At 38.6% G+C, this 144179-nt stretch overlaps 6 protein-coding genes across 6 annotated transcripts in view; 5 read left to right on the top strand and 1 right to left on the bottom strand.

Annotated features, from left to right (window-relative positions):
* Nucleotides 1-4343: 4343 nt before the first annotated feature.
* On the top strand, nucleotides 4344-18325 carry LOC128361702 (desmoglein-2.1-like). Its single transcript, XM_053322247.1, has 14 exons — nucleotides 4344-4424; nucleotides 9229-9351; nucleotides 9544-9699; nucleotides 9873-10014; nucleotides 11251-11411; nucleotides 11612-11746; nucleotides 11975-12160; nucleotides 12970-13373; nucleotides 13481-13623; nucleotides 14017-14238; nucleotides 14489-14731; nucleotides 15681-15811; nucleotides 16653-16976; nucleotides 17240-18325. Exons 1-14 carry the CDS (start codon nucleotides 4344-4346, stop codon nucleotides 18323-18325), a joined length of 3537 nt encoding a protein of 1178 aa, XP_053178222.1.
* A 21141-nt stretch (nucleotides 18326-39466) lies between these two features.
* On the top strand, nucleotides 39467-54354 carry LOC128361701 (desmoglein-2.1-like). The gene is made up of 16 exons (XM_053322245.1): nucleotides 39467-39514; nucleotides 43143-43262; nucleotides 43651-43809; nucleotides 44395-44536; nucleotides 45691-45851; nucleotides 46251-46385; nucleotides 46479-46664; nucleotides 47035-47107; nucleotides 47207-47299; nucleotides 47378-47681; nucleotides 47789-47931; nucleotides 48476-48697; nucleotides 49149-49394; nucleotides 51435-51565; nucleotides 51682-51984; nucleotides 53086-54354. Exons 1-16 carry the CDS (start codon nucleotides 39467-39469, stop codon nucleotides 54352-54354), a joined length of 3735 nt encoding a protein of 1244 aa, XP_053178220.1.
* Nucleotides 54355-56666: 2312 nt separating this feature from the next.
* On the top strand, nucleotides 56667-82746 carry LOC128361700 (desmoglein-2-like protein). Its single transcript, XM_053322244.1, has 14 exons — nucleotides 56667-56729; nucleotides 68241-68369; nucleotides 71221-71373; nucleotides 72213-72354; nucleotides 73315-73484; nucleotides 73638-73772; nucleotides 73951-74136; nucleotides 75463-76073; nucleotides 76842-76984; nucleotides 77277-77498; nucleotides 78784-79047; nucleotides 79272-79393; nucleotides 80333-80611; nucleotides 81070-82746. Exons 1-14 carry the CDS (start codon nucleotides 56667-56669, stop codon nucleotides 82744-82746), a joined length of 4296 nt encoding a protein of 1431 aa, XP_053178219.1.
* A 22819-nt stretch (nucleotides 82747-105565) lies between these two features.
* On the top strand, nucleotides 105566-118820 carry LOC128361698 (uncharacterized). The gene is made up of 13 exons (XM_053322242.1): nucleotides 105566-105691; nucleotides 106584-106739; nucleotides 107840-107978; nucleotides 108461-108630; nucleotides 109007-109141; nucleotides 109891-110076; nucleotides 110236-110912; nucleotides 111820-111962; nucleotides 112381-112602; nucleotides 113043-113288; nucleotides 113684-113817; nucleotides 114043-114360; nucleotides 114459-118820. Exons 1-13 carry the CDS (start codon nucleotides 105566-105568, stop codon nucleotides 118818-118820), a joined length of 7014 nt encoding a protein of 2337 aa, XP_053178217.1.
* Nucleotides 118821-126682: 7862 nt separating this feature from the next.
* Nucleotides 126683-133679, top strand: ttr (transthyretin (prealbumin, amyloidosis type I)). The gene is made up of 4 exons (XM_053322094.1): nucleotides 126683-126790; nucleotides 129163-129296; nucleotides 129389-129524; nucleotides 133280-133679. The coding sequence occupies exons 1-4, from the start codon at nucleotides 126719-126721 to the stop codon at nucleotides 133385-133387; spliced, it is 450 nt and encodes a 149-aa protein (XP_053178069.1). The 5' UTR covers nucleotides 126683-126718; the 3' UTR covers nucleotides 133388-133679.
* A 10059-nt stretch (nucleotides 133680-143738) lies between these two features.
* b4galt6 (UDP-Gal:betaGlcNAc beta 1,4- galactosyltransferase, polypeptide 6) overlaps nucleotides 143739-144179 on the bottom strand; it is an 18262-nt gene continuing 17821 nt past the window's right edge. Inside the window, exon 9 of the mRNA XM_053322221.1 lies at nucleotides 143739-143887. Within this exon, the coding sequence (XP_053178196.1) occupies nucleotides 143740-143887 (148 nt within the window). The 3' untranslated portion in view covers nucleotide 143739. The remainder of the gene's footprint in view (nucleotides 143888-144179) is intronic.

Genomic DNA, 144179 nt, shown 5'->3' with positions numbered 1-144179 from the left:
CTCTCTTTCTCTTCCCTTTCAATTTGTACACTTTTTGTTTCCAACTTGTATGTATGCTCAGAAAAGTATCAGTTGCACTAGATGGCATGTTTTTGAATACTTTTGCTTTACAGACCTCTATTTATACAGTATACCTCACATTTTTATGATAAGAAATTGTTACATGCGTCATGGAGAACCTAAAAAAGTCTGTTTGCTTTCCAATATTTGGAAATTTTGATGACTGCAAAAAACTTGAAGAAGCCAGGAATCTGAAGGAGTAGAACAGATCTTTCATCTACACAGGCGTTGCCTAAGTCTTATCTTGGCAAATGTCTTTCCGTGTATCACTGCCAATGCTACTGCTACTGGTACATGGACAGTTTCTCACCTCCATGACTCACACAGACACACCTCTATTCAACTAAAAAACAAAACGCCCTTTATTATTATCCTTATTTTTTTTTAAGTCAACACAACTTGCTTGGACACATACACACCTCTTTGACTTGTTTTATTTGTTACTCGGAGCAAAAAACACTTATTAATAATACACACAATTTATTTCCCTCTCAGTTCCACCAGCACCCCTAGATGTTGAATATGGTCATAGAAACTAACTATTGAACCTTAAAGCTTATAGGAAACTGTAGAAGGAGACAAATAAATAAAATAAGCTCAAAGTGCTTTACATGTCAAGCAATAAAACAAGGGCAAACAAGTACAGCAAGTTAAAATAAACAGCATGGGTTAAAAATAAAATAAAGAAGAGATGAAAGTTAGAATACATTTAAAAAGGGAAACTAAATAAAAACAGGTCTGAAATACAAGATAAAACACAGATTAACGAAAAGTGTAGTGGTAAAGGTATGTTTAAAGCTCTTTTTTAAAAATGTTGCCTCTTTGATATACAGGAGTACAGGGTTCCACAGTTTTGGTGCGTAAACCATGAAGGCGGATTCGCCACTTTGTTTGTGGATTGCTTTGGGCATGACCAAACAATCAGTTTCGGAGCCTGATATATAAAATCATGAAAATAATGCAGATAATCAGATAATCTCTCCTGGTGTGTTGTTTTAAATTCTCATTTAAAACAACACACCTGACTTCATAGTAACCCTACAGCAGTAGATGTGAAAAGTCTGTTTTCCTGTCAGCTACTCATAATTTAACCTTTTACCTGAATGGTTGGTATGGCAACCAGTCAAACAAGAGATGTGTTTCTCTTAGTGTTGATGCTAATGCGCAGTATCGACTTGCAATGGTACTTTCAGCCTACGTGCCTTTGAACATGCCACAACCCTCAATGTCCTGAGGACAAATAGGAGAAAAATATATACAAACAAAGGTTTGTTGTCAACGCTTGTTTTGTCTAAGGAGAAGAACCACAGGTGTAATTAATAACAGTCAAAATGGGTTATCTGAGCTCCTGGACAAATTTCAGCAGACCTACCAATCCAGTATTGAGCTGCATCAAATCCTGTCCTCTCAGTGAAGCTGCATTTTTCTCACACCGTCCAACTCTAATTAAACCTCTGACTCCTGAATGTAGCCTCTAGACACAACATGTAGACAACTTAGGAGTTAACCTGGAATCACTATTCTCCTCTTTCGGCCAGTTCTCACACCAGGCTATCATGTAGAGGACCAGTCTGAACACATACAGTAAGTCCTGTTTCCATTAAGGAAGTTCCGGGTAAAATTTAGGAGGCAAGAACTTTACAGGAACGTCCTCTCACTCTCAGCAGACCTTGATAGAACTCACTGGACTCTGGAGGTGAACTAATTATTTTGTAACAGTTTTGATCGTCATGTAATTGTTATGGAACAGTTTTGACTGTGGTATCACTGAGGCGACGCAAACAAAAGAATAACAATTTAACAAAGAAAACAACAATCTCATCAATCATTCAATCAATCAATCTTTATTTGTATAGCGCCAAATCACAACAAAGTTATCTCAAGGCACTTTACACATAGAGCAGGTTCTAAACCAAACTCTTCAGATTTTAACTTTAAAGAGACCCAACATTCCCACATGAGCAACAGTGGCGAGAAAAAACTCCCTTTAACAGGAAGAAACCTCAGAACCAGACTCAGAGTGGGCGGACATCTGCCTCGACCGGTTGGGGATGAGAGGAGAGAAAGGAAGGACAGAGGAGAGAAGCACAATGAAAATCAACAATGAAGCCAGAAGGTCCAGGACTGGAATCTGTCATCTGGACGTCTACAGACCCAGATTACCTGTGAGATGAGAAAGCACAGACAACTCCGGGGAAGAAGTTTAGGTTATTGAATGCACTTCTAAAACTGGCGTTTGTTTTGGTGCTTTCTGTTGACGTCACATCCCGCTTTGAGTATACCCAATCAGCACCGAGTCAACCTTAAGCCCCACCCAGAAATTTTTCAGGGCCACACTGAGTATGTACCCCGAGGCAGGGACTCATTTTGCCCTCGTAAAAAAGTTCCAGGTGATTGTCCTTTAGGGGCGGTTCCTGTTATGGAGACACGTGCCAACGTTTACAGCCCCATAAAATTACCCCAAAATTCCTGCAGTGGAAACAGCCCTATAGAGACTAAACTCATATCAACCCTGTTCTGCTGTTACTGAAAAAAGTATCACATGACTGTACAATGTTATAAAGTAATACTTTACTGGGTGCCACATTCAATTTACTCAAAGAAGAGACAAAGACGCATCTGTTTGAGATGACAAGACATTTCTGTCATATTGAGCCTTTTTATGGTCTCCAACCTGGCATAATAAATGTACATTGATGAAACTTTGACAAACTGCACCTCTCCAACATCAGTAGCTACAACCATCACATCAACAATATAAACCCACACATCAGGTTCATCTGTGGGCAGGAGGACAGTAGGCTGGTGTTTCTGCATTACATGCATTCATAGAGACCACAAGAAATCTCACACAGACCAGTACCTCAGTTTTAACTCTTAACACCACTTAGAACATGCAAGATCAGCAATGGGCTCTGACTTAAGATTAGGAAACTCAGTAGGGACCCCAGAAACCATCCGATTGGGACTTGCTCATGTGGCTGGGCTGTCAGAACATACTCCAGCCACAAGGATTGTTCCAATCACCACACCATTTCTATTAGACTTGCTTGTGAAGAACAGACCCGCCATGGTCCAACAAGCTAAAGTTGTAGAATTTAAACAGTTCATAGTTATTTATGGTAGGTTTTTTAAACTTAATTTCAGCAGCATGCACTGGTGAGACCATGGTTTTAATGTCCCTCCTCAGCAAAGTATTTTGCTGGAATATATGAAAATATGAATATGATTTTTCTTTTCTTCAAAAGTTTAACTGCTGGAAATGAGATGTCTCCTGCTTCACTGTAAAGTCCAATGCCCAGTGCATGTGCACTGGAGGCTTGAAGTATCACAATCATACTATTAAGTTGCATACTGGACCACAACAACAGCAACAACCACACATAGTAAGAAGGGCTTGGGTTCGATACTCGGCTGGGGCAGAGCCCTTCAGTATGGAGTCTCACAAACTCTCCCTGTGTTGTACAGTCTGATGGCTGATGGTATGAAAGAAACCCCAAGCGCTTTGAAGCACATGGCTGGATGAGTCTGTGGCTGAAAGTGCACCTGAGTTGCTTCAGCTAGGCATAAAGGGGACGAGAGGGATTGTCCATGATAGCTTATGGCTTTCCTCTTATCCTCCTCTCTGTCACTGCCTCCACACTGTCCACTTCCATCCCTCAACAGCTTATTCAGTTTACTTGATGCCCCCTTCCCAGCACACTGTGGCAAAGAAGATGCCACCACAGACTGGTTGCTATACATGTACACTGCTGCACACATTAAAGGACCTGAGCCTCCTCAGAAAGAAAAGCCTGCTTTGTCCTTTCCCGTAGAGGGCCTCAGTGTTGTCTGACCAGTCCAGGTTGTTGTTCAGTTTCACCCCGAGGAACTTGTAAGTGTCCTCTAACTCCACCCCCCTTCCCATTTATATAAACAGGTGTCAGGGTTGGCTTTCTGCACCGGAAGTCCACCACCACCTCATTGGTTTTCTGAATGTTATCTTCTTATCTTAAAGTATCTTTAAGATACACAAACCAAACAAAAACAAAAACTGAATAAAGCTGAAAAATATTTTAAAAAACAGGTAAAAAAAGATAGCTCATTAAGTAGCTCTGACTCATCAAACATCAAATGAAACATCAAACACAAGTATAACAAATGATATCAATAACATATCTATTTGTAGGCTGCGTCTAGACTCTGGCAGGTAGCCAGACAAGTAAAGAAGATAATATTATATTACAGGTTAGTTGTTCTTTTATTCAGAACTGTAAGAAAGACCTTCTCTCATAAAGGTAGTAATGAGTATCCTACCTTTGGCGTATGTTGAAGCTCGCAGTATAACCACTCCCCCGTCTACATGGTACCTGCCCGCAGGCTGTGTGAGTAAGTGTGCGGCACTCCTCTTCTTTTATTCTCCTCCTCACCTCCATCAGCTCATTATTAAGTCAGGAACTCGTGTCAGCTACACTTGGACTCTTACTGTTTTACTTGATAAGGATACTTGGACTTTTCTTCGGTCATGTTTCGGGTTTTTTCACCCGTGTGTGTGTCTTTGCTGCTGTGTGCGGTGAGTACGGAAGCAGGTGTCTCTTGCTGTCTTTTTCCTTGTTTAGTTTTTTTCCCCCGCTGTCGCCAGGTGTCTCCGGATGGTGGAAGGTTAGGTCCCTGTAGACTAAATTAAAGTGTATTAAAATGTATCTCTTTGGGAAAATGCCACTGAGATAACATCTGTGGGAATTTGGGGCTTTAAACTAGGCCTATAATTAACACTGACTTGACTTTTTCCACTGAAGTAGTTTGAATATGAAACCGTCTATTCTAGTTAACACAGTGCTTCCCTATGAATGAATGTTATACTGTTTTTAAAGTACTGTTTATGGTTCCAAACAGACACATAAACATAAACACTTGTGTCGGGCCGGACCTTATCTAACTTACCTGTGAATAGAGGATGATGTTTTTTCTAAATAGTTTCTACAGCCACAATATATTTTAGAAAACAAAAGAGAAAGATTTAATAGACTAGCTACCGTCCAAAATACGTTCTTCATGTAAGCTATTAGATTGTTTAGCGGACGTTGTAACGATACCATTCTTGTTGACTGTAACAAATACCTGCTGTCATGGTAACACAGGTGAGCGGGTAGAGCTGTCTTCAGTTTCACAAGAGAACGACTTGAGATTGTATCTATTTTTTTTTTTGTTTTTTTTTTGCCTTACCTGAACTACTTGGTAAAATCAGTAAATTAGACAGACAAAATAACTAAATAACAAAATGTAATTGCATTTTAATGCAAGCTACACAGCTTCCTTTAGCTTTGTATTGAGGAGCTTTGTTATAGGAATAATGGCTCATAAGAGTGAATTTATGTATTTATTTATTGTCAGGGACCATGTACAATTGACATGAATCTCAAAGAGAAACGATGTACCAGAGTATAGTTTCCACCTGTCACAGTCCTTGTGATAATCCGACACAAGAACTACATCTGTAGAAAGGATAGACAGACATAAGTACAACAGGTTAGACAGGTTGGGTAGATATACATCAGGAAGGGTATGGAAAACTTAGGTTAGTAGACATAAAACAACACAAAAAAAAGGGAACACATTTTTTAAAACTTGATCATTGTTATGATCGCTTGGAATGTGTAAAACTTCTTGAAAATATATTAAAAAAAACAAATCAGTCACTTAATACCATGAAAAATGTTATGCCAGTAGCACCAGTAATACATTATGTGGCAGAAATGAATTTACTTGTATTAGGAAAAAGCTCCAAGCACAATACACTGACTCTATGGATCATACATTGATCCTAAACTCAACATCCATCCAATATCTGTTATTCTTAGTTCTTTTTCAAGAATGGTTCACTGGATTTCACAACATGTACTATTTCATGTACTATTCATAACTCATGTCATTCTTTAATTATGTTCTGCATGATTTAAAGCAGAACAAACTGTAGTGCCATGTCTTCTGATTGAATGCAGTAATGTTTGTTTATCTTTTTGCCAACCGTACTGTGGTTTTTGGTGTGGCCTGGCTGATCTATGACTTAAATCAAGACATAAGTCAGATTGAACTGTTCATTTTGAGTCTTCAAATGGTGACTTTTGAAATTTGGATTTTGAACAATTCAATAACAATTTATTTGTAAATAATGATCTAAGTGAGAGAAGGGATAGAAATGAACTTTTTGATAATTCTGCACAGACAGTTTTCCACACATACTGTCCCTGATGAGTAAGACCTTTCCCACCTTCTCACATAAGGGAGGCCGCTCCTTTCTTCTCTCCTTTGCTCAGAGTGAAACACCTCCTCTGTCATTCAGACATGCCTCACAGTACCTGGCAGATAGATGCTTTTACCCACATTGAAGATTTTTTTAATTTCAAGGTAATTGTTCAGAAGATCATAATCCTTCAGCGCCTCCTGGTGGACAGATAAAATAGCTTGTTCGCCTGGGCTTTTTTCTGTGCCACCATGTAGCTTCAAATACCAATCAAAGCCTTAGCAATCAAGGAAGAACTACTATACCAGCTGTATCCAGTTTCCAGCTTTGTTCTCTTTAGTGTATGTTGCTGATAGTTGAACAGGTCAAAGTGGGTTTCCTCATTTGTAGGATTTTTCTCCTTTTGATCATTCCTTCCTGGATTCCTTTTGTTGACTGAGATCATGTGCTTCCATAAGTTAAATGATTCTGTTGAGAGGTTTAAGAATATTACTGTTGTTGTTATTATTGTTGATTGTGAATAATTCTCATTTATTTACTTTAATGTATGTGATGATCATTTCAGCTACAGCTAAATAATAGAATAGAATAGAACAGACTTTATTGTCATTGCAGCCTGAATATAAAAAATAGAAAATAGACAGTAATAAATACACAAACACACTGGTGCACAATCATCCTAAATCAATAAATATATAAAGTTAGGTTGTAATAAATAGATTGTCATTACAGTTAATGGCAGAATGGTGGGGCAGTGTTTGATTCTAAAGGATCTTGGTGCAGTAATTTTGCTTTCATAACTGAGTGAGCTCTCTGTTTGCTTGATACAGTATGTTACTGTTGATACATCAGTTGAAGTTATATTTTCTGTTCAGTGTAGTTATATAGTCATTATAGGTATAGTATAATAGTGGAATAGTGGTAGACTGCATAGTTAGTATGATCAATAATGCATGCTACTCTCTTACTTTATGATTTTGCAGAAACCACATCAGTTTACAGTGGGTGTAGTAGTTAATAAAGCACCAGTTCTTCTCCAGTTTTAATTTTAAATTAATTTAAACAGCTCCATCGAGGGATTCTTATAAATAGGATGTCTAAAGCTTGGGCTCACATAACCAACACCTATCACAGTCATGGAAACTCAAAGATTCAGCTCAATTTGACTGAAATTATAACATAAGTGAACATTACTCTCCTCAAAACCTTCACTATATATTTAATTCGGTGCAACACTTGCATCAGTGTGGTGAATGTCTGATAGTACCAAAAGTGTTGACAGACTGAAGCCAAAATGGCTTTGAGGTCACCACATTTTGGTGGTTTAATTAAAATTCAATATGAACACTAGAAAAAATGATACAGCTCAATAAAAAAGAGCTGAATAGCATACATTTTATTTTGGTATATGGTTTAATTTATGGGTTATAATCCAATAATGCTTGAAAAACTAAACTAAAAATGTGTGAATAGGAGTTTTGATAGTAAAAGACAGATTGCTTACAAAGAATCCAAACAGCAGACTAAGAGCGGCTGGTGCTTGGTGCTATTTCATCATATGGTGGTTACCATGGTCATATGGCGCTCTTTCACAATGCAGCTATATGCACAAGAAAAGCCACACCCTCTCTTTCAAACTGGCAGGTCAAATTTCAGTCACAGTCTGATCTGACAGACTGATCATATTTGCATATTTTCTGCCTTCTTTCCATTTACATGACATGAATGGGGTGCAAAAAGGTCAGACCTCTTCTCAGTGCTGTCTAGGCATGCACAGATTTGGTGGGACAGCTTAAAGAGATCATTCTTTTGAGTGTATATGACATTTTGTCACCATATTGCACCAACATCAAACACTAATTGGCTCTAATGAGCCAAAAACTGCTGAGAACAGTTTTATGAGTGGAAATATTGAATCACTCTTTGAAACTGGGAGCAACCAATCCAAAGAGCCCTTTCCATGTGGCTTTTCCATCCTTATCCATATGCATAAATTGTGTACATTGTATATAGTTGAATCCAGACATCATTTTTTTACATTGATTTAGACACAATAAAATAATAACAAAACAAAGCTAAGATCACTAAGAGACACACAAAATAAACAGTAATACAAGACTGCTTAGCTGATGATCAAAATAAAAAAGCAATTAAAAAAACATTATCAAGATCAATTATGCATTAAGGATAAAAAGTAATAATAGAATAAAGAAAGTATATAATAATAAGAGGGCTGGCATTCCTTCACCCACATCAAAAGGAGGATGTTGTAATAATTTATATGCATTTGAAGAAGTTACTAAAATATAATAGGATATAAAGAGACAGGAACATGAATATTTTTATCATATTTATGTATAAAATAGTTTTAATTTGTACATGACGCTTTGGGGAATGAGAGGGTTATGTAATGGCCCAAACACAATGACCATAAATCAAATAAAGATACATGGTGGAATCATGGATTTCATGAACAAGACACATGGGTCTATTTTACTAATAACTTAATGTATTACTACTTAATATTTTTTCATATCATACTCAAGATTCAAAGATTTAATTTTAAATTGAAACCATCTTGCAATTCTCACCATTTCTTCATATATTGTATTAGAGTTTGGGTGAAGAATCTGAGAATCTGCTGCAAATGAAATTACAAAAGATTTATAAACTGAAGATTTATGAATATCACAGATATAAATAAGAAATAATGAAGATCCTAAAATCAATAATTGTGGACCAACACAATGTTACATGCTTGATAGTACATGTTTGTTAATAGTCCCTCTCAGTAATGTGGCTGACACTGAAAACCATAACGGTTACACAAGATATGGTTTATACTGTGAAATGACAAAAAAATTTAATTTTCAAAAGGTTGTCTAACAAAATGTAAATCAGAAACATGTAGTAATCACATCTATTGTGTGTGTCTTTAACTCCAGGCTGTTGTTGTGGTGAAGGTCAGCTCTGAGGACAGTCTGGTAAGAAAAAGAAGAGAGTGGATTCTCCCGCCAAAGCCACTGAGGGAAAATAAAGACTATACTGACCGAGAATCGATCGCCAAGGTGAGTGAACGAGCTCCAATTTACTTTAACTCTGAGGCATTGAACTGCTGGCGTAAGCTCTTCACACACACGCTTGTTAAAAACAGCAAATGAGCATCTACCTTTGTCTGTATATCTGCCACATAAAAGAATTACCTACCATCAGTCAGCAGAGGGCGCCACTGGAACATTTTCTTCTGCTCTGTGTTTCAGATTCGATCAGATTTTGAAACTTCAGATAATATTGTCTACTCCCTGGAAGGCGTCGGTGCAAACAAGTATCCCTTCCATGTGTTTGTAGTCGACCCTAAAAGTGGACTTATTCGTGTGACCCAAGAGCTGGACAGGGAAGTCATTGATATGTACAATGTGAGTGATACATGAAAGATTCTATTCTATTTTGTTGTCTTGAGAAGATTCAGTAATTGCTGCTTTTCATACTTTTTATTATATATGATATTTGGCATCATAATGTCTATTTATGTCAGTAAAGGTCACTGTGAAAGAAAATGAAAATGGATCTTCATTTTCTGTTTTTTCAGCTGTCAGGTATTGCTACGTTCAGTGATGGCAGAGAGGCAGAGAAAAGAATTGATATACGGATCAAGGTTGTAGATGAGAATGACAACTCTCCAGTGTTTGGTGTCATCAAGCCCGTCGATCTGGATGAGCTCTCCCCTGTAGGTTAGTATTTCTGCATTTGTCTGCAATTTTAACAAAGGTCTATCCTGATATGTGGCAGCAAAGTAACCCTAAGTGGCTTCATTATAAATAAGAGCCGACCTATACTGGATTTTTAGGTCTGATGCCGATACCAATATTGGGGAGTAAAAATATTCTGATTTCAACATATTGGTCAATAATATTATATACAGAATATGTTGATAAACACAAATATTTTTGTAATGATCCCTCAAATGTAAGGCTTGATATTTCACAGTTTAACTTTACAGTTTATGGTAAAAAAAAAAAAAAAAAAAATGACATCAGTGCATTAAAATAGTAAACCTCTATAGGAATTGAGTAATTATTATTATAATAATAATTATTATTAGCATTAAACCTGAATTAAGAAAAGGGGTCAAATGTACATAAAATGCTGCCTATATAACCTTAAAACCTTAAAAAAATGTATATATATATATAGATAGATATATATAGATAGATAACAGATTCACAGATACCAATATATCTGTAATAGGTCAACATTGGCTGATAATATTGATAATATTGGCTGATTGATATTGATTGATATATTGGTCAGGCTCTATTATAAATAAAACTAAACATTTTGGTTTTGTATCTGCAAGATTATATTCTTTTGTTACACCTCTCTTCTAAGTTGTTTTGTAGTTCCCCTCCACATCCTCATCACATTTGAGCTATGGCTCAGAAAACATCAGCTCAAATTGGAAGTCTTTTAATGACTTATTGGAGTTGGCCCTGTGTGTGTGCAGGGGAGGACATTTTAAAAATGAAGTTAACAGAGAAATCTTAAATGATTGTGGTAGTAAAACCTAAAACCCAGAAAAAACAAAGTTTACAGTAAAGAATATGATCATGTTAATTCCTATAGCTATATTTAACTACATGACAAAAAGCACATTTTATAATTGTTAAAATTAACATTTATCCTTGCAGCAAGAATGAAAAAATTAAAAACAACCTCAGTATGTAGTTAATATACATGTTCACTGTATTTGCTGAGGGGTTCTAGTAAGATTGAAATAAAGTGCATATGACCTATACCATGTTTCTCTACAGTCATGTGCAGCAGGATTTTATGAAATGTTAACCTTGTATTTGCACCAGAAGCTTTGATGTGGCTGTATTCTGGGCTACGTCCACTATAATAGGAATACCTACTGTACGTGAAAAGCTACATTTAATGACTGTTTCATTTAATACTGTTTTTCACAGGAACTGTAGTCACGAAAGTCGTTGCAACTGATGCTGACGAACAAGGGAATAAGAACTCTCAGATTGCCTATTCAATCGTGGATCAGAAGCCAGATAATGGCATGTTCTACATGACCAGAGATGGAACCATCCGTGTCGCAGAGTCTATCCTGGACAGAGAGGTATGAACTACACCAACACTTGCAAAGTAACAGTGTTTTCTTGATGTTACCCTTAACATAGTCGCATGAGACCAAGGCTATGAATGCTATAATTGCTGGAAAGGACACTTGTTGCTGTCTTGTCTAAGATACACCTTCACAGTAAATGTTCATCACAGAATACACTTCTTTTCTGATTTTGTAATATTTTCTAATTTCAGACAATAGATCAGTACATTCTGACAGTGAAAGGTCAAGATCTAAATGGCAGCCCAGAGGGAAACACTGGAACCGGCACTGTTACCATTAATATCCAAGATGTGAATGACCACCCTCCCACTCTGGAATTCGAGGAGGTAGTTTTCTTTTTCACATATACGTGTATCCACGTGTTATATTGCATATTGGTGCAAGTAGAAAGGGTTGACATAAGTTTTCACAGCTGCTTTATTTCACTGTTGATACGCTCATGAAACAGATCACACATTGAATGCTAATGCTAATGAATCTATGTAAAATTACAATTTCTGCTCATGTGCACCATGGTTGTTTTCATCTTATAATGTGTTTTACTACACTTACAGTATGAAGGCAGCATTATGGAGAACACAGAGGGTGTGGAGGTGATGAGATTCAAAACAGAGGACCTGGACGTGAAGGATACAGACAACTGGGAAGCCGTGTTTGATATTGTCAAGGGCAACGAGGCTGGGTACTTCAGCATCAAAACAGACCCTAACACCAATGAGGGTGTCCTTATGCTTGACAAGGTACAACTACAGCAGTGTTTCAGCATTTGGGTTTAGAAGAAATGTGTATATGTTGGCCTTTCCATCATTTAAATACAATCAGCATGCTTCATACATGTTTACAATCAAGGATATATCAGCATACCATAGGGAATGACCAAATCCTGCTCTCAAGTTTACTGGTTTCTTTTCCACTTTCACCCCCTAATATATTGCGGGCAGTGCTAGAAGCCCCCTTGGATTTATGGGCTTACAGGACATGGTTCTTACATGGTTCTGTATTCTGGACCAACAACAATATAAGAGCTATATTTAAAAGGAATGGGTTTACAAATCAATTGTTGATTCAGACAACCCAGGATCAACTCACTGAGGGATTTTTGCATTTTAGCACAAGGCTACGGTTACTTTTCACAAGCATAACACACCTGTATAGTCAGGTGGATTGAGCTGAGGTGCATTGTGGTAGGCACCAGGAAGAGGAATGTATGGAATAAAAAATGAGGATATCTCTAATTCTGCTGCATCAATTTTGATCCCTTCTTTTAACTTTCCATTGTAAATCTGTCAATTTTGTACTAGTACAACGCTAAATTGGTGGAGTACTCTTTTAAGACTTTTTATCAGTAAATCAGTTTTTCATGTTTTTTTAACAATCATATGTAAAAATAGCTAATCCATGACGGATAACTTCAACATTACAGATGTACATGAAACACAATACATTTCAGTTCTCATTTGACTAAATATTGTAACCTTTTGATAACAATTATACACAAACAGTAAAACCTTCAGTAATAATTTGTGTTTTTTTGTGTGTCATTTGACAGGGTGTGGATTATGAGAAAATTAAAGACCTTGAACTAGGAGTAGCCGTGAGGAACAAGGCTCCACTGCATGAATCTGTAAATCCTGTAGGCATAGGAGGGGGATCTGGAGGGGGATCTGGTGGAGCCGGTGGAGCCGGTGGAGCCAGTGGTGCCAGTGGTGCCAGTGGTGCCAGTGGTGGTGGTACAGGGGGTGGGTCCGGAGGATCATCATGGCAAAGCGGGACCACAATTAAAACCTATCCAATCAAAATCAATGTGAAGAACCAGCCTGAAGGGCCACGCTTTGACCCCAAAGTCAAAGCTATTCCCATCTCAGAGGGAGACACGTCCTTTAACATTAAAAATGTTATTGCCCACTACCCTGCTATAGATGGAGACACAGGAGAGCCAGCTGAGAATGTCAGGTCAGTGCATACACAAACATTTGGACATGAATCCCCCTACAGTTAAAAATACAATGTCAATAAATTCTACACTCAATAGTAACTAACAGAGATTATTTGTGCTGTAGGTATGCCAAAGGTTCAGATCCTGGCAACTGGCTAATCATTGACCCAAAGACAGCTGAGATCAAACTGAACAAGTTGCCTGACAGAGAATCTCCACTCTTGGTCAATGGGACATACTTTGCTGAAGTACTCTGCATTACAGACGGTACACTCTTCCTCTAAACATCTGCTCCAGCTCTAGATGTTATAGATTTTTAGTGTTCGTGCAAAGTAGCTTTGGAATAGTTTGACATGTCAAGCTTAAAACTCTGCTCACCTCTACAGGCTACAGGCTTTATTAAACAGCACATTAATAAAGAAATGGATGAAACAAAAAGACAGATAATTTATGGTAATCATACAGCCTTACCTGTAGTGAAATGTTGTATTTGTTTAAAAAAAAATCACTGGGCCCCAAAACAAGCAAGGGCAACAGTTGTGTATAACTGTTGTCCACCAGCAGGGGACCAGATACAAGGGAACCTTGTATCTGGAAAGATTAAATAAAATGAGGGAAATGCTCAATTATCTGTCCTTATTTCTAATTTTTCCACCCCAGACATGCCGGCTAAAACAGCCACTGGCACCATAGCCATCCAGGTGGAAGATTTTAATGACCATTGCCCCACCCTGACCAGTACAATCCACACCCTGTGTGCCATGGATGATGCTGTTATCGTCAGCGCTGAAGATAATGATGCATTCCCTAACGGACCTCCTTTTCACTTTTCCATTGTCCCAGAGGGCACTGAGGGCAAATGGCAGGTGGAATATCTTAATGGTGAGGAACATACTGTAAATTATCTAAAAGAAATGGAAGATACTTATGAAGATGATGATAACAGATCTGAAGAAATGTTTCTGTAGTGGCATGATTTAAAATTACAACTAGCACTGAACTTGTTTCAACTGGGAAACCTGATATACATCTTAGACCTGTGGAATGAGAAAATCTAGATTTAACCATGAGTGTTTATTTTTAACTTAAGATCAAACTATACCTTTTTATATGTTCATCTTGTTGTGGGCAGACACTGCAGCTATCTTGAGATCCCAGGAGTCCTTGTGGCCTGGTATGTACGAGGTGGAATTTTTGGTGAAGGACGGGCAGGGAGTGGCCTGTCCAAATCCCCAAAAAGTGATGGTCCAGGTCTGCACCTGTGAGGATGGAGTGGTATGTGGAAAACGAGGCGCCAATGGTAAACCCAGCAAGGGAACAGAGTTAGGACCTGCAGGAATCGGATTGCTACTACTGGGCCTTTTGCTGTTACTACGTAAGTATTATGTGGGGGGCAGTTTGGCAGTTTGATATTTTCTTAAATATAAACTTAAAGATTCATATGTCCCATACCAACACATGTACATATAACATGTATATACATTTATAACTATCCTAAATACATAACACATTACCTAATGAATGTAAAATACATTAGGAGACTACAACGTACATACCCAGTTCCATAGATAGTTTGTAGTGTTATGTAGAAAGTAAACAAATGGTTATCAGGTGAACTGATGTGTAGAAAATTTTAGATATTTTTGGAAAAATGGAAATAGTATGAATAGTACCAGTGACTATGTTAGAGTGCCATCAATAATAGACTCAACACCAACACTAAAAGCTAAAAGTAAAAGGCTGTGTGAACACATACTAAAATTTCCCAAAATAAAAGAATGGTCCCTTTACATTGTCTTTAATGTCTTTAACACCACCACCATTACGAATTTTTAGCTAATTAAAGATCCGGTCTCTAGAACTAAATGTACATCTATCAGCTTGCACCAAAGCAAAAGTTAAAATAGCTGCAACCCTCCAGTAAACCACCTACACAACACAGTCAACATGGCAGTTACTAATCTTAGACTATAACTAACCCACTACCACAACTTAAGGTGAGAAATTTAATCAGATAACAGTCTCTAAATAATAAACTGTTTTGTTAAAGAATATTTAGACGTTACCATTATTGTCGGCCTGGAGAGCAGGTCACAGTAGCTAAAGCTGCCAAACACATGTCAGAAGTCCACAGTCCTTTTTCTAAATAACCAGGGTGGTTCTAGCCACAACCTGCTGAGATTTATTACAAAACACATAACTGCATTGTGCTAAGTAAAATGAATTGGACCTCCCTTTTAGAGGACTCAAGGGGACCACTGTGTGCCCATTCCACATTTTGGGGTCCATAAAGTTAGGCTAAAGGTTTGTTGTTATTTTTACAGTCATTCCTCTGTTGCTGCTTTTCTGCCAATGTGGGGCTGGTGCTGGTCTGCCAGGGGGCTTTACTGAGATGCCTTTCGACACCAAATCGCACCTCATTAACTACCACACTGAGGGCCAGGGAGAGAACACGGTAAGAACAACATAATTATCTTATATAATTATCTTTTCCGTGATCTTCCGTGTCAAGGACAGAAATATTGGAATATTGACATACAAATATAAGGTACAATGACTTTAGAGGACATCATCAAGAACAAGAGCCACAATGCTCAGTTTCAGTACCTGGTTGTACCTGGTTGTGTCGGAAATTGCATGTTTCAGAGAGAATGTCAGATGAATAGGTAATGGGAAGTGTAGGTAGGTCTTCAAAGACATTTTTGAAGAAAGAGAGGGAGACCAAAATAAATTAGGTAACTTGTTCCACCACTGAGGGAATACAGAATTTGGAATGTCTTGACACAGTGTATGTAGGTCAAGCCACTGTTTATTGGCTGCTCGTAGTGAATGAGAAGGCACATAAACCTGAATAAGGGAGTTCAAGTAAGTACATGTCATGCCAGCGGCCATGCAATAGATGAGCAATAGTAACGTAAACACAAAGGCATTGTCAGATATTTTGGAACACACTTTACACTTATTTGCTTTTTTGCACTGAATTAGATGAGAACATCAATATACCCCCAGCACCTCAAGAGCTTACTAATAAACATGTAATTTCGTTTGGCTAATATAATTATATATATATAAAAATATTTGCTTGTGTACCATTTCAACAGCTGCCAACAGGTCCAGCAAAATATTACATATGCATTTTTTTAGAAAACAGCTTCTAATAGCCGCTGTTGTCCAAAAGATAAGCTCAACCAATATGATGTATAATGCCTCTTGTAATCTTTTCTCTAGTAGTTAAATATTTTGTATTTGCTCACTTATTACTGTGTTCTAACATTTGGTTTCTTGGCTTATCATAGGAAGTGCCACTAATAAACTTGCCAGTACAGACGGATGCGGGTCCCATCAAACAAACCATTGGCTCAGTTAAAAACGTTTCAGCAGGAAATAACTTCCTCACTTCCATAGACGGACTCAATGGGGCTGTTCAGGAGGATGTCGGTTTTGGTTTCCAAACGGGGCAAACAAGTGGAAGTCGATGGGATACAAGTTACTCTGGGTTTGAGGGTATGGAGGCAGTAGGAGGAGGAGTAGCAGGAGGAATAGTAGGAAGTGCAGTGGGTGGAGGAATCACTGATGGTATGGCTCTGCCAGACCACTTCCTGGGACACTACTACACTCAGGTAAGAAATGAGCTGGCAAGCTGGAAAGACTTAACAGCATATGTTCTTGCAGTAACAGTTCAACAAAAAATAAAAAACAATCATGATATGTACTTGTGTGTTAATGGACAGACAGTTTATAATATAAACTTAAATTTTGAAAGACATGCATTTGGGAACCACAGTTGTTTAACACAACAGTACTACTACATTAAATTCAAACATGATTTGCATCATAAATGCCCCCTAGAATGCTCACTATCAAAATGTTTTTTTTTAAACAGAAAGCATCTGGTGGCGAAAACCTTGGAGTGAAGGACGGTCTGCTGGTGTACGACTTTGAAGGTCAGGGCTCCCCTGCTGGTTCAGTGGGCTGCTGCAGCCTCCTGGAGTCTGACAATGACCTGCAGTTTCTCGACGACCTTGGACCAAAGTTCAAGACCCTGGCAGAGGTGTGTGGGGGCAAGAAGATCCAAACTGAAGTCAAGCAGGTGTTCACTCCACTGCCCAGTTCCTCCATCAAAACCCCAACCTCAGTATCAAATTTGACAACTGCCACACAGCTGCCCCCTCTACCCAAGCTGCAGCCAACTGTCCCCAAAACAGAACAGACAGTGGTCACAGAGACATCTCAGCATTCTAAGGTGAAGAAAGAAAGCACAGCTACATTGAGAGAAGGGATGACCACAGTGAATAAAGGGGTGACAAATCAAGGCCAGATGCTCCTGCTACAGCAACAGCAGCCTGTCTTCTACACCACCACCCCTGTGATGCAGCCAATGCACTACGTAGTCCAGCCACAAGTTCAAAACACCATGCTGCTGGCTGAGGCACCAGCTACAAACCTGCAGGGCATGGTCCTAGTCAACGGAACCCAGACTGGACCTGCCCAAGGCATGGTAGTCCAGGGGCAGACAGTGATGTCCAGTGGACAAGCCCAGGGCCCTGGCTTAGTGCTGGTTGAGAGGGGTGGGGTCCAAGGTGGTGGTGCCAACCTGATCCACGCTGCCAACCCCTCTGGCTTGCAGACCATGATGGTCGTGGAGGGCAAGGTCCCAGCAGGATCAATGCAAGTTCTTACAGGCAGCCAGATGCATCATGTTCAGGGGGGCACTCTACAGTCAGGAGGGCTTTCAGGATCTCAGAGAGTCCTGATGGTCGGTTCACCAACAAGCAGTGGAGGGCAGCTGGTCCAGGAGGCAGGAGGTCTGTCCCAGAAGAGCAATCTCTTTGACTCTCAAAGAGTCCTCTACAGCCAGGATATGTCCACTGGTTCTCAGAGAAGCATGTTGGGTTCCTCTTCCACCACATCAAGCACATCCCCCACCTACCACAAGGTAGTAGTGCAGGAAACAAGAGAAATTCACTGAATGGTTGATTTTCAGGACAAAAGTGGGCCTTTTCAGTAATGCCAATAAGACTCTTCTTCTTACCTGGTATGGGTGGTGATGGGATTTTTAGGGGGCTCAATTAATGCAAGACTTCTAATGAAGAGAATGCATTGTTCCCTTACTCCCCCTCATAAACTTGACAATACAATTCTGAGACAAAGATTGTCAATCACAAATTAGCTGGTTTCCTCCAAACTACCCGTTCACTATTTCTAACAGGGTGAAAATGAATATGAAAAACCAAATGGAATAAAACCTATCCCAGCTAACCTATCTAGTGACCCTGCCTGCTGTATTTACTGCTGTAACCTTGGCTTTAGTTTTTGTTTTAACACCAAAGAAACAAGTAACCATCTCCAGAGACTCCCTCCTCTTTTACTTTTTTAATTAAAATGTATTAAAAAAATGTGTTTTTTTTAAACTTCTGTCCGCTCTTTCTTCTCACTACACTGACACAAAATGTATGCACAAAATCATGGCATATAAAGGGTTATGTTTTGTTATCTCTTACTTGTTATTTTGTCTCATGTCTTACATGTTGTATGCTGTCTGTTTGTTGGATGTGGTTTTGTACCAATAAAAAAGAGAATGTATAAGTCTTAAGTCTTTAGGTTTTTATAAATGATAAATCTATCATACATCCTAACATGAACTCAATGTGGGGGCACTCTGAGTGTCTTAAGCTGAAAATGTTGAAAAACAGTTCTGAAGGAAAATTGCTGTTGTAGATACTGAAACAGACCTATGAAAGTAATATTGAAGTTGTTAAAGATTGAATTATATTTGAAAGAAGTCTCACAATAACCCATTTATTAGTGGCTGGGGCAGAATTTCTCAACAGAGGAGTACCTCTACAACTCGCACAACTGTTTCTAATACTAAAGATACTACTGATAATGGGTGAGATGCTGAGTGAACTGGTTGGATCTCTAAAGCAGCAGGAAAAATATCTGAGAAGTAGCTTGCTCAGCAAATTCACCCTGGTTAAATAAAGGTTAAACAAACCTACCTCATACCCAAAAAGATAATTGTGATTAACCTGACAGGTGGATTTAGTGACCCATGAAATTATACAAGATAATTATGATGAATTAGATGATTTATTTTTATGTATAATTTAGTGACATAAGAAAACTGAATTATTATGTGGGGAATCTAACACCAAACAAATGTAAGACAAAACCAAAACCCAACTGGCAATTTCAGCTTCTACAGAAGACGCCATGAAACAAGATTGAATATACAGCAGTATGATGTGCTATGCTATGCTATGCTATGATCTGTAAAGGAGTGTTACAGTACAATCATAAAAGAACTCTTGAATGAGTAGATGTGTCCTAACCTTTGACGGGTACTGTGCACACAAGGCAAAGTCACATCACACCATTCAAATACACACAGAAAGGAGTATTGAGAAACCATACACAAAAGAGAGAGAGAGGTCATTCACATGGGACAGAGAGCCAAGAAGTGAGGCTGAATATTCTGCTTGATGAGGAACCAGATTCAAAACCTAGGGGTTGTGCACCGAGGGTACACAATCGTGCTTGTGGAAAACAAAGGATGTTTTGAGCTGAATTGAGAATCAAATTGTTTGTCACTCATGGCATGGTTTCTAGCAGCAACATGTTATTGTCACATCTTATAGGGCTTTTGTGGTGGGACATAATATAACTAGATCATTTGCTGTCTTTGTCATAGGTGCGTTGCCAGCAACAAACGCACTGCCTGTGTATTTGCTGTGCCAGTGTGTTTGCTGCCAGCAACAGGTATATGAGCTATGGGAAGACCACAGTTATTATGCTGGAATAGTGGTTAAAAATAGCTGGAATAGTGGTTGAAACCATGATTTGACATTGCAATGCCATCAAAGTTTAACAGAATACAGATATTTAACAAAATTATAGGGTATTTCATTCATTCTGTGAAATATGTCATGCTAGTGATTATTATTTTTACGCTTGACATGGCTCGGTACATTGTGTTGCAATTGAGTTAGTATTTTTCTCTTTCCTCTTACTGTTGTGCTATTTAATATCTGAGCAGATAGGACCTTCTTCAGGACTTTCTTTGTATGTTTATGTTTTCACTCCCACCCAGAAACATCTGACCAATGAGAGGAGTGAAACTTAGTGGCTTTTAGTTGGTTCACTTTCCTCAATGTAAAAAGAAGCCAAAACAGGAGTAACTAACTCATCCACTGATTCAGACCAGAAAAAAATGAGCTAAAATAAAACCACGAGGAAACATAAGAGTTACACCATTACAGAAGTTTGTATTATAAAATACTTGAGCTTTGGGTCAACCTCCATCTCAGCAGCCTTCCACTTCCTTTTCCCAGCAACACATCCTCCTCCTCTGCTATAGCCATCTCTCTGTGTCTGCTCTTTTATATGCGAGTCAGTGACAAATAAGGCTTGGCAAGATGAGCAATTCAAAATTATCTTAAAAAATCGTTTTAAAAGCATAAGGTCTGTTGAATCTTTGTTGGTTTTATGTCATTTGAAATGACATTTGCACCATTTTTTAATTGTGGAATAGATCACGTGACACGTCACATGTAAACAGTTGTCCTGGAATCTTCAGTTGGAATGATTTCAATATGAATGAAAAAAAGTCTGGCTGATAATGTATCCCCAGGTTCAGTCAGAGCTGGAATGAGCAGGGCTCCAGGCTAGTATATTCTAACTTTTTTGTTATCGCGATGTAAGCTGTGTAAGAAGTTTTCTTCTACTACTACGTGTGCTTCAAAAGTTGCTAGACGTGTTATGTATGTTATGTTATAGATTGGCTATATTGTTTCATTTCCCTGAAACTCTTACTCAACATTACAAATCATCATCATATTGTTTCACTGTTCATTTTTATTATATTTTATATATTTTATTTTATTTAATCTATTTACTATTTGGTCCATTTTAATTATATTGTTAGATTCACCTTCATATTTATTTTATTGTATTTATATAATTGTTAGACTTCCTCTAGAGCTAGGCACCTAAGGATTTCACTGATTGTTATACTGTGTGATATGACAATAAAACTTGATTTGATTTACTTACTCATAGGCACCACCTGGTGGCAGGAGCCATGCAGCACATTCACAAACATCAGTTCTTTTTCTAACTTAATTTTTATTTAGTTTTATCAACAACTGTAAATTTACAAGAAGTTAGTGACTATAAATAAATAAATGTATAAAAATCTATTACCCTGAACTGTTATCTGGTTTTGTATTTTTTCTACTTTAAAATAATTATAAAACCATATACTACAAAACACAGAAAGTTAGCTCATCTGCATGTTTTAAATACTAATACATTATATCATACCTGCATTTGGAGCAAAGGAAAATAAATCAGCAGTCATCTTGTCTTATGGGTATACAGCGGAAAGATGCTTACAGTTAGCTAACTGTGCTACGTTTGCTGGCAATAAAACATAAAAGAACAAAGAAGGTAACTTACAAAAAAGTTGTCGAAATTAATGTAAGACAAATAATATGCAAATAAATAAAGCCACCTTAACTTTCACATACTCTGCAGTTAGTTAAAATTGTTTTGCCCACAGACATAAAAAGACAATCTTCCGCTGCTTTGAGGTTTACCCATAATCCCTTACTATTACTCCCTGACGCCAGTTTAAAAATAACAACAGATGGCGTAGTTTTCCCTTTTAGTGGGATTTAACCTGAACCTTTTTAACCATGTTACGGCATGTAAAGAAATAATGATGCCATTGCAAAACAGCTCATCATATGACACCTCCTGCCTGTGTTTGTTGTTCCCAGCACCTTTTTACTGTATTGTGACCTTCTTTCTTCAGACCTTGGTGAATGAATAACCTACATGAAAATATGAAGACATATTTAGGTCAGTCTGGCTACAGTGAAACTAGTGATTTTAAAGATGCAAATGAAAGGATTTTATAATATTCAGACACTTGTTGGCACCATCATTATCTAATTTCCTTTTAGCACTCAGAGCATCACTGCCTGGTCCTGTACCTACTCTGTCCAGGATTGTTAAGACCTACAGAAGGTGGTGTGTTTAGCAGAAAGCATCACTAGGACCACGCTACCCACCCTGCACCACATTTACACCACACACTGAAGAAACAAAGGAAAACAAATACTGAAGAACCCCACATCCCCAAAATAATATAAAATCCATATTCCCGATTTCATAATATCTGCTTTCATTCTCTCCTCCCCTCTGTAATGTGCCTCCTGTGTGTGTGTGTTGATGAATTACAGGTGTGTTCATCATTCCCAGATTGGCCTAGATGATGGGGTAGCTGCTGGCTCATTGGCTAAAACAGATGATTTAAACAACAGTTGATGCCAGCTCCCGCCCCTTCTCTTCTTTCCCATTCCCAGCAATGGAGGCCCGCCGGCCAAACTATACTGTTGTGTGTTATGAGAGTAGACTGATTTAGTAGGATGTGTTTTTTGGAAGCTGAGCTCAAGGCCAAATCTGTTAAATACCTTTCCTTTCAGCAGATGGTAGCTCATTTTATACTGTAAATCACGATCAGTATCAGGAGGGCGGGGTTGGCAATGCACTGCTCTGAAGTTGTGAACTATGGTGGCTGTTGGGTTGGCTGTTGTTGAGGCTGGTAGGAACATGTTGTGTTCAGGTTTCCCCTAGACTAGAGACATAACAATGTAGACTTATATTTATATTTTAATCAGGAGAGACAAGTGAATGAAGCACAAAAAGTTATGTAATCGAGGGACTTCCTGCCTGAGCAGCAGCAAGATATATCCTCCTCATGGAGTCCAGACACTGGTGGTGGTGGCGGTTGGTGACTTCTGCTGAAACTGATCGGGTTGATGAAGTGATAAAATGATGAATCTGTGAAGCGTGGGAGGTGGTGGGTGGTGCAAAACAGCACCAAGAAAGCACAGATGCAGAGAGGGAGAAAACGTATTATAAAAGACAGCTGCAACACGATAGGCTGATGATGAAGTTGTGTCACCGTGCTATTGGTTAGATGTGCCCAGGTCATATTTGATGCTCTGGGAAATTTGGAAATTATGTGTGAGCTGTGTGAGGGAGCAGAAAAGCAGAGAGATGAGAAATAAAACTACAGATGAGACCATGTGAAAAGAGGTCTTCCTCACTGAACTTCAAATAATCTTACCAGCTAAAAACTCATTTAAGAAGACAGTGCATTTCACACTGTGCTTCGTGTATGTGACCAACTTAGATTTATGTATTTGGATAAGACTGTGTGTGTGTGTGGATAAATCTGAAGACATTAGAACATGAGTCTTTACACTTGTGAGGTACTAGTACTAGAGAGTACTAGTAGTCCTGGGGGTACTTGAAGGCACTCCAGGGGGTACATGAGATTAAAAAAAATATATATATAATCCAAGTCTTTAGTTATTTTTATATCTTTTTATGTCCACATATTTCAAGAGAATGCAATATTTTGCACAGTTATAAAGGTTAATAAATCAGACACTGATGACACAGTGTTTTACGTCTTTTTTTCAATCAAAAATGCTTTGCGCTGATTTGGGAGTACTTGGAGAAAATATTCCACAGGGGGTGCATCATTGAAAAAAGTTTGAGAACCATTGGGTTAGACAATCGAATAGGAGAAATGATCTGTAGTTGATTTTTCTGTATGATGAAATACAGTCCTTCAATATATGCACATGGAATGTATATTAAAGAAAAAAACACTAAAAACACAAGTCTTAAGGAATAAACCTACAGGATGATTATGGTATGCAATCATTTCTCATACAATCATAAGCAGTAAGATGATCAGACAGGTTTTAAATAACCTGTTTAACAGCAAAGAAAATTACAAACAACAAAGTGTACAAAGTGTACTAAGTGTGACCTGTGAGAGTTAATCGTATAAGTGATGTGTTTTTATTTCTAATGTAGTAAGATTTATTGAAAATCTAATGATCTTGTCAAGTTCAAATCGAAACCACATGGGTGAATAGCTCTATGAAGAAGTTCAGGGTGTGTCTCCTGAGATTTTCTCTCAGGGTAGATGAGGTGCACGATAAACATTTCCGGACATGTTTAAACTGCAGGCTGTTGTCTGTCTGTGTGTGTGTGTGTGTGTGTGTGTGTGTGTGTGTGTGTGTGTGTGTGTGCGCGCATGTTGTGTGTGTACGTGTGTGCGTGTTTGTGCGTGTAATTTGTTTTCATCCTGAGAATCACTCCACCCATCTAATCACCGTGGCTGAAAGAGAAAAGTTATTTTTTTCATTTTTCTTTTCGTTCTTTTTTTCCATCATGAACATTGCCACACTAACGAGGTAAAAGGTCACATACGTACATTCTTTAAATTCATCTGGTTTCATTTCAGACAAAGTACGCTGGAATAATCATCTGTGATGTGTATGACGTTACTTAACATTTGTACTGCAGAGCCTTTTATAAATTCAGGCATTTCAATCATAGCCTTTAATGGAGGACTAAATGGAGGACTTAAGGGTATCAAAATAACTCTTTAGTTTATTTTTGTACTACAAGCAAGAAAGGTCCAGATTTACTACATTTATTTACTTTGATGTGCATGTAGAAGCATTCCAATAAACTCCAGACCAGAAATGTCCAATACAGGAACGAAACAGATGCACTGGTGTCACTGGTTTCAATATCCCTTTTGATTTAAAGAAGAAAATATGTATCTGGATAATATTTGTGGAGGAGTGGAGCTCCGAACTTGTGTATTTTCAACTGCAATACCATTATGTCACCACAGTAGGTTCAGAGACAATACAAAAGAAAAGAAAAAAAGTCTGATTTCCTTAACTTATACAAAAGCAACAAGTGACAAATGAAACCAACACAGCTTGTTTTTCCTCTAAACTTGAATTGTGTTAATGTGTTGTCAGTTTTATCTGAATTGTCAGCAAAAATACTAACTTTTCTTCCTTTTTTTGAAATAAAACATATTCTGTTGGGGAATTGTGCATCATTTACATCATACATTGGCATGTACTGGGTCAAACTGGGTTTTGTGGTCGTCACAAGGCCACACCCAATCTTGACTGTGAGATAGTAAGTCTGCTCCTTTGGGGAAAACAGGAGGCACCCTGATAGTGTTGCTATGGCAGCCGAGGTCGGATATGTGTTTGCCTGTCTCTCTCTTAACAGAGTAGAAGTAATTGGAGTCAGAGATTGAATATGATGAACCCTGCAGGGTGGAGGACAAAGTTCCTATCTGTAGACCAGTAGACTAAATTCTAGATGCTGTAGATGTATTGCATCTTGTGATCTTGTGTGTGTGGTTCAAGACTATCCTCGAGGGACTGAAACTCCAGAATTGAAGGGAGCATCAGAACAGAATGTGTACTCATTTTTCTTTCATTCTCCTTGATCGAGTGAACAAACCTTTTCAACGCAAGACACCCTGGACTCCTGTCTACTCTCTCCACTGACGTATGGGTTGTATATTTAAAAATCTACTGCTTTGGGTTGAGTATAGCTCAGTGGGTAGCGCACCTGCCCCATATGTAGAGGCTACAGCCCTCACTGCAGGCGACCCCGGTTCAAATCCTGCACCGAGAGGTCTTATCCTGCATGTCATTCCCCTCTCTCTGTTTCCTGTGTATCTCTACTAACCTGTCCATTAAAGGCAAAAAGCCTGAAAAAATATACTTAAAAAAAAAATCTACAACATATTCTTGTTATATTTTTCTTAAAAGACATGTTCAAATGTTTAAAAGCATCTGAACCAGGTGGAGCATCTGAACCAGGTGGAGTCTTTGGGTGTTGGCTCTGTTGCTGTTTCATCTCTGCACCTCCCATTGTGTATTTTATTCATCCAAATATCTGTCATTGTATATGTGCCAAATAGCTGAAGGCAACAACAGTCTGGCGACAGACATTTGCTGACACATAACAAACCTTTTAGTTTAATTAAGGTCATAAAAAACACTGATCATCGACTAAGGCATGACTCACAAAGGCACACCTGTATGTAACTGGAACATACACCACGCCCTGCCTGTGTGTTCTTTGTTTTCTGTCACAAAACACACACATACACACTGTGTGACCAAGGGGGGAGTTGTGGGTTCTCCGAGTGAGGACCACTTCCGCGTTCAAAAAGCTGCAGTCCCCCCCGCGGCCTCTGGGGGCTGGTCCCAGAAGTGAGCAATTTCCCATTGAGCCCCATGTTAAAATAGCCGACTTTACAGCTTAAAAAAACATATTTAAAGCCTAGACCCTTTTATTTTTTTTGTCGTTACCGATAGTTTCCACCTCAGTGAACACTCTGGGGGGGGGGTGAATTTTTTTGTATCACAACTGTTTAAGTGTCATTTAGGCTTAAAATTCTGGCATAAATTAGGGCGTGGTTACGTTGAGTGACAGGTTCACAGACAGTTGCCAGCAGTTAGCTCTATGCTAAAGCATCGGCTGGGCTAGGCTAGGCTACACCCAGAGGTCCGCGGCGACATCCAGCAGACAGGCGCTGCGGTGTCCGTGTTTGTTTGCCTATTTTTGGGTAGTTTTTTCTGGCAATATGGCGAGTTGTGCTGTTGATTGTACTAACCGACCGACAAAGGATTCTGTGTTGCAGTTTTTTCGGTGAGTAAACCGTAGTACTATTTTACCCATAGACTGTATAACATATATTTTACCTGGATTTTGGCACTGTATAATGACTTTATTACCGACTCATGGTCTCTGCTGATACAGACAGATGACCAGAGCAGCTAATGTTAGCTGCTGTTGCGGTGTGTTTTGTGCTCTCAGTCCGTTTAATGCGGGATATAATATAGAATAATATAGAATATACATACTGTTCTGTATTATCTTTCATTTAATATTATTATTATCTTTCATTTAATAATACTTATATACAGTGTCAAGAGTAACTTAAATGAATAAATTAATAGGCTAATTAATGCCACACTGCAAAAAGCAAGCTTGTAATCCAGAGAATGTGTGATCTGTGTTGTATTGGTGATACTGATTTCAGAAATCATTAATCATGTTCAAAAACAAGATCAGGCCACCCATAAATAAATATAATATATATTTCTTATTATATTTATTGTTGGTATTATTATTAAAGGTGAACTGTGTAACTTTGTTATTTAGGAACTTTTTATTAAGCAAAGCCCTTTTTATTACTCCATATCCTCAAATAGCTCTTAGTATCATAAAGGTTTGTGACCTCTGATCTATAAGTTGCTGAGCACCTATATGTGTCATTTTAAAGTTTCCCTCTAGGTGATCCAGACAGGCTGGACAAGTGGGTCGTCAGCATGAGGAGACAGAACTGGACCCTGCTCTCCAGCCCCAATCCTCCCCTGTGCTTTCAATAAAATCTGTATTGAGCATGAACTCAGCGTCTGCCTGCCATCTGTTGTCATAGACACTTTCTTAAAACTAGTTGTATAACATGCATCTTAAACCTTATTAAAATCAGTTAATCATGTGGAGAGATTTCTCATGTAAGTAGATAATTATCTACATATTAGAGTTCTACCGTTAGTAAAGGTAAGACACAGACATATGATTTAGCACATTTGAAAAATAAAAAAATGGTCTGTTAAAGACTTTCTAAGGTTCCATGGGCACCCTGGAAAGGTCAGAAAACAGAAACACTGTTGTGAGAATTTTTACAATTTTTAGTAACACTTTGCAATTGGTGGGTAAAAACTTGAGCTTTAATATTTGTGTTTAAGTTGATATTCCTTTTAACTGACTACGACATTTTTAACATTTTCAATAAGTGTACAAGACAAAAGGAGTGCAATTATGAAAATAATTTATTTGAACATGAGGTACTCTTTAAATGAACAAACAAAACAATCAGTATTATATAACAAATAATAAATAAACTTTTAAAATAAAATAAAAAATAGGGTCAGTGTTTGGCTCAGTTGGTGGAGCGCCCGTCCCATGTGAGGCTGTAGTCCTTGCTGCGGGTGGCCCGGGCGTGGAAGCTGGCTGGGGCCTGGTCTGGGCAACCAGCAGAGGCTGGCCAGGGCCTGGGCCGCTAGCCGGGGGCCTGGTCTGGGCGGCCAGCCGGGGGCCTAGGCAGCTTTCTTTTCTATTTTCTAAATATAAAGAAAGACAAACATGTAACCAGTGGTGTACAAAGTATTGAAATGCCTTACTTCAGTAAAAGTAGCCTAGTAATACCACACTGTGAAAATACTCCACTACAAAGACCTGCATTCAAAACCTCACTTTTGTGAAAGTGTTAACATTAAGTTTTATCTGCAAAATGCAATTAAGTATAAAAGTAAAAACAGTCTTTGTGCAGTAAACTGTTTTACTGTTATTAATGTTTGTGGATTGATATCACTGATGAATCAATGCATATGATGCATTTTATTGCTGAGGCTGTTTAAGTTTAGCACAATTAAATATACCATTGAGTCGATTTATCTATCCTATCTATCTATCCCTGTCATGTGAGAACCCTGAATCTCACTTCTTTTAAAAAAATATTTAAGTATATAAAATGCTTAACAGACTTTCTTTACATTATTCTACATAGTAATTTCACAGAGTAGTAACGTTAACCCTCAGATCCTGTTGCCACATTTTATGGACCATCAGATGTTTCATTTGGCTGTGATCATGCTATAATGTTCATAGGTTGCAGAGAGGTGGCTTTTGCAAGGTACATCATGCTCCTAAAAGATCTCCTGTCTGCATCATGGTCTGCACCTTATAATTCTGTTTATCGCGGCTCCCGGGGTAGCTAAAGCTACTCGCGCTGCCCCCAGGGGGCTCAACGCCCCCGGAGCCGCAACTGGGGCGGGCTGGGGGGATCGAGCTGAGGGATTTCATCGGGCTGATGATACTGGAAGTGATGTTGTCTCTGATTTTCACCAGATTTAAAATGTTATCAACATTTGCCGTAAAAACAACTGTAAAATGAGAACCAGTCCCAGAAGCTCTAGCTCCAACAAAAAAAATATTGTAATACCTATTTTAACTTTATCATGGTGTGTGTTTGAAAACAGGAGGACGTTAGTCATTTCTAACAGGATCTGAGGGTTAAGATGAGTTTTGGTCCCCAGCGGACTTATTTAACTTTATCTCTTATGTAATATAATCTCAATAAAACATTAATCATTATTTCAAGAGCTGCGGCATTATATTTTTTCATAAGGAACTTAACGTTACCTGCGGTCGAGTCGGTCGCTGTCAGGTCGCTGTGCTGGAGGCTGGACTGCCGTGTAGCTGCTGCCAGTAGCTGCTTGTTAGCCTAGCCTAGCTAATTAGCCTCAGGCTAGCTCAGTTCGGTGTGGTTAATCCAAGTTCAGTGGGCGGGATCTCGGCCCGCTGACCCATAGAGTCATCGCTTCTCCTCCAAATATGGAAAATACACACCCACTAAAATCCAAGATGGCGCAGTCCTAATGCCCATAGTAGTAGCACAAAACACACTCCCCCAAACCAATGGGTGACGTCACGGGTGCTATGTCCATTCTTTTTACAGTCTATGTGTGTGACACACACATATATATGTACACACATTTCACTAAAGACACATCCCTCCTTTACTGACTTCTTTTAATACCTAGACTGAAACAGACTGTCACAGGGTTACCAATATCAACATATCACATACGTATCACATAACAGCTCCAATTCAAATATCAAGGTAATTAGCTGGGCAGAAGTACAGAACAAATGACCCAAAGTGTTCTTGTTCATCTTATTGAAGATACATTGGGAGCTGACTGTGTGAGGTATCTCAGAATGCATTTCACACAAACCATCAGCAATATGGCAGAGATTTTGTGCCAAGCTTAAAGCTGTTGTAGTTTTAACTGTTCATATGTCATTTTATAATGTTTTAAAAGTTTTTAAGAGAACAAGTAACCATGTAGATTCCCAATATGTAGTCAGTTTATCCAAAATAACACTTGTTTGTGAATTTTTTGATATTTTTTCAGAGCTGCTGGTTGGATGACCATCTCAGCTGCTAGCAACTCAACTCCTGAGATGATCAGCCAGTCAAAGATTGTTGTGAACAGAAATCGCCACATTTCAATACATGTGAATGTGCCACACGAAGAGATCACTCTTTATTGAATTTTGTTTGATTTTATTAAGCATCTTCCTTCCATCCTCGGAAGGAATCTCAACTCAAAGTGCTTTACACTTTCTTTCTTACATAAAAAACCCATTGACAGAGAGATACAATAAATTATTTTTGTGTTATGTTATTCAGTCTTAAGTATCATTTCTGATAGAAATCAAGTTTTTGCAAAATAAGAAATTGGATGCTCTTCCCTCCTGTACTAAACTCAGCATTTAAAGGCCAGGCTATAACAGAGAGTTTTAAAGATGCCCTTATAGTCCTTATCACCGACCAAGGCTAAATAATGGCACAGCTCAGGATGTTGTGAATGTAGAATCTAGCAACACTATTTAGACTTCAAGTTAGGCCCCAGAACTTGCGTTTGCCATACTCAAACAAAACTCCAGTGTCTCTGTGTCATTTACACTTCTTGCAGACTTAACTATTGACTACTGGATTCAGATCATTGCACAGGTCAGGTGTTGGTTCCTGCTCTAGTCTTCCGGCTTGCCGTACCTCCTCCGGTGCCAGTGTGGGCAGCTGCAGGGTGTTTCGCCCCCTGCACCAGTACATCTCCCGGTGGGGGGGCAGTGATGTATGAGGACGTCTCCCCACCACCCCCTGCCGCTGCCCTTACAGGAGTGTTTGCCCTCAACCGTTTTCCTTCCTCCGGACCCACAACCAGTAGCTCACACCTTCTCAGCCTCCTCTGCCAGCTCCTTCACGGCTTTCCCCAGACTTGTCCCCGACATACCAGCACTATGGAGCAGCTGGACAAAGCCCCTGGTACCGACCTCCACATCCATATACCCTGGCTTTCCAGCCCACCCCTCGGCACTCTGCTGCCAGATCTGTGTACTTAAGGTTTCCTCCTGTGGGCTGCAGACATGACTCCTTCCCAGTGGATGGTGAGCTCTATCAGGAGGACGGATCTCTCGACCGCTGACCACATGACGATGTCTGGACGGAGAGTGGTTGTCACAATCCCTCTCGGGAACACCAGCCATCTTCTATGGTCTGCCAGCATATGCCACTCCTTGCCTGGTCTGAGGATGGAGGTCTCCTGTGTTGGTGTGCTGCATGTCTTTATCATACTCTGATTTGGATAAAGTTATTTATTCTTTCTTTTTTTTCCCCCAAAGCAAGTAACTCTTTACCTGCCTGAGCACGCGCCTGTCTTCAGCTTCCATAGAACTCTGCAGCAAGACTTCACCTGGAGCCTCTTTCCATTGGCCTCCAATTGATTTCAGAATTAGTTTTCATGGTTTTACTCAATACAATAAAAGCCCTTCATGGTTTGGCTCCAGCATACATTTGTGAGCTTTTGTGCTCATATGTAAATGCACTCAATCTTAGATTTTGCACACTAAAAAAACAAAGCTAACTGTTCTCCAGTCTAGACTTGAATTTAGAGGTTGCACATTTATTGGCAGGGCCCCAAACTCTGGAACAGTCTTCCTGTTGATTCATTTTGCTACCTCACTAACTTCTTTCAAATCTCTACTAATAATTATTTTTCATGAACTTTACTACATGTGTACTGGTCATTTTGCTATATTATTGTCACTGATGTTTTGTTGTTAATGTTGAAGGTGTATCATTTGTTTGGGGCTTTGAAAGGTGCTTTAAAAATAATTAGGTCATCATCACCACATATACCAAACATTAAGAAAAAGATTTAACTTGCTACTCAGTGAAACATTTGGGCCTGTTTCTACATGACTCATTTGTAATGTCATGGAAACACTGCGATGAGAGTGAGTTTCCCACATACCTTAACTCTGAAAGAAAATTTACATAAAGGAGAAACCTGCTTGACAAAGGTGTGCGAAAGCGAGGAGCAGTAAAGTATTGACTGCATGCTGATACTCAGTTTTAATGCACAGCAACACTACACTGATCTGAAGCAGCACACCCAAGCATGTCCATCAGCCATGGTAATATTGACTGACCAGATGTTTACATGTGGCGAGCGGAGGGTCTCAAAGTAAAATGAGAGGATACACTGTCTACATTTTATGGTTAGAGGGGTGTAACCCTTACAAGCCCAACAGAATTGAAAATTAAAAGGTGGTGTCAGCAGCCCACAGCACAACCAAGCAGGCCGAAGCCAAAAGTAGTGAGGCAGATGAACCACGACACAATCAGCACACAGCAGCAGCAAGGTGCACAGCAGCAGCGTGGAGAATAGCAATAAATAAGTCAGAGAAAGCAGGAGACAAAGCAGCAGCGGTCCAAACAGCCGATGGTGTATGATTACCTAATGTAAATTTAGAATTAGTGTTGCTAAGCTAAATGTAACAATGAGGCTTTCAAAAGCTACATTAAAAGCAGCATACCTGGTTGCAGAGTCGGAAACATGCACAGGGAGAGGGAGGGAGAGAGAAACCTGCACGGCTGCCGGAATCTACCTGTGAGCACACTAGCATTAGCACTTTTATTCTCATTATATGTGAATGATTTGCCAACTGTGTGTCCTAATTCTAACACCACAATGTATGCAGACGACACAGTCATTTTAATGCATGGTAGCATCGCAGCCCGAGTCACTGATCCGTTAACCAACTCAATGCAATACATCACAGTATGGTTAAAGCAAAACTGCCTTCAGCTAAATGTTTCTAAAAGAGTATGTTCTTTAGTAAAACTGAAACTCGTTGTGCAGAGCCTGATGTGGTTGTAGAAGGGGAGCGACTACGTGTTGTTTCAGATTATAAATACCTCGGTGTGCTCATAGATAATAATCTCACCTTTAAAGAACATATCAGAAAGGTTTCCAAGTGCATTCAATTGAATTTGGCAAATTTTAGACATGTCTGCAGTTACATGTCAACTCAGGCTGCACTAATATACATGCACTCAATGATCTTCTCCTACATAACATATTGTCTGACAACCTGGTCTCAAGCGCTCTATATAAAAAAAACCTTTCAAAGTGCTGGACAGGAGATCCAACAACTATCATAACTGCCATATTTTATTGAAATACAAGTTGTAACACTGGGAAAACTTGATTAAATATTCACACTCCTGTTTTATGTACAAAATCACACAAGGACTTGCTCCTCCTGTATTGAGCCAGTTTATAAATATGGAATCAACATCCACACGGAGTGCAGCTAGAGGAAACTGTGTTATTCCATTTAGAAAAAGACTTCTGTACAAGACTTCTTTTTTTTCTTTTTTTTTTGAGGGAAGTGAATGAAAGGCTTTTTGAGACCTACATAGTACTAGAGCGATATGTGTTAGGGTTACGGTTAGTCCCATTTGTCAAGTCGACCTAAATTACACAAACATTTTAAACAACTGAATGCACAAGCAGCACATTTTTGTACTTGAAATTACATTTCCCACTGATAATTACCTAAGTACATTGGAGCCAAATAAAATTTTAAGCAAACATACAAAGACATACCCAATTTCTACTTCTAAATATTAAACATGTATTACTTTTCTTTGTCTTAGGTGATAAAAATCTGGAATATGTTTTGGGTTTTAAACTGCTGGTCAAACAGTTGATCTATTTAAAGTCAGCTTGGGCATGACCTCTGAGCATTTTTCACTGTTATCCTGCTATTTTGTCACAAAGTAGTCATCAACAGTTAAAATACATAACTTGTCAGGGCCCTGAAGCAGAGCTACAGTTATTTATGCTGATTTGAAACATGCCTTTTCTTGTTAAGGGCTTGAGCAAAGTGATAAAGTCAGAGACTTGATTTCAAACAAGCAGACAAACAAAGAAAAAAGCCTGTTACTGATGAATCATTCATGTCCAAGAGACATCAGCCATGACACATTCATGATCCTTGCTGCCAACAAAACAAATCTCTGGCACCTGACTAGGAATTACAAGTACAGTACGTACCAATACCTACATGTAGGTACAAGGAAACAAAAGATCTTTTAAGTGCTACAGAACTCAGTACATATCCTGTGAACAAGGAACATGGGATATAGGACATATGGGACACATACTGGCCCTATTCTAAAGCATTACCTTCACCCCTTCATCTTGTCCTGTAGCACAAGAGCCCTACCACTTTGCACAAGCACACTAGATTTAGAGGTTAAACACTTCACATATATGTACGGAAGAGTATTAGGGGCTCTGATAGAATTAAAGTCATAGTTCTTCATAGTAGTTTTTTTTTCAGTGGCCCTAATACTCTTCCATAGATATGCTTTACAGAGAGCAGCACTCATTAGTGAGTGGATGTGTTAGAACCCCTCATCAAAAAAGCAACAAACTCTATGAAAGCAGAAAAAGACAAAAAACATCAACTTTCTCCAGATGTGCCATTGGCCTCAGTTGGCAACTTTAACAGCACTAAAGGATTAAGCCAAGCTCAATATCACATTACAAACCATACAACAAACTAGGGCTGGGTGACATGGACAATAAGTTCTTTGTTTGCCTGCAAAATGGAGGATTGAAATGAGATAGAATAATAAATGACAGAGATGCACCACCTGGCAGGTTGTCCTCAATGCGCAATACAGGTTATTCTAGTTGGTTGATCTAGTTGGTTGGTGGGTGACTGTCACCCACCAACCATACTACACACAGATTAACATAGATATGGGATGCAAAGGCATACAAGAAAATGTCAAAATCATTACATTTTTAGAAATTAGGCTAAAGTTTTGTCTGACACCAACAAGGCCCAAAATTCCTATTCATGACTGTCACATGACTGCATACTGCTTGCAAAGCAATATGAGCTGAGTTGTACACTGGAAAATGAACAAATAAAGTTTGATTAACTGATGATGTAGGATAAACGATGTCCAATATATAACCTCATGTTTACTTTTTATGGTTGTAGTAAATCAGTGTCAACAAAAGACCAAGATGTCAATACTATTAAAGCCCTTCATGGTTTGGCTCCAGCATACCTTTGTGAGCTTTTGTGCTCATACATACATGCATTCAGTCCCACAGGTCTTTATCATACTCTGATTTGGATAAAGTTATCCAATAAAGAATAACAGAATGATAAATCAGAACAATTAAAACAACAAGTTGTTTAAGACAGACAGACATACGAGGCGTTAGACATACAGAGAAATTACAGTGCAGGTTAGTTATGGTTACAGTTTTGGTTATTTTTAATCCATCTCTTAAGTTTATTTTTAAAGGATAGATAACTGGTGATGGTGGTACTGTAGATAACTCTTAGATCACTAGGGAGAGTATTCCAGTAGTTTGAGGCTCGTACTGAGAGGACTGTCTGTCCAAACGTACTGCGCCTATACTGTATAACACAATCTCCCCTGGTGACTACACCACTTATACCAAACATTATAAAAAAAACTCAGTGAAACATTTGGGCCTGTTTCTACATGACTCATTTGTAATTTCACGGAAACACCTGCTTCTGTATGAGAGTGAGATTCCTACATACCTTAACTCTGAAAAAGAAATGTACAGAGAGAAACCTGCTTGACAAAGGTGTGTGAAAGCGAGGAGTAGTAAAGTATTGACTGCATGCTGATACTCAGTTTTAATGCACAGCAACACTACACTGAACTAAGGCAGCACACCTCGAGCATGTCCATCAGCCATGGTAATAATGACTGACCAGATGAAATCACGCACATTTAAAATGACAGATAACAGACTTTAATTGGATTTGAAGTATTTCTTATATAATTCATTGCAGCATTAGAAATATTCAAAGTTAATTCTCAGTTAATGAAGTATCATTTTGACTGAATGAACTGAAGAGGTCAAGTTAACTTGGTTTACAGTATGACCTATTCAATATACAATACAGCACACTGCAATGTACTTACTGTCTAAAGAATGAGTGTTTGGGACTAGTATAGTTCACCACAACTGTATGTGATATAGTCAAAGAGTGTCATAAGAAAGTAAGCAGGGTTTGAACTTCTCTTTCTAGCTGTCTTTTTTTTTCATTTCATACACAAATATTCATGTCACTTTTCATGTGAACAACTTAGTTTAAAAACTTGACTGCCTTCTAGGTGAGACTGACAAAGTGCCCCATATTATCCTTATATTTAACCCTTAACATACTGTTCATATTCTGACTCATAATTCATCTATCCCTATCAGTCATTAATAAATATTTGATTAATCTTATGGATAAAAGACATTGATAATCACTATTTTATGATCCAGGAGAATATTTTATAGAATATGATCAATACAGGTTTGAATGCTTTGTTTTTTAATAAACACAGGTCAAATGTATACATTTTCATATATAAATATGTGTATCAGCTGCACAAACATTTTAAAGTTAGATGCATCATTTCTATTTGTGTATACTGTTGGTCACATTAGGCCGTTTGCAAAAACAAACTTTCCATCCCTTTCTCTCCACATCGTAAAAGTAAATTAAAGGCGTGAGTAACTCCTGTGATACCTGCCAATAATGACACTAAGTGATTCTGTTTTAAATCTCTGTCTATCGTTTTATATGGGGGAGTGGTGTATGAACGTGGGAAGAGGTGATTTAAGATGCAGGGTTTATTTTTCCAAACGACACTCAGTATCAGTAACAAAAATAAAAATGCTTCATATTAAGATAATAATATCAAAGTTCAGTGGAAGTCCTCATTTACACCTGGTACAATCATGTGATTTCTATCTGGATACATTATCAGGATAATGACATGCGATCAATGAATCTTTGCATTTACACCTGGTATTAAAATGAGTTGTGATCGGATCTCAATTTGCAAATGAACTATGAGGAGCTGGAGGACTTTTTACCAACTTAGCTGACATTCACTTCTAGCTGCTGCTTGTAGTTTTTGCGTGATGATTTTCTTTTTATAAATATGGTCACGTTGTATGGATTGCAATGTGGTCTGATCCAATCATATTCCGATCACAATCAGTGCACTTCACTTCAAATGATGCTGAAAAACTAGTCCATGCATTTGTTACTTCTAGGCTGGACTACTGTAATTCATTATTATCAGGCTGTCCCAATAAGTCTCTAAAGACTCTCCACCTGGTCCAGAATGCAGCTGCCCGTGTTCTGACAAAAACTAGAAAGAGAGATCATATTACTCCCATCTTGGCTTCACTGCATTGGCTTCCCGTAAAATCTAGAATAGAATTCAAAATCCTTCTGCTCACCTTCAAAGCTCTCAATGGTCAGGCCCCATCGTATCTTAAAGAACTGATAGTACCTTATGTACCTACTAGAAGACTGCGCTCCCAGCATGCAGGTCTACTTGTGGTTCCTAGTATCTCTAAAAGTAGAACAGTAGGCAGAGCCTTCAACTATCAGGCTCCTCTCCTGTGGAACCATCTTCCAGATTTGGTCCGGGGGGCAGACACCCTCCCTACATTTAAGAGTAGGCTTAAAACTTTCCTTTTTGATAAAGCTTATAGTAAGGGCTCTTTGAGCTCTTAACTTATGCTGCCATAGGCTTAGATTGCCGGGGGATTCAATAACCTAAACTTCTTCTCCGGAGTTGTCTGTGCTTTCTGGTCTCACAGGTATTCAGGGTCTGGAGACGTCTGGATGACAGATTCCAGTACCGGACCTTCTAGCTTCATTGTTGATTTTCGACCCCAACCGGTCGAGGCAGATGTTCTCCCACTCTGAGTCTGGTTCTGCCTGAGGTTTCTTCCTGTTAAAAGGGAGTTTTTTCTCTCCACTGTCACCAAGTGCTTTCTCATGTAGGAATGTTGGGTCTCTTTAAAGTTAAAACCTGAAGAGTTTGGTTTAGAACCTGCTCTATGTGTAAAGTGCCTTGAGATAACTTTGTTGTGATTTGGTGCTATACAAATAAAGATTGATTGATTGATTGATTTATAACAGGGGATACGTTTCTTACTCACCACTGCCTCCTTTACAAAAAGGAGACCTTAACAGACAGAAGTGAGCGGTATTGTATGTTGTTTATCTATAAAGTCTTATTGGAAAAAACTGCTCAATCATATTTCAAACACAAAAGCTATGATGTCAGGTCTCAGGATATTTTAACATTATCTGAACCTCTTGTGCACACTGAACTTAGTAAATATGGTTTCAAATATTTAGCTGCACACAAATGGAGCTTCAGAAGAAAAAAAAAAGGATTCTCTTTCTCTTACTTAAATGATGACAATCATGCTTGGACATGCTGTAAAATACATTCATATCTCAATTAGCCCAAAGGATTAAAGTAAATGGGGTTTCACTGCCTCAGTAAGTAATATAAAAACATGGAAAATGGTCCTGTAAATCACTAATCAACCTTACATTTGCTTCTATTAGATAGATATATTTTGCCAATGAATCCTCACATACTGTTCATATTCTGACCCACAGTCACAGTATTTCTTCACAAACTTCTGAAGCCCAAATCATTCAGGGGAGCAGAAAGAGTTTATTTTGTAGTTGATTCCAGTGTTACATAAAATATGAGAACAAAACTATTTCAATAAATTATATTAAATGTAAAGAATGAACATTTTTGAAATTTTGGGTCAAATTTGGGGGGTTGGGGTTAGGGTTAATCGTGGTAATGAGAAATACATCCCAAACACAGAATATTGCATTAAAAGAGTAAATGTCATCTTCAGTTAGTAATGAAATAGTTAGTTTAGTTTAATGAAATTTTAAAAAATAACAACAAGTGTAGTCTACAGACACAAACAGGTGTAACGTAACTCTTTCATGATGACTGGATTTTTATTCGCTGTTCCAGCTGCTTTCGATATTACACACAGTGACTCACCTACATAAGTTATTAAAACACCTTAAATGTGATGATTTTTACTTTGGGTAATATTCCCATAATGTGAAGTTACACTTTTCTTAATAAGTGAGAATATGTTTAAAAATTGTTGTAGCCCAGGAATGTTTATATCTTCTCATCTGACTATCAACATGTATCAAGGTGTGAATGTTGGCAGGCTACAGTATCTGTCTTTCTATCACACTGTGCTTTGTCTCTGCTTGAGGGGTGGGTGTGAGTTTAAGGAAGCACTCCTCTTTCTTAAGCCTCCTCCTCAGCTCCATCAGCTGCACAACACAGTCAGTCAGGAACTCTTCTCGACTTCATTGGGACTGTATTGCTTTACTTCATACGGATTCCAGGACTTTTTTTGCAGTCATGACTCGGGTTTCTTCACCCGTGTTTGTGTCACTGCTGCTGTTTTTGGTGAGTGCAGAAGACCCAGCATATCTTATCTTAACTGTTGATTTTTGTTTGTTATGCATGACAGACTATATTTAGTTTCTCTGGAGATCTGGACTATAAACATAGAAAAATGTTTTAATAGTGTTAATAGTGGACACATTAGCTATATTATTATATCATTCATAACAGGCACAGGCAGAGCAAATAGGCTATTTCAGTCATACAAGCTTTAACAAAATACTTAATAAACTAATTTGTTTGTATTACATAACTTTTTAATTCAGTTAAATCAGGTTAAATCCAGTCCAAACAATACTCACTTGGTAAACCATTGACTGGATGTGTGTTAACCATCTGTCTTAACATGTGGCTGCCATGGTAACATAGATGAAGGATGGGGAGAGAGAGTTCTGTGTTTGCTTTCATAAGACAGGGAAAGGCTTGGCATCATTTCTCAAAAAACAACACCATTCCTCAACACTTACCCTAAACACATGGGCTTGTGTATGGATTTGGCAGTTAATCTTACTTTCATAAGCACATAATGTCGGACTGGTTGGATTTGATGCTGTACACTGACATTAATTATGCAGCTTCCCTATACTTTATGTTTGATTGAAATCGCACTCTTGTCATATCAGTAATCATGTGGTCAGTATGTGGATTATAAAATGCATTAAAAAGCATTATGATCCATTTGTTTTAGTGTCTTAAAGATGCATTAAGACACTGAAAGAAAATGATGCCACTTGAATGTAGAAAAACAAGTCAGGTTATTTGTATTGGAGACAAGCATTAAGCACAATGTGCTGATGACTATATGTGCTTATGATTGTATGTAGAAAGTTTGCTGCATGTTCTTCAGACAACTATTCATTTATAAGCAATATGAAATATACAACTTTATTATTGGCTAACACTTGTTTGTTCTAGCTCCCAAACCAGAGAATGAACAGGAATTTAATCCCTAATACATCAACCAAGAACAAGTTAACACAGCTGCTGTTGTTGCCCTGGGCGATATAATGTCTTAACAGAGCCTGTTTTAATTTGATTGATCAAACCCACACTTATTTTACCACTTTATTTTACGTAATTGATTCTAATTCATATTCATACTGTTCACATGAAACGGGAGGGTGCTGGAACTCGTTAGGGTGCACACTCAAAACAACAAGAAATTACTATTCAGTGAAGAAGTGACAGCAGTGACTTGAGGGATCATTTCATAGATTTACTCATGTGTGTCATATATTTGGTGAGTCAGACTGAGCTCTTCTTTCACACTGAAACAATGCGAGGCTACCCTGTACTCTGCTGCCTAACACACCTCATGTTATCCTGACATGCTCATACATTAACTATAATGTATGCCCAGTTATCTTCAGGGCATTAAAGGGTGTGATCAGGTGTGTCAGCCTCTCCCATGCACTAAACAATAACAGGTGGATGATTCCCAGTACCTTAATCCATATTGAGAGTTCAGCCTCTTTAATTGTTCCTTTCTGACAGCTATGATATCTCCTTCTTGGCAGAGTAACAGCAAACAATCAATTCATTTCAGTAAAGTAAGTTCAGTAAAAATAGAGTTCAATATGAATACTAAATAAGATATAACTGCACTGCCTCCTACCTGTGTAGTGCAGACTGTGCTCATGTCACATCTCACTGACTGAAAAGCATTTCATTTAAATATGTGGAGTCATCAGAATAACTGAGAGCATCAAAAACAGTGAATGCTTGAATGTTGTATTGAAAACAGAGGCAATGAAGGTGTGTAAACAGTACCTGCATTGTGTGATTCTGTCACTAATTCAGCATCACTAAACACTTAAACCCCCACATTATTATTTCTATTTTTTCTATTTTATTTTATTTCCATCCTAAGAAGACAGATATTGGATTAACTTTATTAAGTCATTAGAATGGCATTATCTACACAATTTTAGTATATTTTACCTTTAAATGACTAGGCAATGAAGCACTCTCAAAGTGAAACATGTCTTTTCCGAAAAAATATTATTATTATCATTATTATAAGTGATAAAAAAACTACAATATGCAATAAAGAATTTCTAAAATAATCTGTAATTATATAACTCTAATCTAATTACTTTATTTCCTACATTGTTATATGTTTAACATCACTATAGTATAGTTTTGTTTTTGCACCAATAAAAAACTGAAAAAAAAAAAAAAAAACGAATTAATAAATCATCCCATACTAAAATCTGTCTTGCATTAACTGTCCATCAGTCCAGGACTAAAGCTGACAGTGAGGCTATTTTCCATATGGGGCTTTACAGGAATATCTTTGTATCATTTAACATTTTTAAAACACTTAATTTATTTTATATTGACCCTTAATGCAGCCCTTCATTTATAGTTGATGTGAAACACGCCGTTTTGTCTCCGGTTTCTTTAAGGCCCCCCTCCTGATGAAACTGCCCCTCGGCAGACACAAAGCTGTGTCAGCATAACATGAAACCAGCGATAGTAGAAGGATTTCACTGCTTGTTCTTGTTCTTGACTCTACATGTTTGGGCTGGAATCAGCAACATCATTGACAAACCAGAAAAAGCATAATGTGTCCCCTTTTAAAAACCTATGTTCATAAAATTCTTTAACCTAACTCACCTACTATATTTATATTGTACTGTATCACCTCAACTAATGTCACTTTATTTCATCTTGATTTAATTCCATTTTAAATCTTTAATCTATCACTTTTTCCATCCTCGATATTAAGTTCATGTTTCATGTTCCTATAGTTTTACATTTTGTGAAATACATTATTTTGTATACATGTATTTTACTGGAGGCAGTAAAGATCCAAAACTCATTTTTGTCAAACCGCATGTCACTAACAAACAGACACACCCATTTAACCTTCCTGTTGTCTTCCCGTCAACCCCGTCAAACTTTTGTACTCCGGGGTCAATTGTGTCTAGTTTGCCTGTTAATAAAACATAGAAAACCAAATTCTGTGTTAGATCTTTTTAGCCAACTTCAGTCCAACTTATTATCACATTATTGTTTGCACATATATTTTGGGAAATGATGGTCAATGGGCCTCATTTAAATGGTATTCTACCTTATGTTTTAGTTAAAAAGCAGAAATTATTAATTATGCCAACTAAATTTAAGATCAAAGGAAAATATGTTGATGGGTCAAATTTGAAACAGTCTAGTTTGACTGTTTTATAAGAAAGCATAAAGTACAGCTGATCATCCAATTCAATGAAAGTAGGGATGATTTAGTTTACAAATAATGTAGTGTGGAAGCATCCTTGTGAACATTCAGGTAATTAGATGATAGAAATCCATGGTTCTGATATTAAAACATCTTTAAAATGGGTCAACAGGAGGGTTAAATAGGGTGAGCCAAATACAACACAGTCATTTGCTGTAGAAAATCAGATGCAGGTTACTAGGTTGGCCGTCAAACCTGCAATGAGGAGTTCTTGAATACCAACAGTGCAAACTGTGGTTGATTCTATATTCTATATGAAATCTCTTTCTCTATGCCATGTACTTTCAAATAAAGGCAAAAGATGCCCCAAAATAAAATAAAATACAGCTGATTTAAAAATGTGGTGTAAATGAATCTGACAAGTAATTGAGAGTCATCACATCTGTCACATTACAGATCCAGGCTGCTCTGTTGGAGGCCAACTCTGGGTCCTATCTGATAAGAAAAAAAAGAATATGGATTCCTCCATCAGTAAAGCTGAAAGAAAATACAGACTACACTAAAGAGGTTGCCAAGGTGAGTCACTGGTCTTTCACTTTCTTTATTGCTTCCTGACAACTTTGAATTACAACACATTTAAAGCTTTAAAAAGCAGTTTAAAGAGTATTTGCATTATTATAGCATTTATTGTTTACATGATTATTTACAAATGAACAGATTTGACAGCATATTTTTTATGTTGAAATGTGCGTTCTAATTTCGCAGTGAGTAGCATTTTTTAGTTTGAAGACTTCAGTGCTTGGGACAATAAGGGACACTTAGAATAAATCGTTTTCCAACCCTGCAATATGCTTTTCTTGTTTTTCTGGTGTAAATGTGTTGTTGTTTGTTCCTTCTGATGCACTGAAATTCGTTTGAATGAGACTGTGTTAAGCTGAATCTAGTCCTCCACTCTGTGTATCAGGTTCATTCAGACCTTACTAATGGCAAAGGGAATATTGTCTACAGCCTGGAGGGTGTTGGTGCAAGCAAGTTTCCCTTCAATGTGTTTGTAGTTGAAAGTAACACGGGACTGATTCATCTGAGGAAAAAGCTTGACAGGGAGGACATCGCTTCATACAACGTGAGTGATGCATAACAGCTTCTATTCTATGTTGTTACATACTGTTCATATTCTATACCCTCGTAGCATGTTCCCCTCATAAAAAGTGTCTATACCATATTTTGAACCACAAATCTATTAAGAATTCATCAATAGCTGATCTGATTGATCAATAATTGGCTGATTAAACCTTGATTAATGTTTCAGAGAGCAGATGTTTTAGCTTTTACACCACTCATTTTTGGAGAAAAACTGCTACTATCACACAATATCATCTTCACTGCTACATCATAAAAAGAAATATTATTAGAACCATTAACTATTCATTTCACTAAAACACATGGCAATAGATACAGCTCCAATTTGACCCAGAACAGCCTCACTGGACAAACATTTGTAGGATATTTTAGGAAAAGTCATCAAATTTCAGGGTAAAAGACATTTGGGTTGTTTTTACATCTGTCAAATGTCAAATCAGGTCAAATGTGATCCAAACTATAACTGTAAGTGAAAGTGATACATTTTAGAAGTCAATCTCTGAAAGGAAATTAATCTTGCTAAGTCAGATGATGACGATGATTGCATTTTTGTCCCCTGTTGCTTCAGCTGACAAGTACTGCTAAATACACTAATGGTGTCAAGGCAGAGGAAGATGTTTTGCTACGGTTCAAGGTTGAAGATGAGAATGACAACCCTCCAGTGTTTGGTGCCATAAGCCCTGGGGCTGTAGATGAGAACAGCCCTGCAGGTTAGTATTTCTACTATTGTGAATGGCTCTCACAAATTTCCACACTGATGGGTGATGGCAAATTTAGATTAGAGTAATCACATTGTACATGTACAGCAAAATGCAATTGTATAATAAAGTGCTAATGAGGCAATATTTACAGGTGAGATTATATCTGATATAGTCTTACTGTATGTAAACATGTAATATATACAGATAATAAAAAGAAGGTGCTGACAAAGCACCTGACAAATAGATAAGATGCAATTGGTAATGCATATAGAAGTTAGCTAAAAATGAAAATCATGCACGAGATTTCACTAAAAGAGACCACGGCAACTTAGATATGAGTTTAAAGAAAGAAGAGGGATGAGGGTTGAAGGGTTGGGGATGAAGGGATGAGGGGTAAAGGTGAGGTGTAGAGTATGAAGGGATGAGGTTGAAGTCAGGTGCCTGGTGGATGGGTGGAGGTGCAGGTTCGAGTACCGGTCTCTAGATGGGTGTGGGTAGGGTAGTCTCTTTATCTGGCCCAGGTTGAAGACCCTTCCTGAAATTGATCAAAAGAGATATTTTGTTTTTTTTAGACAGTAGGTGATATGCAGACAGTGAGTTGTTGACGTTAGGTGTAATCACTGTAACACCGTTTCCTAACACCATGCAAACGTCTGTCTGACTATCATGTCAAAGGTAGCTTAAGGCAAAAGACTGAAGGCAGTGCACCTCTGTAGCTCAATAGCATTGTGCGGAATGCACAATCGTTTCTGTGAAAATCATGATGTTACAGTCTATATAAATGTTTGTGTAAGGGAATCCAATGTTGTGGCTTGTCCAATTCATTCACCAGACACCAAATGAAAATGGTAGGCAGCATTGGTGGTGGGAGGTTAGCCCCAAGGCCTCCCGACTTCCCTAACCTTTGTATAAAGTCCATGTAAAGTAAGAATAAATATGTGTTCTGAGTTTGACATACCACAGAAAAGTGTGTTGTTAGGCTGATTACTACTAATTAGGAAAGAGCAGGGATAGAGCAGGACATATTCGAGTCCACTAAGCAGCTTAATGGGGCATGTCAGTGTACACTATCGACATCAATGTCAAATGTTTTCTCACTTTTTGATACAATGTCTCCAATATTATATTTGATGACTGTTTTATTTGTTGCTATATTATTACAGGGACGTCAGTTATGAAAGTCGTTGCAACTGATGCTGATGAACCCGGGAATAACAACTCTAAAATAGCTTATTCACTTGGGAGTCAGAATCCACCTCATGACATGTTCTCCATAACTAGTGATGGAACCATCTACGTCAAAAGTCCTGAGCTGGACAGAGAGGTATGGACTACACAATACAATACATGCACAGGACCTTTAACATAGTCAGAAAAACAACTATGATAGTAACTAATTCATTGGATAACATCATGGTGTAACTCAAAATTACGCACATGTGGCAAAAAGTCAATGATGTACCCTAGAGCAAGACCCTTAAACCCAACATACTTGGCAGCATCTATGTATGAATGTGTGAATCAAAGTTTGAAAAGGAAAATGGAGATGGAGAAAATGGAGGTGTGGTGCACAGGTATTGCTGTTTTGTCCATAGAGCAACTACAGTACACTTTATAGTATAATTATAATATAGGTCATAGTTCAACTCCTCTTACACTGATCTAATCTCACATCAATGTGTGATACAGTCTTTGTAAGTAATTTATGTCTTTTGTATTTCAGGAAACAGATCAGTACATTCTGACGGTGATAGGTCGAGACTTAGACGGTCAACCAGGGGGAAACACAGCAACCAGCACTGTTACCATTAATATCCAAGATGTGAATGACAACCTTCCCACTCTCGAAAATGAGATGGTAGTTTTTTCTGGGGTTTTTTCTGACTTTTTTTACTTTTAAGACTGTTTAATATTACATAACAACTCGTCTCATAATGTCTTTTGCTTACAGTATGAGGGCAGCATTGAGGAGAACACAGAGGGTGTGGAGGTGATGAGAATCAAAGCAGAGGACCTGGACGTGAAGAACACAGACAACTGGGAAGCCGTGTTTGATATTGTCAAAGGCAACGAGGCTGGGTACTTCAGCATCAAAACAGACCCTAACACCAATGAGGGTGTCCTTATGCTTGACAAGGTACAACTACAGCAGTGTTTCTGCATTTCAGTTTAGAATAAATGACATTTGACGGTGCAACTGTGTAATACAGCAAAACTAGAGAGCATTTTCTGGCAGTTGCACTACATGTCCATTGCTCTCTGTATTATTGGTTAATCTTTTTAATTGATTGATTGATTTTTAGTAAATAACTGGCAGAGAGGCCGACAGGAATCAGGGAAAAAGAGATAGGGCAATGACCTGCAGCAGAGGTCCCATTACCTTAACATGGAAAGCCTCTGAAAACCAGTCCTGATTTTTCTCAATTCTGTAAGCATGTATTCACAAATGCTTATATTTGTTATTGTTATAATTGTTTTTTTGTGTGTCTCTTTGTCTCATTTCACAGGCTGTTGATTATGAGAATGTGAAGAACCTTGACCTAGGACTAGCTGTGAGGAACAAGGCTCCACCACATGATGGCTCAGGGGCAAATTCAGGAGCTGGTATAAGTATCGGGGGAGCAGGTGGGGGAGGCGGACCAGGAGGGGGAGGAGGATCAGGAGGCGGAGCAGGGGGAGGAGGATCAGGAGGCGGGGGAGGGGGAGGAGGAACAGGAGGATCAGGAGGCGGAGGGGGACCAGGAGGGGGAGGAGGATCAGGAGGATCAGGAGGTGGAGGGGGACCAGGAGGGGGAGGAGGATCAGGAGGATCAGGAGGATCAGGAGGTGGAGGGGGACCAGGAGGGGGAGGAGGTGGAGGAGGATCAGGAGGCGGAGCAGGAGGGGGACCAGGTGGGGGATCTGGTGGAACTAGTGGTGTCAGTGGTGGTGGTACGGGAGGTGGGTCCGGAGGATCATCATGGCAAAGCGGGACCACATTTAAAACTTATCCAATCAAAATCAATGTGAAGAACCAGCCTGAAGGGCCACGCTTTGACCCCAAAGTCAAAGCTATTCCCATCTCAGAGGGAGACACGTCCTTTAACATTAAAAATGTTATTGCCCACTACCCTGCTATAGATGGAGACACAGGAGAGCCAGCTGAGAATGTCAGGTCAGTGCATACACAAACATTTGGACATGAATCCCCCTACAGTTAAAAATACAATGTCAATAAATTCTACACTCAATAGTAACTAACAGAGATTATTTGTGCTGTAGGTATGCCAAAGGTTCAGATCCTGACAACTGGCTAATCATTGACCCAAAGACAGCTGAGATCAAACTGAACAAGATGCCTGACAGAGAATCTCCATTCCTAGTCAATGGGACATACTTTGCTGAAGTACTCTGCATGACAGAAGGTACACTCTTCCTCTAAACATCTGCTCCAGCTCTAGATTTTACAGATTTCGTAGTAGCTTTGATGACAATTAAAAGTTTGCTCTGAGTAAAATCAGAGTAAAAACATACTATTTTGGAAGTGTGAATAAAGAATGTCAGGTCAATCATGCCATTAGATTATGACCAGAGTTTCCAAAAGCTATGGGGTCATGGGAGGACATAAATATACTGGAAATATAATAAAAGTGGACGAGTGCAAATTTGGTCTTCGCAACCTAATGTGGTAAATATTAGTGCCAATGCTGAGGCTGTGTGACTCCAATTCTGTGAGACAAGAAGAAAACAAGAAGAAACTTCAGAAAAGAAGAAGAAGTTGTTTCTGGTTTAAGATTTGAACTGAAACTCAAACATGTATCCTGACATACTGTAGTCCGTACACAAACAGCGGCTAACAGTTGTGATGATTGTTCTCCACCAGCAAGGAAGAGAAGCGTTTGTCTCTGAACTTGACTCTGAAAAGAGGAAATAAAAATGCTCAATGATCTGTCTTTATTTCCATCCCAGACACACCTGCTAAAACAGCCACTGGCACTGTAGCCATCCAGGTGGAAGATTTTAATGACCAGTGCCCCACCCTGACCAGTAAAATCCACACCATTTGTACCACGGATGATGCTGTTATCGTCAGCGCTGAGGATAATGATGCATTCCCTAACGGACCTCCTTTACACTTTTCCATTGTCCCAGAGGGCACTGAGGGCAAATGGCAGGTTGAATATCTTAATGGTGAGGAACATACTGTAAATTATCTAAAAGATATCCAACACACCTACATATGTTATGCATATGTGTACATATATATATATGTGTGTGTGTGTGTGTGTGTGTGTGTGTACATATATATATACATGAATGTGTATGTTTACACATATATATGTATACATGGGTTAAAATCAAGTTAGAAACGCTCTATAGTGACATGAATTGGTGACTAATACAAATGTGTGGTTTTCAGTTTAAAAAAAGAAATCTAATTTTATGCCTAAATTTATGCTAGGAAAAAAGTAAACTTATGACCTAAATTTGTTTGAAGCCTGGTATGCATCTATGGCCAGTAGACAACTAGAATGTCCAGAACCTCTTGTTTTTACATATAAAAGTGAAAATGTATATTCAACCATGAGTCTTTATGTTTTACTTTTTATGAAACCATACTGATCTGTTATGTTGTTGGCAGACACTGCAGCTATCTTGAGATCCCAGGAGCCCCTGTGGCCTGGTGTGTACGAGGTGGAATTTTTGGTGAAGGACAATCAGGGAGAGGCCTGTCCAGATCCACAAAAGATGAAGGTCCAGGTCTGCACCTGTGAGGATGGAGTGGAGTGTGGAAAACGAGGCGCCAGCGGTAAACTCAGCAAGGGAACAGCAGTGTTAGGCACTGCAGGCATCGGCCTCATACTACTAGGCTTGCTGCTGTTATTACGTAAGTATTATTTGATGGTCATTCTGATGAAGGATCATGTGATCAAACACTGAACACCTTTGTCAAGACTATCCAAAGACAGGTTTAGTTACATTTAAGTTCCAGTTGAGGTCCAGAGAGGCAATGATAACGGCAAAGCAAATTATTCAAATCCAAGAACAAATATAGATCCTAGACATCTAGATCTTCAATTATGAGATAGAATTTATTGTATTGTATTTCTGTATTAACAGAAATGTGGACTGTTACTGATAAACATCATTATACAGTGTTAAGTAATTGATTTTAGGATGTGAAGACATGCATATATCACACACATACATACAAGACTCATTACTTCAGCACTTATATATTTGCACAATTTTCTCATTCTTATTTTGAATGGTTGTTTATCTTTTCTACCTAAGAGTGATTTTGTCAGACCTGTAACATGGATTTCTCCTCTGGGGATCATTAAAGTCTTTTCTTACTTTTGTCCACTAGAGAGCACTGAAACGTTTATCTTTCAACTTTGAAGTGTCCTCAATACAAATCATAAATATATTTTTAAATAACTTAACTTAACCTTAAATAAATGTTTGTTTTGTGTTTATGTTAAAAATGTATATTCAGTATTGATAGAATTTAAATTAGGACTACAGGCTCAAGTGAAGCAACAAAAGTCATCTCAAGGCACTTTACACATAGAGTAGGTCTAGACCAGGGGTGTCAAATATGCGGCCTATCCTTCCTTTCTTCCTTCTTTCTTTCCATCTATCTTTCTTTCCTTCATTCCATATGTCCTTGCTCCCTTTCTTTCTTCCTTCAATCTGTCCTTCTTCCCTTTCTTCCATCTTTCCTTCCTGCCTTCTTTTCCTTCCTTCCTTCCTTCCTTCCTTCAATCTGTCCTTCCAGTCTGTCTTCCTTCAGTCTGTCCTTCCTCCCTTCCTTCCTTCAGTCTATTCTTCCTTCAATCTATCCTTCCTCCCTTTCCTCCTTCCATCTTTTTAATGGTCCCACATGAGATCAAATTGGGCTGTGTGTGGCCCTTCAATGAAAATGAGTTTGACCTGGTCTAGCCCTTACTCTTTATTTTGATTTAATGAGACCAACATTCCAAGGTAATAATATATTTGGCAAATATGCAACCACACCCTCACCCGCATATTCCAATAGGTATAAAAGACAACAGGTGGGGCAGAAAGGTTCAGCAATTATATTTGTTCTCTGCTGTAAATTGTGTGACAAAAACTGCCTCCCAAAAATAAATTACATCTTTGCTATGACACCTGTCGCTCCATCCATGGGTTGGTTCCCATCTCTTAAAAGTGCAGTCACTAGATTCTACTGGAAAAAACAAAAAACACAAATCAAAAAGCAAAAAAGCAAAAAAGCCTAAACAATACAGAGGACTCAATGCTCTTCTACTATTTCCTTTCACATCATTTACTGTGCATCCACCACTGCACTAATGACGCCAATCCACCTTGGTTGTCTGGAACAACAAATATTCATGACTAATCATGACTTTTTTTCTTGAGGGTTTAAAAAACTATTTCATCTGCGCCCTTAGGGCTTGGTAGTGAAACAGTTCTAACTTTGGCAGAAAACAGTGTGTTCATGTAAGTTCCCATCAGTTATACTAAGAAAATTAGTTAGTTAGATGCTCCGTCAACCATAAGAAACAAATAGTTGCGCTGGCCAATAAACAAATAAGCTGAGTAAGTGTGTAGGTGTTAACCTTTAAGAATAATTATCCCGTTCACTGCACGTACATGATGTGGGTATAATTACTCTCTTTCAACTAGTAGCCAAAAGTGGAACACACACCACAGGCTAAAATATCAGATATATGAAATCATGTACTCACATATGAATGGTTATGGCAACGCCTCTAGTCTTATTAACAATTATTGCCCATTATGTAAGCATATCTAAGAGCAATGTTCTGTGCCAGGTTAATTCAATTATAGTTAAACTGATCTTTTTTGAAGGAAAACTGCTTTGCCAAAGCTACACATTGGGAGCCAACAATCAGACTAAAACTTCTTGTTTCCACAGTCATCCCTCTGCTGCTGCTCTTGTGCCAATGTGGGGATGCCGCCGGTCTGCCAGGGGGGTTTACTAAGATGCCTTTCGACACTAAATCACACCTCATCAACTACCACACTGAGGGCCAAGGAGAGAACACGGTAGGACCAATATATTTAATTGAACTTTTACGTGAATTTCATTTTTGAAGACAGAAATACTGACATAGACACAGGTTGCTTTCTATTCTAACATTTTGATCCTTGCCATGTTATAGGAGGTGCCGCTACTTAACATGCCATCACCAGCGTATGGAGATATGGTTCAGAGGGGTATGGCAGCCAAATCTTCTGCAATGGCACCTATGGCAGACTACGATTTCCAGAAGTCGGTTACTTCCATCGATGGGATAAATGGGCACATCAATCCAGATGGCCACAGAGAAGGAACATGGGGGATGATGAACCAGATGAGCTACAGCGGCTTCTACTCTGAGTTTGAAAGCAGAGAGGCAGGAGGTGGTGAAATTTATGATGGCATGGCTCTGCCAGACAACTTCCTGGGACAGTACTACTCTCAGGTGAGGAATTTTGTAAATATTCCTACCCATTACTTTCTGAAACCCATAGTGGGCTTTTGTTGTCCTGGACATTCCTCATTTTGATAGCTTTGTTGGGACCACTGGGAAAACAATTCAAATAAGATACAAGTAGAATGACTGAAAAAGACTCAATTCCTTGCTCAAAACAGTTCAAATCATTCTGTGTACTATAAACAAAGATCAACTTTCTTCCAAAATTTTTAAAGAGTCATTTTAACTAACTAAGTCACTGTGTGTTAATGGACAGTTCATGAACCCAACATTTAAAAGCTTAATAGAACAAAGAAATAGAACCCTGTGCACAACCATTGTTCTACACCAAGGCAAGGCAAGTTTATTTATATAGCACATTTCAGCAACAATGTAATTCAAGGTGCTTTACATAAAGCATTAAAAGGATTGAGACAAAGTGCAAAAGAAACACATAAGAGAATGACAATTAAATGCAATTAAAAACAAGCTAAAGGAAAACCAAAACAAGCTAAAATAGAATGTTTAGTTTTGACTGACTAGGACAGAAAGTAGACCCATCCCAGATGATCGGAGAGGTTTGGATGTTTCATAATGTAGAAACAGATCAGAAATGTGTTTTATAAACTAACAATTTAAAATCAAACCTTGATAGACAGAAAGTCAATGTAAAGGTCTGAGAACTGGGGTATTATCAATCACTTTCTTTGTCTTAGAGAGGACTAGAACAGCAGCAGTCTGAATCAGCTGCAGCTGATTGGTTTCTTAGGTAGACATGTAAAGATAATGTTACAGTAGTTTTGTCTACTGAAGGTAAATGTATGAACACAATTTTCCAAATCCTGCTGAAAATATGTCCTTTAATCATTGAAGTATTCCTCAGGTGATAGTAGGATGACTTTGTAACTGTCCTAATGTGGCTGCTGAGCTGAGTTTGTGATGTAATGAGACATGTTTCTGGTGTTTAAACTGTTTAGTTATGAGAAATGTTCTTAATATAGGTACATGCACTTGTTAGAAAGTACGTTAAAACAATTTGCATTATTAAAGCAAAAATTGACTGTGCTTTTTTGGTGAAGATTTCTTTTTTTAAATTTCTTTTTTAAACAGAAGGCATCCGGTCTAAGCGAGAGCCTTGGAGGGAAGGATGGTCTGCTGGTGTACGACTTTGAAGGTCAGGGCTCCCCTGCTGGTTCAGTGGGCAGCTGCAGCCTCCTGGAGTCTGACAATGACCTGCAGTTTCTCGACGACCTTGGACTAAAGTTCAAGACTCTGGCAGAGGTGTGTGGGGGCAAGAAGATCCAAACTGAAGTCAAGCAGGTGTTCACTCCACTGCCCAGTGCCTCCATCAAAACTCAAACCTCAGTATCCAAGCTGCAGCCAACTGTCCCCAAAACAGAACAGACAGTGGTCACGGAGACATCTCAGCATTCTAAGGTGAAGAAAGAAAGCACAGCTACATTGAGAGAAGGGATGACCACAGTGAAGAAAGGGGTGGCAAATCAAGGCCAGATGCTCCTGCTACAGCAACAGCAGCCTGTCTTCTACACCACCACCCCTGTGATGCAGCCAATGCACTACGTAGTCCAGCCACAAGTTCAAAACACCATGCTGCTGGCTGAGGCACCAGCTACCAACCTGCAGGGCATGGTCCTAGTCAACGGAACCCAGACTGGACCTGCCCAAGGCATGGTAGTTCAGGGGCAGACAGTGATGTCCACTGGACAAGCCCAGGGCCCTGGCTTAGTGCTGGTTGAGAGGGGTGGGGTCCAAGGTGGTGGTGCCAACCTGATCCATGCCGGCAACCCCTCTGGCTTTCAGACCATGATGGTCGTGGAGGGCAAGGTCCCAGCAGGATCAATGCAAGTTCTTACAGGCAACCAGACCCAAGCTGTGCAGACGGGCACTCTACAGCCAGGAGGGCTTTCAGGATCTCAGAGTGTCCTGGTGGTCCGTTCACCAACAAGCAGTGGAGGGCAGCTGGTCCAGGAAGCAGGAGGTCTGTTCCAGAAGAGCAATGTTTTAGACTCCCAGAGAGTCCTCTACAGCCAGGATAACATGTCCCCTGGTTCTCTACAGCCAGCCACTCTACAGCCAGGAGAGCTTTTAGGATCTCAGGGAGTCCTGTTGGTCGGTTCACCAACAAGCAATGGAGGGCACCTGGTCCAGGAGGCAGGAGGTCTGTTCCAGAAGAGCAATGTCTTTGACTGTCAAAGGGTACTCTGCAGCCAGGATAACATGTCCCCTGGTTCTCTACAGCCAGGAGAGCTTTCAGGATCTCAGAGAGTCCTTGTGGTTGGTTCACCAACAAGCAGCGGAAGGCACCTGGTCCAGAAAGCAGGAGGTCTGTTCCAGAAGACCAATGTCTCTAACTCTTAAATACTCCTCTACAATCTGGACAACATGTCCACTGGTTCTCAGAGCTGCGTGATGGGTTCCTCTGCCACCACAGCGAGCACATCCTGCACCTACTGCAAGATGGCAGTGGAGGAGATATTCACAGAATTGTGATGTGGGAACACTTTTTTTTAACAAATGTCAGGGCAACATCTCAAGTATTTTAGTGGGAGACACTCTGGATGTGCATGTCAGTTTATTGGTGGAGGGTGTGTTGCAGTTTTTTTACTAGGAAAGAATCTACATGTGGTTGCATGTTGGGGGGGGGGATCTAATAAGCAGCAACACAGAGCTATCAGTACACTTTGCTCTCACACACACTGCATTGATAGTCACACACACATCCGCAGATACTATCTAACGCGCACTTGCTCGCTGCAGATTCCGGGAGATTGTATCTCAGGGAGCCGTTATCAATATGCGGGTGACTTCCGGTAGAGTTGGGATGTCTGGCAATGTTTATTGTCTATGTCATGGTTAGGCAGAAAACATCCACCACATCTCAGGGAAAATAGACCTACAACCAAATTGCCAATTATGACCAGCTCAGCAAACCTGCTATGGTCTGCTGCTCTACATCTATTTCTACATATTCCAGTTTCATTTTCATTGATGTCTTTCTTTTCATTGATGATTGAGTCTTGATTTGAATTTATTATTGTGATTACATTTCAATTAATAACTCAATAAAGCTATAATATAAAGTGTGTTGTTTTTAACAAGAACTATCAAAAAGAAATCATGCTCACAATGCAGTTTATTGTGATCTGGCTTGATTTTGATCTACTTTTACAGAGCTCTTATGTTTGACAAATTATTTGTTTGTGTTAAGTCGGTGTTAAGATGTCTGTAACTGTAAATGTAGCTAAAACCTAAGTCAGTTGGGCAATTAAGCCATTTTCACTGCATGAAAAAAGTTAATTGTTTTCCTGTTTTTGTCTAATTATACTTGGATTTTTTTACTGTGTGTACATGTTCATGTGGATTCAATTATTAACATGCAGGCGGATTCTTATATGCTGATATACATTGTGGCATAATGTGTTTGTCACAGTTACGTCAATTATTTCATGCATGCTTACTTAAATAAAGTCTTTTTGTACTTAAAGCGAACAATCATTTTATGTTTTTCTGTGTCAACATTCGAGCAAAACTTTAGTACACACTGACTTCCATTTTTGGCAGGAACTTCAATGTTTGACTGCAAGAACACACCCTTAAGGAATAAAGATTCTCAAGAAATGTTTCCCAACCAGTTATAATTGGCTCTCTACTAGGTTTCACATAGACAAAAGAATTAACTGGCGTATACTAAAATGACTCACAGATCTGCTAACCCTTTCATACCTGTACATTCCCTTAGGTCAGTAGATTGGGCCCTGCTGGCTATTCTGGTAATACAGCCAGTGACAACAGGTGAATGGACCTTTGCACTTTAAGCCCTACACTTTGGAACACTCACTGAGATTAGACAGGCTATATCTCTAACATACTTTAACTTATCGAATCATTTCTTTGTAGGAAAGTTTGTGAATATATAATGACCTGATTTACACCTGGCTCTAAAATGTCATCTTTATCTGGGTATGTCATCCGGATAAAGAAAAACACAAAACACAGAACACAATGATCAGAATGTGATCAGATTGGCCTGACCGCATTAGCAGGTGTGGCATCAGGTCTTTGACCGCAGATGCAACATGTTTGTACCTGTGATTGTAATGTGTCATAGTGTTTTTAGATTCCGTCTCTTATTTTTACTGGCATTTATTTTATTTTTTTTATTTCCCTTGTAAAGCAACTAATGTTTTTACCTTGTTCAGATCCATTCTAAGATTGTTTACATTGTTCAGAATGAATCTGAACAAGGGAAATAAAGTTGTCTTACTTACTGTATTACGGCATTCAGTACTGCTGTGTTTTAGAAGTCATCAACTTTTCCTAAAATGTAGTCAAATAGACAGTTAATCACAGGGGGTATATCATATTTTTTCACCCAATAACAATGATAAATTCTTGTCAGAAAGTGCTAAAATACAACCAGTAAAGTTTTAAAAACGCAACTGCCTTTTTGCGGTAGTCTTTCCTTCTCTGAATACCTTAAATTCTGTTTATTATATAGCATAATGTGGAAAATGATTATTCAAACAAATCAGTGTTATGTCCACCTTTATCATCGTCAACATCACCCACACTATGATTACATGCTCCAACCGTTTGAAATACAAGATCAGTTTCGATATAACTAGTAAAACTACTGGAGCAACCTCACCAACTTAAAAATGTGCCTAAACATGCCTAAGCTACTCGCTCTCGCCAACATCCTTGTGCTGCACTCCAGATTGGCGTTCCAAAAGGTAAGGGCATGCCTGGAGCTGGGTGTAAGTTTGCTTACTGCCAGGTAATTGTGGTACCATAAAAAACAATGTATAAATCACACTGGTGTATAAGACACAGTTATTTTGGAAGGTTCTCATGCTGGGAAAAACACTTTTCTATTAAAGACTGGTTTATTTGAATGCACCAGTAACTATTCATTTATAAAGACCAGGGTTATTATAGTTAACGAAAACTAAGACAAACTAAAACTAGCAATGAAAAAATAATTTAAGTTAACTGAAATTAAAATAAAAACTACAATAAAAAAAACGAAAACTAAATAAAAACTACAATGAACAATGTAAAACTAACTAAAATTAAACTGATTTGCAGATAAATTCAGCTTCATTTCATTTTCTCTCGTTTTCTCCCTCGATTACTTCCTGTCCATCCAAGATGAAGTTATATTTATTTAAACAAATTAAGTAAAGTCTACTTGTTTTTCATAGGCAGGAAAATGATTTTAAGTACATGTTATATATCTGTAGTATTTACTGTTATGAAGTCATTGAGTAGATTTGAATGATTTTCTTGTGCTTGACATTTTAATTTACTTGGTTACGTTACATTACTCACTAAAATGAGGTAATCATTGCCAGTTTTCTTTTGATAAATGTTACCAAATAAATGTAACCAATACTCTAATGCATTTAATATATATTTATCACATATCACACAACTATATTACAATGCAATTAAACTGTTTATTTTTCATTTTAAACAGTTTAACAAACAAGAACAGTCAAAGTAAATCCACTACTATTGTGGACTGAATTGCCCAATCTTTTAAATGTAACATTGGCATGAAAACATAAAAAGAACAAACAGACAGTATTACACAGTATACACATCCAATATACACTACTGGGGCAAAATATTAGGAACACTGTCAATATAATGCACTATAATGGTAGAGCAGCACCATCCACCACAACTTGAGTAATAAACATAAAGTGGAATGATCACCTTACTGACAATGGAAATAAAAACTGAGCATGTAGAAGGTTAACAACAGTAGAAGCTGGCAGAGCTGTTGTACTGGAAATAAATATTGCATTAGATTGTGCAGGTGTCCCAATACTTCTGTATATGTAGTACAGATCTGGAATAGTGCTTTTCAAATATGCAGTGAAAAACGTTCATTACAGAAAGATAATACTCAGATATTCAAGAACATTTAACGTTTAACTTCACTTTCAATCAAACTACTATCCTCTGTTACCTCACTTGCCTGACTTGAATGTGTCTGGAATACAGTATTTATAAAATCTTCAATGCAGTGAGGATTGTACTTCCTACTTTTATGTGAAGCAAAAGTTGAATATATATTTGTACTGTAGTCACTATCTTTAAAAACACAGTATATTCAGTCACAATTTTAATATTACGTTATGATGGATGAATAAGGGAAAATAACTAAACAATATCATATCATGCATACATTATTTTCTGATTAGCTTCCTGTTGATCGATAGAAAAATATTTTAATAAGACTTCATAAGAAATAAACTGTATCATGAACATTTTGTCCCCCCCCCCCCTAACCTTAGTTAGTTTTATCGGGAAAGACTGCAGCCCTCCCACTTACAGGTCAGCAGGGACCAATGTGCAATTGCTCCGTGCAATGCGACTGTTTGCCCACTAATTGTCAGGTTTTTGTGACACTTCTTGATGTGAAAACATTTTAGATATTTTAGGTAAGACATTAACTTTGTCTGAAACCTATTATTGTGTGTTTTTTTATTTGTGAAAATGCTAAAGGGAAAATTTCACCGTTTCTGTTCAATATGTCACCTCATTAGACCAGGTCCAGATTAAAAACCACTGGCCATAGACTTCTCAAATTTGGACTAGATTATCCTACAGACCCTGAAGATTCATAAAAACCGGGTTTGTAGGATAATATAGTCCAGATTTGAGAAGTCAAGGGTCAATGGTTTTTAATCTGGACCTGGTCTAATGAGGTCTACAGTCCAAAAAAAGAACAAACAGTGAAATGTGCCTTTATAGCATTTTCACAAATAGATTAAGGGTTTCACAAATCAGGGACTGTGGTTTTATGATTCATTAATTTTATTCATTCATTCATTTTAAATTCATTCCCCCTTAACTTTCCCCTTATGTGCCGAATCGGAGGCTGGCGAATCAGAAGCTAACTTCAGCGTTGTGCGCTATGCTAACTTTAAATTAACTTATCACTTACAGTGACATATCTTGCATCAAACTACATGCAGACTTATATATTATCACAAATTTAAAACAGAACGGTAATAACTTACCTGCGAAATGACCGTTGTACATGCTACACCTTGCTCTGTGACCCTGTAACGTCCGGAGCAGTCAGTCCTGTTGTACTGTGCGCATGCGTCGTGCATGCGTTTCAAAACGCTCCACTTTCAGAGTAAAGTGTTATGTCACTATACATTAATAGACAGTCTCAGAATCACTCGGACGCTTTCAGCTCAGTCGGACATTTGTTTATTTTCCAGCAGGCCCTACAGGAAGTTACGTCATTCTAAAGGAATATTACACCTGAACTCTCACTGCACATAAAGTTTATGTAGTATTTCTAGGTTTATGTACATGCAACTATTAAACATTTAAATAGTATGAGGAAACCAAAGTAAAACTCTTCCCCCATAATTCATGTATTACGTTACATGAATTATGGGGGATTCTTACTGAATCTTAAAAATACAAGGTAGAAATTATACTCTATACTCTAATAGAGTTTACTGCACCAAAAAGTCACTTTTTTCAGTGCAGACACAGCTGGAGTGAGTAGCGCGTGCTTGACACAGCTGTTTATAGGATGTTATAGTTCATAAGTGTTGACGTTCATATCATTATCTTCATAGTTATAGTTATTGTTCTCAGTGTGGACAGAACTTTACATACCTATGATCATATGCAGATCCAACATCTCTCTGTATTTTACTGGTGAATAGGACAGACCGGTTTATAAGACCCACCCCACTTTTGAAAACATGTGCGTTAAAGGTGTGTCTTGTACACCGGTGTTCCCAGCCAAGAAGAAAACTGTCTCACACGGTATTGGCAGCTGGGATAGCTAGGTAGTTTTTAGCAAGCTTAGCCATGATGATGCCAAAAGTCTTAGCTTTCAATTTAGATATCCAATTATATAATATATTAAAAGTCAAATGTTGATGATTGAGTTTTTTGGGTTTGCTGGACATGCACCTTCAACATGGGGCCTCACCTACCTACCATGTCATGTCAAATACACTCCTGTGTGACTATAATATTAACAACAAATAAACTAATGAATATAACCATAATATATATAACTCATTTACCTCCACTCTGGTGCTCTCCACGAGGAAGTATTTAAACTTGGGATCTAATATGCAGTACTTGATAGTTACCAAGTCTGCAAAGTCATCTTCAGTATCCAATTTGAACTTGGTTTTCAGCTGTCTTCATACCACATTCTTGAAGTTGTGGCCGGCCACTACACTGAGCTCTTCAACTCCCAGGATAAGAACCTGATGTTTATTTCCCCACACATAATTGTACTTGCCTTTACCAGGCTTTCTCCCAACCCAGGACTCGGGACAACTGACCCTGTTGTCCCCTCCTGTTGGCAGGCGTGAGTATATGTTGCTAGTCTCTAGTATGTTTTCATTAAAGTTATTTATAATATTTTGGTCACCTTAAAAAGTCTGGTTCAGCATTTGGCTGTGCATTATTAGCATTATCACAATTAACCACAGACTGTAAGTGCACAGATCTTACCTTTTGGAGTGGGCTCCAAAACTCAAAGATGGCAATGGTCAAATCGCTAAACTCAAAGCTTTAAAATGGCAGTCCTCAAACCAGTGAGTGAAGTCACAGAAGACTATTTGTCATAGTCTATGTTAGTGCACCATGCTAAACCCACAGATAAATAATTAAGGTACAATGACGCATAGTTTCGACTAGTGGTTTTGGTAGTCAGTTAGTCAGCTATTCAATTAAACTTGTATTGTTCCATGGTATGAGATGGGACATACGCCCACCAAGTCTGACTCTAGTTTTATCCACCTTTTATGAAGGATGAACACTGTGTAATGTTGTAAATCAAAGACTCTAAGATATAAACTGAGAATAAAAGCTTCCACTCCACTCAAAAACAAGTTTCTCTTCTTTGGTTGTTTGTTCTCTTCATTGTGCAGAGCGACATATTTGTTTGGTGTCACATTCAAAGGCTGAAACTTTTACTGCTCATCTTAAATGTCAGTTTAACATGTACAAGCATGTTACAGGTTTGGATCCAATTCTGGTCCAGAACACAGTGCCCATAAATTAAGAAAGGGATTTTCTGGTGTCTAGCAGTTCAAATTTTGAAATGAACATTATTTGTATCGTAATAGATTCTGGATTTTGTTTTATGAGAAGTTAATCATTTAAACAAGGTAATCTAAGTATTTTACATATATTGTCAAACTGGAAGGAGTCTTTACATTTGAAGGTGAGCAATGGTTGAACAAATGGGAGAATCTTCATTAGAAATACTAAGGTGAATATTGACACGCAGTGAATACTAAGGACCTGATTTACTAAGATCCCAAATAAAGGGTACTAAATTGCGTGCACGGTGCAATAGATTGCTCGTTTCGTTTGCTTGTGTTTTGCAGGTGATCTACTAAGAATAACTGTGTAAATGAAAACAGGAGCAACAGGAGCAGACAACAGTATGAGGGTTTAGTGTCTTAATGGAGAGTTTAGACGAGCAGAAAGCTGCAGGAACAAAATGAAATGTGATCAGGTTCTAGTGGAAGAGGTTAACTAATATATTGAGTTAGAACAAAAACTAATATTACCAGAAAAACCCACATATGGGAGAGTATTAGTGATGAAGTTGCTGTTAGTATTTATAGATGCAGTTAGCGTCAGAAAAAATACCTTCAGGTTTGGAAAATCACAATGCGTAAATAAGATACATGGTCGCCCATAAAGTTGTAATAATTTTGTTTTCAGACACATTCCTCTTTTTATATCAGTAGTCACCTTTGAGCAGGTGCAATGAGATTGATCAATACAATTTTGAGAATATATACACTTTACCTATCAAGAATAAATCACATTGTCACAATCTGTCCATGAGAAGAAATAAAAAATATTTTTTTCCAACTTTATGGGCGACCGTGTATTTACATTTTCTCCTCCCTGTATTTTACACACTGGGGTTAAAATGCCACATATTATATATTCATTATGACAAATGTACTAAATGGACAGTGCGTATTATCTTACACAGTTGAAAGGCACAAACCTCAGTACGCTGCGTTAGTAGGTCAGCTTGCATATTTTTTTCTGATGTCAAGTTTGCATACGTACACATGCACTTTTAGTACATCAGGCCTCCAGCAGTTCTTTCTTGCTTTGGCACGCTCAGCTCATATGTATGCCTATAAAACTTAGCTATAGTTAATTCTTAAGAAAATGCATTCAAATTATCCCAACCATTTTGAACAATCCAGTGGCGATTGCTCTGAGACAACAAGGGAAGCTCAGCTTCCCCTAAAATTTCATCAAATAAATCGTCACAACTGTCATATTAAATTCACACTAAAATTATATTTACATCAAATCTGCACTTGAATGCGTTCAATTTTACAACTATGACATCCTGTAACCAGCTGTTATTTTCCAACGTGATCTCCCTATCACACACTTGCAGTCCGCTGCGGACGCTGAGTGTCAACGGTGTTCAATGAAGCTTCTCCCAACAGCTGTTTTGGCTAGGGCGGGACAAGCCAGGATAAGACGCTCATTGGATAATGCGACAAACTCGTCCCGCCCCTGGACGCTGAGCGTCTCTGGCGGTCAATGGAGCAGTGGGCGGGGTCGGACGCTCTGCTTCTGTATGATGATTGGATGAAATGTTTTATAGAGCTCAAAGCCCTTGACAGACAGCTTTGGATAGGCTGACTCTTCTTAGTGTAGTTTTGCTAATGTAACTTGACTTTCTCGCTAAATCTGGCGACTTTCCAACTCTTCTTGGCGACTTTTTTTCTCAAAGGCGACTATCGACATATCTAGCGAGTTTTTCTGGTGTTATTAGAGAGTTTTCTGATGTTTTGGAGACTCTGACATGAAAGCACGTATCACTCTGTCCTCAACGAGCAGCGGGTGCTGCTGTGAGCCCTGCCCCCCCCCCGTCCCAAAGCACTCACAGTCAGGTTCACAGCAGCCTCGTACAGCAGTTCCAGTTGCAGTCCGAGCAGAGAGGAGAGTTACATTGCAAAATGGTACAGAAAACAATATTATTGGTCTAATTAATTAGATTAGATTAGGTCTTATATATTAAATATGAATTAACACGTTTATGTTGAATAATTCAGGTGTTAAGTGTTTGTGTGTTGATGTGGTTCTATGGCATAGATGAAGCATACAACAGCCTCAATTAAACACTCCTTTTATTGTAACTGCCTCGCTTCAATATGACACGTTTTATAATGAAGATGTAAAGTGAGCTTCCCCTGTTTAAAACACCAGCAGCCGCCACTGTCTGTATGAATTGATCCAGTGGTTGATAGGAATACAAATAGATACATTACGCTGTATACTATGGAGTATAAGGGGTCACAGGCATTCAAAATGCTATAATGTGCATACAATAAATAATTGTTCCTATGCTAATTCTGGCTGCTAGTGTCTGAGATGACCAGCCGGTCTTACCTGGCCACAGTCTCCTCACATTTCCAAAAACGTCGAAGCAGAATTACAAACACACGTTATATGGACAAATTGAACACAAACTGGTAATTCTTGCCTGAATAAATATTAAAACTTAATAAAGGGCTACAGGTGCAGTGTACTTCATGCTCCAGGGAGAAAGGCTGATCTGTTTTGCTAGCTCTCTGATCTGTCTTATCTTGTGTCAAATCAACAAAAACCAAGGACCAGGAAAGGGTTATATTTAGTGGAATGTTTTCTTTCCCCTTGTTTTGCCCATGTCCCTTTAAGGGCAACATATTCTATCATGTGGTATTTGGTGAAAAGATCCAATATATCTAATATCAATCTATGCAGTAGTCTAGCTTAATCTGATTTTAAATGCATATACCAGCATCGCAACATGCTCACAATTACAATACTAAAACGCTGATGTTCAGTTATGTAAGAGTAACTTCAATGATAATGACTTCTGACTTCTATTGATGATGTGATATGCTAGAAGATTGTTTTGTTAATACAGTCAATACAAGGATGACTAATTCATCAACTTCCATTGAAACCATTTTCATTTCATTGAGATAAGGTCATGTGCCTTTTGAGTTTGCACGCCATAATCTGTAAACACAGTAGTGAGAGTGTTGGAGGAGTTGTGAGGTGGGAGGGGTTGGAGGGTGTGTGGGGGAGGGGGGTGGTAAGGGCACTGACATATAAGAGGAAAGGGAGAGGCAGCTGCAGGGAGAGAGGAGACTCTTTACAGTCCTCGTTGGTATCAGGAGCTTTTGTAACATTACATCAAACTTCACTCTGCTTCAAGGAACAGTGTTCACCCAGTGAGCAGCAGCAGGAAGCCCAGACTCCTGCTGCTACCTGACAGACATGGAGACCATATCTGTTGTTTTGATACTGCACCTGACTCTCATGGTGAGTTCATACTCGTGTGTCTGTATATTTGAGAGGTGGAAGCCACAAATATGAAATGCTAAAGAAAGGCTTTTAAATTGAAAAAGTATTCTGATCGGTTCATTTGATGTATGTATTGAATGTGAAAAAAAAGGTTAAAAGGTCAAACTTTTTTCAAGTTCATCAACTCGACAGTATTTCATTCTTAAAACTGCTCTGCTACTGTACATACTGCACCATATCTATCTTCAACACTTCCTGCTCTTTTTGTTCCCTTTCGCCACCTCTCTACCACATAATCAAACCTCTTTTTTCTACCCCAGACCATTGTTTAATCAGTTTATTAAAATCCGCCTCAAAGGCTAATACAAACTTCAAAGAGGAGATTTGTCTCACCAGCAGTTTTGGATTTCGATGTTGATTTGTGACTTCCTGTAAATTTGACATCCCGTTTTCCTATGTTATCCTGATTACATAACAACTAAAAATAGCCATGGGCCTGGAAAATGACTAAAATCTGTTAAAATCACCTTCAAAGTAAAGTGTTAAATCAGGTTAAAGGATTGATTCACAATTGTTAAAGTCTAATTAGTCAGGTGTCAAATGAACAGTGGAAGAGGTTTTCTTCACTGTAATCATTCTGACTATTAAAATATGAAATGTGCTTTCAATGGAAGTGATGGACAAACTCCACACATTTACAGTCCGCAGCATCCCTGTCATTTCCATCATTTTCTGAACATTTTCAAAATGTTCCGACCACTCATTAAACACAAAAATTTGTGAGATCATACGTGTAGATAATGTAATGTCACAATTTATTTATTTAGTACAGTACATTATATTATCTTTATTCTTTATTATATCAACAAGATCCAGTGACATTAACTTAGCTAAGAGTAGGACCCAAAAAATCAATAACCACTTCACCAACACAAGGGACACATGATGCATGTAGCTGGGCGTACAGGCCATTACAGAGCATTAGGCCCCTCTATGCCCCTGTGACACCAATGCCTCACTCCAAGATACACAATTCTTTGCATGCTTTGAGATGACCAGGTATTCTGTCAGTCTCCAAGAAGCACAAGATGTTTTCCAGTGTGGACCCATGTAAGGCTGCTGGACCCGATCATGTACCATGATGTGTTCTCAAAGCCTGTGCGGTCCAACTAGCAGAGGTCTTTCCAAACAATTTCCGTGAGGCAAGCAGTCATTCCACAGTGCTTCAAAACTGTCTCCATCCGTCCATTGCCAAAAAAGACTGTGCTGTCTAACCTCAACCGCAACTATCACCCTGTAGCATTAGTAGTAATGAAGTGCTTCGATCGACTAGTCCACATCAAGTCCAGTCCCTGCCTCACTGGATCCACTGGAGTTTGCATCAAATAGGTCCTGACTCATCTGGATGAGAGAAAATTACATACCCAACACAGTGGAAAGGGGAAGCACCCAATTTCTTGGTGTACACATCACATAGGACCTCTCCTGTACTACCAACACCAATTCCATGGTTAAGACCCTCCCAGCACAGACTACATTTCTGACGGTGGCTGAGGAAGGTTAATCTAAACCCATTCATCCACTTCTACAGAGGTGATGATGATGTGTCCACTCCTTACCAGCTGCTTTACCGTCTGGCACAGGACCTTCTATACCGCAGACTGCAAAGCTCTGCAGAGACTCATACAGGCAGCTGAGAAAATCAATGCCGTCTCTCTTTCCTCCATTCTGGACATTTTCCACACTCACTCTGTTCTGAAAGACCCCTCCCACCTCTCACACATTCTTTTTGGCCCACTGTTATCTGTCAGAAGGTACAGCAGATAACTACCAGGTTGTGCAACCGTTTCTTCCCCAGGCTTTCAGACTGCTGAACTAACTGTGACTCATATCCAAGTGTCTCAACCAGGTCTCCCCATTTACATTCCACTAGTACTCCTAGATAGTACTCCTGCTTTACTAAGATCCCAAATAAAGGGTACTAAATTGCGTGCACGGTGCAATAGATTGCTCGTTTCGTTTGCTTGTGTTTTGTAGGTGATCTACTAAGAATAACTGTGTAAATGAAAACAGGAGCAACAGGAGCAGACAGCAGTATGAGGGTTTAGTGTCTTAATGGAGAGTTTAGACGAGCAGAAAGCTGCAGGAACAAAATGAAATATGATCAGGTTCTAGTGGAAGAGGTTAACTAATATATTGAGTTAGAACAAAAACTAATATTACCAGAAAAACCCACATATGGGAGAGTATTAGTGACAAAGTCAATGCTGTTAGTAAAACCAAAAATATTCCACTCTATATTCTGTCATTGTGTCTCCATCTCCTCATCTCCAAAATGATTTTTAAAAATTAGATGATGGTCATGGTTTAGGTCCTGATTTGGCTTTGGATATGCTGACTGTAAAAAAAAAGAAAGAAAACAAGTAGGGGAATGTTGCCTTGAATAAGATCTCTGTCACTTTGAACATGATAAGGACGTGACACTAAAATTGCATAATGCCTTCAATTATTGCATACCACATGAGCAAATCTTGTAAACAGCTGTTTGGGACATGTCTGTTCAGAAAAGGACACCTTCTTTTCATAGTTGTTACTGATTTATAGTCAAGATAACAAGCAAGCCCACATACCTTGTGCTTTACTGCACACTAAATAATTTTCACAACTTTATTTGCAACTACATTTTTTTCTGTATCCTGTTATTATATATATTTGTTCATGCACTGACTATATTGTGATATTTACGTGATTTAAGTTCCTTATCGCATACGGTACATACTACATACTGTACTGTACTTCTCCCTTCATACCCTCAAGGCTTGCAGGCACAATTATATATATGCCATGAATGTTATGAGCTGACTATACATTACTGCACGTGTAACACAGGAGTCTATCTGTATTGCAGTTAAGTTTGTATGGAATCTAAAGGCATTCCTCACAGCAGGTCTAGACTGTACTCTTTAATTTAATTTAAAGAAACCCAACATTCCCACATGAGCAGCACTTGGTGACAGTGGGAAGGAAAACCCCCCTTTAATGGGAAGAAACCTCAAGCAGAACCGGTCTCTACAGTAAGTGGACGACAAGCTGCCTTGATGGTTGGGGTTGGGGGGAGGGGGTGGGGTCTCTGAATGGACCCCAGGACAGACACACTAATGGTCAGTCATTGCAATCTGAATATCTATATGGAAAATCTATGGAAAATTTTAAATCTTAATATTTAAAGCTATGATATGTAACTATTCTGCATTATCTATATATTCCATATCATTGACCCTGAGCTGCTCCTGTCCATATGTCAAACTGTCATTGGGCCTGGTGGTCAGGCCATCATTTTTCATTGTGGCTTGCTGCCATTAATGTGTGAATGTGTGTATGAATGGGTGAATGAAAAACAAATTGTAAAGCACTTCGGATGAAAGGGTTAGGGTTAGGTTTTAGGTAGTTAGGTATGCAAGTCTGCTGTTGTTTTCAGTACCTACAGTTGAATTCTGGCACATTCATGTAGTAGACATCTTCAGCAGAAGTGTCCCAGGAAGATATTGCTACCTTTCAGCCAATCAGAAATGAAAATTATCTGTAATGGTAATGTATTGGTGCCACAGCTGCTGGCATTAGCTGCTAAAACCATTAATACGGGCTCGTTATTAAACTGTGGTACCCCTCCTTCTCATTCTCAGGCTCATTCATGTGTTTAAAGGCCAGTGAACATTAACAAATCCAAATGAAAAATACATTGCTGAACAGATTTACAACAATTGGGGTTTCATGCCAAAATGAGCACCAAAATTGTATTCCGTGACATAATCAGCATAAACACAGCCTCAGCTGCGTCTCCTCCCATGTTACATTCACTGTCCATACAGTGGCATGACATAAGCATGTTCTTCTTTCTGCAGCTGTGTGGCAGTTTGGGAGACAGTTCAGCCAGTGGTACACAGCTGAGACGCCAGAAGAGGGACTGGGTTGTCCCCGCAAAAAGTCTTAAGGAGAACTATGACTACAGAAAACATGGCTATATTGCCAAGGTAAGAAGTTCCCTATATGTTGCAAATCTGTTTTTTTCACCAAGCTGAAGTTTTCAGTGAAAAAAATCATTGACATAAAGTCACAGAAAGCAGTTAACATATACCCTCTTACTGAAAGCTTGAATGTGTATACATATGACTGTAAAGTACTTCTACTCAATCAGTGAAAGAGTCAAATGAGAGAGAAAAAGTAATATCTAATGTCACCATGATCCACCATGAGATCTTTCTTTGTTATAATTCAACAGGAGTCTTCAGATCTTTTGAAGTATTCTAGAGAAGAGACTATATTGCATTTTTTTATGTGACTCATGAATACACCAAGCCTTGGGACATAGAATTGGAAACAGTTGCACAGAAAATAAAAATGATTAACAAGAGAGATAAAAGTTGCCATGTGGTAATTTATTGTGTTCCAGAATGACTTCTTTAGTTTTCAAACTTTTCCATTGGTAAGATGACTAATATAATATAGTATGATTATCCCTGATAAATCTGCTCCGTTTGATGTTGTTCCCGTACTAGGACGTAAAATATAATGAGTTGGCCTCTAGCATGAGGCTGAGGTACATCACGCAGGAAAAATATGTCATAAAATTTTATTTGGAGTTTTGCAGATATGCCAACATTCTTGTTTGGTAGTGGGGTTGTTCCTCCTCCTGCAAATGAAAGATTAAAATGTAAAGTGCTTTAAAAGAGCTCAATCATAAGCACAGGAGAAGAGAAATGTTTTTAACCTGGATTTAAAAGTGTTCACAGTTGGGGCTGATTTCAGTTCTGCTGGTAGTTTGTTCCAGTTGTGTGCAGCATAACAGCTACAAGCTGCTTCACCATGTTTAGTTTGAACTCTGGGCTCAACTATCTGACCTGAGTCAGTAGATCTCAGAGCTCTACTGGGTTTATATTCTACTAACATGTCATTTATGTATTCTGGACTAAACCATTCAGTGATTTGTAGATGATCAGTAGCAGAACTTTAAAATCTATTCTATAGCTGACTGGGAGTCAGTGTAAAGACTTTAGAACTGACTGGGAGCCAGTGTAAAGACTTGAGAACTGACTGGGAGCCAGTGTAAAGACTTTAGAACTGACTGGGAGCCAGTGTAAAGACTTTAGAGCTGACTGGGAGCCAGTGTAAAGACTTTAGAACTGACTGGGAGCCAGTGTAAAGACTTTAGAACTGACTGGGAGCCAGTGTAAAGACTTTAGAACTGACTGGGAGCCAGTGTAAAGACTTTAGAGCTGACTGGGAGCCAGTGTAAAGACTTTAGAACTGACTGGGAGTCAGTGTAAAGACTTTAGAACTGACTGGGAGCCAGTGTAAAGACTTTAGAACTGACTGGGAGCCAGTGTAAAGACTTTAGAACTGACTGGGAGCCAGTGTAAAGACTTTAGAACTGGAGTAATGTGCTCTGATCTCTTTGTTCTGGTTCAAACTGGAGCTGCAGCGTTCTGAATGAGCTGCAGCTGTTTAATGCTTTTTTGTGGGAGTCCAGTCAGAAGACCGTTACAGTAGTCGAGTCTACTTGAGATGAAAGCATGAATCAACTTCTCCTGGTCTGTTTGAGACATAAAACCCTTCACTCTGGATATGTTCTTAAGCTGATAGAAGGCTGTTTTGGTGATTGATTTGATGTGACTGCTGAAGGTCAGATCTGAGTCTATCAGCACGCCAAGGTTTCGGACTTGGTCCCTAGTGCCTGTTACACAAGCATAACAGATAGATCTAAATGGAAACATTTAGATTTGAAGAGTCTCCATTCGCTCAAAAGAACTTGCTGTTGGAGACACTTCATTGGCATGACGACAACATGTGAGGCTGCTCTCAGTAAGTAATTAAAGAGGGGCAAAGAAAAAATTCAACACCAACCTGCACTGTGGTTGAAGGTTGTTTTACTGTTATGTTTTGTTTTTTTAATTCAAAAATTGAAAATCTGAGTCTTTCATTTCTATTCATGCTTGGTGTTTCTCAACACAGACAGTTTGACTTGTCATGACAGGAGAAGCACAAGCATCACTCATAACAATGGCTCTGTTCTATTGAAGTGTGCTAATAAATCATGGCAGAATGACAGCAAGACATAAACATGATACAGCTCAAGGGAATTTAGTAATCATTCATTTGATTATTTAGAGCTTCACATGTCACGTGTCTTCCAAGGAAATGGATGTCTCTGCCAGTTTATGTGTACAATTACATTCCAGTCTTTGCTCAAAAATGTCTCACTGTTCCATGACTCATAAGATGGTCTTAATGGTAGACAAATATTTATTGGAAAAGAAACAAAGAACTATCCATCACTTGTATTTTACTGACAATGTTTCTATCTGCAGTCATAAAGATCATATAGACATGGATTAGTACAATTGGCTGTGGTTCAGGAGGTAGGGTTAGGGTTAGGGTTAGCATTTCATTTCACGGTTCCTCCAGTCCACAGGTTAATGTGTGCTTGGGAAAGATACTTAAGCCCAAATGGCTCCTGATGAGCAGGTTGGCACCCTGCATGGTAGCCCCTTCCATCAGTGTATGAATGTGTGTGAATGGCACATGAAGTGTAAAAGCACTTAGAGTGCAAAAGTGTTATAAGTACAGTCCATTTACCAAGTGATGAACAGTGACTGGAACTCTTTGCTTCCTTTCCAAGTCATGAGACTTTGAAAGCACCTGTCACTAAGACGTTGTGCAAGAACTTTATTGATATTGACTCTTGAATGAGTTGCAGAGGCCAAGTATTCATTGCAGAGGGCCACTGCATTGAGATGGAAGTATCTGCAGGGTGCAGCAGCTCAGTCGGGGGAATGAAACAACCAAAGCAGAGCTCCTTCAGTAATGTTTTACTATTTTATTTAGATCAGGTCGGACAAGGATAAAATAAACAAATTGCACTACTCTCTGCTGGGCCATGGGGCCAATAAGGACCCAATCAACCTGTTTGTTGTGGATACGATTGGACTGGTATATGTGCGAGGAATACTGGACCGGGAGAAGCAGGAAAATTATACTGTGAGTACTCAACAAAACACACTCTGTTATGTAGTCATACATTGTAATTAACCTTATTATGCATTTATTTACCCACAAATAAGAAACTAACTAACTAAATACTATATAATAGGCCTATAATGTATAATATGAAATATAAGTGAGTTGATGGCAGAGTTAGATGACCAGATGTGAAACAGTCAGAGCCTTAATTAAGAAATATGTTACAATGCAAAACTGGTACAATTGATGGTATGTGGGTCAATGAGGTTTTTGTGTCCATGTGGTTTAGTCAAATTTAAAGGGGTTAAATTTGACAAAAATGTATGAATAACATGCACACAGTCTTTTTTTATGGAGCCTGAATAAAATGTTTGCTTTTAATCCATTCTGGGAGATTATATTAGTATAACCATAAAAACTTTATAACAAATAATCTAAATGCTAAATTCTCAATAAAACACCATATCAACTAGTTTGCATGATTTTGTTTTTTAAAGTACACTTTAATATTTTTTCATTCTTTTGTGGTTACATCATTTGACATTTCACTAGCATTCAGTCTTAGTTTTGGTAAAAAAAAAAAAAAATGTGCACATGTCATTTCAAATGATATAAAACCAACAAATATACATTATTTTCTTTACAACTGACAAAAATGATTAAACTAGTTGTGAATTAATGGGTTAATCACCAAAACTACCATCGACCTAAAAAATAAGACAATAAATGAAAATAAAGTGTAATTAAAAAGTCTAGTGATATTACAAAGATGCCACACTCACACATGCAACCATGAAAACTTGTGGGCTATTAGTTGAAGATGTTTTTGTTTGTGTGTGTTTTCTTCTGCCCAACAGCTGATAGGATTGGCCAGGTTTGATAATGGCTCTATAGCTGAAGAAAAAATAGAAATGACATTTACTGTGGAGGATGAGAATGATAATCCACCTGTTTTTGCCCCTGCACCTCCGGCTGAAGTCTATGAGTCCAGTCCTGCAGGTAAAAACATTTTTCTTGCAGCCACCAAAACACCCAAAAGAAGCCAACAAGCTCTCACTAAACATAAAGAAAAGTTCAGACATGATGTTTATGTCTACAATCCATCAAACAATAAACACTTACCCTAATGTACATTCAGCAAATATTATTTTAGAACAGGTTTCAGTCACTAACATTGGTTTCTAACAAGATAGTATAAAAAATTGGAATCATCAGAAGAATAAGGCATCAGGTAACTAGAAAAGTCCTTCTTAGCTTATATTCTACATTGCTATATGCTTTCATGTCATACCGCAATACTGTTAAAGGTATTGTCACTCTGTAAAGCAAAAAAGCATTTTCTAACAGATTTGTCAGTTCCACTCCTTTATTCAAATCCCAGAGTATCTTTGATTTAAACCATTTTTAAATTTGCTCTTTTGTTTTTAAATCTATTCACAACCTACTTCAAGCATGTTTTCAAAATGTGTTTAACTTCAACTTCCAAATTCATAATTACAATACAAGGTCAGCTAATCATCTCCACCCCACCTTTCCCAGGACAACTTTTTCTAAATTTTCACTTAGATACAGCGGTCTTATCTGTTGGAATCGTTCACCAGATCACATTACAAATACCACCAGTCTAAAATAATTTAAGAAATGAACCATACTCTTCCTGTTGGATCAATTACATAACCTCTTGGGTGTAGGCTGCTCAAAGTTACATCAGGGCAAGGGTTAGAGAACAGTGTTACCTGTCATGTGGCCCAGTAGATTTATGACTGAATAAATATCCATTTTGACATCTGATATTCTTAGAAATTACACTAAGTGTGAAACAGTACAGCAATGGAATTAATGTCTGTATAAGTGCAAGTGTAACCTCTTTAAATGTTTAACATGATTTCTTATATGGCAAAACACTAATATTAAACTGTTAAAATCAGTTCAATTATAAGATAAGGTTTTATTTTCCAGGGACTCTAGTTGGGAGGCTTACAGCTACTGATGCTGACAAGAATGGTACTAACCATACCAAGATTGCCTACAGCATTCTGAAACAGGAGCCATTTGATGGGGAACATCTCTTCTATATAGACAAAAACACTGGATCTATTTACGTCAAAGAGGAAACCTTAGATAGAGAGGTGAAAAATCATTTGTAATGTTTGAGATGTGATTCATTAAATTTGTATCTGCTCTACATAAAAACATATGTAGATGTTTAATAGGATAGTTGATTTCATGTCATACTCATCATAATGAACTAAATGTTTGGTCGGTCCTACTGTTGTCCACAGAAACAAAGTTCCTACATCTTAACAATTAAAGGAACTGATATAGGTGGAGCTCCTGGAGGCAAAACAGGCAACGGGACACTACTTGTCAAAATATTGGACATCAATGATAACACACCCTCATTGGACAAAGATGAGGTATCAATCTATTGTTGAATAGAACAGTCTGTATGTGAACAGCCATGTCTAATTATTTCTTTAATCTCTCTACCTTTGCCTACATATGTACATTATCTGCTTTCTTCACTTATCTGCCTGAACATACAATTCATACTGCTGTTTTTTAAATGTCTTTTTCTTGCATGTGTTATTGTAGTATTCAGCAAGTATTATGGAGAACAAAGCCGACGTGGAGGTCCTGAGGTTCAAAGTGCTTGATGCTGATGAGGACCACAATGTAAACTGGATGGCTGTTTTTGATGTCGTTAGTGGAAATGAAGACGGGATATTTAGCGTAAAGACCGACCCCAAAACCAACGAAGGTGTTCTCATGCTTGTGAAGGTAAACCTAATAAAAGTCTAAAAATGGAAAACCAACTTGAACAAATCTCACAGTCTAATCTTAAAATGTTAATTGTCTTCAAAAGAGTGCATAAATCATTGGCAAAAACCATAGCACCTTACAGACATGCACGCCCTGATGAACACCCTGATCACTTTATGACAGCAATGTCAATAGCATTTCTGTCTGGCTTTACACACAAATTGAATTCCAACAATCAATCAATCAATCAATCTTTATTTGTATAGCGCCAAATCACAACAAAGTTATCTCAAGGCACTTTACACATAGAGCAGGTTCTAAACCAAACTCTTCAGGTTTTAACTTTAAAGAGACCCAACATTCCCACATGAGCAACAGTGGCAAGAATAAACTCCCTTTTAACAGGAAGAAACCTCAGGCAGAACCAGACTCAGAAGTGGGCGGACATCTGCCTCGACCGGTTGGGGTTAACGTAAAGCTGAAACGTGCACAGAAAGTCTTGTTAATCACTTTAATAAACTGAATATCTCAGAGCTCATTTTTAGGGTGTTGAGAAGATCAATCTTCTCATACTGTATCAGGTCAATATCAAATCTTATTCTTCTTTTGGAGCAACTGGAGAAGAAGAGGTTAGGAAACGTTTTACGATAATAATCCGACCAGCACTCATGCCAACTCATGAATGAATAAATATTAAGCAAAAGCAAATAGAAACTACATGTGTGTCGCAACTTAACATCCTGTCATTACAAGGTTGTTTTTGCAAGACTTACTGTTGACATTAAATGATGTGTGAAAATGTATCGTGCCAAGGCTATCTGAGGCTCCTCTAGCAAAACAAGCCTGTGAATGAACTTTGCTATCATAATGTTTTAAGCTCACTTCTCGCTCTCTTTCTCTCTCTGCTCCCTTCTTCCACAACAAGTGTCAAACGTTGCGTGAGCTTTCTGTCTCTCTATTGATGGATAAAAACTTCCCCTCTACAGAATGCAATAATTAGAGGCTAGAGAGAAGACTTGAAATGGCAGTTATTGTTGTATAGGCCTGGAGAAATTTGTATTGGCATCATCAGAGAAACCTCACCAAGTTCAAATAACTTCACATTTTTTCCTTCAATTCATTTCAGATACTAAGTCTCATCCATTTATGGTCATATACATCTAAACCCGTGATGATCTGATTCTGTTATTGAGCTATACTTTAGTCAATTTAAGTATTATTTATTGTATCATTATTTATTGTAGTAAAACTGCCCCAACATATGGGACACCTGGTTTCATTGAATAGTTGGAACACTATATATACATACACACACTCACAATTCAATTTTGTTTTATATTCCAGCCTGTTGATTTTGAAGAAAACCCTAATATCCAACTTGGAGTGGTAGTAGCCAATGTTGCCCCTCCTGCGGGGGGTGATGGTGGAGATGGAGGACCAGGTGGAGGAGGTGGAGGAGGAGGAGGAGGCGGTGGAGGTGGTGGTGGAGGCGGTGGTGGTGGAGGAGGCGGTGGAGGTGGAGGCGGCGGGGGTGGAGGAGGCGGTGGAGGAGGCGGTGGAGGTGGAGGAGGAGGAGGGGGAGGACCAGGTGGACCAGGTGGAGTTGGAGGACCAGGTGGACCAGGTAGACCAGGTGGAGGTGGAAGACCAGGTAGACCAGGTGGAGGTGGAGGACCAGGTAGACCAGGTGGAGGTGGAGGACCAGGTGGAGGTGGAGGACCAGGTGGACCAGGTGGAGGTGGAGGACCAGGTGGAGGAGTAGTTGGATTGAAGACTTACAAAAAAGTATATGCAGTGAATATCGCAGTGCTGAATGAGCCTGAGGGGGCTGTCTTTAGACCTCCAGTGAAGCCTGTGGCTGTTTCAGAGAATCCAAAGGACAATCCCAAAAACAAGTTGCTCACTGTCTTCAGAGCCAGTGATGCAGACACTGGAGAACCTGCAGATAATGTTCGGTGAGATGAGTTCATATTCTCTTTGTAGCTAAAAAACTGCATTAATGCATTAACTAACAAAAAGTTGATCTTACTAACAGTTGCACACAAACTGTCCTGCTAACAGAAATACTCACTAGAACAACAAATTTGTATTCATCCACCACTGAAAAAGTACCTATCAAATGCATTATTTCCTCCTGTGTGCTAAAACCAACAGTGACCATCTGCTTCTGGAAGTTATTTTTGATTAACCCTTAAACAGGCACTGTGCACCAGGAGATACAGACTATTTAATATCCTGTTAGGATGGTTAAGGTGGTTGTTTAAATGTATATGTGCCTTAGATTGGTAGAATTGAAGCTTGTGGTAGTTTAAAAAATTATAAAAATCAGTTTATAAACTAGTATTAATGACCAGAACGTAGCACTTTTCTATGTTAAATAACACATTGAAGTGTTTTTACCATTATCACCATTGTATACCTTAAAGGGCAACACATCCTGGTGGAGACACAACTCATAAAATCCAAAATATATTAAAAATATGAGTGGAAATGTTTTACGTTAGGTGCAAATGACATAACTAGTGACATCAAATTATGTTTTTTACATCTCATTTTCCACTCCTGCCTATTTAAGGGTTAAACCATTATATATTTGGGCCTATCCATGAGATGTCTTAACAAAAATATATACAGAAATACATATAACACCTTTACTTTTCAATTGAATGTCATTTTTATTAGGTCACTTGTCATTGTCATGTCATTGCACCCTGTTCCTACAGATATGCTAAAGGCTACGATCCTGACAACTGGCTGGTGATTGACCCAGAAACAGCAGAAGTCAGACTTCAAAAGACCCCAGACAGAGAGTCACCATTTTTGGTTAATGGAACCTACTATGCTGAAATACTGAGTCTGTCAAATGGTAAGTTCTGGTCATTGACAGTTGGTGTAGCCTTAAATATAGACAGCTGATCAGAAGGTTTGGGGTTTTCTGAGCTTTTTGGAGTTGGTGAGAAAGTGAAGACTTTTGACCACTGCTTGAATATTTTAAGGTTCCTTTAAACATCAGTCTTTGTGTCTCATTGCTCCAAGTAGTGTGAAATATGTGCTAGAACTTCTGATCACGCTGAGAGTTAATATCTCATACGTAGATTTCAGGCTGGGATTTCTTGTGCTTTCTCTTCTTGACTGCTTATGTTTTCTGATTCTCCCAGATATGCCTTCAAAGACAGCCACAGGAACATTAGCATTGCAGGTGGGAGACGCAAATGATAACTGCCCCACACTGATGGACCCTGTACAGAAACTCTGCTCATACACTGAAGTGGTTAACATAACAGCAGAGGATGAGGATGGAGACCCAAACTCTGCCCCTTTCACCTTCAGCTTTGTGGATGAAACGAGCATGAAGAAGTGGAGGGCTGAACCTTTAAATGGTATGGATACCTGTTTATTTTTTTTGTATTGAGAGTTAGCTTACTGTGATAGCCTTCAGGAAGCAGCAGAAAAAAGGAGTGGTTAATGTAAGGAGACAGCCTTTTGTTCCTAGATTTTTGTCTTTAAGACTGGGTGCTTTCACCCAGAAGTGTACCGCCTGGAGAAAAAAAAGTAATTCAATTAAATAAATAAGACCAGAATATGACATCTGTCTTACAATATAGAAAACGATCATGAAATAGAATCAACCACAAATGTAAAAATATCCAAACCAAATTGAACTCTGACTGTGAGAACACTGCATTCTGGCTTTGTATTGCTGCTTGCACTGTAGTAACTGCACATAGGCTTGGTAATCTGTAGAGTTACTCACTTTACTCTCTTACATAATCACAGGTTAGACATCAGTACACAATCCAAAGCATTCCAGCAAGCCAACAAGTAGCTGCCCTCTCTGTTTAGCTCTGATACATGCCTTTCAAGGAAAATGTGTAAATTTACTCAAGTACTGTACTGCACTTCAGCAGGGGTGGATCTAGGAGTTGATGAGATCCTAACCCTAACCCAGAACACCCAGAACCAGGGCCAGTTTTCTTTGGATGGTTCACATGCACAGAATTCACAGAGTTTCGACCATTGTATTGTATTGTATTGTATTGTATTGTATTGAATTGTATTGTATTGTATGACTACTGCAAACATTAATAGTAGAAGCAATTTATTTTTGGTTCTTATTAACAATTTTCCAAAAAGAATGCACAATGATAAATAGTAATAAATAGCATTAAATCAAAAGGAAAACAAAAAATAGCATTTGTTGAGAACACTGATCAGAAACAGTGACTTCAACCAGAATCTCTCGGAATTCTGGACTTTTGAGAAAACATTGGGGGCTGAAGGCTTAGAAGCCACCTCCTAACTCCATCCCTGCACTTAAGTATGATTGTGAGGTATCTAACTACATTATTTCCAGTATCCCCACCTACAAAGAAACAACCTCACCATGAGAAAATACCCTTTCATTGACTTAAGCGTTGATCAAAGGGAAGGTTTGACCCAACTACAACTAAAGGGTGTGATTATGAAATGTACAGTATATCTATCATCTTCTTGGAAACATATCACATTTTCATACTACACAGCAGCCCTGGAGCACAACAGATGTAAATTGACCAAACAGACCACTAGTCACATCAACAGTAGAAAAAATTAAGCATTATCTACGGTAATATACTATCTTTTCCTGCAGTGGAATGGTAAGACTCCTCTCTTTCTTGCTCTTAGGTACCAGCACATCCCTTAGGGCTTTGGAACCACTGTGGCCTGGCTACTATGAGGTTCCCCTGATCATCAAGGACCAGCAGGGTTTCGCCTGCTCTGACCAGGTCTTGAAACTGCATGTGTTCTCCTGTGAGGGCGTGGAGACCGCCTTGAAAGTTTCAAATGGTACAAACGTTCTTTTCTCAGAAGGTGTTCTCAGGAAAGCATCATACACATTGACAGGAGCGGGAATAGGGGCAGTGATCCTGGGACTTGTGACGCTGCTAGGTGCGTATGAGTTAACTTAGTATGACTTACAACCTCACAAATACCTTATGTTCTAGTACTACTGTTTGAACCGTTAATTCTGAGAGATGTTGTAGTTTTGGATTAAAACACTGTAATATCCAAAAACTAAAAATCAAGCTAATTTTCCTTGCTGTGTTTGAATTGTTTTCAACGGTTTTTGTTCATTAATGAATTTTTTATGTTGTTATGGTTGTGTATTTCAGTCATAGGTCTCTTACTGATAACGTGTTCATGTGGAGCAGTGCCAATCAGCTTCTCTGAGCTCCCTTTTGACACCATTGATCACTTGATGATCTATCACACAGAGGGGCGAGGAGAGGACAAGGTAACATATATACTATGAGCTAGACAGGATTTTTATTGATATTATTGTGTCCTGTAGGTTGAATATTACATAAAGAAGGGATAGCACATGCTAAGACACAACAGTTGCTTGAATATAAAGTTGCACAAGGTAGACAGAGTAAAAATTATATTGCTGTATGATAATCAGCAAGTAGACACATTTAGATCCAAACCTCATATGATTAATAACTATAGTGGTAACTAAAAAGCAGAGTTTGCTCACTCTAACCAGTATCTGTAATTCACACCTGCTAAAGTTTTCCCTCTTACTAGACTGATTCTTTACATACATGTGGAGGTGATGGGTTCCATCTACACTCTGTTACTACAGGGAAGCAATGCAATTGCTTGGCAAAATCTAAAATAGCACCATGGTCAAACAATCCATCAAACCTCTGTGGCATTTCTCGCGTCAATCTGGTCATTCATTTCTGTGTATTCTATACGTCTTTCAAGTTTATGCTGTAAAACTTCAGTGAAGTAGTCCATTATGTCCATATAGTTTAAGAATGTCAGGTTGTAAGCAGCACAGTAGCTCATGCTGCAACAAGCATTTTGTTCCAGGTATGGGACTCAGTGAGGAGATTATTAGTCTTGTCCTGTGTTTATCATATCAACTTCATTCTATTTTTATGAGAGCAACACATGCATGAAGTGATACCTGCAAAAGAAATTTCCAAGTGCATGTTTGTACATAAATGATACATTCATGAAAACAGGACCCACAAAGACATCAGAATCTGTCTGCCAAGTGTGCAGCATGCAAAGAAAGAGTCTTGGTGTTTGCTCCCATGAACACAATGCAGAAGTGTAAAAATACAACAAAACGTAATAATAAATTATGAAATAAGAAAATAATATTAGAATTCAATTTAAAATGACTGTGTCTTTTCTCTACCTGTGTCCTTGTTTGCTTCAGGATGTCCCTCTACTTAGTGCACCAGTCCAGATGACACATCCTGTCATGGCCTCTGTCCAACTCAGCAAATCAGCTGCCATGCCCAGAGAAAACATCCCTTCCCTCCTGACGCTTAACTATGGCAACACTTACATGGCCAACGGCATGATCCAGGAGATGGGTTATGAAGAGTCCAGGGAGAGAGACATCTACTTTGCTGCACTGGAGGAACATGCACAGTATGGAGGCATGACTGACATTGCTCTCCCCGATATGTTTCTGTATCAGTACTACTCACAGGTGAGTTACCTCTATAGAATACATCAGAGCCTGTTCTGTACCTGGTTCTTTCATTAACAGTCAAAAGTACAAGACCGTAGACATAAAAACTCTAGGGTACAAGTTAACCACAACTCCCAAGGTGATTTTCTGTCATTTTGATACTGTTATAATGTTGGAAGTCCGAAATGGCTGTGGTGAACATGTGTAAAAATTCTCCCTGTAAGATAAAGCACAGGTTTCAGTTTTTTAATTTCTCAACAAGAAGATATGAGCTTGTTTATATGTCAATAAATGGACATAAATTTGGTTGGTTCTTTGTTGCTGAGGATGTTTGCATTGTCCAGCTCCAATATGTACAGTTGAGCCCCAGAATATAAATATAGAGCTGTAAATGTGTAGAATAATTTCTGAAGAACTGGGAGTGTCAAGAGTAACATGCCTTTCTTTTTTTCACTTTAATGTTTATCTCTCTGCAGAAGGCGAGTTGTGCAGCGGAGAAGCATGCAGCAAGCGATTGTCTGTTGGGATTTGAATACGAGGGCTCCTCTGATGGCTCATTGGACACCTACAACCTCATGGAGTTTGATGATGACCTCCAGTTTCTTGATGACCTCGGGCCAAAGTTCAAGACCCTAGCTGACCTCTGTTCTCCTCCTAGGCCTCCAATGCCTTTGGCAGCTAAGAGTATTGCCATTCAACAAGTAGATAAAGTTGACAATATTGTTGTGCCCTCACTGGAGACTGAACAGCTCAACATCCATAGTGAGACCCTTGAGGATCACCTAAACGTCAGCGTCAACCAGTCATCCACCAGCCACATGCATGGCCAGTCTATTAGCACAACTGTGACTCCCTCTGCTGGTCAAACTCTTGTACTGCAACAGCAGCCTGTCTACTACACCACCACCCCTGTGGTGCAGCAGATGCACTATATGGTCCAGCCACAGCTTCAAAGCACAGTGATGGTGCAAGCGCCTGTCAACAACCTGCAGGGTATGATTCTGGTTAATGGACACTCGGGATACACTGAGCACATCCTGCAAGGGGGAAACACGTCTGGGACTTCAACTGTCATTGGAACCAGGTTGAGGAGATTGTCAGAGGGGAACCAGAGAGTGGGCACATGCTCAAGGAGGGCCTCTGAGGGCTCAGGTGCAGCAAAGGGTGTCAAGAAGGGCAGTCAAATCAAGTCAGAAGGTGGAGCTAAGGCTGAGTGGTGTCATACTAACATAGGGATGCTGCCAGCCGCTCAGAACATCACACTGATAGGTGGACAAATTGGTTTGGGAACAGCAGGATATGGAGTAGGGCAGGTAGTGTTCACAGAAGGAGCTGAGAAGAGCAGCACTCTGCCAATTCTATCAGCTGAAACAGGTGGACAAGTTGGTGTGGGAGCAGCAGGATATGGAGTAGGGCAAGTAGTGATCACAGAGAGAGCTAAGAAGAGAAAAACTCGGCCAATTGCATCCGCAGGGACAGGTGGACAAATCGGTGTGGGAGCAGCAGGATATGGAGTAGGGCAGGTAGTGGTCACAGAAATAGCTGAGAAGAGCAGCAATCAGTCAACTGCCTCAATTGAGACAGGTAGACAATTCAGTGTAGGAGCAGCAGAATATGAAGTTGGGCATGTAGGGATCACAGAAATAACTGAGGAGAGCAGCACTCTGCCGATTCTGTCAGCTGAAACCAATGGTTTGGGAGCAGCAGGATATAAAGTAGGGCAGGTAGTGTTCATGGAGAGAACTGAGAATAGCCACAATCAGTCAATGGTGTCAGACGGCACAGGTGGACAAATCGGTGTGGGAGCAGCAGGATATGGAGTAGGGCAGGTAGTGGTCACAGAAATAGCTGAGAAGAGCAGCAATCAGTCAACTGCATCAATTGAGACAGGTAGACAATTCAGTGTAGGAGCAGCAGAATATGAAGTTGGGCATGTAGGGATCACAGAAATAACTGAGGAGAGCAGCACTCTGCCGATTCTGTCAGCTGAAACCAATGGTTTGGGAGCAGCAGGATATAAAGTAGGGCAGGTAGTGTTCATGGAGAGAACTGAGAATAGCCACAATCAGTCAATGGTATCAGACGGCACAGGTGGACAAATCGGTGTGGGAGCAGCAGGATATGAAGTAGGGCAGGTGGTGGTCACAGAATAGGAGAGCAGCACTCTGCCGATTCTATCAGCAGAGACAGGTTTCACATCACTCTGAAAGCCTTACAAAATGCCTTGCAATGTTATATGCTGGAAAATTGGTTAATATATATTTTTATAGAATATGTTTTTATAAACTCTAAGGAAAATATCACCTAAATGATGTCAGCATCAGCCAGTCATCCACCAGCCTCATGGGCTTTAACAGAACAACCACCAGCTTCATGCATGGCCAGACATCACACAGCTCCACCATTATGTCTCATTCAACCCCAATCAGCTGTAGTAGCACAGCTATGCTGCCCTCTACTGGTCAGTAGTTTATACTGCAACAACAGACTGTCTACTACACCACCACACCCATGCTGCAGAATATGTGCTACATGATCCAGCCGCAGCTTCAAAGCACAGTGCTGCTGTAGGCACCAGTCAACAATTGGTTAATTAGATCATATGTTTTTAAAAGAATCTAATGAAAAAACTGCATTTTTCTTGTGCTAAGGTCTTGTGGCCATGTTTGTGGCCGTCACGATGGCAGTCTGTTGACAATTCATCACTTTGGTCCGGACTGGACTTTCGCAACAGTTATTAAATGGATTGCCATGCAATTTTGAATCTTTTTCATCAAGCACCACAAGAAATATATACAGACATTCCTATGCTGACATGCCAAATTCAGATAGTGATACATACAGTGTAAATACCATTAAAAGAAGCAACACCATAGAATACTGCAGCAAGAAAAGGCTTAAGAGCATACTGTACATAGACCAACTAAACCATAAAAGATGAAATGACAATGAAAAAAAACAAAGGAACACACAGATCACTATAGATCACCACTTGTTTAAGGTGAGGCCGACACAATTATACATTTCCTCAGATGAATGTTAAGAAGGATATGAGAGTCACAAGTGCATGAAAGTAATCATCAATTGAAACAAACAAGCAAACATAGAAACCAAAAACAAACAAGCACAAATAGTACTTTAAATCTATATATTCAATGTACAGTATGAGCCAAAATGATGTCTTTACCAAAAGTCCATTAAACATTTATATACTTAACAAACATTTATATTGATATACTCTCTACTCTTTTTAGTATTTTGCATTTTCCAAATATGAGATTACAGATGAGCATAAGTCACAAAAGGGTTGTCCACAGTTCTTGTTTTCCAATAACGGTTTCTTTAGAGGGAGAAAATAAGCTGTTTGATCAAGAAATAAATGACAAGTCGGAGCGGTCTTCTCTTTCCAACGCAAAAAAATAATAATTATATTGCAAAATATGTAATGGTGATGAGTCTTCTTATTTTTTCATTTATGCAAGTTGTGATTTGTTGTGTGATTTAATACAAATAAACAAGAATTGAATTGTATTACACTACGTAGCATTGATTTTATGCCATCTTCTGCCTCATACTTAACAGTTTGGGAAGCTTTCTTTTGTTGGAAGGAGTCTTTTTCATTTCAGATCATTATGAATCATGAAAAAGGAAACCTCAGATATTGAACAACTACTGAGATCACAAGGCATAAAGAGCAGCAAAGATCCTGTGATTTGTTTCATGGAACAGGATTTGTGAAAATCACAAAGGTTGTTAGTCGTTAGTGAATAATATCTAACTAATTCTGCTTATGGTTTGTCATTTGTCAATCCTGAATCAGGAGCGTTCAGCCTGTCTTCATCTTCCAGCCAATAATTATTTGGATGAGTGGAAAAGAAAGGGAAAAGGTTGCCTTCAGATCTCAAGGTGGTTACACATAGAGCAGGTTCTAAACCAAACTCTTCAGGTTTTAATTTTAAAGAGACCCAACATCAACCAGTTGGAGAGTCTTTAGAGACTTGTTAGAGCAGCCTGATAATAATGAATTACAATAGTCCAGTCTAGAAGTAACAAATGCATGGACTAGTATCTCAGCATCATTAGCACTGATTTATGTGTCATATGGAGAGCATATAAACACACAGTGGGCTAAACAACTTTACTGACGTGTTTTTGAGGGGGTTTGGGGACATTTTGTTATATTCTATGTAAGGACTGGGGCAAAAAAGTATTCATCCAGGTGTCAGACGATTTGATTTGTACTGAACAGTGGTGTCAAAAGTATTCACATTCATTATTCAAGTAGAAGTAAAGATACCAAGGTTCAAAAATACTTCTGTAGAAGTTGAAGTATTAACTCAGGCTTTTTACTCAAGTAAAAGTATAAAAGTACTGGATTCAAAACTACTTAAAGTATAAAAGTAAAAGTAATGTAAAGGGAAAAAATGCAGTTAAAGACAAATGCTTAGACCGCACCCCACGGACCTAAGTGTATGACTCCACCTACCCCAAAGAACATTTTTCTAAAGGCCTTAATAACTATCATATATTAAAATGTTGATATTGTACAATTTGGGATGCACAAGGCTACAGTACCTACTTCAACTGGATATATACCAATTGAAAATTATTTTGAAAATATTTAGCATTTTAGTACAATGCAAATATATTAAAGAACCATATATGTGTACTTCTGAGCATTAACATGTGTTTCATGGAGATATGATGACTAGTTGCATTACTAGTATTGTAATGATGGTCAAACTTCAGAGGCATGATATCAATTTACCTTTATAACTTTATTGTGCAACATCTGCAGCAATACAAATACACAAAGATTTGTGTACCCAGAACAATTATCTGTGTATGGCTATATGAAGTAGAAATTAGTGCTGCCAAAATAAATTAAAAGAAGTGAGTACAAAAAATAAAAATAAATGATAATCCTGATTAATACCATCTTGGTATGTATACCAATGTCAACTGATGGTAAGAATATGAAATATAACTAGCAGATGTAGCAGTTTAACATCAACATAATCATCACCAATACGCTTTGTTGAGTCGCAAAAGCAGCTGATTTTCAAAATTTTGTGAGCCAATACATGCTCTTCTTGTCCTAAAGATCAGCCCTGCAACACTGAAGAGTCTCTCACAAGCTGCTGAGGCAGAGAGTGCTGTATTCAGCTTGAGTGATAGGTGGCACACAGCTGGGAAGGACTTCAGTATTTCTACCGTGTGTCCTGGGCACCCCAAGTAAGCACCCAGCTGCTGAGCCATTTTCAGAGGAGCCGTCCTCTTCAAAGAAGAAAAGAAGTCCTCTTCTTCAGAAGATTGAGAGCCCTCAGGGACAGGATTTTTGGCCCCACAGTCCAAGTGGCTTCTGATATAGTCAAGGCCTGTAGAAAAAAAAAGAACAATTTAGATTAAATGACAGTATTGCAATTGTGCACTGGATACTGTCGTATATGTGTGTCTGTCATTAAATGTATTTTTAAACTTATTTCACTGTCTCTGTAGAAATTACACATATTAAGGGGAAATTGAGAAGTGAGACACTTACCGAGTTTAAGGACATTTTCATCGCTTGTCCAGCAGGTCTTGAACTTTGGGACCAGAATGGCTGCAGCTATAAGCTCAGGATCTGCCAGCATCTGTCCAAAGCGATTTTCAAGCCCTGCAAGAAGTGCGCCGATCAACGGCTCACAAATCTTGGAGGTGACTTGAAGTTGCAGAAGCTTGGTCCTAAGAAGTGTGATGGCGGGGAGCAACCATCCCATCTGCACAGTAGTTTCTCCCTGGAGCACATCGAGGGCCTTGGCCACTGGGCTCATCATCTTTGCATATTCATGAAGAAATGCAATTTCCACTGGAGTAAAGCTGGACAAAGGAGAAAAGAAAAGCACATGGGACATTTACCCTTCTTGATGTAGCACCTTCAACTGGAGAAATATAGTTACTACAAATTACATCCATAGTAAACATGGGGACCGCATATTGACACAGTGCATTCAAAAGTATAAAACTGACGTAATCTCTCATTAATTTCACTAACTGAAAGGCAGAAAAACAAACACTTACTTAGGAATGTCTAGTTTACTGCAGACAGTTGCGAGTGCTCCTTCGCCTTGTTCTTTTATTATCCTCACAATTCTTTCCACGGCTGAGAAGAGTGAGTTCCACCTTGTAGCAACAGGCCTCATCAGGTGGAGTTTGCAGTGCTCTTCAATTAGTTCATTTGCGGTGGTTGATCTTGAAGTTTTGTTCCACAGGCTATAGCATTTTGCAAATGTGGACCTTGACACACGCTTGTACAGTGGGTTGACCTCTGCCTTTGAAGCGTCCACTGTGGAAACTAAATTGAGGAGGTGGCAAGCACAGCGATGGTGTTTGGGTAATTGATATTCCAAGTAGTCATCTTTGTCCAACAGAGCTTCAGCATCAACAAATTCCACACCCTCAACTTTGTTGTCCTCTTCATCATGATCATCAACACCATCATCCTCCTCTCCATCACCTTCTCCTGCAGCTTCAGGATTGTTGTTTTCATCAGTCTTCCCATAGACTCTGAAGGCCTTCAGGAAGTTTGATCCATTGTCCGTTGTAGTGCGAACAATCTTTTCTCTGATGTTGAATTCTGTGTGAATTTCAGGACAAAGGCCAACAGTGCAAAAGCAAAAAAAGGTAATCATGAAAATAAAAACACACACAACAGAGATGATTTAGCTCTGTATTTTATGTGAAAAAGAGGAGGTGTGTGTGTGTACATTAATTAATGTTGGTAGGTGACTCATTTTTACATGTTTTACTAGATCATAACGTCAAGTTTGGTGTGAGGAAATTGTAAACACAGCACTTAGCCAGATCCGCACAAAAACAATATATCATGGTATAAATGCATAACACATTGGAAAAACTGAAATAGCGTAACGGTGTAGTTAAAAGAAAACTTAAACTTGTTCTTCCACACTTAACGTAATTCGCATGTAACGTTATCCTACCTCCATGAACACTGACATTTTACTAACGTTATATCAATAGGTTACAGTATGTTTTCAATTATCAACTGAAATGTTCAGCTTACCTCAATATGTTTTTTCAAATTAGATGGTGAGTTTTTGAAGGCCATTAACTCGTGGTGCTTGGGTGCACAGAGTTTGCAGCGCATTCGGAAAGAGTTGTTTTTGCATCCAACCACCTCGAAAAATTCTTCCAGGTAAGGCCAGGGATGTACAAGCGTTGAGTGGTCTTCCTGGCTTCCAACCTCCTCACTGGTGCTTGGTTGGGAAGTTTTGCTCGAGTCATTTTCAGTCTCTGCCACGGACATCTTCTCACATGCATCAGCCACGTCTGGTACTGGCGTGTGACATTATTTGACATGGCAGGTATATGGATCGCGTTAAAACCAATAGGTATACAGGTGTCGTGCCAAAAAGTGATCGTCTGCCAGAATCTGATTTGTGGCCGCGGGAGCGCGCACAGCAGCCCGTTGAGCGGTAGCGCTATAAAACGTCTGATTTTCTTTGGATTAAATGGTCATAATATGCATATACACACAATTATCACACAATATCACAACTGTGGCCAAAAGAAGTGTAGTTTGTAGCGAAATAAGACATGGCAATTACGTGATAGACATGTCTCTACAGTATGTTTGATTTATGGGTGTGTTTACAATAATTAAATGATCACTTTTGCAATGATCCTCGTGACTCTGCATTGTTTTTTATCTGATCTGGGCCCTACGTAGTATTTGCTTCCCATGTTTGGATGTGTTTTGTATATCTAATATTATTGTTTATGCCTACTATTAAAATAACAAACCGTGTTCACCTGCCAAAAATTGATTGGAGGCCAAATGCAGTTACTGAATGGTTATTTCTGCCTAAATATGACTTGATCTCATTCAAGAGCTTCATAATATAAACTCTAGAGCTCACAGGACAGTTTGGAACTCTTTTAAAGGACCATTTCAACACAAAATGGGCTTTTTCACCTGCCAAAAATTGATTATTGCCATTAATTTGATAATGAAAAGTGTTTTCTTGCTTTAAATGACTTCCTATTATTCAACAGAGCAATATTTAGCTCATTATAGATTAACCTTTACTCTGTACTCTCTGGAAATGGTGTAAAGGGCCAATGCTACGCAGAAAATGCAGTTTTTTACTTGCCAAAAATTGATTCCTGCTCCAAATTTGATACTGAAAATGGTTTTCTGCCACGATATGTCTTCATGTAACTCTTCAGAGCTATATTTACCTGATTATACCTTAACCAGTACTTTACTGTTGAATGTCTGCCACATGACTTTAAAAATATAGAACTTTCCTAGACTGTTATTTCACCATTTCCTTTTTCAAAAGTCTTACTTTATTAAAACCCTGATTTTTTTCATTTCTCAATGTGAATCTCAGTTTTAAAGCAAATGAGGAAAAAAACAAGTTAACAGTTATACTAATATTGTTTCCCAGTGCTGTAGTAAACATTTGTAAAAGATTTAGCCTTTTACAACGCTTTCTGTCCTTACAAGTCAAAGTTATGTCTGTAATTACTTCATCATTCTCTATTTTCATGCTTTATTCCAATAAAAATGTGGGTTGAAACTGTAAGAAACTTTGCATATTTTGCTGTTATCAAAATTGTAATGACATTGATGCAATGGACATTTAAAAATTTCATTTTATTAAAAGACTGTTCAAGTAACGTTGCACCAATTTTTAATGCATGTCTTTTAGATCATTCATGAGACACAGGGGGCTAAATCCCCCAAGATGGGCATGTGAGACCATGCCCCACCCAATTCAAAATTATGCAACGTCCTGTGGGGCCTATGCATTGAAGGTTTGTATTACAGTATGATTAAGCATACTATAAGAATTTGAATGAAAGTAATGTTTAATCACAAGCAGCAAAAGCTCTTGGGTCATCAAAATAGCAAGTTTAATTGATAATGTGCACACTGTCTATTGATGATTTGATGTAGTCAATCTAGAAACATTTACTAGAGACGTCTGAAAGTTGTAACATGTATAAGTTGAAGCTAATGTCAGTCACATTAACTCCATCATTGATTAGATGATCTAAACTCTGAACTTTGCCTTAAATGTTTGACGTTACACAAAAGCATGTTTAATAACCATGCATGGATGCAAAGGCATTACAACTAAATTCATTAAAAAATTGCACGGAACAGGTGCAATGATCGTTTTTGTCAGTACAGCTAAGAGTATTACTCAAAAGTAGGGTTATTTGATATACAGAGGAAGAAATTATGTAAAATAGTTAAGAATGTTCTGGCATTCCAATTTTACATGCACTTTGCTTTAATTAATTAAAATTACACAAAGATTAAAGCTAGTGTTGGTGTTGGGCATTGTATAGTTCAATGACATTCAAATGATTATTTTAAGATTACTGTTCCTTCCCATGATAAATCCATTCTTGCATCTTTTATTCACAGTTTGCTGAGTGCATCTTGGGTGGACTACTCTTGGAGTTTGACAACTCCACTGCAGGTGTCAATCATATAAGAGAGTGCATTGCAGTCTCTCTTCTTGAGAATACAGGTTTTTCTTTTTTCTTACATTTTAAAATGAGCATATATTAGGCTCATTTGCTCTGACAAACATTGCTCATAGTTAAGAAAATTATCTTTATTCCTTGTTTTGGCAGATGACTTGTCAAACCTGTGTCATATCTGTGGGGAGCTGGATGGGGACACCAATTGGGTAACTGCTTATGTTTTCCTTGTCCTTCTTAAGCTTTTTTTTTTTTAATCCAAACATTATTTCTAATTTCATAAAAAAATGAATACACAAAACAGAATACACTTTAGTGTTTAATATTATAAATGTCTAATAATTTCAGATTGGCTGTGACATGTGCCCACGGTGGTATCATAGGACGTGTACAAAGAAGCCAGACAGAGGAAAAAGACATTTATTTGTGCAGCATGCCAGTAGCAAGGGTAGCTACTGGCTGGTAACCCCAATTGTATATAGTTTCATTTTGTTATATTTTTATTATCTAATGTAGTAGTATTTTTGTATATATTTGTTAGCATGCTGTTAAGACATTTTATGACAGTTAATAGTTCATAGTTCATGTATGTATGTAAGTATGTATGTATGTAAAAAATAATAATATTTTGTGATGACATGTATGGAGTGGCTTACTTATTTTAAGACGCTGTTTCTATGGTCATAAAGTAGGAACATTGTTTTATTGAAGACATTCAACAGTAAAGTACTGGTTAAGGTATAATCAGGTAAATATAGCTCTGAAGAGTTACATGAAGACATATCGTGGCAGAAAACCATTTTCAGTATCAAATTTGGAGCAGGAATCAATTTTTGGCAAGTAAAAAACTGCATTTTCTGCGTAGCATTGGCCCTTTACACCATTTCCAGAGGGTACAGAGTAAAGGTTAATCTATAATGAGCTAAATATTGCTCTGTTGAATAATAGGAAGTCATTTTAAGCAAGAAAACACTTTTCATTATCAAATTAATGGCAATAATCAAGTTTTGGCAGGTGAAAAAGCCCATTTTGTGTTGAAATGGTCCTTTAAAAGAGTTCCAAACTGTCCTGTGAGCTCTAGAGTTTATATTATGAAGCTCTTGAATGAGATCAAGTCATATTTAGGCAGAAATAACCATTCAGCAACTGCATTTGGCCTCCAATCAATTTTTGGCAGGTGAACACGGTTTGTTATTTTAATAGTAGGCATAAACAATAATATTAGATATACAAAACACATCCAAACATGGGAAGCAAATACTACGTAGGGCCCAGATCAGATAAAAAACAATGCAGAGTCACGAGGATCATTGCAAAAGTGATCATTTCTTGAAAACACACCCATAAATCAAACACACTGTAGAGACATGTCTATCACGTAATTGCCATGTCTTATTTCGCTACAAACTACACTTCTTTTGGCCACAGTTGTGATATTGTGTGATAATTGTGTGTATATGCATATTATGACCATTTAATCCAAAGAAAATCAGACGTTTTATAGCGCTACCGCTCAACGGGCTGCTGTGCGCGCTCCCGCGGCCACAAATCAGATTCTGGCAGACGATCACTTTTTGGCACGACACCGGGATGGTATGTGTGGCATCCTTCTCATCCAATCACAATCAAATTCACTCCATCCAGGTGGCGCGATTTATCTGGATAGGTTGTTTTGTTTTGTTTTTTGTGTGTGTGACAAGCCGTAAAGAAAAGGAGTAACGAGACTGTTTGTGAAATGTAAGGAGTAGAAGTAAAAAGTAGGCTAAAAAATAATTACTTCAGCAAAGTATAGATAACCAAAATCTCTACTTAAGTAAAGTAACAAAGTATTTCTACTTCGTTACTTGACACCTCTGGTACTGAAACACAACTGCAACAAAACAAAAAGACAGTCTTGTGTGTGTGTAACAAACATAAAATATAAGAACACAACTGCGAATAAACTTAGCAGAAATATATATATGGTGCTTGTGTGCTTATCTCACTTGGAACAAAACAAAAAGACAGTCTAGCATCAGTGTCCAATCACACTCAGACTGTGATTGTCTTTACAGTATGACTGGGCTGACTTCCTTTAACCAAGGATTACAGTGCCAGCCATTAATATTACAAGGCTGCTACCGCCATCTATTGTCGAAAAGAAGTATAACTAAGCAAACTTGAACTGAAATCAGGTGAGTTTTATCCTATTTACACAAAGCATTTACAATAATAGTTACCAGAAAAATAATGGTGGGGCTACCAAGTTAACAACAAAAACTAAACACAATTTTGGAAACAATCCTAGCTTGAGAAATGTCCAGGGTGTCACAATTGGCCTAACGCCCAACATGAGGGTGTTTAACGTGCACCATACCCTGTCAGCAACACTGCTTTGAGAAGAACATTTGTGTGTGAGAGAGAGAGAGACAGAGACACAAAGAGAGAGAGATATTGATGTCCACACTATGGAGTTAGATTTGTTTCATAATGTTGTGTGTGTGCAGATCGACAATCTGTGTGTAAATGTGTAATCTGTAAATATAAACACCTTCCACAAATACAAGAAAAAGATTTGTATACTCACAAAAATATTTTGCAAATATAAAACGGATCTGCAAATACACAAACAAATTCCACAAATATAAAAAATGCATTAAATTAATTTTGTGAACTCAGTTTTTATTTGTGAATCGAAAAAACATTTGTGGATCTCAGTTCTACGCTTGTGGATTTGCTTTTTACACACACGGAGTTTTGAAACAAACTTTCCGTCGGTCCGAACGAAAATCCACTCGTATCACTCGGACATTTTCGGATAGCAAGTGATCGCCTACTGGTGACGTCATTTCCGCATATCAAAGTAAGAGCACGCAGTCTTTCTATGGCTGTGTCTCAATTTGGACCCAACTGCGAGGCTGCATCCTCGAAGGACGCGGCCTTTGCGGCCTTCGAAGGATGCAGCCTTCTGAGGAACTTCCGAAGGACGCATCAACCTTTGTGAAATGAGACGGTCTAGCCTTCGAGGCATTTCCTGGTTGCGTCACCAGCTGTTCCCTCCCATAAGACGAGAAAGACGTCTCGACCGAAAAGACGGTGAAAAAGCTGACAAAATTATAAGAGAGAAGAAAGGAGAAGAATAAAGGAAAGGAGAAGAAAGAAGGAAAACACACAAGAAAGAAAGAAAGAAGGAAAACACACAAGAGAAAGAATAATAAAATAATAATAATCTGTAAATAGTTATTTCTGATGTAATTTTTGTAAATAGTGAAATGTTTCATCACTTGATAATAAAAGAAAATATTTAATCCCTTGTTCTTCCTGAACAGTAGCACTTTATGCAACCCTGTTATAAATTGTACTGAAGTTGTAAATACTAAATGGAATAGACAACGTGTAACAATGAACAATATTTTTTATTTAATAACAACATAAAACATCAAAATCTTCACAATCAAATAAAAAATAAAGAAAAATCATAAATAAACACAGTTCATAAATAAAATCAAATTAAACACATCTATATAGATGTATATTTATTTATTACTTTTTCCAGGAGAGAGAAGAGCCTCTCCATCCTGTCTTTCCCCTCCTGCTCCCTCCTCTCCTCTGCCTCATTTTGCCTTCTCATGTCCTCCTTTATGAGGTCAAGGAGGTCATCCTCCCTCCTCCTCTTCCTCCTGGGCCCTGGCTGGTCCCTGCTGCTCCCTGGCTGGCTCTCCTCCTCCTCCTCCTCCTCTTCACTCTCCTGCTCACCCACTGCGGCACTTGGCCCTGGTGTGTCCTCACGGATGGAGGCAATGAGGACAGGGGGGGCAATAGATGGCCTCTGCCCCAGTACCTCATCCATGAGGACAAACCACGGCCAAGTGCCAGCAGTGGACTTGCCGCTGGCCCCCTCCCCTGTCCCTGGATATTTGCAATCCTAAGGCAGTGGAAATCAATCATGTCAGCAATTTTCAGCAAAAGTATTTAGTAACACTAAAACTAATCCAAACCATAGGCTACCTACTTTATATATATTTTTTTAAATTGTCCCATTTTTTCTGGCCTGGTAGGGCTGGACCTTCCCCTCCAGCCCAATCTTTTCCAGTATTGCTCTAAACACAGAGGGAAGCAAGAGAAAAGGTAAACACAAGATCACATCAACACAGGGATGCAAAGATGTACAAAAATGGACATCAGCCTTACCTCCATCCCGCCGTGGCGGAGTTTTTGCCCCCCGTGAATAGATGGTCATTTTCCCCTCTTTGTTTAATCAGGAGCTCGGTTTGCTCCTTGCTCCCTAAAACAAAAATAAAACAAAATGTAATGTAAAACATGTTTTTTTTACTATGTCAACAGACAAAAGGGTTCCAATATAGCAAAAAATTATCATAATAATGATAATAATGAAGTATAACATATAATAGTGATAATCCCAAACGTAGCTCTTCATTAAAATCTAAATTTGTTCATCTTAGTCCATTTATATATATATATATATATATATATATATATATATATATAAGATATAAGTCAAGTAATAAAATATAAGTAATTAGTAAAAGTATAAAAGTATAAGTAGTAATAAGTAAAAATAATTAAATAAAACAAACCAATACTTACACTTGAATGAAAAGTCTTCACCTGTTGGTGTCGCCATTGTTGTGTTTTCGCGGCACTGAACAGCGCCGCGCAAAGGATCTTGGGATTTGGGAGGCCGCGAAGGATAGTAGCGATGCATCCTCGAAAAAGAGGGAAAAGAAGGCCGCATTTCAAGGCTGCATTTGAAGGAGTCTTCGAATTGGGACAGCCTTCGCGCGGTGTTGTGACGTAATCGGCCTCGAAATGCGCACTTCGAGGATGCAGCCTCGCAATTTGGACCAAATTGGGACACAGCCTATGAGCTTTTTAAAATGTTTATCAGCGATAAGTGACGTGCATTCATGGTTTCATGTTAATGTCATACAGTGATTATTAGTGTGTGTTTATTTGTTCTATGTATATTATCTAGCACACACTTTCATATACATTTCTGTGTGAGTATGAAAGGCACCAGGATGCTTGTGGGCAATGTTCAGACAATTTTTATCGTTAAACAATAATAACAAAATAAAAAATAAATAAACACAGCTATTCATAAAACAGAATGAATACAAATGTAAAATATATTATCATTATTATTATTATTTTTATTATTGTTTAACGATAAAAATGTCTTTTAAATGCTGTGCTGAAAATGTCTAAATCTTAAACCCTATAATTTTCTACTGATTACACTAGTATTGAAAGGTTGTGAAGAGATGTCTGGATGTCAGTCACCAGCAGTCTACAGGGGCCCTCTTTACAGGTTGGATTGTTATGACTTCTGGTCTATTTACAATGCATCTTAATCATATTTGAATTGTATAAAATCCTGCACCCTGTTCGTTCTCCCAGCCCGCAACATGAATGCTTACACATAGACATTAGAACTACATTAGTAAGAGTACACTACTAATAAGATGAAGTGCGTTGTGACTTTTACCCATCTGAAAGAATACATGAAAAATATAAAGGATGAGGTGGCTGATAACTGCTTACTGAAGAAGCAGCCAAGCCACCGCTTTAGAGAGCTGAACATTGCCCACAAGCATCCTGGTGCCTTTCATACTCAAACAGAAATGTATATGAAAGTGTGTGCTAGATAATATACATGGAACAAATAAACACACACTAATAATCACTGTATGACATTAACATGAAACCATGAATGCACGTCACTTATCGCTGATAAACATTTTAAAAAGCTCATAGAAAGACTGCATGCTCTTACTTTGATATGCGGAAATGACGTCACCAGTAGGCGATCACTTGCTATCCGAAAATAGCCGAGTGATACGAGTGGATTTTCGTTCGGACCGGCGGAAAGTTTGTTTCAAAACTCTGTGTGTGTAAAAAGCAAATCCACAAGCGTAGAACTGAGATCCACAAATGTTTTTTCGATTCACAAATAAAAACTGAGTTCACAAAATTAATTTAATGCATTTTTTATATTTGTGGAATTTGTTTGTGTATTTGCAGATCCGTTTTATATTTGCAAAATATTTTTGTGAGTATACAAATCTTTTTTTTGTATTTGTGGAAGGTGTTTATATTTACAGATTACACATTTACACACAGATTGTCGATCTGCACACACACAACATTATGAAACAAATCTAACTCCATACCACACCCACATTTTATAGGGACATGAAAACCCAGAGGCTATCAAAGCCTTTTTTACTACACTGGATGTTTGAGTGACACCAAGCCCTTAACGTCTGCACGAAACATCTGATGACACTCAGCTGGCCAAGTTTCACTGTTCCAAATATTTCATGTGAAACCAGTAAATTGCTCTCAGGTTTTATTACTAATTTCCAATAAAGCTGTCACATAAGTGTCTGATCAAGGTAAAGATGTGGTGTAATGGGATAAGGGTTAGGGTTAGAGTTAATTTTTTTTCACCTGTTCTGTTTTCTCGATAAAGCTTCCCCCCTCTGTACAGTGATGTATGTGGCTGAGCACACTGGCAACTTGCTGATTAACACTGGCAGTTAAAAGGGTGAATGCAGCTAATGGTGCCAACAGGAGATTTGGCAGCTTTGAGTAGTTGCAAGTGACTGTTGTGCTGTTGAGAGAAATGGTGACATTTTCATGGCGTCCTTGTGGATGCCAATTTAGTTATTGTTATTGTTAATTAGATGTTTGAGGCAGTCATTTTTCTTTTTATTGTGAACCCTATTTATCTGTTAAATGCTCTGTGTACCTTGTTTTTGTCTTTCCCTGGGTAGCTTCACTGTTACTCCCTTCATCCCCTGTATTTCAATTTGATGACACATCACACGGCACCACCAAAACAGTGTAAATGAGTATGTAATGGTGGTCAACAGCTGCATCAATGTGGGATGTTATCACTCTTCTTTTTATTGAGTTTTAGTATCTGCTATCAGTAATCGGCATTACAATATCATTTCATTTGTAAATTATAGATTAGGTGTATTAAATAACATGGAGAACAACAATACAACAGAGTTGAAACAAAAACAGAACAGAAGGGAGAGAAAGAAAAAACGAATGGAAAGACAGCACATAGAAAAACAACAAATAGGAGGGAGGAAAGTGAATACATGAAATGACGTAGATAAAAAATAAAAAACACACTCACATAGTTTGACTAGGTTATTCATATGTCAACCAGATAAATGGACTGTACTTATATAGCACCTTTCTAGTCTTTACAACCACTCAAAGTGCTTTACATTACAACTCATTCACAAAGGGCTGCCATCAGTGTTGGCACAGCAACGGGAGCAATTTGGGGTTAAGTGTCTTGCCCAAGGACACATGTGGACTGGAGGAGCCGGGAATAGAACCACTAATCTTCCAATTGGAGGGCGTCCGCTTTACCTCCTGAGCCACAGCCGCACAGTACAACCCACATTCTGAACTTTTTACACTGCCAAAATACATTGTGCCCTCGACATCATATACCAAGAATGTAAATAAGAGAATGACAATAAGAATACATGATAACTTTGGAATTGCGGGGAAATCTAATCGCTTAACATAAGAAAAAAAAGGGGTCCACATTGTCCAGAATTTATTCATAGACTCCTTCAATGTATGTTAGATTTTTTTCCAGCTTGATGCAATTTAAGATATCTCTAATCCAGAGGTCATGAAGGCAGGAGAGTTCCATGTAAGCAAGATTTGTCATCTGACCAACAGAGTAACAAAGGCAACCACATCCTTGGGTTAGGGTTAGGGTTAACAGTAAATACTGCTATTACAAAAAGGTTTAGTAGCTTACAGTCTATTGATACTGAAAGTATCAGACACAAGACACAGCCTTAGAGACAAAAGTAGTCAACTTCTAAACATTAAAATGAAACAATCATTCTGTCATCACCAGAGCATCAAAACATGTCATTAACTATCAGTATTCTTAACTCATCATTAAAAGAACAATACAGGAGAACTTCACATAACCAGTTATCCTCTTGACATCATGGTTCAAGGGAAGGCTTCCTGTTGTCAGCTGTGCCACTGATGACCTTTGACTTCTTGTTCAGTTTACTGTAACATAGGATTCAGAGCCATCACTGTACTTGATTTAATATATGTTGGTCATTTGGGCTTTAACAAAATATCATTTAATCATTTTGCCTCAAATACAACAAGTAGCTTTGTTTTAATTGTGGGTGTACAATATGATAAAGTATTACTATACATTGTAACCCATCCATCCATCCATCCATCTTCTTGCCGCTTATCCTGGTCGGGTCGCGGGGGCAGCAGCCTGAGCAGGGAAGCCCAGATTTCCCTCTCCCCAGCCACTTCGTCCAGCTCTTCCAGGGGGACCCCGAGGCGCTCCCAGGCCAGCCGAGAGACATAGTCTCTCCAGCGTGTCCTGGGTCTCCTACCGGTGGGACGTGCCCTGAACACCTCACCAGGGAGGCGTCCGGGAGGCATCCTGATTAGATGCCCGAACCACCTCATCTGGCTCCTCTCAACGTGGAGGAGCAGCGGGTCTACTCCGAGCTCCTCCGGATAACTGAGCTTCTCACCCTATCTCTAAGGGAGAGCCCAGCCAGCCTACGGAGGAAGCTCATTTCGGCCACTTGTACCCGCCATCTTGTTCTTTCGGTCACTACCCAAAGCTCATGACCATAGGTGAGGGTAGGAACGAAGATCGACTGGTAAATCGAGAGCTTTGCCTTTCGGCTCAGCTCTCTCTTCACCACGATGGATCTGTGCAGAGTCCACATTACTGCAGACGCCGCACCGATCCGCCTGTCGATCTCACGCTCCATCCTTCCCTCACTCGTGAACAAGACCCCGAGGTACTTGAACTCCTCCACTTGGGGCAGGATCTCATCCCCGACCCGAAGAGTATTGTAACCCAACTTCCTCAAAAATAGCACATATTTCTTTAGCCTGTATATTTAGAATCTCTTTATTTTCATATTATTTCATAATGTAACAAACCATGAAAAATGATGTAAAGTAAAAACCTTACAGTCTGATGTGTTACCTGTTAAGATTCAACAGTACACACAGAGACAAAGAAGAATGTTACCACCACCCGTCACACACATTAGGACCAGAAAAGTAAAGAAGAATTCTGTGTCAAGTTGTTTTGAACTGTGAAATATTTGAGGAGTCCTGGTTTGGGGTCAAAGTCACAAAGGAATGTCAGAAAGCTGAAGACAGTTCAGGTGTTTGTCAGTAATGCCGCAGGAAAGAAACTAGAATGCGAGACAATTTGAAACCATAAATCTGTCAAAATGCTTTCCAGACTATGCACGCACTGTTTTGTCATCATACTGATTTTCAAAAATGTCTTTGTTCTCTTTTTGTGCAGCTGATACACATTTTATATAGGCAAATGTACATATTTGACCTGTGTTTATGAAACAAATTCAAAAATCAGCATTCAAACATATTGCATTCATCATATTCTAATGTTCTCCTGGACAATACAATAGTGTATATGTATTTTTTCCATAACTAAAGGATTAATCAAACATGTATTAATGTCTGATGTGGACTAATTATGAGTCAGAATATGAACAGTACTATATGTAAAGGTTAAGACTTTTTGCAACCTGTGAAAAACCTGCATGATCTGAAATGATGAAGCTTGTACAATTCAGACATTATATAACTGGTTCATATGTTTTATTATCTTTGTACTTATGTGTATTATTACCTGGTTGACCAGTCCTATAGGATTTTCACCTCTTCCAATAGGATCCTATAGCATTCCCACACAGTTGCTATATCTAGAAATTAAAGATACACAGAGGCAATCAACATTCCTTTAAGATGCAATAAATTAAATTTAAAAGCATATTGGATTTTGAATAAGATCAAAACACTGATAATCCCATAGAAGTATAATATTATAAATTTATAATCAATTGGTCCATTGGTCTGTTGGTCCAATAGGACTTTATCCAATAGGAATCCTATAGTGTACAATCCAATGGGATCTATTGGACTGTATTGTATTGGAATGTTATAGGAATAGGATTTTGTTCTATTGGATTGGTTCCAAAATTGAGTAGAATTTCTAATTTGAAGTTCCTTTTGGAATCCTATAGGACTTTTTGACTAGGGTCCTGTGAGAAACAACGACTCAGGCCCACAGTACAGTATGTGTATTTTCATGGATAAGATTGGAATGATGAATAAACATGAAATTCAACTTCTTCCACTCTGTCAAGCACTAATATTTCACTTTTGTAATAGATGTAACGTTTAGTTTGTTATATTCAAATGACATCATGAATGATTATGCCTTTTACTTGATAACAGATGTAACAAATGTTTATTTATTTATTTATTATTTTCTTGCTTTTTATTTTACTTTAGTTATCTTACTGTCCTTCACTGACTTCTGCTTGTCTATGTTTCTGACATGGAACATATTGGATGTTGTTTATGTGATTGTGGATATGCTAAGCTGCAAATGAATGGGATCAATAAAGCTGTCTGAATCTGAATCTGAATCTGAACATCACATTTATTTATCCAACAGTGAAGAACAGGAAGCACCTTTTACAAATGTGCGTTGATGTCATAAAATCAAAAAAACTAATAACCATCAACAGCAGGTGAAACAGTAATGCTGTAAATAACCTTTAATGGTAAACTGAGAACTGAGGATAAGTGTGAGTGTGAAACCAGATGTATTTTTATTCATAAACTTTCTCCATATACATTCTCTATCTAACAATACAATAACAACACTGTTCAGCAGATGTGAAAACAAACTCTACAAACACTAACCCTCCTGCACAGAGAACAGGAAAAAGATCACAGTGAAGGAACAAGAAAGCAGTGGAGGGGCACTTTAACCCTTTATAGGACACTCATTGAAAGGAAGGGAGGAAGGAAGGAAGGAAGGAAGAAGGAAGGAAGGAAGGAAGGAAGGAAGGATGGAAGGAAGGATGGAAGGAAGGAAGGGAAGGAAGGATGGAAGGAAGGAGGGAAGGAAGGAAGGAAGGATGGAAGGAAGGAAGGATGGAAGGAAGGAAGGGAAGGAAGGATGGAAGGAAGGAGGGAAGGAAGAAAGGAAGGAAGGAAGGAAGGAAGGAAGGAAGGAAGGAAGGAAGGATATTTACAGAAGTTATCAAATATAATTATTTGCCCAATAAAGGGTTAAGAATATATATAAAGATTATACAGTTGTGATAAAAATTGGAAAAATCTTTGAAAAATAGGAAAAGAATGAAATAAATGTAATAAAGTCGATGAATGAGACTGAGAGGACATGAAGCAGAGGAACACTAATAACAAAAACTTGAAATTGCTTTGAAATAAACAGAACAAAAAATATTTAGTGGCATTGTAAACTATATTATATTTGTTTCAGCTAACTTTATTGAGGTTCTTGTTGTTGAGGTTCTTGTTGGCTTCAATAGACAATTTATATTGGCAAAACTCAAAATTGTACTTACACCAACTACAGCCCTCTCTAACTAGTAGTGTATACTGATAATCTATAATCACTTGCTAATTTGTGAGGTCCACGTATAAAACTAATGCAGTTCAACAGCTCTACAAATGACAATTAAAATAAATCAACATATTTCTAAAACAGATTTGATGAAAACAAAACGGTAACACTTTATTTGACACCTATCTCTATAACGCATCATAAATATACTTATAATGTGTTATAATGCGCTGTATAACTATAGTTATAAACACTCATAAATGATAATAATGCTTTACAACAATAATCATAACACACTATAAAACATTTTATTATGACTTATAAGGTCAGGTATTATAATGTGTTATAACTGTTAACAACTCACTGACAATGCCCACATAGATAATGCATTATACATATATTTATGATATATTATAATTGGCTTATAAACATGTATAACTATCATCATAAACACTCATAAATTATCATAAGGCTTAAGGTCTAGAATTATAATACTTCCCTTGCTAACCAGTTTTTGTTGCAAGGATCAAAGGGCATTATTATAATTATATAGTTGTCATATATTAAAACTCTTTATAATGCATTATAATGTGATATAACACTTTAGAAGCTGGTCATAACAGTTATAACGCATCATAATACCTGACCTTATAACACATTATATTACCTGACCTTATAACACATTATATTACCTGACCTTATAAGTCATAATAAAATGTTTTATAGTGTGTTATGATTATTGTTGTAAATCAATATGATCATTTATGAGTGTTTATAACTATAGTTATAAAGCGCTATAACATCATTATAACACATTATAAGTATATTTATGATGCGTTATAGAGATAGGTGTCAAATAAAGTGTTACCGAAACATTTGAATCCTCATGAAGGGACAGTTTATAGCAGGCCAGTTGTATTATACTGCATTAGTTTTATCTAGGTGGACCTAATGACAAGTGAGTGTATATGCACAGCCTGAATACATGTCAGTGTGTTCCTAGGCAAAATACTTAACCCCTAATTGCTCCTGATGGCAGTCCTCCTGTCATCAGTGTATGAATGTATGTGAATGGATGAGTGTGACAGGTAGTAACAACACAAAACAAACAGTCAAACCTGCTCCTGCTGTTTGGTATCTGCAGTCCTCTAGCAACAGGAGGCTTCCAGGATGTTCCACTGAAATAACATCAACAACAAGCGTTAATGACTCATACGATGCTCTTCTTAATTAGTAGATACCCAGAGTATATATTCCACTGAAGGGAGGAGCTCACTTATGTATCACCTCAATAAACTTCTAATGACTTACGTTAGATGAGAGAAACTTTTGGTTTTTCCAGCTCTCACTTCTTTGCCCTTCTCTTCACACACTCAGGAATCAGCCGCTCTCCTCCTTGATGCCACAACCAATCACTTGCTGGTGCTGCAGTCTTTAGACGGGCTGCCAACTCCTATGTAAAAGCATTTCTTAAAATTGTGATTTCATTTATATATGTATATATACATATGTGTTTCCCTATGCCTCCTGTCATACAGCAATGATGATCCTTTTTTATATGATTAGGTGTATCATCCAGTGTATACAGCACAACAATTATTTGTCTGTTTCATTAACTGTTTTTTGCTGAATTTGCATGTCCACAATGTACTCTATTTTATTCATTTTTATTTATGAGGTATTGTTTAGGGGTTGGGGTCTTGTCTGTGTGTCCGTGACGATTCATTGAGCTGCCTTTGAAAAAGAGGAAAGGGGGGAAGTTCATGCTATTGCAATACTGAACAGACTACAGCTTGAATCAGCACTGTGAAAAAGCAACAGGCAAACAGGTCAGACATTTAATAAAGCAGCAGATTACTTTCACTAAGTTGATGTGTTTTCATTGTGAGTCTAACCTGTCAGTCTGATTCTTTCATCAAGTAAAGCAGTGAAGGCAGTGTTCAGCCCCAAGGCTTCTCTGTAAACCTTCTACGCCAAAGAGCAAACACACCTTTAAGAAGCATGCATACATGTGACTGGGGGGGGGGGGGGGGGGGGGGGGGGGATAAGGTGAGAGAGGGGAGAGGAGTGGGCTGCACATCGAGGAGTGGTTGAAGGTGTGAAGGGAGGGGACGGTGCTCGCATAGGGTGTGTCTGATATTATTTAAGGTGAGGTGAAGGTTTTCCACTCAGAGCAGTCAGTGAGACGTTTATCTAGGTTGGCTTAAGGTGTGGTTTCCCTGCAGACATGGCCAGGCTCTCCTTTGCAGGGGGCCTACTGCTGCTGTTAGCACTGGCCTTGGTGAGTAAACTTCTCCTAAATTTCAACTTGACTCTGTAGTGCATGCTCCAGAAGAGAGAAAGCAACCTTTATTCAAATGAGTCTTTAACAAAATCTAATTACAGAGCAGATTAGTAGATATGATTTATGATTAGTCAGCGTTTTTAAAGGTGATGTGCAAGATCAAAAATTATGCAATGGGTTAAGACAAATATTTTTAGCTTCCAATTATACATCATGCATATCATTAAATAATATAATGATAAACTGAGAAAGTTGTCATAATAATCATAATTAGTCCTCTCTGTTGTAATTACAGCTTTATTCACATTATGGCAGCTGCTGTCTGAGGCATGCCTGAACAAAAAGCACTTATTACAAAGTTGTAAATTATGAAGTGTGTGCGTTTGGTTCATTTATAAAAATGAATATAACGTAAGATGTAAACCCATTTACCATCTATAACAAGCCTTATAGTCAAGGCATTTTGTAAGTAGGCCAAAACTTTTTAAATGGTGAAAAAAGTTTATAATTTGACCCTTTTTTTAACAAATGTAAAGTTTTTTTTAATGTGGACCCTGATACGTGGAAGAAAAACATATTAGTAGAATTTTTTAGAAACGTATTTGTAGAATTTCTATCGTATCAAATCGTTTTTTAAATACAGATTTGAACTTGTTTTTCAGCAGAGAATTGAGATGTATGCATATCCTGCATGTCAGCATCTCCCCAAATTGCAGTTTTAACAGTTTTTTATAGATTGAGAAAATATTCAGTCAGTTCTCCATGCTGTAATGACATACTGGTGTTAATTCTTATACTCACACTAGTAATCCATAGACTTAGTGGCTGACAGTCCAGGATTTGAATAGTATACATGCATTATGCTGATGACATAGGTTATTAATTACTATATTATTGACATCTGTTGGACGTGTACACTTAGCACTCAAACAGTAGAGTAAGAAAACGTACATGGGGCAGAAATGAATGTGAGAAACAAGTTTTGCTCTTCAAAGAGCCTGTTGCATTCCACAGTTGAGGGGCCCTAACAGTAAAAGCATGTACACCTTTAACACTGAATCCTGTTTCTTACCTAGGCCAACTCGTAAAGTGCCTCAGGGACTCCATTGACCTCTGTGCGTGTGTGTGTGTGTGCAAAGCTATGTGAGGAGATGTGTTTGTGCTTATTCTTCTGCATCACAACACAACACTGGATTAGTTTTTTATAATGACTTTGATGTAAAATATTCACAATTGATCATAGTTTTATTTGTGGAACATGAAGATGGAGCATTCATACTGATTGTTATGTGAAGGTTTTTCTTGTTTTGTTTGAATTTAGATTTGTCATGTCAAGTTAATTAGTTATCAAGGTACATACAGTACAGTTTTGGATTTCATTGAGATCATGTGGAAAGTTTTTATTTGCTTCAGTTGCAGCGATCCATCATAGTTGTGTTCTGTGTGTTATTGTATTGACAGCTATGTTAGGGTGTGTTCTATTTAAGCTTTAAATTAAAAGCTTAAATAAGCAGAATGTATGGCAGAACTGTTATATTGCACAGGTGTACCTAATGGAGTGGCGGTTGAGTGTATGTATATGGTATACCAAACTTGAAAGAGTAATTTGAGGAAATTTAAGTTATATGTAAAATATGTCAATATTAAGTACAAAAAAGTACATTTAGATATAGTTCCATAAACTTGAGAGTATCTCAAAACTGTTTGCTAAGTGTATGTCTGCTGTATGGTTCAGATGCTCAGTGCTGAAGCTGGAGCGAAGACGCCTCAAATACTGAGACGAAAGAAGAGAGAGTGGATCCTTCCTCCTGTAAAGCTGTATGAGAACAAAGACTACACTGGCAGGGATTTTATTGCCAAGGTAATATATAATTCCCACCATTGCATGCTGTAGTATAATAATATTCACACCAAACTAGTTTAAAAGCTGTCAAAGTTGAATGATGTGCAGTCCTCAACAACATCAAACAACATTTTCTGTAAGCTTTCAGCAGCTCTCTCTGCAGTTAATGTTTGCCTCCTAGCAGCTGGGAAGAGAAGCTGTCTATCACTTCCAGTGAGTTAGACCATGAAGCCATAAAACACATGCTTAACGTTGGGTGTACTCTACTACTGTGTACTGCGTGTGAAAGTCCTAATAAAAACCAAACCAACCAGTTCAGTTTGACCCAGGTTTTAGTTCACCTGCTGAGTACACAAACTGACTCATTTAGGATCAGCATCTTACTGGAAACTGCTCTGTGTTTCTTTTTACTACAGCTAAACCAAAACATCTGGTCCACTGATGCAGTATTCATTTTTTTTAATCTCAGTGACAAGATGAGCAATTCAAAAAATATGTTAAAAAATAGTTTTAAAAGCAGCATCAGGTTTGTTGAAATGTACATTTAGTATTTTTGTTGGTTTTATATCATTTAAAATGACATTTGCACCATTTTTTACCAAAAGTAAGACTGAATGCTCCTGAAAATGTCATATGGTGTAACCACAAAATAATGATACATATTAAATATTTTATCCACCTACAGTATATTTAAGTAGACCTACTGTATATAGTTTAAATTCCATCAGTTTGTATTTCAGATGATTTTTGACTGAAGATGGAGGGACATTTTCTTCTTCAGATTGATTGATTGATTGATTGATCGATTGATTGATTGATTGAAGAGGACTATCAATAATACTCATACTCATATAAAGTTTTAATAAAAGCAATAATCCTAATTCACATAAACTCTTTGTTCTGTTATTAGATTCGTTCTGATAAAGACAAAAAGGCCCAGGTGGAGTATTATCTTACAGGAGTAGGTGCCAGCAAGCCACCTGTTAACCTCTTTGTGGTGGACCATAACACTGGGTTTGTACGTATAACGGGTATACTGGACCGGGAGAAACAACCATACTACAATGTAAGTCTTTCTTTAAAAGAGTACTAAGCCTTCTACTATACAGTATGAATTCAAAACTGTTGAAAGAATTTGAGAGAATGAGGTCAGGTGTAACCAAGCTCTTTCTAACCAAGGTTCTGCCTGAGGTTTCTTCCTGTTAAAAGGGAGTTTTTTCTCGCCACTGTTGCTCATGTGGGAATGTTGGGTCTCTTTAAAGTTAAAACCTGAAGAGTTCGGTTTAGAACCTGCTCTATGTGTAAAGTGCCTTGAGATGACTTTGTTGTGATTTGGCTCAATACAAATAAAGATTGATTGATTGATTGATTGATTGATTGATTGATTGATTTCCTCAGACTTATCTGAGGGGTAACATCCTGTTTATGTACTTCTTGAATGTTATGGAAGTACAATACCCAAATAGCTGGTTTATCATTTTAATACAAGATTGTGCAAGTAAAATCATTATTTTTTACCTTGTTACTGTGTGTGTTAGAAATTAATTTTCTGTTATTCTTTGAGGCCCTTTACTTTCTCTCATCCAAGCTGATGGCCTCATAAATCAGATGCTCTGGGTTTTGGTATGAGCATAACATATTAAGGGGTCTGATCTGGCTTGGGGCCCTTGGTTTCCTGGGTCTTGGGTACCCACGACTTATGTAGCCTACATGTGTTTGTCTCGTGGCTTTTTGCCATTGACAGTAATCAATCACCAATCACAGACCATATCTTTGATCCTTCAAAAACTAACACAAATTAAGTTTGTTCTTTGCTTGTTGAGACAAGCTTATGCCAATTTATGTGTGTGTTCTGTCTCGAGTGCCAATGGAAATAACGAATTAATGAATAATAATGAATTTGGAAAGATAATGCTGATGATCAGTGAGGTTAGTGGTTACTATTTGCCATGACAGTTAGCCAGTTCCAATTGAGCTTGAGATAGAAACTTAGAAATAGGATTTCTAAGGCCATAACAATCTTGATGCAAAGTCCATTTACTAGATTTCTACAGCTATGGAAATGGAGTTTTCTGGGTTTTTGGATCATTACTGTGTAATTATGTTTCTGTATTGTTTGCTTATATCTAAACAACCTTGCCCCATAACCTCATTTATTTCATGCAGATAACAGGAACTGCTAAATATCTAAATGGGGATACAGCAGAGGAAGACATTCCACTCACTGTCATAGTCCTGGATGAAAACGACAATCCTCCTTATTTTGAACTACATAAAGGCAGCATCGCTGAAGCAAGGAAAGAGGGTACTCAAGCCCTTAACTATGGAAAAATCCAATATTTTGCGATCAAACTTTAATAGTGTTAAGGATTATGAAATGTTTGCTTTGTGTGGGACAATTCTGTAGTCTGACCATTTGTCAAAAGACAAAGATAATTGTCCTACATTTCAATAAATAGTCTTTAATAGACCTGCATTCATGAACAGCATGTTTTCAGTCTCAGAAAATGCAAAGCATGTAATCTAGACAGCCCTTTGCAATGTAAAGCAATTTGTCAATCATTCGTTAAATAGGGTTCAATAGTATGTGTTTTGCTCTTGATGAAAAGCGATTTCTTAGCTGCTCACAGCTCCAGCTACATTTTCATAAATGTTGTGGCTGTAGTCTGTTTTATTGTCTTATTCTGTTTTTGAGCACAGTCATGTACTGTATCTGAACGTACTAGGTCTGAACAGGTCATCTTAACACTTTGTTGATATGTTCTTGCCCTGTTGGATCCACTGCAGGAACCCTTGTTATGCAGATCACAGGAAAAGATGACGACCAACCTGGGACAAAAAATTCTGAATTGGCCTATAGCATCGTTAGTCAAGAGCCAGCAGGCTCAGGCCCAATGTTCACCATAGACAAAAAGACGGGCAAACTATATATCAAAGATCCCACACTGGACAGAGAGGTAAGACTATTCACCACTTAAGATCTGTCATTCATTTTCATGGGGAGTAATTAGGAAGCATGGGAGTTAGCACTTGTCTTTGAGTACACTCTTCAGCTTATCAGACCTTCGCACAAGTTGAACTATGGCACTGCAAAAAAATTGAGGAAAATGTTCTCTGAAATTAAACACCAAGGTGAAATCAAATAATTGTTTTATAGAAGCACTAGTTTGTCCTGATATTCTCATCACATCAAACAGCCAACATAACACTATTCTTAAACTTGACTGACACCTGATCTAATTAGCTTCTATCAACACACAGCACCTATACATATCTCCAATAATAGATGGATGTGTGAGTAATTAATGGTTTTGTTGTTTGTTTTTCTGACAGACATGTGACTTTTACAAACTGATTGTTACGGCGACTGATCTGGGAGGAGCACCAGGGGGACTAACAGGGACAGGAACTGTGGAGATCCAGGTCACTGATATCAATGACAATATCCCCATTTTGGACAAATCTGACGTGAGGAATACTTCATACAGTACACACACACACACACACACATACACACAGCACTCAGCAACATATATCAACCCTTTAATAGGCCTTCAACGTTGGCTCTGTTCCAGCAGTGTTTCCCATACAAAGGCGCTATCCCACATACAATGATTTCATAATGCACACAGACCAGTGGACCTTCAGACCACATACGTATCATAATTCTTATCTCCCAGAATTCTGAATCAATTAACAATGTCAAAAATCAATGTCAAATGTTCTAAATTTTAGCTAACAAATTGAAGTTCATCTTTAAATAAAGGCAGCAGTAACAAACATTTTGATTTAATGACTAAGTAATTAGCTTTGCTAGGCGAATGTGAAGTATATTATGAACTGTGGCGAGCAGAGGGTCTCGAAGTTAATTTGAATTATTACTTCTGTCTACACTTTCAAGGGTTTAGGGTAATAAGGTTCGATGGGCGTAACCCATTAAGACACACAGGTTCGTTTACTCAAGAGGCAAGAGACGTGGTTCAAAGTTGTTAGAAAAAAGGGTGCACTCTATTAGAAAGATTTTTTTTTTTTAAATACCATTCATATCCAAAAAAGAAAAGAAAGGGGGGGAAAGGGAGCCTAATCAGGGGCTGAGGCCTACTGGTGGGAAAGGAGCTAGTGAAGGCAGGGGACCCAACAAAAAGAATAAAGAAAGGGTTTTTTTGTTTTTAATCAATTGTTTTCACTATATATTGTATATCTTGTTGTGTTTGCAGTACTCTGGATCTGTGGATGAAAATGTGGCCGATGTAGTTGTAATGAGAATCAAAGCTCTGGACAAAGACCTGGAACCCTCAGACAACTGGGTTGCTGTCTTCATTATCGATAAAGGAAATGAGGATGGTATCTTCTCCATTGAGACTGACAGAAAAACCAATGAGGGCATCCTGAAGCTGATAAAGGTACTCACCCTTGTATGATGTAACTTTGAATGTGTTTTGGCATTGTAATTTCTGTTTCTGTTCTGCTTTGAATGACTCAAACACGTGTTGGGCAGGTTCCTAACATTAGTTTATTGCTTCTTGTTTCTTGCCGTCTTCTCTTTCAACCTGCCTGAACAGCCTTTGGATTTTGAAGATGTGAAGAATCTTGAGCTCAGCCTGCTCATTGAGAATGTAGCTCCTTTCGTGGAGGGCGATGCTATACTGATAGATGTGGGTGTTCTAGCTGGAGAGGGTGATTCCATCCCAAATGGAGCTGGTGCTGGTGCTGGTGCTGGTGCTGGAGCTAGTGCGGGTGCCGGAGCTGGTGCTGATGCAGGTGCTGATGCAGGTGCTGATGCTGGTGCTGATGCTGGTGCTGATGCTGGTGCAGGAGCTGGACCTGATGCTGGTGCTGGTGCTGGTGCTGGTGCTGGAGCTGGTGCTGGAGCCGATGCTGGTGCTGGAGCTGATGCTGGTGCTGACCCTGACGCTGACCCGAATGGAGGGGTGGATACTGGGTTGCCAGTGGGACTGAAGCCTGGGGCAGGGCCCGGCCCTGGAGTTAAGCCTGGTGTTGGCCCAGGACCTGGCACTAAACCAAAGCCAGGCGTCAAACCAGAAACAAAGCCAAAGGAAACACAGAAAAGCTACTCTATTAAGATTGCAGTGAACAATATGCCAGAGGCTCCAGCATTTATACCAGACACTAAAACTGTTCCTGTATCAGAGGATCCAAATGAACTACCAGAGGATGGTGTAATCGCAGTGTTTCCTGCTGTTGATCCAGACACAGGAGAAGCAGCACAAGATGTCAGGTTAGTCAAGCCAAACAACTGATACAACTTTAAAAGAGACCAGTAAACGGTCATATTATGTGAGACTGTGCAGTAGGGCTTTGAGGTAAATGCTAACATCAGTATACATCAGTCAGTACATGTTCACATTGTGTTGACATATTGATTGGTTTTATTAGATTAACATGTTATGATGTTCAAATGTAGTAAATAGCCTGAAAAACACAGCACAGCTCAGGCTGATGGGAATGTTAGTTGGATTTACAGGTATTTGGTCATGAACCACAGTATGAGAAAAAAATACATTTTGACCTGATGATGATGATTCAATAGTTTTCAAGACATTTTTCTCAAAAACAAAACTATCAACCTCTTAATGGCACAAGATGAAAAGTCAAGGGTTCACCAACATGATTATAATTCACCCTTAGAGGGACAGGAATGTCTGTACCATAGTGGTTAGTGAAACGTTTCACCCAGAGCCATTAAGCACCACCAGGGTCATTAAGTCACAATGATATCATATGCAAAGTAGTTGACCAACTGACTGATTCCTACAGCTTGCATGGTTAGAAATGGCAACTATATAAAGGCATATTTCTTGTAAATAGGTCTATTCCCTTTCTTGTGTTAGAAAAGACTCTCCTGTCTGTGCAGTATGTAGCTTGAGCCAGATGGAAAACAGCTTAACGTCTGGAAGACTTAGAACAGGGGGAAACAGCTAGATTGTGTCAATTAGTTTTAGCTTTAGAGGTGCTGGTAGGTGTATTTCTGAAGTCTGGACAAAGCCTGGCAAGCTGTTTCACCTTGCTTCCAGTATTTATGCTAAGCTTAGCTAACATTTTCTGCAACTCAATCTCTGGTAGAAATCACTACTTTTGACTTGATAGTTTATTGTTGCTTTACTTTACAATTTGTTGTGCTCCAGTTATGCCAAAGCCTACGATCCAAACAACTGGTTTACCATTGACGAAGAAACAGCTGAGATTAAACTCATCAAGGTACCAGACAGAGAATCGCCATTCTTGGTGAACGGTACCTACATTGCCAAGATTCTGGCTATAACCAAAGGTAATACCATTTTTCACACTATAATCCTGTATTGTTTATTGTAGACAATGGCTTAATTTCAGTTTGTTTAATTTATTCCGTATACTTGTCTGGACATGTTTTATAACCTTTAAGTTTACAAGTTAGATGAGTGTTTAATAGTTGTCAAAGGGAAGTTATGAAATAATCTACAATTAGGCACACCAGCCAAATAATTTTATGACTTAAGGAGTGTCCGCCATAAAAAGAGAGTCTGGCAAAGTAATGTGAATCCAATACTACATGTTGAAAAAGCTTTTATGTGGTTACAAAAACACTGTTTGAGTATCCTACAGATGTCTGTGATTTTAATGCTGTCAGACAAACTATAAACTGTAGCTGTTGTTGTTACTTTACAATCTGTGTGCTGTTTGACTGACTAAGCTATTCACATCCTCAGACATGCCATCTAAGACATCCACAGGAACAATAGCCGTCCGAATAGCTGACTCCAACGACCACTGTCCCACGCTGACCACCAGCTACGAAAGTCTGTGCTCTGATGAAAAAACAGTTTATGTGACTGGTTTTGATGAGGATGTTAGTCCCAATGCTGCTCCATTCACCTTCAGAATCATGTCTGATGGGACACGTGGCAGCTGGAATGTTGAAGTCATTAATGGTAAGAAAATGCACTAAATGTTAAGAGTCCAAAGTGGATACTTATTTTCTTTCTTTTTCATTAGTGTTTTTTTCTAAATCATTTTCTTAGCTTGTGCTTGCCATGGTGGAAATAACTGAGACATAGCCATATATTGCATACAGTGAAAATGATTTCTTAAAGCACCAAAAGTGAAATTCGATTGTGATACCAAGAATTTAAAGACAAACAGTGCAGTGTGTATACACTGTAGGCTGTTTGTAGGTGAATGATGCAACTCAAAACCCAAGCCAAGTTCTTGTGGTTTGCTTGGCACCAAGTTGGAATGTCATGGTTAGGACATTTTTCCACTGGTTTATAGACGACACCAGACGATAATGTTATCAGTGCATGTCTGAATACTGGTTACACCTTTATATGCAGACACTGTGGGCCTAACAACTTTTCATTTCTGCCCCTAGAGACGAGTGCCGCTCTTCACTCAGGGGAGACCCTGTGGCCAGGCATATATAAGCTGCAGGTGGAGGTGTCAGATGCTCAGGGTCTGTCATGCCCAGTCAACGAGGTTTTTGAAGTGGATGTCTGTAACTGTGAGGACACCAATGACTGCAGCCTAAGGACAGCCAAACTAGGAGCATCAGCAGTATCAGCTAAGTTATCGGCCCCAGCCATCAGCCTGCTGTTAATCGCACTGTGCTTACTGTTGTGTGAGTTGATTTGGATGTTTTGTATAATTATTTTATATTTTATAAAATTAAGTTGTTAGTATATTCCTATCCAGTTATGCTGTGCATGACACAGATCTCTTTGTATTAGGCAAGCAGTCCCAGATGTTATGTAGAAGAAGCAACAAAATAAATTTTGCAGTATAGCATTATTGTGTTTTATTCATAATTTTAATTAATGTAAAGCAAGTTTTTCATGATCCATTAACCACTTTTAGTGAACATTTAAAAAGTTGCTGTTTAGGGTGTCTGTAGCTTTTCCAAGTAATGACACCTGATTTACATATATGAAGACTACAAAACATAATACAGATATATTGGAAAGTGCTTCTTGCACACCTTGAGTGTCTATACTATGTTATTTTTTCTCTCTGCAGTCATCCCTCTTCTCCTGCTATTCTGTCAGTGTGGAGGGGCAAATACCATCTTTGCTGACCAATTTACTGATCTGCCATTTGAGGCCAAGGAGCACCTCATATCCTACCACACAGAGGGCAAAGGCGATGATAGGGTGGGCTGGCTTTTTTGTCTTCTTTTTGTGGGAAGGAAATGCTACATGATGATTTTAGTTCACAAATTGACAGAAATAGATATAACCCTACAATTATTGAAGTGAGTGACTTTAACAGTAATGAAAAGTGGGCGGTAGTATGGTTTGTCACTAGGATATCATATGGAATCCTATCACAAATCATTTAAATTATACGTAATTTTATTTTTTTCCGTTCTTTTGTAGGAAGTACCACTCCAAAGTGTTCCTATCATGTTAGCAACCCAAAAGATCGTTGCAGCAGCACCCGCAGCGAACGTCAACAGTTTTCCTACACAAATCCTTGAAACTCAACAGTCATTCTATGAATCTACACAGAAGTTTCAGGAAACCAATCAGAGTGTCATGGAGGTTGACAACGCTTACAGATTTTCAAGGGAATCATTTAGTTATGGCATGAGCAATGCTACATTCAAAAGGGAAAGAGTTGGTTCTGACCACACAACAGCTTTGTATGAGAATATAGCCCTACCTGACGCTTTCCTGAGTGATTACTACTCACAGGTACTGGTACTATTTCAGCTTTGCATACAACTGTTTTTACTTTGCATTCATGCAAGTTACTGACACCACTGTTCTTGCAATATCTTTGCCCATAACAGAAAGCGATGTGTAATGTGCCAGTGAAGGACAGTCTGTTGGTGTATAATGATGAGGGCCGGGACTCTCCTGCTGGCTCAGTTGGCTGTTGCAGCCTCCTGGAGTCTGCCAACGATCTTCAGTTCCTCAATGACCTGGGGCCAAAGTTCAAGACTCTAGCTGAAATTTGTTCCCCTCCAACACCAACACCTGGACCTTCTTTCAAAGTAGCAGGTGCTGTCAAAACCACAGTTGTTGAACAGGTTGTTAAGCCCAAAATTGAGCGCATTGTTGAGACAAAGCATACTGATATAAAGACAGAGAACGTGATATCATCTACTAACATTTCCAAATCAAGCTCTGACCTGTCATCCATGACACTTCCTCACTCAAAGGCCACTAACATCAGTCATTCCTCTATTAGTCGTTCTGCCACTCTGCCCCATCAAACTCAGACAATTGTAGTACAACAGCAGCCAGTTTACTACACCACAAGCCCTGTACTACAACCCATTAGCTATTTAGTTCAACCACAGTTACAGAACACTGTTTTGCTGGCAGAAAGGGCCCATGGAGCCAATGTTCCTGGTGTATATGTAGTTAGTGGGACACAGAGTCCAACTTCTGGACTTGTGGTCAGAGGGCTCCAGAGTCCTCCTTCTGGGTTTGTAGTCACTGGATCACAAGTTTCTTCTTCTGGGCTAGTTATTCAGGGCACTGAGAGCAAGAAAAGCCCCACAAGCCCTACGAGCTCCATGAGTCCAGTCAGCCCCACCTTGTTGCTACCAGGGAGCTCTAATGTGTCCCAGGGCTCAGCCCCAGTGGAGAGCTGGACAATCATAGGGCAAAATCCTGGGGGAAATTATATCTTAGCTCAGGATAAGAGTGGTCCAGGTGAGGCAAGGGGGATTAACCCAGGCTCACCTCAGGGCATTTTGCCCAGAGGTGCTATCCTGGTAAAAGAGGCTGCTTCCCCTCAGGGGGTGTTAGGTCAGGCAGCCCAGGGTAGTGTGCATGGCATTCTGCCACGACACATGGGGAAAACATGGGTTGCCCAGCCAGGGCAAATGGGATTTGGGCCATTGACTGTTTTGGGAGTTGGTGCTGGGCATCCAAGAATGCAAATGGGGCAGGTGGTGGCATTGAATCCAGAAGTCAACCAAGCTGGACTTAGATCAGCTGGAATGACTCCAGTTGGGACAAGGCAGGTTACTGTAAAGCAATCCCAAGAAATTCCTCCATTGAAGCAAACAAATGTTATGCCAAACACATGCAGACTAAATACCAACACTGTAAATACCTTTATTACTGCTGAAACAATCACAACTCATCCTCTTTCAAAGGAAGAGGTTATGATGGAAAATCAGTTTGAGGGTTACACTGATCCAGTTGAGAAAATGCATCATGATCCAGTTAAAGAAAAGCATTGGGAAGATATGATCACTTACACTTCAGAACAGGAGTCAACACTTGATGATGGATATCCTAGTGAGATGGTTCAAGAAGCATTTAAAGACAATGAGAGCATGCAAGAGTACCCAACACAAAAATCTGAAATTATCAAGGTTGACGAAAATATTGTGAAATCATTAACAGGGCCAGGTGTACAGCAGAAATTATTAGAGCAGGCTCTCACAGTGGTAGAGAAACCAGGAGATACAACAGAGAATATTATGCCTGATCAACTGAACGAAACCCCTGAAGATTCAACAAACAAATTTACAGATGTGCTAAGTCATGCAACAGAACCCAATGAACCACAAGAGAATGACAAGGAAGCTGACGTTTCACAATTAGAACAGCAAGACAATCATGTCCAAGGGATGTCCAATGAAGATGTATCTGCAGTTACTCAAATGATCACTACACAAGCTTTCCTACCTGGATCTGATGTCCTCGATTTAATCAATGCAGACAAAGAGAAGGAGGAGACGTCAATATTTCCCCAAGGAGAGGAATCTATTTCTACTTCAGGCAACATCAACATTTTGGATGATAAAACACAAGATAACTCAAAGGAGACTGTGGGTGGATGGGAAGCAGAATCTTTGAGAGAATCAGAACTAGTAGAAGAACAGGGAGAAACTGTTGATCTCAACATAGTTAAAAGTGCAGAGGACAAAAGTTCTGAAGTTGGATTGGAACCTGAATCAAATGAAGTCACAGATGATCAAACAGAAAGGGAACAGGAGAAAGATATTATGGCAGAAAGGGTGGTTTCAAATTTAGAGAAAAGTCAAGATTTTACCACTACTGATGGAATTCAGGCACAGGAAGACATGGAAACAATAACTACTGTCACCATGGATGAACATGATTCTGAAATAAGAGTCTTTATTGTGGGTGATGAATTGTCAGCAACTAATCCAGATGAGAGTTCAGATGACACTGTGGATGACACTGGAGAACAGTTAATCCCAGATCAGGAAGCAATGCAAGAGGATCACAGACTGGAGGATAAGATAGACGATGGTCATGTAAATATGGATATTTCTGATACTGATGACAAAGTGCCACATGATGTTACCACTCAAGTGCAAGTAGAGTACTCCAATGTGCTAACCACTGCAACATTAGAGAAACAGCTGTATACAGCAGAAGACAGCAGCTGTGGATACAAAGAAGAAGACAATGATGATGCTGACCAAAATATATCATCAGGATCAGGAGTAGACCAAGATGAAGTTAATGCAGATGCAGACAGCACAAAAGATGGAGAGAATGGGAAGAGTGTTGTGGATGAAGTGGTGTCACACCTAAGTTTCAGCATCTCCAATGACCCAGATTCATACATTGAAAGACAAGATGCATTGAGCAATTCTCAAATAGAAGATAAATTCATCTCCGATGTCAGCATTAGTGATGAAGAGAAAGACAAAGAAGTTGTAAGGAAAATTACATCATATGTAGACCAAGACAAGGGCATTGGGGAAGAGTTACTGTCAACCATACAGCAAGATAGTAGCACTTCAAATGACCAAGATGAAGAGATTGGAAAAGAAAATGCAGGATGCATGATTACCCAAGTGGAAGATCAGCTGATCTCAGAAGACATCATACACAATGGTGTGAAAGAGAAAGATATTGTTGGGCAAGAGGAAACACCTGTACAGGAAACTACCAGTATCTCAGATGAAGATGATTACAATGAGAGAGACGATGCATTAAACACAACTTCTCAAGAGGTGGATACGCTCCTCTCTGATGACAGGGTAAGTGATGAAGAAAGAGCAGAAGAAGACACACCACCTATACAGCAAAAAATCAGCATTTCAGATGACCAACATGAAATGAGTGAAAGAGAAGATGCATCAGGAGTGAGGTGTCACTTGGAGGATGAGCCCATGTGCTCAGATAACATACATGATGGAGGAGAAGAGGAAAGAGATGTCACATCCACCTTACAGACAATAATTAGCGTCTCAGATAACCAAACTGAAGAGCATGCAAAAGAAGACACATCAGGCAAGAGTTCTCAAGTTGAGGCAGAAGAACTTAAGTCTTACCAGTTGTTAGAGGAGGACTCTCAATATGTAGAGAGTGAATGTTTATCTGAGAAAGCAGTGGAGATGTCAGAGATGACTGAAACTCAAGAAATGTTTTGTGAAGTAAGGCAAAGGGTTAACTCTTCTGAAGTGAGGGACACAACTCAGGGTATTACTGAGAAACAAAATACTTCTGGCCTTCATTTAATGAGGGTTGCTAACATGGATAGTTTGGATGATATGGTCGCATCTTCAGAAGAACTTAGATCAACCATGACAGCCACAGGACAAGTTTCAGTATCCAGTGAAGACATAGAGACTACTGCGAGCATGTTTGCATCTGGACAAATAGCTGAGAGTGAAGGAAATCATTTTGATATCCAGAACCCAGATGTAACTGAAATTGAACATAGTGAGGGCGAGTGTGTAGATCTCACTTTGGAAACAGCCGAAGCAGACGTCAGTTTTGACCTAAAGACTAGAGAAGGATTAGAAGCAAGTAATGCAACTGGTCCAGTATCACCAACATTTTGTTCAGAGATCAAAGTGATAGACCAGACCACATCTTCAGTCTTGGAAACAGGCTCAGCAGAGACAGGACCTCAAAGTTGTATTGCAACAAATGAGGTAGCTGAGGAGGCTGGTTACCTAGTCCAGGATGAGAGTGTTCACATGACCGGAGAAGAAGCAGAGGTAGACCCAAACACAACAGGGCAAGCTAGTTTGGTACAGGTTGTGTCAAGACCTCCTGATGACATGCCTGAAGCAGAAGCTAGTGGTGGCCAAGTTAGTACTGTGCAGCTCCAAACTCCACGGAACAAATCTAGAAAGAGCAAAAAGGACTCCAAGAAGAGTCCCAAAACTCCAAAAAGCCCTTCAGGAAAGTGTAAGCAACAGTAATGGCTTTCAAATTTAAAGCTGCTTTGACAACTTTGCAGTTACCTAAAGATTCTAAAATGGAAGTGAGATGTTGAATTAGGAAGTTTCTCTAATAATTACATAAGAAATGAGTAGAATTTTATGAATTGACATATTAAACACTTTCAAGACGGGTTTTGCTAGGCAAATGTTGTATGTAAGGTTTCTATTTAGACCTTCATTTAGTCAACTGATGTCAAAAAATAAAGGACTGGACTGCTATACGCATCAAACGATGCTACGCTCTAGGATGCAGCAAATGTGTGTTGCACTCGAGAAACCTTTGTTTTGTAGGGCAGGGCAACATCTGCCAGCCGATTTTCCTTTTGGAAACATATCAAGTACCTAAAAGCTGTTGCCTTCTTAAGTCCAAACCTCAGAGTTCCTTTGAGTTGAAGCTAGTTGACTACCCCCATCACATATATCTCAACCAGTCTCATCTTGACTGTGATCAATGTATTCCAAATTGACAAGAACATCAGAGACTTCTAGATTTGTCTTTTTTTCAGTTGAGTAATTTCCCATTAATAACTAACACCAGAATATAATTTGGTTGTTGGCTGTATTCAGCTAGGGTGGATATAACAATTACACAGGGTCAATGCTGAAACATAACATAGTGTTATAATGGCACATAGATAAGTAGATAAGAGATTTTGGGCCTGATTTACTAAGATCCCAAATCGAGGGTACTAAATTGCGTGTGCAGTGGAATAAAAATTTGGTAAATCACAATGCGTGATCTAAATAACATATTTACATTTTCTCCTCCCTGTATTTTACACATTGGGGTAAAAATGCCCCATATTACATATTCATTATGGCAAAAATACTAAATGGACAGCTCGTATTATCTTGCACAGTTGAAAGACGTAAACCTCAGTGCGCAGCGTTAATAGATCAGCTTGCACATTTTTTGTGGGTGATGTCAAGTTTGCACATGTTTTTACATGTAAATCAGGCCCATTGAGTCAGTAATGTCAATTAATCAATATCTATCTGACATTTGGTCACATTTGCCACCATAGTTTACAGATTATACATTTTGGCAAGTTGCTTGTTTCATTTTTCCTTTAGACTACTTTTTGTAGTTGATAGCTGATACAAAACAAAAATCCAAGACTTCAAGTTACATATGGAAAAATCTGCGTTTTGTGTTTGTAAGGTCATTATAACAGTAAAAATAGGCCTGTTTTACAGCTACGTTTTTGTACACATTACAACAGCAAATACGTATAAATGTATATATGATTTAGTTGCTGCTTGGTTTTATAAGTGATTGCAAATGATTATGTTTTTTTGAATTGTGGTGTTGGGGAAACCTTGAGCCTTGAATAAGCTGCATGTTTAAATTTGCTATATTGTAACTTCTGTGTTTGAGGAATCTCTTCTTGTTTGTTTGTAACTGGAATGTAAAGAGGCATGTTTTTTCTGTATCTTGGACTTTTCTTTGTATTCTATACTGAATTTATAAAAATGTGATGTTTTCTTAGATGTTGTGAGTATCTGCCCTATAGAGCAACTCAGATCTGGATGCTTCCCTTAGATTTGATTCAGTTTCATTGTATTCATTTATCAACACATGCTTTCATTAAAGATATCCCCAAACCTCACAACCACATTACTTACAAGGCTAAACTAAACTGCCTGTCTGTAAATACAAGATTTGAATATACGTATATTTACATGCAATTAATACATTGAATTTAGAGTAAAAGGTTTTTATAATACTGACTATATATCTGATGACATTAATTGCATATTTTTGTATTTTGATGTTCTAATGATACAATTTTGACTGCCTTCAGTACTGATACAATGCTCTCCTTTTCCAAAATGTTAAAACTGTGTATCTTACTGTGTGGAACTCACTAAAATCTATGAAGTTCCTTAATGACATTGGAAAAATGACATGATATCAACCAATACCCAAACCACATAACAATCTCAGTATCAGCATTCATTACAATCTGTTGTGTTGTATTTGTATTTGTTTCATCTGTCTTGTTCACAAGATAAAGACACTTTGTTTTCGCAATCTGTTGACAAAAAAGAGAAAGTTGTTATAGGATTTTTTGTTTTTCTTTCTGTTACTTGCTAACATGATGGTTTAAATCTAATGGTGAATCGCAGGCATGTCCAAACTATTCCATAAAGGGCCTTTTGTCAGCAGGTTTTTGTTCCAAGCAATTAGGAGCACACATGATTCAATCAATCAACTGTGTGAAGACTGAGATGAGTTGATTAAATGGGTTGAGCCTGGTGTGCTCCTGCTTGGTTGGAATGAAAACCCGCTGCCCACAGCCCTTTATGGAATAGTTTGGACATGCCTGGTTTAAAGGGATTTGAATTTAAATATATTGGATCTTCTTTAATTGATCAATTAAATACTCAGTATAGTTCATTTTGCAATTGTAGAATGCAGACTCCCCCTCCAGGTTGCCGAACCTCCCAAATTAGTTTCATAATAATGGCTTTTGTGAGATGCCAACTTTTGGGGATCATTTTTTTTATTGTTACATTACTGTCAAATTTCTGTCTGCTAAAGTAAAAATGGCCATTTATTGTCAGTGGAAAGTGCAATGTTTTAAGATAGTTTCAGCATTAAACTTTAACATTAGCCTATCATATAATTTCAAGTTTTTGGGTTGAGAAATGATAAAGATTTCATTAAAAGAAAACCTTAACATTGTGACAGTTGGGAAAATAGTCTTAGTAGTGGGTCCTCCTATGAGCCTGTAAGCTTCAAATTCTGGATTTCAAATTTAATTCATACTGCAGGCTCTCTAAAATAATTTTTTATTGCAAGGTCATCATCATCATCATCATCATCATCAACATCATCATCACCATCATCAAAAAGGAGTTGGATAAAATAACAGAAATGACACAACAGCTTAGATAACTACACAACACAAAGACAATAAATCAAATGACATGCAACTATAATAATAATAACTTTATTTTATATAGCGCTTTTCATGAAACCCAAGGTCGCTTCATAATAACAAGAAACACAGACAAAAACACACATTTAGCCGGCAAAAGCCTGCAGGAACAAAGACAGCAATAAAGGAAAACAATTTGATAATGTATGGACTATAATTTATGAGGCTTTATAGAGAGTGGAGGAGCGAGATCGACCAGCTATCAAGGAAAGAAATAGTTTCTGTGATGACTGTTGAGTGTGTTTGTGTGCGTGAATGTAATGTATGTGAATGTGTATATGTGGGGGGTGGGAGGGTGTAAAAATGGGAGGGGTTAATGGTAAAGATGGGTGGGAGTGGGGTGTAAGGGTGGGTGGGTGGGTTGCTGAGGGTATGTGTAGGAAGAGTGGGATGGTGGGTGGTTGAGTGTATGTGTGGATGAGATGCGTGGATGAAGGGTGCTTGTGTGTGAAAGACAATATCCACAGGAATAAAAAAAAAAAGCACAACCTCTCAAGGATCATCATGAGTGATATCTGTTAAAATGTTGAGACCAATGTACAAAGCATCTGATGGACAGTTATGGAATAATATGAATGACCATGCTTTGTGTGAGACTTTTGAGTTTGTGTTGTAAATATAATAATAAAAACAAAAACAAAAACAAAAAAAAGCCTGCAGGAACAAGTGCCTTTTCAACAATGATTTAAAAGAGCCCAGAGTTGGTGCTAGGTGAATGTTAGGAGGGAGCGAGTTCCACAGTGTAGGAGCTACCACACTGAAAGCCCTGCTCCCGAAGGTTTGCCTTCTGGTGCGGGGGATGGACAGGAGGCCCAAGTCGGCGGAGCGCAGGTCTCGTGAAGGGTGGTAGACATGGAGGAGTTATGTTAAGTACTGGGGTGCAACAGCATGAAGATAACTATGTGGTTTCAGTGATGGCAGCATCTATAGAAAAAAGCTTTGCAACTGACAAACTAAACGTAATACATTTACTGATTAAAGATTATGAAAATAAAAGCCCATTTCTCACTAGAAATGTCAAAATGCATTTAATGCTGAAACTATTTCTTCTTTTCTTTTTCTTTTTTCTTTTTTGGTAGCCAGAAACTGATAGTCATGTGACATTGACACAGGTCAATAAAAAATGATGAATAATAATGTAGGCATCTCACAATTCTAAAGACAATTCCATTGTGAGAATATGCTTTGCACTGTGGATCAACGTAGTTATTACAATTTTTGTAAATAAAGTTGAGAAATAAAGTGTGTTTGTGAAATAATGCATTTGTCTGAGTATGAATTTGGACTGCACTGACTGGAACATAGAAACAAAGAATGACTCATTGTTTAAACCTTGTCAACAGTGTTGTTAATGAATGTTGAGAAAGTCTGAGCTGTCTTGTTCTCATGTAGCCAAGAATCAGACTTGTTTTACCGGGAGATGTGATTGCTTACACTGCAGTGTCAAGGGAGGACCTGCATTTGCACTGATGCATTAAAATTATGCTGGGATGGTTACCAAAAACATCAGGCCAAAAGTATTTGCGCCTGTTAAAACAATTCTGTGCTTATAACAATCAATGACTAACACTAGTCCAAAAATAACAATAGACTAAAATTAACAATGTTTTCTTGGAAAATATGAAAATCACTTTTTCATAGAAATAATCATCATAATCATAATAATATAACAATAATTTGTATTTATAGAGCACTTTTCAATACCATGATACAAAGTACTTCACAAAGGCAGCAAAATAAAACAGATGACTCATAAAATTGGTACATTTAAAGAAAAAACTTAAAAAATAAAAAATTAAAAAAAATAAAAAGAGGACAATTTAAACAGGAATTAGAGACAGTTCAAAGAAAACGTAAACTTTTAAAAATCAGGAGAGGCTCTGACAAAAGTATGTTTAATGAGACTTTGAGACTGAGTCATTCACCCTAATTTCCTCAGGCAGATCATTGCAGTGCCTCAGGGCCCTGACCTCAAGAGCTCTGTCCCCTGTAGTTTTCAGCTAAAGCTAACAGATAAAAGACCTCTACGGCTCGTACAGTACTAAGAGCAGTACTCAGAGCAGGGACAAAAGCCCTGAAGAGCCTCAAAAGTAATCAGTAAAATATTAAAATCAATTCTAAAACATACAGGGAAACATCCTGGCAGCGAGTTTTGTACAGTTTGGAGTTGATCAATAGATTTTTGGTTCAGATGAGTGCAAAGACTGTTGCAATAATCCAGGCGTGATGAGATGAAGTCCCAAACTCTACTGTACCAGCCATCTATAGTATATGAGCCTCACTGTAAATCTAAAAACACATTTCCTTCTTCTGCTCCTCTTCATCCCAACTTGAACTGAACTGAAACAATAAAATACAAGAGCCTTTACAATCACCAGATATCAACCCAGAGGAACACCTATGGAAGATTATGGACCAATGTGTAAACGATGCTCTCCATCACCATCTCCATAAGACTCCCTCCAATAGAGTTCCACAGACTTGGCAAGGAGCACTGAAACTGTTCTGGAGGCTCGTGGTGGCTTGACTCTATACTAAGACAATCATGTTGGTTTTTTCTTTAATCTGTCACCCAAGTGGCAAGAAACTTTGTTTGTTGACTGGCTTCTAGTTTTAAATATGTTTGCGAGTCAAACAGTTTTGCAGTTGTTTGTTTGGCCATGAGCCACTGGTCAATGAGTCATAGTGTCTTTTTTCATCCAATGCTATTTGGTGAGGAGTCTGTAAAATGAGTGTAAAGAGCATAGAAAGAAGAATATGGCATAATATTTCTCTAGCCACATTGTTGATCATTGGATAATAATATATATTACACCCCAACTGCTGATAGTGGCACTGTAGGTTTCAATTGAAGAGGTGAAATTATACACACATCACATACTGTATGTGTAAGTGTGCAAAACATATTCAAATAAACAAAGTAAGAATACAAAGTCGAAACATTTCAGTGGTAGGTTTCTCATCATTTAGTTTGATAAATAACTTGCTGCAATGTCTAGTGAGAAATGTGAGAAATGTACTTGTCAGATGTTGACACATGCTGATATTGATAATTCACAATATAAGGTTTGTAATGTTGCAAATCCATGAAAGTTCATTGCTTAAAACCTTCACACAGACCACAGTCAGGTTCCTATACTGTGTACCATAGTTTTAAACCATGAAAAAACATACATAAAGATGATTACATTAGTAAGACTAATTCAGTTTCCATTTGAGTGCTGTAATGTAAGTAGAAAGTTAGTATGTAAGTGCTACTAAGTACACAGTGGGTTTTCTACCTCATATGCACTCCTGTAATGTTTGCAGATGACATCATAGAACATGTGGAGCCAGAACAAGCTTTTTTTAATGAGAAAAAAAGGATCCTCATATTGATTTCTCCTATGTTACACAAATGTTTTTAAGGTCAATGTAATGTAGGCAGAATGAATTGGAAAATGTGCCCTTCCGATTACATACCATGTAGCCATACCATGCTTGTCTCTAAAGCATCGAAAAATAGTGAAAATGCCCATTGCAATTTAAATTACATTCTCTTTTTTCCTTCTTTTTTACAAGATATTCAGTTCATAATGGACATGTATGATGCCCATAGTGAATGCCATATATGACAAGGCAAAACATTAAATCATCACATTCGAGAAGCTGGAGGCAGTGAAGTTTAGCACATTTTATTGAAAGAGCAGCATGTAAGATTGAGTGGCATCAGAACAGACTTTTATGTTTTCATTTGTGTATAATCATCTGAAAATAAGATTCATTGTTTTTGTCACCTTAGAATGATCTCCTTATATCTACATAGGGGGGTGGGTCATCTTACAGGGAGGCTGCAATGTTGCACACAGGCTCTAGTTCTCCTACACACTTGGTAGGGGAGGGTGATGGGAGAGGTAGGTTAGTTGCAATCTGCAACATCGCTACTAAATGCCACTAAATCTTGCACACTGGTTCTTTAAAAAAAAAAGAAAAGATTGATTATCAAAATAGTTGTTTTTTTTATTGATTGACTAACTGATTTATTAATTAATTGTTGCATGCCTACATTCTGAGTATTGTCACCTGTAGAAACATGTGTCCAGTGGATCAGCCATTGGTCTGATCTACTACTTCAGAAGACACAGCATTGTCCACTGTGTTGGTTAATGAACTGTGCTTCATTAGCAGAGTTAAAAACCAGTTGACACAACAAGATATGTTGAATGGGTCAGTTAGAAATAATGCAGGGAGGAACAGAAACAGCCACAGTGATGATGATGATGATGATGATGATGTTTGATGAAGAGCAGTAGATGATCGACGTGACTACCCCCAAAATAATGTATCATAACGTTAGTGGAGCAGAGCAATGCAATGATGGACTGTGTGTTGAGCAGATGACAATATAAAGGCATCTGTCACAAGCTGACATCAGCTTGGGCTGAAAGTAGAAAAAACAGTTGGAAACAGAGCATTCAGAGCAGTCTGATGCAGGTGCTTTTTGCTCACAGGGATTACGTCTACATATGTTTACCTCATTATTTGACACTTTGCCAATGTTTCAAACATTGTAACTTTATATATAAGACTGAAAATAAGTAGAAGCATAACAGGTCCCCTTTAACAACCAGAAATTAGTTACAAAAGGTTGAGGACCTCTGCAGTAGATGATGACTAGTATGTATGAGTGACTGACTTTGTTTCATTTGTTGTTTGCACAGGTGAGAGGACTCAGCTAAAGCCTCTGTAGTGGATTTAGTCAAAGTTAGTGAAAGTAAGTTACTCATTGTCCAGATGCTGACGTAAGCCACCCAGCTGGCGGCATGGTGGGTGATGGAGGGAGGGGGGAGGGTGGAGGGGGTGAGCAGCTGCTGTTATAAGACTGGAGGTCAGGTGTGAGCGGCAGTTACTTCTCTCTGTCTGTCTGTCTGTCCGTCTGTCCATCAGCCAACCATGTTTCAACCACTGCACTATCTGCTTCTAGCCTCTGCTGTGCTGCTCTGCAACAGTGCCCCCACCCACCTGGTGAGTGTGTTAATTTACAATATGTCAGGATGAGAATCAATGATTGTTTGTGTTACAAAATCTTCCTACAGTAAATTAGTTCAGATTCCCAAATATCTCTATACAATGTTTGTATGAGGAAGTAATGTTCACGTCAAATTTTTCAGATCTAAAGGTTTGTGGCTCTCATATTCAGTCTGCATGAGTTACAACTAAAATTAATAATAAGTCTGCCACGGAAGATGATATCAGATCTTCTGAATATTTTTTAAAAAATCAACAAAAAATATATTTATGTAAATTAATATAAACTATATTTAAAACCTGTAGCCGCAGCCTGGAAATGAGATGCAGTGTTCAGGTAGTTAGAATTTTATATCCAATATTTCTGACTCTAACAGTTAAACCTAAAGAGACAAGGATCTGTATATATAATAACTATATATATTGAAAATTACCACAGTGATGATCGAAAAGCTAAGAGTCTAATCTATTCATACATACATGACATGTGAATAATGATGTAACTCATTGTATAAGCAGTCCATTAAAGTTCTACATAGTGCTAATATTCTATTAAGCAGTGAGGGTGGTATATTGTCATATACATAGTAAAAAACTCAGAAGTTCAGACAATGCAATGAAATTCTTACTTTGCTGCTCTCCCTTACACACAACAATAACACATGACAGAAAAGATACACACAACAATAATAAATTGGAATAAAAAAGATTTTAAAAAATACTAAGCATAATACAATTAAGATAGATGAAAAGAATAACATTAAATAGGCAAGAGAATTAATTACTTATGAAGACCAAATAAACTTTTCTCCAGTTAGATCAAATGACCAAAACAAAGTTTGCCTCAAACAAGTCATCTCTGTAGTTAAAGTATCCTCTTAACATGCTGGCTGGATGATAGAGATAGAGAGAGGCACTTTCAAGTCTACAGGCTGTTATCATGAGTAAAATAATGTCTTTACTGCAGTCTAACTGTAAAACAACAACACAATGGAAATTTTTGTTTTTGGACTTTTTATGAGAATAGCTTTGACAAGATGAAAACTATGAAATATCAACAGATTTAACCTTTAGTGAGTATATTTCCTTCAAAACATTATTACATTTGCATTATAGTAAACTGGCTGCAACCAGCAGCTGTTTGTTTTTCTGACTAAACCGAACCAAAACGGTGAACACATAGTAATAGTTTGGATTGATTCCATCAATACGTAACACAGGCCAGACTGATCCACCACTTGTTAAAGTTCATTGATCTGCCTGCACTTGGTTGACTTTGCCAGTGTACATCTGATTATCTTTCACTGCACTGTGATGACACAAGAGACTGTGTTCATTTGAACTTCTCATAAACTATTTTTTAAAATAAGGTAAATAAATAAAAGCTGAATCTCAAGGCATGCACTGACTGTTCTGTTTCTGACTTCATTTACACATGTATGGATTGTAGATGTGAATGCAGTTAATCAGTTTTTACTGAAAATGATAAATTTAAGCATCATGTGTCACATTCTCAGTTGTGCTCAGTATGATTCTGAAGTTGCCTCCAAGCCTCCAGCTCTAAATGCTAACAGTAAATGTAAGTACAGGGTACAGTCTTGACTTTATTATCTAACCTATGGGCTAAAATTCAGTTCAAAAAAGTCAGTGCATGAAGGTTCATTTTTAGAGCAAAATATGTGATAATAGAGCTTGCAAAGACTAAACCCAAGTGAAGCTCAGCTGGTAGTAAATGAACTGTGCCTCAGTAGAAGAGTTTCACACCTCAGCATCTTCAACGTTGTGCTGTCTCACTTCAGTTAGCTTGTCCCTCACATACAAATGTATTAGATTTGACCTGAAAATAAAAGTTAACCTTCTATGTGGCAACAGGCTACTTCTTGACTTTTATTGAAGAAGTATGAGCCTAACAAAAAGATATGGGCATGTCCTGACAAACGCTGTTAATTAATCAACAGCGTTTGTCAGGACATGCCCATATCTTTTTGTTAGGCTCATACTTCTTCAATAAATCAACCATCTTCCGAGGTGGTCTCGGTCCACTTGAGTCCGCAACAAATGCTGACCTACCGGAAGATGAGGGAACGTCAATCGGACCAATTTTGATTCGCGGACCACACCGCAGCCTGTATGCTACATAGTAACAATTTTACTTCCTGGTGTGGACCAAATAATCAAACTAGTGGAGTGAAAGCGCCCTAAGGGAGCAAATCAGAGAGAATGACACACAGCAAAGATCCCCAGCTGGACGTGAAACACAGACACTGCGGTTCATGGAGGCACCCCAGGCAAAGCTAATTCAAAGCTCATTTTTACATTTTAAATTTTTTGTTGCTTGAACCCTTGTGTGTCTCTGGTGTGTGTGTAAGCATGGAGGCTCAGATACAAAGTGTCCTCTGATGGTGAAAATCCTGGATGCGGTGAAGGGAACGCCGGCCGGATCGGTGGCGCTCAAGGTGCATCAAAGGAGTGCTGATGGGGGATGGACACAGATTGCTAATGGGTACGTGTGAGAGTATAAAGTCAAGTATCGAAGTCAAGTCGAATGTACATCTGATGATCCTCACTATCTGATTTCATCTCTCCTCACTGCAGAGTGACAGATGACAATGGAGAGATTCATAATCTGATCACAGAGCAGGCCTTCCCAGCAGGAGTGTATCGGGTTGAATTTGACACCAAGACTTATTGGAAGAGTCAGGGGAGTACACCTTTCCATGAAGTAGCTGATGTGAGTATAAACGTAAAAAAATGTGAAAAATCATCCTGCTCTTTCACTCTGTACCTTTACAATGTGCTTAGCTGGGGATTTCGCCTCAAGCCTTACAAGCTGGAGCCTGACTACAGAAATAGTTCATCCTCCCAGAGAACACAATCCTAGAAAGGGAAAGACAAAGCCAAAGTCCTAACTTATTCTGACATTTCTGCCACATGGCACTATGGCCACAGTCGTATTGTTGCACCTGTGTTTGGTTGACGATTGCTGACAATTACTTTCTTATTTGATCAGTTTTGTGTATAAAGACAATGGTCAATGCACTTTATAATTCCCCACAGCCAAAGGTAATGTCTTCAAATGTCTTGTTTCACCCAAACAACAGTCCAAAATCCTTTATTAGCAAGTGTGACAAAGCAAAGCATCCAATCCTTGTTGGAAGCTTAAATGACTATTTGATCCATAGGGTTGCATATCTTTGCAACTGAAGTAATGTGTAGGTCATCAAGTCAAAGCCATGTTTGCCTCTGGATGTATTGAATCAATTTTTATAGGGTTTGTTTGAGAGGAGCCACACTGTCTTAGTGATGATTGTGGCATGTCATGAACCTTATCTCACCTTTACAGATGGGACTTTAATGATGTGACTTGTGTCTTACTCTGTAATTAAAGACCAGGTGGGTGAAGAATCATGGCCAACTGCTGATTTCTGGTCAAACAGCACATTGTCAGATTATGCGTGGGCAATTTGCAAGCAACAGTAATAGCCTTATCTTGCCATGATAAACGTGTATGACTGGAAGTAAAAGAATAAGCTCAAAAAACTGTTTGATTAGTCAGGATACTGGGAGAGGCCTATTTGAGCCCAGCTGGGAGTGTACAAGAGCACCACTGACCTTTGCCTATGGTTTTAGCGGAGCCTATTACAGTGCAGTGACCGTATGACAAGGGAATACTTCCATTGTGCTCAGTTTGCTGACTGCAGGACACAGCAGTGACCTCAACTGAGTGAACACTCCTTCCTGATTGATCAATAGGTGCAGCAGGTTTTAAGGTGCCAGGATGGACCTGATGACTCATCAACAATGAAGCCTAGTACAGGCTACTGAAGTCACAGTGCAGGACTGGCCTTACTGCCCAGCCAGCATGTCCATGTGGGCCCCACATGGGTTAAATGCGGACTATGTGGGTACTGCGTGTCCCTGGGCAAATTTTGCGGGTCCCGTACGGTTTCAGTAACATGGGCCCCACATGTGAAGCCCACGTAGGCTGACTATATGAGCCCCAAAAGGGATGTAAGTGGACTAAGCGGGGATTGGCATAAACAGGCCCATATTATTTCAGAAATTATGGGCCCCACATTTGTAACTCACCCAGTTGGGTCCCACCTGAAACCCAGTCAGAACCCACTTGAAGCCCCTATGGGCAAACACAGGTGGCGCCACCATGGAAACTGTGGACAAACCCACATGGGACCCATATTTGCAGCCCAGATTTAACCATTATGGAACCCACATGGACAAATGGAAACATTCATTTTAGCAATGAGTGGTTCAAAAAAACGAGACAGTCAAGTTATCCAAAAAAACAAAGTATAAATTTGTATATATATAATAGATATTACTTCAAGTTCATGTGGTATGGAATTAACCACAAAGATGTATTAATTTTGTATCCTCTCATAATAGATGCCATAGCTTACTTCAGCTCCTCCAGCACCCAAACCACCTAATCAAAAATTTGCATATCATAAGTGAAGCTTTTAGCTAGAGAGAGTCACTCTTACTAAATATGTAAAACGCAGACTGTAGCCCCCAATGCAGATGTAGTTTTAATAGGATATCAATGTTTTATATGTTGTATTATCTTCTTTACACTTATATGTTCGCCTGTAAATATGGAATGGGAATGACTCATCATGTGACTGTCAGATGACCTGATCCTTGATCTATTAAAGATGGCGGCTAAACATGTTTGTTGTAGTCTGAAGAAGAGCAGTGTGCCTGAAATGTCATGGCAGCCTCTTATGTCAAACCCACATATATCCATTACCACAGCCATTGCCAAGTTGCCAACACCACTGGTGTAGTCCATTGATATATTATATAGTGTATGGATACATTATGTAATTTATGGTTATGTCATATAATGGATCTATTATATAATGTATGATTATATTATATAGTGTTTGAATAAATAATGTAGTGTATGGATAAAAGTGTAGCGTATGGATGTATAATGTAGTGTATAGTTATATTGTGTTTAGATTTATTATGAAGTAAATGGGTATATTATGTAATTATGGATATGCTATGTAGTTATGATATTATGTAGCGTATAGATGTATGATGTAGTGTATGTATGTGTTATGTAGTGTATGAATATATTATGCAGTATATGGATATATAATGTAGTGTATGAATGTATTATTAAGTGTATGATTATTTAAAATAGTGTATGGATATATGATGTAGTATATGGAAATATGATGTAGTGTATTATGTTCATAAAAGTGGGAATGAATGTTCATATATTCAGTATTAAAATTTAAAATTAAACTTTCCTGTCCACAATTTGCTTTGTTTTCTAGAGGATTGTGTTAGATTAAGTACCTGAGCTGACCTGTTGGGTGGACTGCCTTGGCTTTTCTGGTTACTCTCTGCTGAGTAAATATAAATGAATTCTATAATTGGAGTCAAAGTTTATCACATCCAGCCAGACATCAACAAACCCTGAGTGTCTGTGGCCCCATCCAGATAAATACCACCAGCTGCCAATGCAGAGTACAGAGTAGGCATGTCTGGTCTCCTTTCCAGGGACTTCCATTCACTATTTTGCATTTGCGTAATAGTAAGTAGTGGTTTGCCTTTTTTTAGGGGGTGCCAAATGTCACCTTGTTGTAGAATTCACTAAATGCCCAGTACTGTGTTTGCCCACATAGACTGTTATCAGCTGTTGTGTCCTGAGTTGTATCTATTTTGTTGTACACCTAAAAATTAGGTGGGGTTGTGATCATTTGGACTGTATTTTTTGTACAGCCTTGGCGGTTTCCATTAGCGTGTTTTGAGATCAACAGCCTTTTGTCTTTCCTATCTAGATAAAATTGCTGTTTCACTCCACATTTACAAAATGAGAAATGTCTCTTTGGTGTCAAAGAAATGGATTAAATCGTATTATTAAAATTACCTCGTGGAAAAAAACACTGCATTTAGGTGGAGGCACAATAGGGTAGAGACTTTTTTTACTCTTTCTACCGTTACTAGGAGGAAGATGCTCTAATGCTCTGTAAACTGAGTGCATAGGCTTATCTTCTGTTGTGTCTGACTATGTTAAATAAGGTTATCCTTGTCCTCAACTATCAAACTAGACAAGCGTCATCAGTATTTACATTAGCAAGTTCAAGCATGTGTTTGCTATGCTACTGTTTGTCCTAGACTTCTCGGAACTCGGCCAAGAGTCATCTGTTTTGTTGGTCGTACACAAAGTCTGATTTCTTTTTCATCAAGATGAAGTGGATATTTAGAAGTCCTTTGAAACTTTTCATCGCATGTCTTTTAAGATAAGAGAAAAGAAACATCTAGAGAGACCCTTCTCAGCTGGTTAGGTTGTTATCAGTTATCAGAGTTCCCCTAAACCACCTGTCCTTAAAAGTGACTTTGCCCTCTACTGTGTATGTCATAGTGAGTGTAAGTGTCTGTCATTGATCTTTGTGTTCTGACCTGTTGTCTGTCTGTCTACGTTTGTCTTTGTGTGTGTAAATGTGTGGGCAGGTGGTGTTTGAGGCCCATGCTGAAGGTCATCGTCACTACACCTTGGCCTTGCTGCTCAGTCCGTTCTCCTACACCACCACCGCTGTGGTCTCAGACACACACCAGTGATACACTGGTACCGTTATTCCACAAACACACTATCGATTCACCTTGAGGAGGTTTTAGATTTAGCTGCATTGGTTTCAAGTGATTTAGAGGTTACAGTGATTTGATGTTCAACTCTCGAAGCCTTATTATTTACCGTCAATCTGTATTTTAAGTTATGTACTATTTGTGTTCTGTGCAAGTTTTAAGGAGGCTGGTGATAGGAGTTTTAGCTCAATGTTTTGTTTGAAAGGAAATTTCTGATGCTAGACAACAATGACATAAGACATATAAAATACTCTGCTTTAAATAACAACTTGTGCCTGTTGTGTTTTTTTCTCCAACAACCTTATTAGAAATTCTTAAAACTGCATCTCCTCCTTGTCCCTCATTGAAAAATCCAGAATCTGTGAATTTGTAACTATTGTTAATTTCAAAAGTTAAGCTACTGGACAACAACATGTTTTTTACTTCACTGTATAGTCCATTCTCAAGTGTATGAACTTCCCCATCACTCTTGTGAAAGTCACTTACTGGATGGTGATTGGCTGCAAACTAGTTGTGACTTCACAAATCATGCTCATAATGCTGTGTTCCATTTAGTTTGAAGCATTCCAGTTCAAGACCTCAGTAAACCAGTCCTAACCATAATTATCCACTGATAGAAATACCAGTTGATAAAAACACATTTTTTGTATTTGCAACAGTGTAGCAACATGTCCACAGATAGAAGTTGGACAGTGCTTTGTGTACAACTCTTTTATGAGACACTAATAAGACAAAAGTGCTAATAAACAAGATATAACTACAACTTTCACACTGTTGATGCACTGAGCACCTAGCCTAGACTTTGAGTTTAGGACTGGTGCAGTTCTTCCAGCCTTCTGAGTCGCAAATCTGACTTTAGGGGGCATTCCAGGTGAAATCTCAAACTGGGAACATGGAAATTCCAACTTCAGTGTACAAATGGAACGCACCATAAGCACAAGACTTAAACTCAGATTTAAGGTTAGCAGAGACACTTTCCTCCTTCAGAGGATGAATGTGAAAACAAACTCTGCACACACATAGTCCCGTGCAGAGGACACTGAGGTTACATTAAGCAAAACAAAAGTTTGTTTTAAAGAAATCCTTGGTGTGTGGAGGTATCGGGAGAGAAAAGGTTGGATCAGATCATCTGTACCACACATAAAAATATATTTTTTTGACTTATGTAGCATATTTTAAATGTCCTCCTTTTTAAGCAAAAAGAAAGTAAAAGCCAAATGTGTTAGTGAGGAGTGTGTCAGAACAGTTTAATTTCTCATCATAGATTGTCTAAAAGACTGATATTTTGATGATGGGATGTTCTTTCATCTCTTTCCACAAGACTTAACATCACATTTGGCCTCATGTGACAATTCCAAACACTGTCCTTTACATTTGGCCTCAGGTGACTCTAGTGACTAACATTTGTCATCACAACAGTATCATTGACAGAGGTCAAATACCTGGGACTCAGAACTGAAGAAGGCCTCGAATGCCCTCGAATCAACCCTCCTCAGTTAATCATGACCTGGATAACTCATCCTTCTTCATAAACACAAGAACATAAATGAGACACACATCACGTTTGCTTTCCAGAATATGGCAATGAAGTGTTTATTTTGTCTTCTGTTGATAAAGAAAAAAAACTTTACAAATTAACGATTCAACACCAGACTCAAACTTTTTTTTTTCTTTTCTTTTTTAAAATACGGTCTGTTACCAAAGACTGCAGAAGTTTGACAATGGAGCTAACTTCACCATGTAAAAAAAGTTCAGTGATGTCTGGAGGGAGGGGTCGGTTGGGGTGGTCAAGGGGGGAGGGGGGCCTCTAGCACATGCTTCTGAGCCAGTGAGAGGCAGAATGAGACGGAACTGAGCATGTGCAGAGTGGGTGCTACATTAACATCTTCACAAGGTTGGCTCAGTGTGTGAATTCAGCTTCTTTCTTCAACATGAAATCATTTCGAGATGAAGAACCTGGTGATCAGATGTTTAGGACATACAGAGTTATACAACAAAAAGAAATAAAAATGAAGAGAAAATATGACTTTGTTTGAGATTTTGTTGCGCACCACTCACACACCTCCCATATGACACTGTGATGGAAGTGAAGTTGCAACACACCCAGGCTGAGTTCAGCAGAACAAGGGGAGGTTACCCTGGCTGTTTATTCTCTTTCATTATTTTTGTTTTTCATACAGCACTCAGGACATTGAGCAGAAAATGTCTAATTTTTCATTCAGCAACAAAACAAATGGGCTGTTGAAGCATCCCATAATATATCAGCTTATATTTTCTTTTTTTTTAAAAAAAACATTAACATATACACTTTGGAAAATTGCAGTTCACCAAAAAATTCTTAGCTCGTCTCCACTTTCTCTAACAATTTTTGGGAAGCTTTCAGCCACAACTTTCTTTATCACATGGGTAGGTCTTTTTTAATTTAATGGGTTTTTAAATGGTTCAGGTTTTATCCAGAGCTTCACTGATTCTGAATTTTTGAGGCAAGCACAGTTATGATATGTTGATCATTATTTTATAATTTAAACATCTCATCTCTCTCATCTTAAATTTGTTTTTATAGTTATGGCAAAACACTTGGTCTCCAACACTACTCCTGAAGAGCAGCACTGCACCTGATTCTAATCATTAACTCATCATCAAGCGCTTTGACAAGCTTCAGCTACTTGATAACAAGCTAATAATTAGAATCAGGTGTGTTAGAGTGAGGAGATACCTAAAACATGCAGGACAGTAGCTCTTCAGGAGCAGGGTCAAAGACCACTGGATTAAAACCTCATTCTTGACTGTGGAACCTCAAAAGTTCATTTCGTTGCACTTCTGTTTTTTTTTTTTTTAAATGGTTGCACATGATCTTCCTCAGCAGGTATGTGCCCTGTTGTCATGGAATTTAAGGACCTTTCATTCATGTTGGTTTAACAATTGAGACTTTTGTGGAATTATACGTTTTTTTTTCCATTTACACAACTTGTTGGTTGACACATACTGTGATACCAATACATCTGCCTGTCTAGCAAACTATTTTATGAGTAATGTGAACTCCATCGTATAAAAAGGTCAGAAGATACAGCCGAAATCTCCAAAATGTTCAAGTAAGGGGACTTTTTGCTGAGAATTTTTGTCAAAAAACATTTTGGTGCTTGTTTTGTCGTGTTTGTCGGGTGAGGATTTCTTAAATTTAGAAATTAATACTTACACCCAGGATTGTCAGTGCCCTCTGGTGGACGTCCTGTATAACATTAACACTGTTTCTACATCACCTCGAACATCTGACATTTCTGGACTGCAAATTGTTACTTAGCAATATTTGGTCTGATGCTGCAACAGCTGTGTCTTTTTTTTTTTTTTTTTTAAAAGCATTTGTCGTACATTAAAAAGGAAAAGACATTTTCATTCAGTGCCGTGAGTGCCTGGTGAACATGGTAAAAATAAAGACTAAATGCTACAAACTTTCACATGACCAGTTTGTACCAGAATACTCAGAAACATCAGGGCCCAGATATATATTTTTTGTTGTTGTACAGTATCACCAAAATGAACACATCGGAACATCATGCTGTTCGGTAACTGCTCTTCAGTGGAAAGCTGCCTGTAGCACTGATCACAAAAGCAAAGCCTCTCTGTGCCCGCTCCAGTCATCATGCATATGTAAGTTGGATGTAAAATGCGTTATTTTATCCCACATATTTTATTTGTAGGCAAGGCCATGCAGGTTGAAGGCTATAAAAGAGTTTTTAGAGTGCAACTGTTGGCAGGTGAGCCTGACAGCTTGAAGCTATTTGTGCTTGATTGTTAATGATTGGATGCTTGTTTAAAAATCCTTTTGCAGGGCAGTTTGCACTAAAGCTAGGTCTGCGAGGAGTTCTTATTAAAAATGAGGTGGAGCGCCATTTGCGACCGACATGCATTAAAAATGTGCAGATCACTCTCGCACCTCAGTCATGGTGCATCTTGGGGGAAGGTTTATGCTGTACGTGACCCACAGGCAGTGGAAGTAGATTCTTACACATGGTGATTAACACTGGATTGGAGATCGAAGATATTGAGCAAAATGTTTTTTTTGTTTTTGTTTTTACAGCCAGGCAGAATACAAATATTTCACTCAGTCTGACTTGATATGATTAAGATGAAGGGAGAAAAATTACAGTTCAGTTTAATAAGAATTAATCTCTTCATTAAGAATGTAAAGTGAAATGAAAGAAAACTCAAGGCACAAATAAATACTGCAAAATGGAATACTCTGCAATACAGTAGTGAAATGGTGAACACTTGAAATGACGTAGATTTGTGTGGATTTTCTTAAGCGATTTAAAAAAAAAAGGAAAAAAAAGGGGGGCAGCTGAAGGTTGGTGGGGAACCCACTGACCCTGACACCCGACACACCGCTCAGAGCCAAGAACACACACAGAACACTGACCAAACTGAAGGTAGATCAGTCCCACAGTTTACAACTTGCTTGGACCGTCTGGACCAGAGGTTTCGGCTCTGCAAATGAGACCATGAGGATATAATGGAATACAAGCCTGATCTGAAGCGCTACATGCTTACTGCCCTGTCACGCTGTCTGGTAACACGCCTCTGCTGGGAAACACTGCTCCGAGCCTCCATGCTGCTCCCTGAATTACGCGGATATGAAAGATTAAAGCACAACAGAGTGTTGAAGAAGCCTCATGCTGTCAGATATGGTGAATTTAGACCTTGAGACCTTTTTTGAAACCATCCTCAACCTGACCTGCTGCATTTATTAGTCAATGAGAGGAAGAGCAATGCCATCAGGGTTATCTTACCTGCAATTTCAAACTGGGGTTGTGCAGTTTAAGAAAAATCTGCGTTAATGTGATTTGAGTTGGATTGTGGGATCATGTTTTTAAAGCTTGGAGCATTTATTAGACACTAAAAGTCTGATATCTCAACCTCTGCTGCTTCTTGACGAGGGTTGTTCTTCCTTTCTTCTTTAAATGTGTCTGTTGCAACTTTAATGGAAGTGTAATGCTAGTCCTGCATCTCCAAGACCGCCTTTCTTACAAGGGTTCAAGGCCTACAAAATGTAACACTGTTGGCACGGCAGCTTTCTGACTGCTGTGATGGGTTTTTTTGCAAATCCGAACTGGATGTTGACCTTTAGATTATTTAGAAGTCTTAAATCACTCTACAAGCAGGGTTGAAAATACTGTTGTGACCATCCGGTGTGCATATGTGTGGGTTGCTGCGATGAGAATAAAAAGATCCACTATTAAGTTAATATGGGACTGAAAAATGTACATTATCAAAAGTAATGTAGCATTATCAAAAAGCACTATTCAACATGTCAGGGTGTTTTTTTTTTTTGTTGCGTTTTAACAAAAAATGTGGCTGACGGAGGGAACTGTAGAGGCCAGGTTAGCCATGTATTAATACTTGGACATGAGTCATTTGACCAGTGGTTCCCTAGTTGTGGGTCATTAATATGAGGTGAAAGGACCAGTGTGTAAGATTTAGGGGGGGGGGTCAATTAGCAGAAATGGAATATGTATGTTCTAATTGGTGTATAATCAACTAAAATGAAGAATTGTTGTTTTCATTACTTTAGAATAAGCCCTTTATATCTACAGAGGTTCACTGAGCCCGCCATGTTGCACCACCATGGTTCTATAGTAGCCCAGAATGGACAAACTTAACACTGACTCTACAGAGGACATTTCGCCTTTTTTAGCAAGTTTCCCGGATACTGTAGGTAGGAAGGGTTTTCAGTTAGTTGCAATCTGCAGCTAGATGGCAGTAAATCCTACACACTGCTCCTTTAAGTCAAATAATTGCAATTTATGTGGAAGCTGTTTAAACCCCAGCATTCGACTATGAATATGAGCTCTTATATTGAATAAGCCTGCTAGGTAACACTGATACAGCTGATACTTGATATCTCACTATAAAGCAGTAAATATGGGGCGAGATAAGGCATTACTGCTCTATTAAACACTGTAGCAATAGAATACATCCACAGTGTGTGTATGTGTGTGTATGTGTGTGTGGTGAGTTTATATCTAATTAACACTTCAACTACATGATACTGTATACGCCTCAACCAGCTGATCACCAAGGCAGTGACTAATGTTCTGAGCAGCATGGCAACGTCAACCGCTTCTCAACAACACTCCACCTTACCGCTACACAGCCGGGTCACAGCGCCCTCTGCAGGGGGAGCAGTACTCTGACACTTTATACAATTACGCACCTAAACTGGGGTGATGAATTCTCTTGTGCCAAAAAATACGGTACTAAGCTAAGAAAGGCATAGCACAAGAGAATAGTCCGCTAAACCAACACTGGTGAAAGTGGTTCCCCAGACAGCTAAACTAAACCCCCGACAGGCAAGGGTTTTTTTTTTTTTGGAAAGACCACAGCTAGAAGTGGACTCCAACACAACTCTGTGACTGACTTCGCTCTCTGATCTGATCCACATATGAAGAAGTGTTGAAGCTGAACCTGGGTTCAGCCACATCCGTGTTTGAGGAAAAAGAAGAAGAAAAAAAGAACTCTGTAAACATACGAAAGGCCCTCCAACACTCACTGCTGCGAGGGCTTTTGGGGAGGAGGAGGATTGGGGCGACGGGTGGGTAGGGGTAGGGGGTATCCACTGTGGCTTAAAAACAGCCTTTTCCCAGAAGGCCTCACAGTGCTTGCGTGGAGGAACCCTGGGTGTAATTGACTGACATGTAATGCTCTCAAACTATAGAAAATAAATGAGGAACATCACTCTGGCCATTTCATACCTGATCCCCCATTTCTTCTGTCGACTGTTAGCGTCATACGTTTGCTTCACCTTACATGTCTGACTGTGTCATGCTTCCAAGTGTGCTCCACTCCAAATATCATTCAAACAACCCCACTTCAACACAACGCTCAAGCACTGTGATAGTGCTGACAATTTAACACTTCAGGTTATGAGGCCATATGGATAAAGTGTAACAACATCTTGGGAGATGTATGATATTCATTTTGAGGTTTGTCAAACTGTGTTGAACGTCTGGTGAATGGAAATGCTACAAAATGCCATTTCTCCACTCTCAGATGAATCATTTGTCTATAAAATCTCAGAAAAATGGTAAATAAAAAAAAAAAGCCCATTATTTTATTCCAGAACCGAAGTAGTCCTTAAAACCTCTTTGATAATAATAACTTCACTCAAGGTCTACTTAAACTTTTCAGAAGTCTGAAAGGCTTTTCAGTAGACTGTTTTTTATCAAACTGCTGTTTCCAAGCTCAAGAACACACTTTCAAATGTCATGTTTTAGTCCAACTAACTAACCAACAGTCCAACACACAAAGATGTTCAGTTTATAATGATAGAAAATAGAGAAAGGCAGCTAATCATAAAAGTAGAGAGGCTTCAACTTGATAATGGTTGATTGTTTAAAAAAAGAAAAAAAAAATTAAACAGTTGCCAGTTGCCAAGGTTTCTTTGACTTTTTTTTAGCGCCTTGGTGGTCTGATGGTTAAAAGGTTGTTGCGTGTCATACCCCCATTTCTCTCCACTGACTGTCAAATAAAAGGCAAAAAAATATATCTTAAAAAAGCTTCCCTTGTCTGACAAACACTTCAAACTGACAAATATTTAATTTACCAAAAAACCAAAGTACGAAACCCAGTTCAGACCCACATTTAAGGAGCTGGAGCCTAGTTATATTTTGACACAAACTTACATAAATGATAATAATAGTTACTAACTGTGTGTCATTCTACTCCTGCTCTGATCTTTTAGACTGCAGATAGTGCTCAAACTTGTTCTTGTTTCTATTTCCTGCTTCATTCTTGAAATGGGAAACAGCAGACAAAACAATCCATTTAGTAGCCGTTCTGTAGTTTTTGATCAGATCGCATGATCTTCATCATCACTGTGGGTGAACTCCATCATGTGATATGTTTAGAAGCTCCAGATCAGCTACTAAACAGACCTTGAGCTCAGTTATTTAAAAAACTTTTGACTAATATAAACCGTTGCTCTCTAAAGATATGCATGTACAGTATATGTATAGGTCATCCAGTGAATTTTGCTAAATGTCATTCTGTATTGTGATTGCAGACGTGTCACAGCAGCATGTGAAGCAGCCCGTCTTTGGTCTGCAAAGCTCTGAGCCGTCCGTCAGTGGATGTTAGTGGGACGGCTGAGCTTTACACAGCATGTAAGGAGCCTGTCAGCTGTTCTGTGGTGCAGCAGTATGAATTCATCTGTAGGACAGGGAATGTCAGAAATAAGCTCCAGGTTTAGGAATAGCCAGAGTTGTTGATTTTTAACATCTTTGGACATACAATCAAAGAAAATGTCCAAACATACAATTCTTGGTCAAATTCAAAAAAACCTATATATAGGAGAATCTTAACAGTGAACATCTGGTCAAAAAAATAATCTGCCTACACGCGATCTTTATAGTGCTCAAAGCTTTAAGAAATTAAACTTTTCACAGCCGAACATTCAGACTGCGCCATTCAAGAACAGCAGCTGATGCTACAGGTTCTCTCATTCTGGCCCCTCTGACTGCCTCACAAGCTTAGGAAAAAAGAAGAAGAATAATAATTAGAACACCACAGTCCAGACACACACAGCATTCAGCCTAAATCCCCATGCTTCAGCGCATGGTACAGTACAATGAAGAGCTTTATCACATGGCCAGCACAAAAAAAAAAAAATCATCAAATAAAAAGAATTAAAAAAATAAAAAATAAAATCACATCTGAGACGAAACAAAATATACACTCACATGAGACCATACACCAGCACTAAAGCATGCTGTGTGGACACACTCGCCTGCTCCCTGTACAGAGACAAAGCAGCTCAGTAACGCCTCCCTCCGACCGAGGAGCAGCTTAACTCTTTTTCACACAGTGCACCTCAAAGAAAAAGAAAAAATAATAAAAAGCAGAAAATGCACAACAAGAAGGCAAAAATTAAAAAATATACACATCTTGAACTAATGAAATAATTTATGTTTTGAAAAAGAAAAGAAAAGAAAATCTGGTAAACAAAATAAATTAAGGCATGCAAAAGAAAGATAATTTCAAATCTTGAGATTTGGATACTTCGGTTTTTCTTTTTTTTTTCTTTGTTTTTAAGCCAAACATCCTATATTGTTAGAACGTCTTCCTGTTCGGAAGCAACCACTCACTCTTATTAAATCCTCAGAAAGAAGGTAGCTGCCAAAATAAAAATTCAAACCCACTGGAATATCACTGTAATATGCCCGAGCGTTTAAAGGCCGATATTTACATATTTGTGTTCTGTGTTCGAGCTTTAAGAGGCCGATATTTACATACATGTTCATGCGGATTCAGCAGCAGTGCAGCAAAAAAAAAAAAAAAAAAAAAAACAGCAAAACAAAAAGGAAAAAAAAAAAAAACACTTGAGTGACACAGACAGGAGTGCTTTTTAAAACATCCTGAATCAAGAGAAAATAAATACCATGTATCAAAAATCTTTAAAAAAATGTACATCACAAACGTTTTATGTCGACCTCGCTCAGATTCCCTCCTTTTTAAAAAAAGGAATACTGTTGCCCTAACGAAATGATATGTATATAATAAAAAAAAAGAATAATAATAATAATAATAATAATAATAGAAAGTGAGACAAAAAAACTTGTCTGTTGGCTTCTAAGGTGACGGTGATACATCAGAAGTGAAGCAGTGCGGAGCCGAGCTGAGGGAGAGCTGTGGTTCTGCCACATTAAGGCTTTGCAGTAAACATCGGAGCTCAGATGCTGCTGCTCCCTCCAACCTAAACCAAGACTGATGTGAAGGTTTTTTTTCTTTTTTTTTTAGTAGTAGTAGTTAAGCCGGCACGGACAAAAAGACATGCAGCAACTCGCTTGTCCCACACGCATACGCACAAACACACATATCCACTGACACCTGCGCGCTCTCACACACACACACACACACAGACACAGACACACACACACACACACACACACACACACACACAATCAACAGTTCACTTTAAGAGACTTGCCATCGCCTCTTTAGTTTTTTCCTCATTTTTTTTCTCTTTTTTTTAACTCCACCCCCACATAGTAAGATTTCTTGGCAGCATTACATGGTGCGCCACATCCCCCACCCCACCCCACCACCCCCCCACCACTAGACCACACCCCCCCTTCCCCCTCTTCCCGCCACTCCTCCTGTCTTCTGCGCAACCGCTCAGATGGCTAAAAGTGGTGGGGCGCACTGGGGGGAAAGGGGGAGTGGGAGTGGGGGTGTCTAGGATGGGTGGGGAGGTGGGAGGTAGGTAAGTGGGTGGGTGGGTTAGCGGAGGTGGGGTGGTGGGGTTCGTGTGTGTGTGTGTGGGGGGGGGCAGTTCAGTAGTCTGCGATAGGAGCGAGCTCGGGGTACAGGTCCACCGTGATGTTCTTGTAGAGGCTGCTGAGGGACGTGTGGGGGACGTAGTGGACGTTGTTGAGGCCGTCCAGGTGTTGCCGCTCTTTGGAATACCTTAGCAGTTTATACCTGAAGACACACACACAGTCACATTTACACACTGCATCTAGACTGTTTACATGATGTGGATCTGTCAGTGACAGGGACACACAGCCGCTCATACAGCTACTATTAGTTACAATAACACAACTACATGGAAATACTGTGTTCATTATAACTATGATGTGATTTTTCTCAGTTTCCCTTTTTAACATCATTATTATTCATTATAGTAGTCATTCATATTATTACTCATCAAGCTGTTAGAAGTGATTTTTCATGTCTATCATAAAACACTTTTCCTCTCTGTAATCATTCCTGA

Source organism: Scomber japonicus, chromosome 7, assembly GCF_027409825.1.
Source record: "Scomber japonicus isolate fScoJap1 chromosome 7, fScoJap1.pri, whole genome shotgun sequence".
NCBI lineage: Eukaryota > Metazoa > Chordata > Actinopteri > Scombriformes > Scombridae > Scomber > Scomber japonicus.
This window is presented reverse-complemented; position numbering and strand designations above follow the sequence as displayed.

What these genes read in the sequence shown, in the direction of transcription:
- LOC128361702 (XM_053322247.1), top strand. Translation starts at nt 4,344, where the DNA reads ATGAGTATCCTACCTTTGGCGTATGTTGAAGCTCGCAGTATAACCACT. An exon ending in AGTCTATCCTGGACAGAGAG is followed by an intron (nt 11,412 to 11,611) that starts GTATGAACTACA and finishes TTCTAATTTCAG; the next exon opens with ACAATAGATCAGTACATTCT. An exon ending in GGGCCTTTTGCTGTTACTAC is followed by an intron (nt 14,732 to 15,680) that starts GTAAGTATTATG and finishes TTATTTTTACAG; the next exon opens with TCATTCCTCTGTTGCTGCTT.
- LOC128361701 (XM_053322245.1), top strand. Translation starts at nt 39,467, where the DNA reads ATGACTCGGGTTTCTTCACCCGTGTTTGTGTCACTGCTGCTGTTTTTG. An exon ending in TGTCACTGCTGCTGTTTTTG is followed by an intron (nt 39,515 to 43,142) that starts GTGAGTGCAGAA and finishes GTCACATTACAG; the next exon opens with ATCCAGGCTGCTCTGTTGGA. An exon ending in AGTACTCTGCATGACAGAAG is followed by an intron (nt 47,932 to 48,475) that starts GTACACTCTTCC and finishes TTTCCATCCCAG; the next exon opens with ACACACCTGCTAAAACAGCC.
- LOC128361700 (XM_053322244.1), top strand. Translation starts at nt 56,667, where the DNA reads ATGCCTAAGCTACTCGCTCTCGCCAACATCCTTGTGCTGCACTCCAGA. An exon ending in CCAGATTGGCGTTCCAAAAG is followed by an intron (nt 56,730 to 68,240) that starts GTAAGGGCATGC and finishes TTCTTTCTGCAG; the next exon opens with CTGTGTGGCAGTTTGGGAGA. An exon ending in CTATGAGTCCAGTCCTGCAG is followed by an intron (nt 72,355 to 73,314) that starts GTAAAAACATTT and finishes TTTATTTTCCAG; the next exon opens with GGACTCTAGTTGGGAGGCTT.
- LOC128361698 (XM_053322242.1), top strand. Translation starts at nt 105,566, where the DNA reads ATGCTCAGTGCTGAAGCTGGAGCGAAGACGCCTCAAATACTGAGACGA. An exon ending in CGCTGAAGCAAGGAAAGAGG is followed by an intron (nt 107,979 to 108,460) that starts GTACTCAAGCCC and finishes GATCCACTGCAG; the next exon opens with GAACCCTTGTTATGCAGATC. An exon ending in AGGGCAAAGGCGATGATAGG is followed by an intron (nt 113,818 to 114,042) that starts GTGGGCTGGCTT and finishes GTTCTTTTGTAG; the next exon opens with GAAGTACCACTCCAAAGTGT.
- ttr (XM_053322094.1), top strand. Translation starts at nt 126,719, where the DNA reads ATGTTTCAACCACTGCACTATCTGCTTCTAGCCTCTGCTGTGCTGCTC. An exon ending in ACAGTGCCCCCACCCACCTG is followed by an intron (nt 126,791 to 129,162) that starts GTGAGTGTGTTA and finishes TGTGTGTGTAAG; the next exon opens with CATGGAGGCTCAGATACAAA. An exon ending in TGGACACAGATTGCTAATGG is followed by an intron (nt 129,297 to 129,388) that starts GTACGTGTGAGA and finishes TCCTCACTGCAG; the next exon opens with AGTGACAGATGACAATGGAG.